The following is a 144,179-nucleotide window of genomic DNA, read 5'->3' on the forward strand; positions in this document are numbered from 1 at the left end:
ACCCTGTGGGTGTGAAACTCTCCAACTTTACCCATATGTCTAAATCTACATGGAGTTTCTTGTTTTCTAAGTCAAGTCAGAAAATTTAGACCTGAGTTCTAATTCTAGCGTTTCTTCTAAATAGCTCACATCTATGCTCTAGGCCTCAGTATCCCCAACTGGAAAATACAGTGGCTGGTCTGGGAAGTCAGTGACTCCCCTTCCTACTCTGACATTCTGTGGAACTACACTTCTCGTGTCAGTTGTCATCTGGTTGTTGGACCTCAGAAAATATTCTCTCGGGCCTCAGTTTCCTCACTTGGAAAAGTGGTTCCAATATAATAAGCACCTCCCAAGTAGGCCGTGGGTTTTAAGTGGGACAGTGTACACAGACACATGCAGCAAGTGAGTGCATACAGTAGGAACTCCATAAATGTTTTTGCACCATTTCCTTGATTCTCCACCCATGAAAGCTGAATAATACTTGCCAGTCTATCTTGTGAAAATTTAAATGAGCATTTTGGAAAGAGATGGAAAGTGCTTTTAATTAAAAAAAAAAAAAAAAGCACATGCAAATGCCAGGAATTATTATAATTCAAAAATGGACTAAAATCAGAGTTTAAGACGTGCCTGATTAATTTCTTAAACAAACTAAAACCATAAACAGGGCCATCTGCTCAAACCCCTGGATTTATCTCAGATGGGATTGAGAGAGAAAGGGCAAAGAAGGAATCAGATGGTTCCTGGACTTGCCCAAACCCAGGCCATGAGGCACCACGGAGGCTGAGGGAGGGATAATAGTGAGAGAGTGACTGCTGGGGGGTGGGAGTGGGAGCTGCCAAAGCCCAGGGAACAGCTGGGAACAGAGGTGATGACAGCTGAAGCAGAGGGGTTATTTCCGAACTGCTCACTATGCCTCAAAGAGCGCTTTAGGGCTTGTTAATATGAGGGGACCAACTGAGCGAGAGGGACTTTTGCTTTCCTTGATAAGAGCCTTCTTTGCCTCGGAGGGGAATCATCACATACAACAGGGTGCCTTTTTCAGCTTACAGGTCTTACTGAGACCCAGTAGCCAGACCCTTAGGTAGTGGATCTTCTCTTGGGGCACAGAGGGAAGCAGGAGCCATGGGCTGGTCAGAAAGATGAAGCCCTTGGACAGGAATCTGGGCTTTTGGCTACAGTGATTTTTTTCTAAAATTTTATTATGAAAAATCTCAAACATACAACACAGTTGAAAGCACTTTCCAGTGAATATTGGCATGATCCACCTGGATTCTATCATGATCATTTTACTGTAGCACATCCATCCATCCATCCACCCCTCTATTCATCCATACTCCATCTTAGTTTAGGTGCATTTCAAAGTAAATTATAAGTCTCAATACACTTCCCCCTAAATACTTCAGCATGCATATTATTAGCTAGAGCTCACTGTCTGTTCACAGGTCTTTCCTTCTGATATAAAATTTAAATACGATGAAATTCACAAATGCTAAGTATGCAGGTGCTGTGTTTTGACAAATGCATTCACCTATGTAACCCAAACCGCTATCAAGATAGAGAACCTCCAATCATCCCAAGGTTGGTTCACAGATTTGCCATACGACCTTGGACAAGATATGTTTAACTTTGATCCCAGCATGTCCCAAACTTTTCTGATCATAGAACCTTTTCCAAGTACCAAGTTCAAACATTCCATCTTTAATCATTAAGCCTAGATGTAATGTTAAATACCATTTAGTTCAAGCCCCCATATTATAGTTGAAGAAACCTGAGGACTAAAGGAAGACCATATTGCCTTTATTTACTGCCATATCTCCAGTTCTAAGCATAATAAATGATACATAGAAACACATTATAAATATTTGCTGAATAAATGATGAATAAATTAACTGTATATTAATCACTCCACGGACCTAGCTCTATACTAGTAAACTCCATTGGATATACCTGGACTACTCCCTTCTCCCAGCGCAAGTCATGTTCCTTCTCATAAGGAACTAATCAGTTTCTCCCAAGTCATGGTTATTTTTTCTCCCACCTCCCACCCCCACTAGACTATAAACACTAGGGAATACCTGCTCACCTGTTTGCAGCTTCTATAATGTCTAGCACAGTGCCTTGCACTTTATAGGAGGTTTAAAACATATTTTAATATAAATTCAAACAAGAAAAGATGGTCAACTTTTTGCTCATGTATCTTACCTTTCCCTATGCCTACATTGCTAAAGTGCATCTTGATATTCCTAGATGAGTAGAGGATAGTGGGATGGGGTCAGAAATAAAGGGGGTATTTGTGATATGAGAAATAATAGCTGAAGGGAGAAGAAAGGAGGGGAAAACATGAGGAAAAGGAATAAAGAAAAGGGGGAGGAAGAGGGAAGAAAGGGAAGGGATGGGGTTACAACCTTATATTATGATTAATGAAATAGATTTGAAATCACAGTTATTAAAAACAGTTAAAATTTTCTTCTCTACTCACTTTTCTCTGCCATATTGCATTTGATTACTTCTACTGCCCAGGCTTTTTACTAAAAGTTGGAGGATCTGATAGTGGTACTTCATATTTTGATTCTTATGGCTCTTGCTCATGAGTCCTCCTAATAGACCTGAAGGTATTAGACAGTGATGAAAGCACCCCTATTTAACAGATGGAGAAGCTGGCACTGCAATGGTTGGCCAGCTGGCACCAGAGAGTAAGGTGTCAGCAAGCTCGACCTCAGGTCATACCTAGTAAATGGACCTGACTTCCCAGGGTCTCAAAGAGCTCCAGTCAATTCAGAAATCTCACAATCCCTGGGTCAAAGTATGTCCTTTAGTTCCATGTGTTATCAGGATGTGTCCAAAAGAATTTTTTTTCTTTCATGAGTGGCTCTGCTTTTTCTATCACTAAATATGACATCTCAATGGCCAATCATTGTTTCATTCCATTTGGCCCAAAGAATAAATGATTTTCTAACCTATATACTAAGAAATATTCCATTAAAATGCCTATCAAGTAAAGTCAAAATTTAAGTGGGAAATAACTGAGACCTCTATTAATATATTCTAAAAATGACATACCTATTTGTAGAAATGAAAGGGTTCAATTGGTTGCTGGGAAGGAATAGACTAAGAATAAGTAGTCGCTTTAGCCTTGACAGCATTAACTTCATAATAATATCCAGAGAGTAAGTCATTTTCCCATTCCCTCACCTGATCCCCTTCGGGGAGACACAGCATCAATGAAGTTGAGATTTGCATGGGCCTTATAGGTAAGAATAACATGTAGTGAGAAGTATACTGAGCCAGGGATTAGAAATCTGGACTCTATTCCCCTTTCTTCCAATAATTAGTTGAACTGTGGTAAATCCAACCCCCATTCTGGGCCTTAGTTTCCTGGATAATAATCTTTATTATTCCTTCTAGCTTCTATTTTTCAATATTCTAGGCCATCTGGTTTAATCTTCCTGCCCCTAATTCAACAATTTCTCCTAAATACTCTAATGTAAACATACTCCTCTTAGCTTAGACCCATGAGTTACAGAGAGCTCTGTTTTCCAAGGCATTTGCTCTTTGTTAGTCCACGTGTGGGCTTAGAATCTCTGTAATTTCCTCTTGTTGATTTTACCACATCAGGACTTCACTTGGTCATAAGCAGAAATGGGTAGGGTGCTACCTCCCCAAACAACAGCCATATCAACAGCCAATGCTTGCTTTGATTCATTATTCATTAAGTCAAAATACTTAGAGAAGTGTTTTTTTCTAGATTACTTGAAATACTCTTTTGAGCTACCTACTGGGGTCACAGCTAGGATATACAAATTAATTTTGGGAACTAATTTTAAAGATGGACTTTGGTCAGCTGGAGAGGTGCTAGCAAAGGCAAGAAGGATGTTGAAGTGTCTGGAAAGTGTTTAATAGTGTGAAAGAAAGTGAAGAGGTTAAACTTAGAAAATAGAGGCTAGATAATGTCTTTCACATTTAAACAGCTGCCATGTGGCCAGATAGGTCTCTTGTTCTGTATTATTCTGCTGCACAGAAGTGTATTTATTGACAAGGAGAGATGTCTAGAATACACTAAAAAAAAAAAATGACAAGCAATAATAACAAAGAAAAAGATATATGTTATAAAATGTTAACAAAGATGACCGCTGGGCTTATTCTTACATCTTCGTGTTGTTTTTCTAAATTTTCTTATGTGTCTATAATAAGCATGAATTCTTTGTGTAATTTTAAGAAAATAGTTAATATTACTAAAAGAAAATATAGTGTCAAATATGCTTTAAAGAATTTGGGAAGATTGGGAAATACATTAAAAAGTCCTAGAAAACAAAGCCCTATGTTTGTATGTCAGTGAGGCAACTTGAAGGGTGGGGTGGAGTCTACAAGATGCCAAACCAAGTGGTTAGTTGACTAGCTTTTATTCAAAGAGTCATTTGGTTGAAGGAAATGCCAATGATCTCTACTCTAGCTTCCCCAGCCTGTGCCGCACTGGCCTCCAGTCAGCCCCACTTCAAAACCCGTCAGCGTCACCTCTGGGTCTCCCCCCACTTGAGGTCTGGGCATCTGCATGAAGCAATGAGGAAACACCATGCTCCAGGTGCTCGGCCAGGTCCCTGGCAGGTGACCATCTCCCACAGGAGAAGGTGAGCCAGGAGACTTCAAGGTAGCCACCCGCAACCAGTCCTCCCTGAACCATGAATAAGGCATGGGGCCCAAGGCAGAGTGAGTGCTGGGAATAAATGCACAGACAACTAATTTCCTCCTGCTTGGTAAACCAATCTGATGACTCAATTTTTTTTTTAACTTGGTTAAAAAGTGCCCACGCAGTAAGAGCAGCCAAGGAAGTATCAGTTCTGTGTTTTCTTTTGCAGTTGCTACATTTTCCAGTTGAAAATTGCTTCCTTATCTATAATGTCCTCTCTGCTTCATCACTCTAGCTTTCTTGCTTTACTGAGAGCCCTGGGATTCCCCATGTCTCTAGAGCAGTGATTTTCAACCTTTTCATCTCATGACACACATAAACTAATTACTAAAGTTCTGTGGCACACCAAAAAATATTTTTTGCCGATCTGACAAAAAAAAAAAAAAAAAAAAGGTATAGTTTTGATTGATTCACACCGGGCTGTTATTATTGTGTTAGCTGATGTCATTTTTTCACTTGACAATCTAAGGGAAAAGAGGTCAGTGCCCCTGACTAAATAGTCAGGTTTTGCATGTTTTAAAAGTTTTTGTGGCACACCACTTGAAAATTGCTGTTCTAGCCCTAGCTGTTTTGGCTCAGTGGATAGAGCATCAGCCTTTGGACTGAAAGGTCTTGTGTTTGATTCCAGTCAAGGGGACATGCCCAGGTTGCAGGCTCAATCCCTAGTAGGGGGCATGCAGGAGGCAGCTAATCAATGTTTCTCTCTCATCATTGATGTTTCTATCTCTCTCTCCCTCTCCTTCTATGAAATCAATAATATTTTTTTAAAAAAAGAAAATCACTGCTCTAGAGTATATAAACTTGCTCAAAAATCCATATCTCAACTGTGAAATTATTCAAAATTCTCTATAGACTGCCCTTTCTCTGATAACATCTTCTGGTTGCTGTATCTCTAACAACCTTTGAGCTCGAGAAACATGCCCAGATCCCCTCAGTCTGCAGAGGGGTCAGGAATGCTAGTCAATTTCAGGAAAGACCCAGCACCAGGTTTCCCCAAGAACAAAGGTCCTTTGGCACAAACATCATCCTGGGTCCACAATTCCATGTGATAAAGCTCTGAGAAACAGTGCTCTGTTCCTTCTGTGCACGAATATCTGTTCTGAGGACAAGTCCAATGCCAAGGCTCACTTTCCTACACTCTCTGGGAGGACAGGAGGAAGGCAAGGAAGAACTATAGCATTTCTTGCTGTTTTTGAATAAAAGGTAATTTTTTCCCCACTTGTTAGGTGGTTGAATCTGCTGGGACTCTTTGTGAATTCCAACTGAGAAATAGCCCAAGGCAAGCAGGCTTAAGCAAAGGGGAATTTATTTTCTCAGGGAGATGGAAGGTGGGTCTTGCTGGATACATAATTCAGATCAATGATGCCAGGAATCAATCAAACTCTCTCTTGCTAATTATTCACCTAATTTCCTCTGAGTTGGCTTTATTTTCAGCACACTCTCACATTGAACCCCCCAAAGAATCCAGGCTCTCGCCCAATTAGACTAAGGAAAGAGAACTTCTCTCCTTCTTCATAGCTTTACATAAGTCCCAGCACTGATTCATAGTGGACTGACTGGAGTGGCATGCTCTGCTTGCACAAATCAGGTGATCGAGAGATAAAACAAGCTGATTTGCCACACTAGTCCCTCCCCCTGCTACTCCAAAGGAAAGTGGAAGTGATGCCACCAGAAGAAAGAAAGGATGGAAGTCAGACAAGAAAATTAATGCCCTCTACAGTGGGCTTGTGGTGGTCTTGGGTAGCAGATTGTGTCAGATACAAGCAAGGTGTGCTCAACGGTCAGCAGTTTCAAGGATCAGTCATGTCAATCACCCATAAGCTAAATGCCATCAAGAGATCAGGGAAACAACTTGGAGAAGCAACGCACATCAGATTGTGGTCTAGAAGGGAAGACACAGGCTCTGGGTGGGCAGAGGTGAAGCCAGAAGACTCAAAGTGGTGGCCCTCTTGCCCGTCTAGGGGAGATACCGTTGACAGCAAAGGTATGTCACAAAAGCAAGGCTCATCTGGGTAGCCTGGCACCACACTGCTGGCCTGAACCTCCACCACCAATCCTACTACACCACTCTCTCAAGAGGCTGGGGACAGCATCCAAAGGCCAAGCTCAAGTCACCTTCTTCCTTTAAGGCTATTTAAGGCAGGAAGAGGCCTCACATGGGCCCTAGGGCTTCCTTCCAAGACCACACACAGAAGTGGAAAGGGAATCTATCAAGAAAAATCAGGGTGCTAATCAGAGAGCCCTGAAGAACAAACATATATAGCCCTCTCTTAAGACTCATGACTTTTCCACTCATAATAGCTGTTCACTCTGTGCTAGATCTAGAAGCATGACCATTACCAATCACACCCAAAGGAAAACAAATCTCTAACCAATACTAATTTTTAATATACCCATCCATAAGATCAAATCACTCTATCTTCCTACTTCTTTCCAGATATCCCCAACCCCCACCCCAAAAAAGTCTTCACTACCTTGGTACTTACACAAATTGGCAAGAGTACTAAGAAAGTAATCATAGACTGTCAGTTTAAAAATCCCTCAGATGGGCAACAGAGTCCTTTTAATGTGGCAATGAAGAGAAACCAATTCTAGGATAGGAATTGATAGGGAGGACTTATAATCTGATAGATAGAGCACCTGAATTAATCTGAAAAATAATCATATTATTTTAAATCTTAGAACACATATACTTATGTGAATAGAGCATTAAGTTTCTTATACGTGGGTAGAGGGTTAAGTTTTAAGTTTCCTCTCCAAGGCCTGTGCTAAGCGATTGAGGAGGTGACTCAGCTGTGAATCCAGCAAGCAGAACATATAAGCAGGGTCAGACCAACCCACCAGCAGTCAAAACATCATCTCATCAACATCATCTCATCACCTGATGACTAAAGGACAATAGCTGATGTCTGTGGACCTCCATGGCTGCCTTACTCTCTAGCCCCTTCTCCTTTATAATTCTTTCCCCTAAACCTTGCTGTAAGACAGGATTTGAATGCTTGTAAGCACCCTGTCTAATAGAGGGCGTCCAAAAATTCATGCAAGAAGTAATTTTGATAGAAAACACAGGTTTATAATTAAAAATGGTAATTTTTTTATTGATTCATAAAGTATACAGTATAGGGTTATGTATGGAATAGCATATCAGGTAAATGGCCTCCATGGCTTTGCTGGCACATACGCACTCTTTTGTTGAAATTTTCCATGACCGTTTTGCATAAATGTGGCTGAATTTTGTTGATACAGCGCTCAATTTCCTCCTTCAAGGCATGGGTGGTTGTGAGCTTGTTGGCATAAACCTTAGACTTCAAAAAACCCCAAAGAAAAAAGTCCAACGGCATTAAATCACATGATCTGAGCGGCCAATTCTGATCACCAAAGCGGGATATTACACGACCAGGAAATGACTCAGGTAGTAATTGAATTGTTTCTTGGGCTGTATGGCATGTGGCACCGTCTTGTTGAAACCACATGTTGTCCACATGCATATCTTGCAATTTAGGCACAAAAAACTGGATTATCATGTCGCGATAGCGAGCACCATTAACTGTTATTGCCTGAGCAGCCTCATTTTCAAAGAAGAATGGTCCGATGATGCCTCCAGCCCAAAATCCTCACCAAACAGTGACACGTTGTGGATGCATTTGTTTCTCAACAATCACTCGTGGATTTTCTGAACCCCAAATGTGACAATTTTGTCGATTAACCAAGCCATCAAGATGAAAATGAGCCTCATCAAAATTCAGCTACATTTATGCAAAACGGTCATGGAAAATTTCAACAAAAGAGTGCGTATGTGCCAGCAAAGCCATGGAGGCCATTTACCTGATATGCTATTCCATACATAACCCTATACTGTATACTTTATAAATCAATAAAAAAGTTTACAATTTTTAATTATAAACCTGTGTTTTCTATCAAAATTACTTCTTGCATGAATTTTGGGACACCCTTTATGATTTAACTTTCATTATTGGACACAGCAACAGGAAACCCAAGCCCAACCGGGGGTTTCCCAGTAACATATTGGGACCCTCCTGACAACAATACCATTCCAGACACATGCCTGAGATCCAAGGCAGGATGGGGGGTGGGGGACAGCAGAAAAGAAGTTGAGAGCATGAGAGAATCCTCACTAAATAGTCAGACATCATAGGCTTCTATGTCTATTCCTTAACTTAGAGAGAGAGAGAGAGAGAGAGAGAGAGAGAGATTGGCATTAAGTGTGCCAGAATATTATTTAAAGAAAGCTTTACATGCACATGCATATACACAGGAGGGGAAGAAGACTATCCTTTAGAAACATAGAAACTTTTGTGTCCAGATTTGTAATAATGACCAAGACATTGTTCAGTAGAAAAGGCAAGTTGCTGAACACTGTGGTGAGAATGGTACCTGCTGTGTAAAAATAAGGAGTAATTACATATACATTCATAATTGTACATGTTTAAAATATCTCAGAAGAGTATTTGAGTAAACTGGTGAAAGTGGTGGCAGGGGCTGGACGTTGAGAGACTAGGAATGAAGGGATGCTTTTCACCACTTTCTCTGGTGCAGTTCCTCCTGAAAATGTTGTGAAAGCAAAGAAAAAATTTGAAATGCACTGGTTTATATTGCACCACAGATCGACAGAAGAAGGGAACATCCACATATATTTATTATCTATTCAAAACTGTAGATGGAAAAAGAGGGAAACGCATTGCACAGTTAAGCCAACAGGAAAGTAAGCCACAGTGCTGGGGGTTCACAAAGACAACCCTGACCCTTTCAGAGAACACAGCCTTTACCCACCCTCCTAGCAGCGAAGTCTTGAGCAAATAGGATCTTTTAAAAGAAATCATCGAGAAATCCTGATAGCTTGATTGATGTATGATTGAGACCTGGAATTTGCTTCAAAAAATTTTTGTTTTGTTTTGTTTATTTATTCCTTCTGTAGTAGAAGCACAAGCATCAGCAACATGACTTTCTAACCTTTGGAGAAACAATGAGATGTGGGTGAAGGAGATTCTAAGAAGCCAAGAAGCACAAGAAGAACAGCACCCAAATGCTTTCATTGACTTCTGGGAAATATTTTAAACATACTCAGGACCATGGAAGAGCAGATTTGCTGAAGAGAAAGGAAATTTGAAAACCATTATGAAAGGGAAAACTTACATGCCTTCCAAAGGGGAATTCAACTTATTGCTCTATTAACTAAAGACTACTCTAGAATTGCAAAATAAGGAGTTGCAAGTATATTGTTGACATTCTGAATATATCTATATTATATTTTTAATAGTAAAAAGGAAATAAAGATATCAGCTATTTGAAAGAACATATGAACCCTCCAACATTGCTGGAATAATTGTTTTTAAAGAGTATGCTCCTCTCTGTTAAAAATGTGAATTGAGGAATAAAGGACACTTGGTGTGTGGACACTTGATAAACAGCATCTGCTTTAAGCCTTCCAGCCACTCAGTGAGGTAGGTACTGTTATGCTCCCTATTTGTCAGATGAGGAAACAGGCACCAAGAGGTTAAGTATTTGCCCAGAGCCACTCAGCTGGAGCAGAGGAGCAAGTTGCTCCATTGGGAGTGGGCTGGGAAAGGCGTGCTGATGCGGGGGTGAGGAGACTCAAAATCTCCCAGGTGCTCCTAACCTCACTTCTATTGGGGCCAACCTAATTTCACACATGGCCTGAATTCCCTTGTGCTCAAATTAATTTGTAAGATTGTCCTACATTTTCCTTCAGAGAGTGACTATTTGAAGGCTCCTTGTCACAAGGCCATGAACATCTTTCCTAAGTGGGAACTGTTTCCGCTAATTAAGGAAGAAGAACACTGGAACAAGTCTCTAACTCACCTTCTTTAGCTGCAGCTATGAAAATGGACCCTGGAGATTCAAAAGAAGAGAGATGATAAAAGGCACGGCTGGGGCACCATCCTTTAACTGATTGAGAAAGGTGTTTTGAACATGGCTTCTGTCTGACCCAGAAATAAGGCTTCTACAACTGAAATTTGTTCAGATACTCATCATACATATTGCTGCCTCTTCTCTCTCCCAAAGTGCCTCTGGAGCCACAGAAAATCTCAACTCAAATATTCCTGAACACCTCCTCCCTTTGGCAAAGGATGACCAAAGCTGTCTAATTTTAGGGTCTAGCAGTTGGCTTGCAATTAAAACTATATTTATTATGGGCTTCAGGGGAGAATAATTTATGGTAAATTAGGATCATTGCAATACAAACATGCTCCCACGGATCAGGACTTAACTATGCTCAACCAGGGACAGTAAGAACTCTGCCATTTTTACAACATGAGGCTTATTGTTTCAAAACAAGCAAAAGATCAGGCACTTCTGGTCCACTTTTTAACATCAATCCCAGTGCTGCAGGGGGGTCCTGTCAAGACTATATTTCAGCATGGCTACTGATCTGAGATCAAAGGAAACTATAAACAAGAAAATGTATTCCCCTTTCTGAAAAGAAATTTATTATTGTTTATGTTCGAAAATCAGACTGAGAGGTTTTTTTGTTTGTTTTGTTTTGCTTTAAAAACTTTGCTGACCAGAAATTTAGGCTGGGATAGATGAGTTTAATTATACTGGTTTATTTTGTGATATTGATTTGCTAAAAAAAAAAAATAGAGTGAATAAATGCATACCTTATTATTTAAATGAGAGAAAAGGAAAAATAAATAAAATAGCTTACAGTATGCAACCATCATTCTCCTGAGAACAACGTTACCATAATACTCTTGGCAATTCAGGATCACCTTTTATTTAGTTTAAGAGTTTTCCAACCTAATCGGAAGATGTTTCCACCTCCACCACAGCCACTTTAGAAAAAGATATAAAGCATATAAAAATACACAAAAGTATGTATGTGTCCCTCCCAAATAAAAAACTATAACACAATGTTCTATGTGGAGGCAAGACATTTGGTTTTTGAACTTTTTGTGTGTGTGTTCTGATATAGAAAGAAGTCTAAAACCTAGAGCTAGGATTTAGTTCTGCAGCTCTATTATTTCATTTAGGTTCTCCAAATAGAGTACTTTGTTATTGGTAACCTGAGACTACATTCTCTGGGTTATGTTTCTGCTGCTTTTTTATCCTGCCCACTCACTACTAGGCATTGGCCCAGGCATAAGTACTTACACATGGTTTCTAACTAGTACCTTTATGGCCAAACCCGTTCAGCATAAAGAGAAATGGAGAGCTGATAACTATCCCTGAACACTCAACATCCAACTGAGAACACAGAGACCCTCTCCCAGTTCATGTTGAAACCTAATCCCTAGTGTGATGGTATCTGGGGGTGGGGCCTTTGGGAGGTGGTTAGGCAGAGCCCTCGTGAATGGTTTGAACAGGTTGACCTCTAGATGGAATCCATATCACTTGCTTCCTGGATCCACCTACAAAAGAGGCTGGGTCTCCAGACTATCCAAAAATTACCTAGTCATTGTTGCCTCATAACTTACAGAGCTGCGATAGCAAGGACAAAGAGAAAAAAATCTCCCGAAGTACGTACAGAAGGTGGGTTCTCGGCCTGACCCAGATGTGCTTACTGCATGGAGGACAGGAGTGAAAGGAGAAGCATCTACTGCGAGGCACAGGCTGGCCAGGGAGAAACCTGCCAGAGCTGAGCCATCAGATACTACTTCTCCTCGAGTAAGGGATAGAGAGGTGGCCTGCAAATGAAAGATCGCTCATGGAAACACAGTCTGGGGAGTAGGAATTTCTCCATCAATTTAAGGTAATAAAAACACTGTTTGTGTGAAGGGCTGAAAAGCAAGTTGACTAGTTTATCTCTAGAAGACCCCCCTCCAATCATAACTCAATGCTGGAAGAAATGCAAGCTCAGTGAGGGCATCCAACCCCTTATTATTTTACATGAACATTGCTCACATTTTACTGGTACTTATCTTTGGCAAATTAAAGCACACGTTGCCCTGCTCCCATACCCAACACCTATTCTACTTGAACCTGGTTATGTAAGCTAATGATCTTCCTACTTCTCCTGTCTTTCCTGTCATTTGCAAATTAAGTTGCCTTTCTCTTTGGTGGCTTTATTATCCTTCTGTATCTCTGTGACTATTGTGCTAAATTGTAGGTTCTTCATTTCAACCGAGGTAGCAATACGGCAGTAACAGACTTACTGTGCAGAATGACACCATGTTGAAGGTGCTTAAAAAAATGGTAGAGAAAAGAAAAAAACCTAAACACCCACTCTTTCTTCCATCTTCTCAAATGCACCCTCATCATTCCCCATGTGTTGAATGCTAGGCTAGGCCTTGGCCCTGTTAAGTCACATGACCTTGCAAGCCTGATCACCCTGGCCTGATCTGTGCCTTGTGTTTGATCTGCACATCTACCATTTCTCTTGACAGCAAATCACAAGTGAAAAAAGTGTCATCTTAGTTAATTGTGAACATTTCTGAAAACAGAAAAGCAACTGAAACTGAATATGGACCTTTTTAAAATGTATGGCATGTAGTTGTTATTTTAAAACACATATAAAGAAGATTTATAGGAACAAGGGCAGCATTAGAGTAAATGAATATCTGTATCACAACAAAAGTTGACCTGAGAAAGTCATGGGAACTGATGTGGCATCTAAAGCCATTTCTAAATATGCAGATTCTTAACACTACTATCTTTGAAGCCTTAGCTATCACTAGGCATTTACAGAGCATAAGGGTCTCTTAGCATTCTTTTGCAAAACAGTTAAGCCAAGGTTTTATTAAAACCAGGGTTTGTTGCTCTGGCCAGTGTTTCTCAGTGATTAGAGCATTGGCCCATGCACCAAAGGGTCATGGGTTCGATTCCTGGTCAAGGGCACATACCTGGGTTGCCCATCCTCAGTTGGAGCCTGTGCCAGAGGCAACCAATCAATGCATCTTGCTTACATCCATGTTTCTCTCTCTCAGTCTCTCTCTCTCTCTCTCTCTCTCTCTCTCTCTCTCTCTCTCTCTCTCCCTCCCTCTCTCTCTCTTTTTCCCTCCCTCCCTCCCTTCCACTCTCTCTATAAGTCAATGGGAAAAGTGTCCTCTGGTGAGAGTTAACAAAAAAATTTTTTAAACCACCAGGGTGTGTTACTAAAAAGATAAAATTTAACTGTTTCAGCTAAGATTCTTCTATTGCAAGCAATAGAAACTAATACCACCTAATTTAGCAAGAAAAGGGATTTATTGACAGGATATGGGGGGGGGGGGGTGATATTCACTAGGGAAAAGCTAAAGAACCAAGTCTCAACAGGGACAGGAATCAGGCTGCTCTGGAATCTAGGTAATCGAAATCAACAGGGAGTCACTTTAAGATGTCATTGTTGAGTTTAACGAGTTCAGTCATTTTTGTTTGTTTATATTAAATCCACAGAGATGGTGCATCTGAATGCCCTGCCTTGGTCAATGTCACATTAAGACTGTAATCACTGGGAGAGGGGTTACTCTATCAAACAAAATCAGAAAGCTGTTATGAGAAGACAAGAATGGATGACGCTGGGCGGTGGGGTTAGGGTTTGGATGGTGCAGGGATGGATAAAGGTCCACTCTAGACCACCAATGATTTACTGATGGAAGACGTTTTCATCTTAGTTGTATACTTTTAAGTATTAATTTGATGACAATGAGTAATTTAATACACTAAGAAAAGTCTCTTTATGCATTGGCTTAGCAATCAGGGACAGCAACTTTGCATGGTGATTGTCTTGAATTTGCACCAGAGGGAATATCATATGTCCCCTGAAGGCATTGTCTTCCTTTCCTGTTAGCTCACAAATTCTTTTCATCTATTTCTCATGGTGTGCAACCCGCACATTTAGTTTGTGCTTCTTTTTTTTTTTGTTTTATAGCTCCCATAAGCTAAATATTGTTACTCTTTTCTTTTTTAACTTTTGCACTATTGTTATTTGGGGGAGAAATATATACTCCAAACATGGATGGTCAGACTGCCTTAATATCTCCTCCCATGAATCTTTAAGTAGGGAAACATTTTTTTAAAAAGCCATTTTCATTGTGGATTTCATATTTATGTTCCATGTGAATCAAAGTCATTTACACAGTTCATTTATTTATGCCTATGGGTTTTTTTGTTTTCTTTTTCAAGATTCTAACAGATACTTTCAATATTCTACGTAAACCAAATCATTTCTGGTGGTATGTGTATGTGTGTGTTGAGTGTGTATGGATGGATATTTTTTTTCTTCTTTAAGATTCTGACAGCTAAGGAAATATTTGCTGTTTCCTTTTTGAGACAAAATTAAAATAATGATTTAAAACATTTTGAAGCTCAATTTTAAAAATCCCATCATCACTCACAAGTGCAAATATACTGCCAGTCACTGCCGCTGTTTCTAGGAGTGACAGAAATGACTGGGTAATCATCAGCAGGTTGCCTTTTGTTTTATAACTGTTAAGAAAGTGACAAGTTGCCAAGCATTTGTTGAGTTCTTGATTCCTCATCTTACCCTCACACTCGTCATTCAATCCATCAACAATCCTTTAGGAACTTCCTCTAAGCATTAGCCTATATCCTTCCACTTCTATTTTCATTACTATAATCCTAGGCCCAGCTATCATCATCTTTCATCTAGACTATATAGTTGACAGCCTTCTAAAATTTACCAACTTCCACTTACAACTAATTCTCCAGACAGCAGCCAGAGTTATATTTCAATAACATATAGCATGTTAATTGTAGGTCAGAACCTCTAATGCAACGGTTCTCAACCTGTGGGTCGCGACCCCTTTGGGGGTCGAACGACCCTTTCACAGGGGTTGCCTAAGACCATCGGAAAACACATATATAATTACATATTGTTTTTTTGTGATTAATCACTATGCTTTAATTATGTTCAATTTGTAACAATAAAAATACATCCTGCATATCAGATATTTACATTATGATTCATAACAGTAGCAAAATTACAGTTATGAAGTAACAAAAATAATTTTATGGTTGGGGGTCACCACAACATGAGGAACTGTATTAAAGGGTCGTGGCATTAGGAAGGTTGAGAACCACTGCTCTAATGGCTTCCCATCAGAACCATAATAAAATCCAAACTCCTCCACACGGCCACCAAGGCCTGATGTAATGCACCTGTCAACCTCTCCTACTCACATGTTTGTCCTTGTCATTCCTTAAATAACCAGGCTGGAGCCCACCTCTGGGCCTTACACTAGCTAGTCTGTCTCAAACACTCTATCTCCTGAAGGTTGGACAGCTCTCTTTCCTATTTCTCAGGTCTCAGTGCAGATGGCAGGTCCATGAAGAGACCTGAAGTGATCACCCTTTCTAAATTGCCACCACAGTCCCATTCCTATTCACTCTCCATCCCTCTATATTGTTCACACATATATTTCTTTTCCTGAAGAGCACACATTACTATCTGAAATTATTTTCTATATGTCGCTCTTCCATTAGAAGATAAGCTCTATGAGAATAGGAATTCTGCCTTAATTGCTGCTAATTCTCCAGCTCCTGTGATACTGCCTATCACATAATATGCTCTCAATCAATACATGTTGGGTGAATGAATTCTCCTACTTCTGGATACAATGGTTATTCCCGTGACCTATTTATTCCCAGTGGTCATCATAGAGAAAACTTATTTCAGTGCTAAAGATGTGAGAATAGATGTCTGAAAATGTGGTATAAAAGAAACAAAATTGAAAGGACCCTAGAGATCCCAATCATCTCAGATAGTCTCCTGCATCGTACCAAATCCCATTATCCCTAAAAGACTGTCAGTAATACCCTATTCTCTGTGCCTTAAAGATCTCTAGCAAGAATGCATAGTCACTTGTGTGTATAGTACCTTACAGGATGAAAAATGATAAGGAAGTGCCCGTTCTTTGGCAGACAGAAGAAACCAGGAATCTGGGCCTTCTTAAAAATCTAGGCCTATGTCTTGACAGTATAGAATTTGCCTAATTTCCTTTGCAGTTGTGGTTTAACTCTGACTCTACTTTCTTTAGTCTTTTTAAAATGGAAGCTGATGGATGGAAGCTCTAGTGGCAAGAACTCCGCACTTGGAGTCAAATAACAAAGGCTTGTCATTAGGAGCACTAACACTTAACAGCCTGTGACATTGGTCAAGTTTCAGATGAACATATTCCCTTATCTGTAAAGTGGAAATGATGCACCTACTTCACCGGTGACCAGGTGGAGTCAGCAAGATGTGGCCAATAACAGAGCCCAGTCCAGCACTTGGGTGGAAGCGCTCAGTGCATGCTAGCTTCCTTTCATCCTTCAAACTCTGTAGCTGTTTTCCTTTTGTCCTTCAAACACTCAGAAGAGAATGATCTGGCATGCTATATATGCTTTTAGAGCAGTAGTTCTCAACCTTCCTAATGCCGTGACCCTTTAATACAGTTCCTCATGTTGTGGTGACCGCCAACCATAAAATTATTTTCGTTGCTACTTCATAACTGTAATTTGCTACTGTTATGAATTGTAATGTAAATATCTGATATGCAGGATGTATTTTCATTGTTACAAATTGAACACAATTAAAGCATAGTGATTAATCACAAAAACGATATGTAATTATATATGTGTTTTCCGATGGTCTTAGGCGACCCGTGAAAGGGTCGTTCGACCCCCAAAGGGGTCGCGACCCACAGATTGAGAACCACTGTATTGGCTTTTAAGGTTTGTTTTCTGAGCCTCACATAATCAGATGAGTTATGCCTAATCAGCCAGAGATGCAGTCTTCTTTGGAGGGTAACAGCTTTAAATTTTGAAAATACATGGCCTTGACTGCATTTATTCTCAGTGCATCACTAAAATGACAAGTTTCATTCCTCACAACGTATCAGGAATTCTGTTTCTTAGCAACACCCCTCCCACAAGCAATAAAAGACAGAACATGATTCCCTTTGGGCATTAGAAGTCTGCTCATAATACTAAAAATGTGGCAAATTTTCCCTTAGATGCAGAATTAGTAATCATTTTCTACTTCTGAAAGACAATACATTTGAGACCCTTCAAAGTAAAGCATTTGAAAAGTTTGGAACATTTTTCGTTCCAATACTTGCTATTTCAGGGCTTGTTTTTAAAGATATTACAAAATTTTAATGTAATAGGTCTTACACGATCCAAAATTGAGAATTAAGCTTTTCTAATTTGTAGCTGTTTCCTCCTACCACCTTCCAAGTTCACTGTTCAAGAAAGTATAACAGCTTTCTAGTTTTGAACACCAGCTGCACTCTTTAGTTATATATTCAAGAATTCAGAAAATAAAAAATTTACATTTTTGGTCAAGTATAAAGTAAGCTCATTGTACATGTAAAGTTTATTTAAAGGTTAAAATCCAAATAAATCCAGTATTTATCTTATTTTATTATCAATTTTGTCACCAAATAATAATAGTTACTACATTTACTAAGAGATTATGTGCCAGTTGTTCTATTGAGCACTTCAAGTGCTTTATTTTCTCTTCATAAAAACCTTATGTGGTGACCTAAGATTGAAGTTCTCCATAGGATGTAATGGATGATCAATAGTGCTATGTTCTCCTGAGGAGATATAAGATTTATCAATGATTGGTGATGTGGGAAAGTAAATAAATGTTTCCCAAGTTTAAAAAACAAAACAACCTCATGTGATAGGTATTATTAATTCTCATTAACTGTGGAACTAAGACTTAGAAACATTAAGGAACCAGCTCATGGTCACACAGCTAGTAATAGAGACCCATGCATGTAAGTAATATATTAATCTTTATACTTGAATAATGACCTATTTTGTTGAATCTAATTAAATGAGTAAATAAAACCACCTGTAATTTCCTATTTCTAGGAAAGGTAGTCTTCAGTATTACCGAAGGAACTTGAACACATTCATAATTAATACTTAATCCTTTAACTCCGTAATTGTTTGTTACAAAGAAGGCATGTTGAATAATTTGAATGCACTAAAAAGGCCCCAATGAGCTTTGATGGCTTTTGGAACAGATAAGTTTCTCATCACCAGAGCCAGACTATTTTTTTCAGCTGTTTGACAATCAGAGTAACTTACCACATCTTCTCTGCAATTCTGTCCTGTCCTGTGGGTAACTAGGAGACCAGCAAGCATAACAAATGTAGTCACAATTATTTAAAGTGTGTTCCCATCTGATGGATCTAATTTTTTCTTAGACACCTGACATTTGAATGGCTATCATTTTCTATGACTAAAAAAATTCTTGCCATTATAAATTAATAGGCCTCTCCTGAACTTCACACAAGTACTCCAGCAAATATACTATGTGTTATGCTGTTGGCACAGTCCAGCAAAGTGCATTATCATTTAGCTATATATTAAAGTATCTTGAGAGGGATTGCTCGCTCTCTCTCTCCCATATATATATATATATATATATATATATATATATATATATACACATATATGTAAAATGTAAACTTAAATATATTCTATATAAATATATATAACATGTATGTATTTCTATATAGATGTATATATTAAATGAAGTATCTTGGGGGTCAATATGTAATACATAGTATAAGGGGTGCTTGTAATGAAACGATATATTAAATAAACATTTCTTCTTTCAGCTACCTTGTGATGTTAGTCCACTGCTAGAGGCACAAGATATTCTCTTAAACATTAAACACTAAATATGTGTAAATAATAAAAATAAAAATTGTATTCTGTACACCAAAATAACCTGTGAATTTTTCTAGTAAATTAGAGGAAATGCTATATACAAACTTTCATCCTCCCTGTTGGCCTGGACATTGCAGGAAGGTTTACTTGAGCTAGGTCTACAGTGACTACAAAATGAAGACTGCTCTGTGGCTCAAAAGATTCTCAGCCCCAAATCTTGGCCTCATTACAGGTTGCTCTAAGCAACTTTGCTTTTTATTGTGGCAGAGAAAAAAACAATGTTCACATTCAAAACTAAATTCAGGGGCATGGCCAAGGTCATATAGGACTCTCAACACAATTATAATTCTATGCTTTGCTGATCCATTAACAAAGTATAATTGAATTCTAGGGAAAATATCAATGTAAGAATGACCTTGATTCAACTCTAATTTATAAAACTGAAATATCTTAGTAACTCTGGTACTTGTGACAATTTGAAATGAGACTGGTGGACTAGCTTTGAGACTACCCACACATTCCAAGCACATGGAAATGGTGGATGAACATACCTTGCCTCCCAAACCCCCAATTTGTTTTAATACATAGCTGAGTTTGAAAGAAAGGAAGACTTAAGTTTCAGAAATAAAGAGGGGAATTCAAAGCTAAAGTGTAAGTGCACAAGCTAATGCCAACATTGATGGAGGTGGGGTATCTAATGGCCAGGACTGAAGGTTTAGACCTACAGAAGGCATCTCCTTGAATCCCAACTAGACAGAGAACTGAAACTAAATTCTACTAGTACATATAAGAACCAAGAAAGACTACTCCTTGAGTATAGGAACCAAGACCACCTTATCTTTCTAGTCCAGTGAAACAGCTAGGAGCCTTGGTTGTCTATCCATTAATACAAAGTGGATTAAAAACAATATGCTCCAATGAGAAAGTAGAACTTTAAGCCTGCACTTGTTGCACAGAATCCAAATTTACTTCACTCTCTTCATATAGAATGCCCAAGCTGAACATTTTATATAAATGCTGAAACCCCAGGGGCCTGTTTGGTCTGGAGAGATATTTATTCCCAAAGTCCTGGACACAGAGGTCTTCCACTTGAAGAAATAGCACCTGTTGAGGATAGCAACAAAAATAAAATTACAGCCTCCAGAAGGAAAGGCTTCATCATGGAAAAAAAAAAAAAAAGCACTATAAATAAGAGGATTCATAGTATAACTACAGGGGAGCATAAAGTAGGAATGTTTAAGGAGGTGAGAGAGAAATTGAAAAATCAGCAAGAAAACTTGAATAGAACTTCTAAAAATAAAAACATAGGCATTGAAATTTTACATTTTCATAGATGTATTAACAGATTAGAGATAATAGAATTAGTGAACGGAAGAAAGTTTTAAGAAAATTACAGAATCTAGTATAGAGAGATGAAAGATATGAGGAAAGTTCAGAGACAAAGAAGAGATTGGAAAAATCTAACAATATGTATGATAAAAGTTCCAGAAGGAAAGAATAAAGAGAATGAGGAAGAGTTGATAGACAGATATAATGGGCGATAATTTTCCAGGATTAAAGAAAGGCATGAGTCCACAGACTAGACTCATACAGAGTCACCAGAGGATAAATAAATCAATCCCACCTAATCAAATCACAAAGAAACAGTAAAATGCTGAAGACAGAGAAAATCTCAAAGTAAATGAGAGAAAAATGAGTACCCAAAATGAAACATGGAATGACAGAACTCAGCAACATTAGAGGCCAAAAGACAATGAAAGAGTATCTTCAAAATGCTGAGGAAAGAGCTGTTAGACTGAGACAAACACAGTTTAACACACACAGTACCTTCCTCCCCCTGCTTCAAAATAGAAATATTAAAATTACTTTACACCCTAACTGGTTTGGCTCAGTGGATAGAGCATCAGCCTGTGGACTCAAGGGTCCCGGGTTCAAATCCAGTCAAGGGCATGTACTTTGGTTGCGGGCACATCCCCAGTAGGGGGTGTGCAGGAGGCAGCTGATCGATGTTTCTAACTCTCTATCCCTCTCCCTTCCTCTCTGTAAAAAATCAATAAAATATATTTTTTAAAAAATTACTTTACATTATCTCTAAAGTCTGAAAATTAATAAAAAGAAGCCTCATTTAAAATGCAGTTGGTTAGACTAGAAAAGAGAATTTTCATTCACATGTCACTCAACGCATGCACTAAACTCCAACAGGAAGAGGCATACCTTTCATCTCCAACAGGAAGTGATACCATTTTACTACCTCAGCAGAAGGAAGAAAAGATTTCTCCTTGCCTAATAACAGCTCAGCCAATGAGAGACCGCCATAGCTATACTTCAAAATTTCAATTTCCTCCAATGGCCCCTCCAAGTCCATAACTGAGCGTTCCTCTCCTTTGTTTCTCTGGACTTGCACTCAGTTCACTATTAGACTGCAGGCATATCCCAGATTGCAATTCTTTTTTTTGTTCCCAAATATACCCATTTTGCTGGAGAAATATTTTGCTGTCTGTTACAACTTAACAGAAGTATTTAAACTGAAGACAGAGAAAATCTCAAAATAAATGAGAGAAAAATAAGTACTCAAAATGAAAGGTAAGAAATTGTTTTCTTAAAAATAAGGATTATGCCGAAACCAGCTTGGCTCAGTGGATAGAGCGTCAGCCTGCGGACTGAAAGGTCCCAGGTTCGATTCCGGTCAAGGGCATGTACCTGGGTTGTGGGCACATCCCCAGTAGGAGATGTGCAGGAGGCAGCTTATCGATGTTTCTCCCTAATCGATGTTTCTAACTCTCTCTCTCCCTTCCTCTCTGTAAAAAAATCAATAAAATATATTTTAAAAAAAAATAAGGATTAGAGTGTACTAGTAAGTAATGGTCAAATATAGAAAGAACCTGGCAGATACCATCTTAACCAAGTGATCAAGGTAAGTATCAGTGATAAGTCATACTGGTATCATGTACCCACTTATGTGATGTAATGAGAAAGGCACTTCACCTTTGTGATATTCTTCCCTAGAAAATGACAATCCTAGTAAAATCATAAAAAATTATCAGATAGATTCTAATGGACAGATATTCTAGAAAATATCTGACCAGTAGTCTTCCAAAATGTCAATGTCTAGGAAAACAAGGAGAGATTGAGAAACTGTTACAGACTAAGGAGATATGATGACTACAACATACACTGTAGTGTCTTAGATTGGGTCCAGGAACAGAAAAAGGACATTAGTAGATTATTAGAAAAACTGTGAAATATAAATAAAGTTTATAGCTTGGTTAATTACATTGTACCAATGTTAACTTCTTAGTTTTCATAAATTAATTTTGATAAGCAGGTACCATGTAATATGTTAACAGTTGGGGAAGCCAGAGAAAGGATATATAGGAACTCTCTTTAACTACCTTTGCAACTTTTCTGTACAACTGAAATTACTCCAAACTTTTAAAAAGTATTAAAGTATTCAAGAAATAAAAATATTCTATAAATCTTACTAATTTATGTATTTCATCTGTAAAATAACAAGTAATTTTCATAATTCACACAAATCAAGACTTGTTCAAAAGTAAGTCAGTGATAGAAAACTAAGCACTATAAACACGTTTAAGATTATAGAAAAATCAGAAAGGTTTAAATGTATAAGCTCTTTATGTGTAACTAAAGATTCCAATTTCTTTAAAAAGTTACATTTAGATGAATAGAAGGTATCCTAACATCAGCTACTCCAGATTAGCAAGGAATTGTTGCCTACTAACAAAGAATGTGGACTTATTTTGCTACTTGGTACATATATTTGTTTAAGATTACCTTGAAAGTGCATGAGGACTATCTCCAATTTTCCTTTAAACTTCATTATAAACAAGTCACACACATTTAAATTCATCCTTGACCTAATTCTATTTTCAGAATTTCCCAAAATTTAGCTACCATCCACTACTTTAACAATTTGTCCTGAAAGAATTTAACACATACATAAAATATACCTAAGGATTAACTGTGTATACCTGAGAGATGAGATTGGTGGTTTTCTTTTTGCTTATTTTCCAAAGTCTTAGTAATTATCATTTGACAGTGCCTGGTCCTGCAGGAATTCAATATTATTGACTGAATACTCAACTAGCATTACTTTTACTATTAAAGAATCGAGGTGGGGATAGTGACCCAGAACCCAGACCCAGATACCTGTAAAGGAGTGGGGCCCAGTAAGGGGTATGTGAGGGGCTGGGGGTGGGGGGAGGGGGAGAGTGGGTTCCTGGGCAAGAGGCTCCAGCAGGAGCTGATACTCCTCATGATAATTCTCTGGCGACAAGAGAATTTCTGCCTTCCCTGACTTGGTCCTTTTCAAATGCGCGGACCATCCACAGAGCAGCCAGAACAGTCAGTAAAGATCTGAAGCCTCTCCAGGGAGTTCACCAATGGCTACAGTTACAGAGCCTACCTACTGTCACAGTGCCATCACAGCCCACTCACCACCACCACGTGGACACCTGTCACTTCTGCCTGGACATCCTGGAGGACAAATGGTCAGCCCATCCTGCTCTCCATGCAGGGCCTGCTGAGAACCCAACACCAATAGCCCTTTGAACACACATGCTGCTAAGTTCTGGAAACACCCACAACCTTTGAGAACCTGCAAGGAAACTACTCAGAGCAGGTCTCCCTCCAAGAGCTGCTGTTTTTTCTCCTGATGGTCTCTTCTTTGATTGCTGTGTAGGACGTTGTATGAAGCTGCAGTGTCATTTTCGTTTTCTGGTTTTTTAAATGTCTCCAGTTGAGCCCTTGTAATGAGTAGATTAAATATTTTGACTTAAGAAATCAAGGTGGCTGCTAAATTCTAGGACTAAATATTACCACAAATAAAGTTTTATAATGTACAAAGATATTCAATTGTAAGTGCCAATCCTAGGATCAATTAATACTGGTTAACTATTATGTAAACCAGCCAAAGTTATATTTGGTCTTTCAGAAAAGGAAAAAAGGAAATAAATAAGGCTCAAATATGTCTTTAAAGTAGATCTCACTTTACAAGAGATTGTTTACTGGAAAGTTTTAGAAATATTTTTTCTAGAATAGACTGGATCTTTTTTCCCATTTTTATTTTTGGCAATAATGTCAAATAATTTAAACCACTTCACTTCTTGATTTACAGCAAAGTATACAGTGGTTAATAAGCACCTAAATTGTTTTAGTTTAACTACTACTCTTTAAATCCTTCTTTAATGTGAATGTTTTAAATGTATTCCTTTTGTAAGTATAAATTTTCAATTTTTTAAGGCAGAGAACCATAGTTTAATTTTTATATCAAATATTAGGAAAATAAATTATACATCTGAGATAATTATATAAAGTTGAGTTCATTTTACTAGAGATCTTATTTAAAAGTCTTTACAATAAACAAAATGTAAGGTAGCATAGCACCAAGGAACCAATTATTTCACAATTCCCATAACCCCAAGTTATTCAAGAAAGAACCTGCAGATAGTACAGAGATGGGAGAAAGGATTAAAAAAATATTTTAAAAGGAGTATCTTGAGGACATAAGACTTTTCTTTGTTCAAATCCTTAAAAATATAACATCCTTACCCTATAAATTTCAATTTTCTTTTAAATATTGGTGGTGGTGTTCAGGGACAACCACAGAACCAAGGGTATAGAAAACTATGGTTTAAAAGGGTCCTGTCAAAAGGATGGCAAAGCATGTACTTGTTATGGATGTGGCAGGTTAATGATTCAAAAGGGGAAAGCCTATTCTATTGAATATTTGTCTATGCATGAGAGAGTACAAATTACAGCCAGTGCATTTTCTAGACCTATTAAATCTTTTTGTATTAGGAAGATTACATATAAGGAAAAGACAATGAGCACTTAGGTTTTATGATTTAAAAGTGATGGAAATAAATTTCTAAAACTTACCTTCATAGTAATATATTTATGACATGCTTCTGATACCTAATACCAAAGCAGTTTAAAAACAAAGAGTTAAAAGCAATCCCTCTCCCATGAATTTGACAACAAGTCTCCCCATCTTTAGTTTCTATGGTCTTCACTGAAAAAAAACACAAAAAAAAAAACAAAAACAAAACACAAACCTGTACCTAAGTCATCTTTTTTACATAGAAATATCAATAATAAATGCTGTCTTAAGTTCTAACCATAAATTGTTTTTTGAAGCAAGAGTCTGCTATCAAAAAGCATTACGATAACATCAATCAAGTATTAAGAGTTAATAAAAATACACTTGTATTTGGTGCAAATTTAATTTTATTAGACCTTACAATGAATGTTGTGGCATATCATTTTCCATTGTGTGACAATTTATTGGCTGGCACCTGAATACAGTACTTCTTCTGAAAAATACACAATGGGAATGGACAAAAGGGAGAGAAACTAGTTGTTTAATGACATATAACGGGAAGGGGGGAGATGATGACCAATTAATTTTAGTTTCCTTAGTATCTAACTCTAAAATGGTTAAAGTTCCAAGCAATAATGCTGTTAGAGTGCACAAGAATGATTATTCTCTCATTCAGCCCCCACAATTCTGAGAAATTAATTTACAAGGATTATTATACCTGTAAAATTCAACCTAGGTTTCTGCTGGGCAATATGATTTTAAAGAACTAATTTTTCAAATATAGCCTAACAATTTTCCCAAGTCACAGTAGATGGGGGGGGTCTCTAAAATATTATACATTAGGTAGTCACTTTACAAGTGAGCAATTACTTAACTTCAAAATCATACTGGGCACCAAATTATCTGTTGCTGATTTGGGTTTATGTGGCTGTCATATTTATGGATAAGAAAATGATGATCTTTTAAATCTATAATCCACTTGTCTTTATAAAGTGGACTAGTATCAAATCTGAGTAGAGTGACCATTTCTTTTACAGAAATGATCACTAGTGGAACATCTAAAATTCAGCAGGCCTTAACGGGGCATTTTTATAGAAATGTAATAAAAACTTACATATTAACTCCAGCCAATATCACCATGCTACAATGTAGTTTGGATGGACTCAAATGACAATTAGCTCATTAAGTATTAAATTATTCACTTGTGGTTTAAAAAAAACCCCACAAAATCTTTATCTTATTCAGTCTCACAACAATTTTGAGAATACTTTCTGACAAAGGCCTAAACAGTGTCTCAGGTCACATTACCAACCTCCTCTAAAAATCATGGACAATTTTTAGCTATTAAACTAACTGATTTTTCAAGCACTCCTAATGGCATTTGGGGAAATGGCAAACAGAGTAGAATTGCATCTTAAGTGAAATAAGGCATTTGAAGTTATCAAGATTGATGAACAGTTCTAAGTTATCTAAATTTAGTGGTGGAAAAATGCTAAGTAAAGAAATCCTTAATTTATACTAGGGTTGTACAATTCAAGTTCACCTGTACAACAGTGTGAGATGTGCCTTATTATAAGAGCATGTAGGCCCTTCTACCCACTCCCAAAAAAGGAGGAAATATTAAATCACTTAAAAATCCAATTGCTCATCTTTTACCCAAAAATTAATGCGATCAACTAGTGTAGATTTATTCTACTGGCAACAGTTTCTTTAAAAAAAAAAAAAATAGCTCAGGCATATATAATTCTTGTATCACAGGTTAGAGTCAATTATTTCAAAATATTGATGTCTGATATTTCTAGAATACTTGTCTAAATCACAAATTATTCTTAATATATGTGGCAGTTCAAATATGTCATCAAATTTGCCCATGGTAAGATATTAAAATCTCTTCATCAAAAGATTAGAGAGGAACCATTTAAATCCAATTCACCTCTTTTAATGGTGAAATTAAATTTACAACCTAGTAAAATAAGGATATCTTTTAAAAAATTAAACCTCAATTATCTAACCACAAAGTCTAATGCTGTTTTATTTATTTACTATTCTTCATTACAAGTATTTTATTGAGTAAAGATGAAATAAACCTAATGTGACTGTTTGCAATGATGACTCCTTAAATACTAGTACATCAACCCTCAGAATAAAATGACAGAAAAATCCCAGTGATCCAGCTCACTAAACTCACAGGTAAACCGAGTTTTTCTCAAACCAATAAGGAGTTTTTATTTATAACAATTTCATTAAGACATTTGCAGGGCAAATATGCCATCATAAATTTTATTCTGAAAAACAATAAAGTGCTGAATAATTACCTGAATCTTTTTAGTATGTTTCATTTATCTTAAGTTAAAAGAGCCCTTTCTGTGGCATTAGTAAAGCTGTTTAAAAAACACTGAGGGGGGAAAAAAAGTAAAGAAAAACTAACTTTCAGTAAGGGAAAAGCACTGCAACCTTTTGTGTTTAACTATGGTGACAAATAATTGAGACCAAAATAATTCATGCAAGTTATCTTTAAAGGTATACTTAAGCTTGAAGAAAGAAAGAACACTGTTACTGACCTTTGATACAATGGCAGTCAATTGCATACTAAAATATCTTAATTATCCTAGATGTCTAGATTTGGCTTGGCAAGCATCATGCCATTGACATGCTTTAGCTCTTTTTGTAACTAAAAATGATTTGCAGTTCAATTACTGAATATTTCAATGTGACTCATTAAGCTGTGTGATAAATTTTAGTTTAAATTGAAGCTTCTCTATACCTAATCACTTCATCAGCACAAGCAGGACAATGCTGGCACAGCATGAAAGGTGGGTCACTTTAAAAAGATTCCTCCTTTTACTGCATGATATATTAAGATGACAGACCTAAATTTCAACTGGGTTAATGAGTTAGATTTGTTTCCCAAATTTAGCACATAATAACTTCAGTGGATTAGAGAAAGAAATCTCAGATGTGGAAGAAAAAAAAGCTTGAGCTCAGGTAGTAACCAATAGCTCTAAAAATTGCCATGCTACAAGAGTACTTTCATAAAATGGACTTTGTAACAAACTCAACAAACTCAACAGTGTTTTGAGTTGAAGTTGATCAACTGCTGCATAGAAAATATGCTAATATACAACAGTCAAGTTTAAGCCGGTGCGTAGAGAAGATAAAGCACTTATGGTAACTGCATATGGTAACGAGTCCATAAAGTTTGTACATAAAGTTTATGGGTCCATAAGGGGATGGGGAAATGATAAGTAGAAATGGTTAGAAAAAATATAAAGTGAAAATGGGAGAAGCTTGGAAAAAAGCAGAAAAGAAAGACCTTCAATTGTATAAAATTCACAAACCAGAAGGGTATAAAGATACCACTGAAGAATGGTTAACTCTGCCCCAAACACCCAACAGCAAACAAAACTAGAATGAATAAGCCTTTGGCAGACAATTTTAGAAATTTGAATTATGACATTACATTTTTCAATAATTCACAAACAATATATTATATGGTATATTTATAGTAAATACTGGGAAACCAATCCTGTAAATTTGATGCTTATAATGTTTTAGCCAATGAGAGCACGATGATATCAAGCTAAATGAATGCTGGTGTTATCACAACAGTGCTCATTTATGAAACAACTGTTAATAATTCGTGCTTTAACAGTGCTAAAATAGTCAAATTATCATCTGTGAAGTGAAACAAAGGTCTCTAGCTTTTCTGGGATATGCCCCTTATAATATATTCTATGATTCACTATGACACGAGCAGCAAGACACTGCAATGTGGTATGATTTATGGGCTGGATCAAATTTTTAGCTATTTCTTTCTCGTCCAACAAGTCACTAGCAGTTTGTTTGTGCAAGTTTGTGGCATCAAAATGTGCACCTGATTTGATAAGGAGATTCATGATGTCTGGATGGTTGTTCAGAGCAGCAATATGTAGGGGACTGTTGTCATCGGAGTCTCTGACGTTCACATCAGCACCACATTCTATCAGTATGGCAGTAACTTGCAGAGATGGAAATTTGCAAACAGGATACCGCCCTACACATGTAGTATTCTTGTCCACAGCCAGATGAAGAGGGCTGAAGTTATTCTTTCCCCTTGGATGCAGCTTAAGAAATCTGTATATAGTCTGCTTTTTGAAGTAGTCCTGTTCTAGAGTACAAGGAACTTTTTCTAACAAGCAAATTAAGTGCAAAATGATGGAAAGAGCCTTATTTAACTGTAAGGGGTCAGCTGGACACTGAGTCTGTTTGATAGCTCGCTCTATTTCAAGGACACTTTTGCACAATATTCCCATAAGATCATCAAATGTAACAGTGGTACCCAGCAGGCCTTTAGCCCTATCCTGTAACATAAAAGAAAACAGTTCTGCAAAAGATAATAAGCTGCTGGCGGTCATTGGGCTTAACGGGTCCAAATTGTTCTGTTGCATATCCAAAGCATACTTCCATAGGTTGATGCATCGTTTGAAATTTCCAGAGTCTGCATAGACAGCGCCTCTATACCTAATATAGTAAGAGGTATCAGGATGAGAAGGACCAAGAATACGTTCTCTAATTAATAGTGCCTGCATTCTCATCTCATCAGGATCAGCAATAAGACCTTCTAGCTCTTCTGAACTGTTTACCTCCTTGGCATAATCATAAGCCATTATTAGTGTCTGAGGTACTGGTTTGCTAATTATATTAGTCCTATCACTGTACCTCATGTTCATTGCCTTTTTCCAGTATTTTAAAGCCCCAAGTAGATCTCTTTTTTTGTCTACAAATGTAGCTCCCAGAAGCTCTAAAGCATTGATCCGCTCTGTTTTGCTAGTCTGTGCATGGTGAGTCAGAAAATCCACAATATTTGTGTGACCAGTCACACTTGCTGAGAGAAGGGGAGTCATTCCATAACCATCCTTTTCCATCTTGGCACAATACATTAGAAGCATCTTCATGATGTCCAAACTTCCAGATTCTGCACAATCATGCAATGCAGTATTACCTTAAGGGGAGGAAAAAAAAGAGATAAAATATCTTGAGGGACCAGGATCCAGTGTAATAAATGCATATACTTAAGAACCTACAGAATAACAGGCAGCTCCAACCTACCCTTAATAGGACAGATTTTAATTTGATTACAAATAAATAAACTGATACCGAGCATCTAAAACTAGTGTCTGACACACAACAAGGATTAAAAAAATACTTGTTAAATTTGTTGAATAAATGAAATGAAATGACCAAATTAGGCATGAAAAGATATCCAAGAATGAAATTCAAAATTAATCCATGGCCTCTTGATATTTTTAAATAATGTTTCCAGGTGCATATCTATAACTAAAACCTAATGAAATGAAAATAACCAGCTATTCACAGTTTTGCTGATAGTCACTTAATTTCCTGGGTCAGCTTTCATATTTGGAAATAAGAAATCTAGTCCATAATAGCTAAGATTCTCCAATTTGATTCTAATAGTAGTCAGAAATTATTTCTGGTTGTCAAGAGAACTGTTTAATCAAAATTCTTAGTAGCAAAGTACTTTCCTCAAAAAGCTCCCATAGAAAAACAAGTCCACTGAAATCTGAAAAATATGTGGGTGGTTCAATATGAACTTTAAAAGGAGACATCTGAAGTGTCTTTTCATAATAGATTATTTCCCACTATAATTTAATTTTTAAACAGTCTTTTTAGATGTACTAAATGTTCTAACACTGTCTTGTTCTTCCCACATATGGATTAAAACTGACAACAGCCGAAACCGGTTTGGCTCAGTGGATAGAGCGTTGGCCTGCAGACTGAAAGGTCCCAGGTTCGATTCTGGTCAAGGGCATGTACCTGGGTTGCGGGCATATCCCCAGTAGGAGATGTGCAGGAGGCAGCTGATTGATGTTTCTCTCTCATCGATGTTTCTAACTATCTCTCTCCCTTCCTCTCTGTAAAAAAAATCAATAAAATATATTTTAAAAAAATAAAACTGACAACAGGCACTGGCACATTAGTAAAAACATGTATAAAACATATTAAGACATTATAACCACCGAACTGTTTAGCTACGTAAGTTTAATAATAAACATTTTACTAATTATCAAAACAAAAATTATTACAGAGGCCTTTGATATTCACATACAATGTTTACAGAAAATTTCAACAATTAGTCATTTTAGGCATGTGTACAGAAAAGCTTATAACACAGTCGGCTGAAGACAGCTATCCTAAGAAAGGCCTGCCTGCAAAGCCATTGGCTGGAATCTGACAACCATCTGGGAAACAGTTCAAAGACATACATAAAACTTTTCCTAAATGATAAAGGTGGCTCACCGTATGCAGTTTATGCTGAACACCTGCATTCCTTCTGAGAGTTTAGAATTTTGGGTATGTGCTCAGGAAAGGGTGCCTACATGACCAGCAGCACCTAATAAAAATCTTGGGCTCTGAGTCTCTAATGGGATTTCCTAGGCAGAAACATTGCACACATTCATTTGTGTTGTTAGGGGAAGATTGTGACCTTTGTGACCTCTCATGAGAAGAAGAGAGCATAAAAAACCCTACATACAGATTTCTCTAGACCCCACCTGTGCCTTTCTCATTATGATCTATCTGCATCTCCTTATTACATCACTGTAATAAGTCTTAGCTGTGAGTACAATTATATGCTAACTCACCTCCAAACATGGAGGTGGCCCTGGGGACCCTGGACAAAGCATGTATACTAAGAAAATGGTTTAAACCTATAACTAAAATTCCCAAACAGTAACGATAATAATAGACTAGGACTTTATCTCTCCACAAGTTTAGTCTTCAATAGTATCTACAGGGACTAATTATTTGGATATGTTTATTCTGATCCAGGATTTCAGTGGTCTACAATGGAATGGTGTCTGATAGAATGTTTAGCAATATGTATGGTAACCAAGCACTGAAAGAGTACAGAACTTCAAACTACTGATGTTAATTTGCTGAAAATAATTTCAATTAAACATGACTACTACACAAAGTATATTTTTTAAACTCTTGAATTAGGAATTCCTAATATTCTTATTTTTCTCTAAGAAATGAAAATGTAAACGAAATATAAATTCAGGGGTGGTCAAAAGTAGGTTTGCAGGTGTTTATATGCAAATACAATAATTAATAATAATACAAGAATAAACTCTGTATTTTGTGTACTCACAATTATACTTCTGCCTGCCCCATAAAAGAGAAGACTTAGATGGCATTCTCTATTCACTAACAAAATCAAGAATAATTGGAGAACCAAGATGGCGGCATAGGTTAACGCCGGAGTTTGCTGCCTTGAACAACTACTTCAAAAGTGAAACTAAAAAATGGAACAGACATCACCCAGAACCACAGGAACGCTGGCTGAGTGGAAGTCCTACAACTAGGAGGAAAGAGAAACGCATCCGGACACTCAGAGGAGGCGCAGTGCTGAAGTCAAATTCTGAGGTGCGGAGTGCGCGGAGCGGGCTGGCGGCGGAGGGCGCGGTTGGCGTTTTCAATTGGGAGGGAGTCGCAGACTCTGAGCTCCAGATCCGGGCGAGTCTTTAGGGACCCAGACTCAAACGGGAGAAGCGGGACTGTCTGGCTTCGGTCAGAGCGAGTGCAGCTTTCTCTCCGAGGTTTGCAGCGGGTGCTGGGACTCAGAGAGGCAGAGCCCCTGGGGACAGGACTGAGAGCCGCCATAACTGCTCTCTCCGGCCCACCCTGTTGATCCTGTGTGACCCGCCCCGCCCAAGCCCTGCACAGAGGCGTTTGCCGGATAGCCTCAGGCAAAGGCTAGATTAGCACCTCCCTAGAGGACAGAAGTTCTCTCACTGCAGACACAGCTGATTCTCATAGCCACTTGGCCTGGAGGTCAAACCCTCCCTGGTATTAGCTACAACAATCAAGGTTTAACTATAAGACTGCGCACAAAGACCACTAGGGGGTGCACCAAGGAAGCATAACAAAATGCGGAGACAAAGAAACAGGACAAAATTGTCAATGGAAGATATAGAGTTCAGAACCACACTTTTAAGGTCTCTCAAGAACTGTTTAGAAGCCGCCGATAAACTTAATGAGATCTACAAGAAAACTAATGAGACCCTCGATGTTATGACGGGGAACCAACTAGAAATTAAGCATACACGGACTGAAATAATGAATGTTATACAGACTCCCGACAGCAGACCAGAGGAGCGCAAGAATCAAGTCAATGATTTGAAATGCGAGGAAGCAAAAAACACCCAACCGGAAAAGCAAAATGAAAAAAGAATCCAAAAATGCGAGGATAGTATAAGGAGCCTCTGGGACAGCTTCAAGCATACCAACATCAGAATTATAGGGGTGCCAGAAGATGAGAGAGAGCAATATATTGAAAACCTATTTGAAGAAATAATGACAGAAAACTTCCCCCACCTGGTGAAAGAAATGGACTTACAGGTCCAAGAAGCGCGGAGAACCCCAAACAAAAGGAATCCAAAGAGGACCACACCAAGACACATCATAATTAAAATGCCAAGAGCAAAAGATAAAGAGAGAATCTTAAAAACAGCAAGAGAAAGAAACTCAGTTACCTACAAGGGAATACCCATACAACTGTCAGCTGATTTCTCAACAGAAACTTTGCAGGCCAGAAGGGAATGGCAAGAAATATTCAAAGTGATGAATACCAAGAACCTACAACCGAGATTACTTTATCCAGCAAAGCTATCATTCAGAACTGAAGGTCAGATAAAGAGCTTCACAGATAAGGAAAAGCTAAAGGAGTTCATCACCACCAAACCAGGATTATATGAAATGCTGAAAGGTATCCTTTAAGAAGAGGAAGAAGAAGAAAAAGGTAAAGATACAAATTATGAACAACAAATATGCATCTATCAACAAGTGAATCTAAGAATCAAGTGAATAAATAATCTGATGAACAGAATGAACTGGTGATTATAATAGTATCAGGGACATAGAAAGGGAATGGACTGACCATTCTTGGGGAGGAAAGGGGTGTGGGAGATGCGGGAAGAGACTGGACAAAAATCGTGCACCTATGGATGAAGACAGTGGATGGGGAGTGAGGGTGGAGGGTGGGGTGGGAACTGGGGGGAGGGGAGTTATGGGGGGGGGGAAGAGGAACAAATGTAATAATCTGAACAATAAAGATTTAGTTAAAAAAAAAAAGAAAAAGAATAATTATACAGCAAAAGCCAGTTTTGTTTGAGTTGATGTATTGGGAAAATACAGAATATACATATTTTGAATGCCCCATATATAGAAAAAAAATGTTAGTTTTAAAAAGAAGAATAAGGAAGACTTTCACATTTAGAATTGGCAGAGGTAATATGATCACCTTCCCACTAAGAACTAAAAAAACTGAAAAAATGTATTTTTAAAAATCTATTTGACTTCATTTAAGAGCTAACAAGGGAACAACATCCAGGAAAGTAAAGAAAATAAGAAAAGTAAAGCCTACAATTTAGGGAAGCTTCCCTCAATGGCTGCTACCAATTCTGGAGAGACAGGTGAAAAACTGAGTAGAGCTTTTGACAACCATACAGAGCTAGAGAAGAAGTTGGAGTCCAGAGCCCACTGAAAAGGGAACTTTGAGCCTGGCTAGTGTGGCTCAGTGGTTGAACATCAAACTATGACCAGGAGATCATGGTTCAATTCTCAATCAGGGCACATGTCTGGGTTGTGGGCTCTATCCCCAGTGGGGGGCATGCAGGAGGCAGCTGATCAATGATTCTCTCTCATCAGTGATGTTTCTAAATCTCTCTCCCTCTCTCTAAAATCAATTAAAACATTAAAAGAAAAAGAAGGGAATTTCAAAATCCCCCTACACTTTGGGTTATAGCTCTGAAGGTCTATACTATAGAAGTTAAGGTGAATTGCAAACATCATAGGAACTACAATCCAATTTTAATCACCTCAATATTAAAGTAATCCAGGACTGCTCATATACATAATAAAAAACCAAAAAGCAAATACAAATACTATTTAGAAGAAGATATTATCATACTAAGGCTCAAATTCTTTTTTATACAAGAGGCCCGGTGCATGAATTTGTGTACCAGTGGGGTCCCTTGGCCTGGCCTGTGGGATTGAGCCGAAACTGGCTCTCCAACATCCCCCAGGGGAGTCCCGGATTGCAAGAAGGCGCAGGCAAGTTTGACGGACCCCATTGGTGCACAATCAGAGTGGGGAGAGACCCGGGAGGTTGGCCAGCCCAGGAGGGACCGAGGGAGGGCTCCAGGGCGTGTCCGGCCCATCTCGCTCAGTCCCGATTGGCTGGATTCCAGCAGCAGGCTAACCTACCGGTCTGAGTGTCTGCCCCTGGTGGTCAGTGCATGTCATAGCGAGCGGTTGAGCGGCCTTAGCATATCATTAGCATTACACTTTGATTGGTTGAATGGCCCACAGGTGAACCAGACACTTAGCATATTAGGCTTTTTTTATATAGGATTCTTCAACATAACGTTTTTAGTTTCCAATCAAAAATAATGGACAGAAGGAAAAAAAAGGAACCATAACAGACAAACCAAGAGAACTGAGCTAATAGAAAAGTCCAACAGAAGATCAAGATAATACACTTATCAAACACAGATTTTATTTTATTTTTTCAAACACAGATTTTAAAAAGAATATGCTTAGCATATTCAGAAAAATTAAAAAACAATTTTGAGAATGAGACAGGAAATTGGAAACTACAAAAGAAAAAACCAAATGTGCATTCTAGAACTGAAAAACTCGGTGGGTGGCTTTAAAAGCAGCCTACATACTGCTGAACAGAGAACTAGTGAACGAGAAAATAAAAGAAGCATGGAGGTGAAGGGATGGCAAAGCAGGAGACTATAAGAGAAAGAGGGAATGTTGTGGGAAGAGTTACATACTTAAAACCAGAATTCTAGTGAAAGAAAACTGGCCCAAAGCAATACCTAAAAAGTTAAAGTCTGAAAATTTTCTGAAGCTGATCAGAGATTAAAGTATAAATTTAATAAGTTTTAAAAACACCAAGATACATTTTTTAAAAAATCACTCTGGCCCTAGCTGGTTTGGCTCAATGGATAGAGCGTCGGCCTGAGGACTGAAGGGTCCCAGGTTCAATTCCCACCAAGGGCACATGCCTGGATTGTGGGCTCGATCCCCAGTAGGGGGTGTGCAGGAGGCAGCCAATCAATGATTCTCTCTCATCATTGATGTTTCTATCTCTTTCTCCCTCTCCCTCCTGTCTAAAATCAATAAGACATATTTCTTTTTAAAAATCACTCTGAAGCACACTAGTGCAAAAGCTGAAAACAAATGACAAAGAGAAGAATCTTAAAATCAGAGAATAGGTGGAAATGACCTGCAAAAGAGCAACAGTTAAACTGACAGGAAAGTTTTCATCAGGATAAACAGAAGTCAGGAATCAACAGAATATCTTAAAAGCAATAAAGAAAAATAACTGCCAACTTAGAATTCTATACCCATATCAAAAATATGAACTAGATAGGAAGATGGCTGCCGACGGGAAGGCAGACTGCAAGATAGTGTGAGAGGGAGAACAAAAAGAGAGTGTGTGGATGTACGGGGAGTGTATATTTGTGGGTGAGGGACAGCTATACTCCAAGGGACTGTTGGGGACTGCCAGACCAGGCTCCCCTGACTGGGCAGCCTCCACTGCTGCTGAAATTTCTCCTGGAGCGACCAGCTCTGCTGCAGAGACCATGCCATCTTGAAGGGGAGAGTGGCTGTTATCAGAAGTCTATACAGCCCGGGCCTCTACAACCACAACACCCAGCAATCAGCTGTGAACCCAGGAACACTGGCTCTCTAGCAGTGTGATACGCAGACTTGGATGAGCTCTGCACCTTCTCATGGAAAGGTCAGATTTCGCCTAGGGAAAGGTGAGGTCTGCGATCCAGGCCTGAGAGAGAAATTCGCGAATAGGATCTAGAGGTTCAGGAAGTCTGCACCCCACAAAATCTGCAGCCGTTGGGGCTAGCATGATCCATGAATGTGGAAGGGGATCCGCAGGGCTGCTGGCAGAAGTGAACTGTAAAAATCAACCCATAGCTGGACTGGGCGCAAAAAGGTAGACTGAAATTTTTACCAGTGTGCCGGCTGCTTAGTGCCAGGGAAAAAAGCATGCAGTGCCAAGGGTAAAAGTTGCAAGTTCGTGCACTTACTCTGGCTCTTTTTTTCTGTTTAAATCCTTGCTTTTGATTACTAAGCCCAGTACATAGGATCACCCAATTGGGGACACTCTAAGAGACTACAGGGGAAAGTTGTTTCTGTGGAACCTGAGGATCAGAGTGGGGAGAATCAGCTCTGGGGCAGTCCATTCTCCCAAACCAGTATTAAGTGTGACAGGGAAAACAAAAGCTAAATATTGGCTAGAGAGGACTTATAGCCACAGAGGTCAATTCAGAAACACTGCCACCCAGGGGTGGAATCGCAAATTGACCCTTGTGTAAATACAAATAAAGGAATCTAAGAAACAAAGAAATACTGCCTGCTTGAAAATCAGGACTGTGACTTACAATACAGAGGAGCAGTGGAACACAGGGAACTTCAATACTGTCCTGACTACCTACAGGAAACAGGTGTGACAAACAGAACAGTAGAGAAAGTAAATGACTTTCACTACTGCACATTTTCATTTTTTCATGTTTTACCTAAAAAACTAATTGTTTTTCTTTTTTCTCACTTGATTTTTACCTTTTTAATTATTATATTTTTATTTTTAATCAGTATTATTACTACTACTATTTTACCTTTATTTTTAAAAAAGTATTTTATTTTCTCTTTATTTTATTGAGGGATTAGTGTTCTACATTCTATTTTCATTTTTCCTTTAACATCATTTTACTCTATCTCAACTTTACCTTTATGCCAACACGCTCTTCTTCATTTTTCCCATTTTATTGTTCTGTTTCTCTTACCCTATTCCTGCTTTAGATTTTACCTATTCCTTCTTTTTACCCCGTTAAAAATTCATCCTACTTATATATCTAATTTCCGATCCCCTGCTCTAAGTCCATACACACCTCTCTCTCCTCTTTCTTTACTACCCAATTTTTTTTTCTTTTTTCTCTTCTCTTTTTTTGTTTGTTTGTTTGTTTTTGCTGTTCTTGTTATTATTCTTGTTTTGTTTTGTGGGGTTTTTTTTGTTATAAGTTTTTGTGTTTTATTTTGTTTTGATTTGCTTTCTTTCTCTCTGTCCTATTGTTGTTTGCTTGATTGTTGATTAGATTGGGGGTTTTTTGTGCTTATTTGTGAGACTTTCTCTTTTTTTTTGTTTTTGTTTCTGTTTATTTTTTGCTTCTGTTTTTCCTCTCCTCGCTTGTTATTAGTTGTTGTTTGTAGTTTCATTCATCTCTGGGCTTTTGTTGTTTTTGGGATTAGTGGTTGTTCTATTGGAGAACTCTCCCCATATAGTTTTTCCCCACTTCTTTTTTTACTCTCTTTCTTTTCCCTCCTACTTTTTTCCCCTTTTCTCAATATCATTTTTGCACTCCTTTCTTTCTTTCTTTCTTTCTCTTTCTTTCTTTCTTTCTTTCTTTCTTTCTTTCTTTCTTTCTTTCTTTCTTTCTTTCTCCTTCCTTCCTTCCTTCCTTCCTTCCTTCCTTCCTTCCTTCCTTCCTTCCTTCCTCCTTCCTCCCTCCCTCCCTCCCTCCCTCCCTCCCTCCCTCCCTTCCTTCCTTCCTTCTCCCCTAATTCTCTTTTCTCTAGTGGTCACCTTTATTTGGGTTTACTAGTATCGTGAATACATTTGTGCTCAGTGCCTTGTGCGTTGTGCCTTGTTGTGTTGTATTTTGTGCCTTTAAATCAACGCAGAAAAGAGAGAGCTACAAAACCAGACACTTGAAGAAGAGAGATCATGGGGAGACAAACTGCCCACATATGAAAGAAAAGGAGGCATCACCAGAAAAGGAAGTAAATGAAATGGAGGCAAGCAATATGTCAGAGAAAGAATTCAGAGAGAGTCGTAAGGTCGCTGAAAAAAATGGAAGACAAATTCAACAATATGTGTAAAAACCAAGAGGAAATGAGGAAGAACCAAGAAGAAATAAAAAATGGCATTGCTGCTATAAGGAACTCAATGGAAAGCATCAATGGTAGACTAGAAGAAGCAGAGGACCGCATCATTGAGTTAGAAGACAAGGTAGGAAAAAATACCCAAGCAAAGCAGCATCTAGAAAAAAAACTTAAAAAACAGGAGGAGAGCCTAAGGGAACTTTGGGGCAACATGAAACGAAACAACATCCGCATAATAGGGGTGCCAAAAGGAGAGGAAACTGAGCAAGGACTAGAAAACCTGTTTGAAGAAATAATGACAGAAACTTTCCTGATATAGGGAAGAAAAAATTCACACAAATCCAAGAAGCTCAGAGTCCCAAACAAAATGAACTCCAAAAGACCGACGCCAAGGCACATTATAATTAAATTGGCAAACACCAATGACAAAGTAAGAATCTTAAAAGCGGCCAGAGAGAGACAGAAAGTTACCTACAAAGGATCCCCCATCAGAGTGGCAACTGATTTCTCAACAGAAACACATTAGGCCAGAAAGGAATGGAATGAAATATACAAAGTAACGCAAAGGAAGGGTCTGAATCCAAGAATACTGTACCCAGCAAGGTTATCAATCAAAATTGAGGGGGAAATCAGGAGCTTCACAGACAAAAAAGGACTAAGGGAGTTTATTACCACCAAACCAGCAATGCAAAAAATGCTAAAGGGTCTGCTGTAAAAAGAAGAAATAGGAAGTGAAGAAGGAACACAGGTGTAAAGAATAAAAATGACGACAAACAAGTACCTATCAATAACAACTTTAAATGTGAATGGATTAAATGCCCCAATCAAAAGATAGGGTAGCTGAGTAGATAAGAAAACATGACCCACATATCTGCTGTCTACAGGAAACCCACCTAGAAAAAAGGACTCACACAGACTGATGGTGAAGGATGGCAAAAGGTTTTTCAGGCAAATGGAAATGAAAAAAAAAAAAGCTGGGGTAGCAATATCTGACAAATCAGATCTCAAAGTGGAGGACATAACAAGAGATAAGGAAGGACACTTCATAATACTATCCAGCAATCCAACAAGAAGAAATAACTCTGGTAAACATATATGCACCCAATATAGGAGCACCCAAATATATAAAAAAAAAAACTTCTGGAGGATATCAAGGGAGAGACTGACAGCAATACAGTCATAGTAAGGGACTTTAATACCCCACTATCACCATTGGACAAATCCTCTAAACAAAAACTCAGCAAAGAAACATCAATCCTAAATGACTCACTATATCAGATGGAATTAATTGACATCTTCAGAACATTTCACCCCAAAGCCACAGAATATACATTCTTCTCAAATGCTCATGGGTCATTTTCAAAGACAGACTATATATTGGATCACAGGCAAAGTCTCTTCAAATTCAAGAAGATAGAAATCATACCAAGCATCTTCTCAGATCACAATGGTATAAAACTAGAAATCAACTACAATAAAAACAAAAAAATCAAAAACCTGGAGACTAAATATCATGCTATTAAACAATGACTCGGTTACCAGAGAGATCAAAGAAGAAATAAAAAGCATCATGGCAATGAACAACAATGAAAACACAACAATCTAAAATCTATGGTACACAGTGAAAGCAGTCTTGAGAATGAAGTTCTTAGCTCTACAAGCCTACCACAAAACACAAGAAACAATGGTAATAAATTACCTAACCCTACAACTCAAAGAGTTAGAGAGAGAGCAACAAGAAATGCCTAGCGTAAATGGAAGGAAGGAAATAAGAATGGAGATAAATCAGAATGGAGATAAATGAAACAGAGACCAAAAACACAATACAAAAGATCAACAAAACCAAGAGCAGGTTCTTTAAAAGGATAAACAAGATTGATAAACCTCTAGCCAGGCTCACCAAGAAGCAAAGAGAGAGGACCCAAATAAACAAAATCAGAAATGAAAGAGATGAAGGCGGGGTAAAAAAGGAGACATATGTAATACCCTTTGTAATACTTTAAGCAATAAAAATAAAAATTAAAAAAAAAGAAATGAAAGAGGTGAAATAACCGATCCCACAGAAATACAAACATTATGAAAAAATACTATGAACAACTCTATTCCAACAAAAAGGACAACCTAGACCAGCGGTTCTCAACCTGTGGGTTGCAACCCCTTTGGGGGTCAAACGACCCTTTCACAGGGGTCGCCTAAGACCATCGGAAACATATAATTACATATTGTTTTTGTGATTAATCACTATGCTTTAATTATGTTCAATTTGTAACAATGAAATTGGGGGTCACCACAACATGAGGAACTGTATTAAAGGGTCGCGGCATTAGGAAGGTTGAGAACCACTGACCTCAACGAAATGGACATATTCTTAGAAAAATACAAGCTCCCAAAACTCAACCAAGAAGAATCGAGAAACCTGAATAGGCAAATAACTACTGAAGTATTGAAATAACGATCAAAAATCTTCCAGCAAACAAAAGCCCTGATCCGGATGGCTTTATAGGGGAGTTCTACCAAGCATTCAAAGAAGAACTAAAACCTATCCTTCTCAGACTATTCCAAAAAATTCAAGAGGAAGGCACACTGCCAAGCTCTTTCTATGAAGCCAGCATTACCCTAATCCCAAAACCAGATAAAGACACCAAAAAAAAGAGAACCTCAAATATCCTTGATGAACATAGATGCTAAAATCCTCAACAAAATTCTAGCAAATTGGATTCAGCAATACATTAGAAAGATCATACACCATGACCAAGTGGGATTTATTCCAGGGATGCAAGGATGATACAATATCCACAAATCAATAAATGTGATACATCACATAAACAAACTGCGAGACAAAAATCACATAATCATATCAATTGATACAGAAAAAGCATTTGACAAAATCCAACACCCTTTCTTGATAAAAACTCTCAGCAAAGTGGGAATAGAGGGATCATACCTCAACATAATAAAGCCATATATGACAAACCTACAGCCAGCATCATACTCAATGGGCAAAAACTAACACCATTTCCCTTAGGAACAAGACAAGGATGCCAACTTTCACCACTCCTATTTGACATAGTACTAGAAGTACTAGCCATAGCGATCAGACAAGAAGAAGAAATAAAAGGCATCCAAATTGGAAAAGAAGTAAAACTATCCTTATTTGCAGATGACATGATATTATACATAGAAAAACCCAAAGACTCTGTCAAAAAACTACTAGATCTAATAAATGAATTTGGCAATGTAGCGATATACAAAATTAAAGCCCAGAAATCTATGGCATTTTTTATACACCAATAATGAACTCTCAGAAAGAGAAATGAAAAAAACAATCCCATTTACCACTGCACCCAAAAAATTAAGATACCTAGGAATAAACTTAACCGAGGATGTAAAAGACCTGTACTCACGCCGAAACCGGTTTGGCTCAGTGGATAGAGCATCGGCCTGCGGACTGAAAGGTCCCAGGTTCGATTCCGGTCAAGGGCATGTACCTGGGTTGCAGGCATATCCCCAGTAGGAGATGTGCAGGAGGCAGCTGATCGATGTTTCTCACTATCTCTCTCCCTTCCTCTCTGTAAAAAATCAATAAAATATATTTAAAAAAAAAAAAAAAAAAAAAAGACCTGTACTCAGAAAACTACAGGACATTGAAAAAAGAGACAGAGGAAGACATAAACAAATGAAAGAACATCCCATGTTCATGGATTGGTAGAATCAACATCATTAAAATGTCCATACTACCTAAAGCAATCTATAGATTCAATGCAATACCTATTAAAATACCAACGGCATATTTCAAAGATCTAGAACAAACTCTCCAAAAATTCATCTGGAATAAAAAAAGACCCTGAATAGCCACAGCTGTCCTGAGAAAGAAGAACAAAGTTGGAAGGATTACAATATCAGACATCAAACTCTATTACCAAACCACGGTTCTCAAAACTGCCAGGTACTGGCACAAGAACAGACATATAGACCAATGGAACAGAATAGAGGATCCAGAAATTGACTCAAGCCATTATACTCAATTAATATTTGACAAAGGAGGCAAGAGCATACAATGGAATCAAAACAGCCTCTTTAATAAATGGTGCTGGGAAATTTGGTCAGATACATGCAAAAAAATGAAACTAGATCACCATACACAAAAACAAACTCAAAATGGCTAAAGGACTTGAATGTAAGACGGAAACCATAAAACCCCTACAAGACTCCATAGGCAGCAAAATTGCAGACATATGTCGTAGCAATATCTTTACAGACACAGATCCTAGGGCAAGAGAGACTGAGGAGAAAATAAGCAAATGGGACTACATCAAAATAAAAAGCTTTTGCACAGCAAAAGAAACCATCAACAAAACAACAAGAAAGCCCACTGCATGGGAAAACATATTTGCCAATGTTATCTCCGATAAGGGTTTAATCTCCAACATTTACAGGGAACTCATACAACTTAACAAAAGGAAGATAAACAACCCAATCAAAAAATGGGCAAAGGACCTAGACACTTTTCGAAAGAGGACTTTCAGAAAGCCAAGAGACACATGAAAACATGCTCAAAGTCACTAATCATCTGAGAGATGCAAATCAAAACAACAATGAGGTACCACCTCACACCTGTCAGAATGGCTATCATCAACAAATCAACAAATGACAAGTGCTGGAGAAGATGCAGAGAAAAAGGAACCCTCCTTCACTGCTGGTGGGAATGCGGACTGGGACAGCTATTGTGGAAAATAGTATGGCATTTCCTCAAAAATTTAAAAATGGAACTGCCATTTGACCCAGTAATACCACTTCTAGGAATATATCCCAAGAAAACAGAAACACCAATCAAAAAGGATATATGCACCCCTATGTTCATAGCAGCACAATTTACAATAGCTAAGATTTGGAAACAGCCTAAATGCCCATCAGCAGATGAGTGGATTAGAAAACTATGGTACATCTACACAATGGATTACTATGCTGCTATAAAAAAGAAGGAATTCTTACCATTTTCAGCAGCATGGATGGAACTGGAGAGCATTATGTTAAGTGAAATAAGGCAGGCAGTGAAAGAAAAATACCACATTATCTCACTCATTTATGGATAATAAAGAACATTATAACCTAATGAACAAAAAGATGATACAGAAGCAGAGAAGCATCAAACAGACTGTCAAATTGCAGCGGGAAGGCTGGGGAGTGTTGGGGGGGGGGGGTAAGAGATCAATCGAAGGACTTATATGCATGCATATAAGCATAACCAATGGACACAAGACACTGGGGGGATGGGGTAAGGGCATGTGCCGGGGGGTAGGGGAGGCCGGGGGAAGGTCAATGGGGAAAAAAAAGGAGACATATGTATTACTATTTGTAATACTTTAAACAAGAAAATAAAATTTAAAATAAATTAAAATAAATAAAAAAGAAATATGAACTAGCCCTGATGGATGGCTTGTTTGGCTCGAGTGTCATCCCATACACCAAAAGGTTGTGGGTTCAATTTTCAGTCCGTGCACATACAGGAGGCAACTAATTGATGTTTCTCTTTCTCTCTCCCTCTCCTTCCCTCTTTCTAAAATCAATAAACATATCCTTGGGTGAGGATTTTTAAAAAAGAATAAATCTATAATAATAAAAGCATAATATGCTAATTAGACAGACATCCTTCCGAACGAAGCCTGGGCTGCGAGGGAAGCCTGGGTCCCGGGTACCAGAGGGAAGCCAGTGCCGGCAGCCAGGGAAAGGAAGGCCTACTCTTGCATGAATTTCGTGCATCAGGCCCCTAGTATGAAATAATATACCATTTCAGGTGAGAAAGAAAAGCAAGAGAAAAACAAAGACTACTTATTACCAGCAGATTAAATACTATAGGGCATCCTTTAGGCTAAAAGAAGATGAGCTACATGAAAGCCTGGGGATGTGGTCATAAACATCAACAAAAAGGGTAATTTCTAAAAATACTAAATAAATATTGACTTTAAAAATAATGTCTTATAGGGCTTGAAATACATATGTAAATAAAATGCTCGACAGCAATAGCAGAAAAGTAAGAAGGGTATTTGGAGTTAAACTACAGTGGGGCAAAAGTAGGTTTATAGTTGTGACTACACAAAACAGTTTATTCTTGTATTATTATTAATTATTGCATTATTTTCCATATAAACAACTATAAAACTACTTTTGCTGCACTCTGTATTCTAAGATTTCTGAAAGAGGTAAAATTTGAAATTTTATGTTAGCTTTTGATAAGACAAAGTAGAACTATCTAGGGTAACCACTAAAATAATGATGGTTATACATGTAATTACTACATATTCTCTTAATATAGAGAAAAAAATAAAATGAAAAATAATCCAAGCAAAGGAAAAAAGGAGAGGCAAAGAATATAAAACAAGTACGGCAAATAAAAACCAAAAAGTAGCTAGGAGATTAAAACCCAAATATATTAGTACTCACATTACATGCAAACAAACTGCAAGTTCCCACTGAAAGACAGAAACTGTCAGACTAAAAATATAAACACATAAAACTGAACTACATGCTCCTTATAAGAGACACACATTAAATACAAGGAAAGAAAAAGGTTGAAGTGTAAAGATGGAAAAAATATTTATCTCCTATGCAAAAACTAATCATAAGAAAGCTGTCTGATATTAAATGATCAGACTAAGTAAACTTTAAGAAACATTTTGTAAATGATATAAAATTCAAAATAACATAAAAATTCTAAATGTTTTCATCTACAAACATAGGTTTGAATTATAGAAAGCAAAAATCAACAGAACTACAAGGAAAATGAGACTAATCCACAAACACAGTACATTTGAACACACCTTTCTCAGAATAAAAGACCAAAACCAATAAGGATATAGGAGATCTGAACACAATTAACAAACTTGATTTAACTGACATATATAAATGAACACTGAACTCAATACCCATAAAATACCATTTTTTCCCAAGGATACATGGAGTGTATATAAATATTGATCATATATTCTGGACCATAAAATGAGTCTCACACAAATGTCAAAAGACTGAAATCACTGAGTATGTTTTCAATTCACAATACAAGTTAGATATAAAAAACAAAAAACTAGGAAAATCTCCATATATTTCAAATTTATAAATAACCTATGGGTCAAAGAAGAAATTCCAATGGAAAATAGAAAATACTTTTCACTGAATGATAATGAACACATTATCTTGTAGAATATGGCTAAAACTGTGCTTTTAGAGAAGAAGGCTTTTAAAAGATTACCTAAGTTTCCATCTCAAGAAGTTATAGGGGAAAGACAATAGATTAAAACCAGAGGAAGTAAAAGCAAATAATAAAAAGCAGAAATAATGAAGAAAAAGGTATCAACATGCTAGCACAGAATGTTTTATTTTCCTAAATTTTATTTAACTATTGCCCCTTTGTTATATTAATAACTGCACAAAGGAGAGAAGAGAAACTTACTCTACAAATAGAAAAGAGAGACATTAGCAGTAAAACATAAACCTACATTTCCCAGTCACCATTTCAGAATACCACTCGTTTCTCAGGATTGGTCATATTTTAAATGCTAGATTCCAATGAATAAGTTATCCTATATAATAAAAGAGTAGTATGCAAATTGTCCCCTCGACCAGGAGTTGTCCAGGAGTTTGACCAGGGGGCAAGGCTAGCCAGGGAAAGGGAGGGAGTATCCAGCCGGCAGCCAGCGGCTGCTAGGGACCCTACCAGTGCACGAATTTCATATACTGGGACTCTAGTACCTAATATAAGTCAAACCGCATAATAAAACTCTCACCAATCACATTACTTTCCAACTCTAAAGCTTTCATGATTCCTGTAAGGAAATAGCTGAAAATTTTTTAAGATGGCTTTAGAAATTCTACAGCATTGATTCTCAACGCACCATCTGTGGGAGGGCAATAAGGAAGAAATCTATGAGGAAGTCATGGTATATGAAGTAAAGCTTAATTGTGATTAGTGGGAATACACATAAAACAGCCCTAACCGTTTTGGTTCAGTGGATAGAGTGTCGGCCTGAGGACTGAAAGGTCCCAGGTTCAATTCTGGTTAAGGGCATGTACCTTGGTTGCAGGCACATCCCCAGTAGGAGGTGTGCAGAAGGCAGCTGATCGATGTTTCTCTCTCATCAATGTTTCTAACTCTCTATCCCTCTCCTTTCCTCTCTGTAAAAAAATCAGTAAAATATATTTTAACTATAAAAATAAAAAATAGCCCTAACCGGTTTGGCTCAGGGGATAGAGCAGTGATGGCGAACCTTTTGAGCTCGGGGTGTCAGCATTTTGAAAAACCCTAACTTAACTCTGGTGCCGTGTCACATATAGAAATTTTTTGATATTTGCAACCATAGTAAAACAAAGATTTATATTTTTGATATTTATTTTATATATTTAAATGGCATTTAACAAAAAAAATCAACCAAAAAAATGAGTTCGTGTGTCACCTCTAACACGCGTGTCATAGGTTCGCCATCCCTGGGATAGAGCATTGGCCTGCGGACTGAAGGGTCCCAGGTTCGATTCCAGTCAAGGGTATGTACCTTGGTTGCGGGCACATCCCCAGTAGGAGGTGTGCAGGAGGCAGCTGATCGATGTTTCTCTCTCAACGATGTTTCTAACTCTCTATCCCTCTCCCTTCTTCTCTGTAAAAAAAATCAACAAAATATATTTTTTTAAAAAATAAAGACTGAAAAACAGTTCTTCCTACCCTACCTCTCCAGCCTCATTTCTTATTACCTCAACTATGAATGTTGCACTGTGAATCTAGCCCAAAGTTTTGGCAAAGAGTTGGCAAAGTTTTTTTGTAAAGGGCTAAGCAGTGTTTTAGGCTTTGTAGGCCATAAGTCTAAAAGGCTCCATAGGCAATACAGTAGTTCCCCTTACCCACAGAGGATACATTCCAAGATCCTCAGTGAATCCCTGAAACCGAGGACAGTTGTTCATATGAAAAATAATATAGTAATTAATAAATAATAATACAATAAACTATGTTTCACATCCTCACAACTGTAAACCTACTTTTGCCCCACACAGCATATTGTTTTTTCCTACTCATATATACCTATGATAATGTTTAAACTACTTTTGCACTTTGGAGCCATTTAAGTAAAATAAGGGTCACTTGAATACAAGCACTGCAATGTGCTTACCGAAGTCTACTAAGTGACCAAGTGAGAAGTATATACAGTATGAACATGCCTGACAAAGGAATGATTCACGTTCCAGGCGGGACAGTGAGAAATTTCATTCCACTATTCAGAACAGTGTGTAATTTAAAACTCATGAATTGTTTCTTATGGAATTTTCCATTTAATATTTTCAGACCATGGTTAATCTTGGATAACTGAAACCATGGAAAGTGAAACTTCAGATAAGAGGGAACTACTGTATGTTAAATTAATGGACATGGTGTTCTTCTAACAAAACTTTACTTATGAACACTGAAGTGTGATTTTCCTGTAATTTTCACATAAAAAATATTATTCTTCATCTGATTTTTCTCCAACCATTAAAAAATATAAAAACCATTTCTTAACTTTCAGGCAATCCAAAAAAAGGGAGTAAGCAAGATCTGACCCCTGAGCCATAGTTTGCCAACACCTGCCCTAATTCAAAAAACATTACCAGCCCTAGCTGGTTTGGCTCAATGGATAGAGTGTCAGCCTGTGGACTGAAGGGTCCCAGGTTCGATTCCGGCCAAGGGCACATGCCTGGATTGTGGGCTTGATCTCCAGTAGGAGATGTGCAGGAGGCAGCCAATCAATGATTCTCATCATTGATGTTTCTATCTCTCTCTCCCTCTCCCTTCCTCTATAAAATCAATAAAACATATATATTTTTAAAAAGACATTATTAATACCTGCCATCCATAACGCAGATATTCTGCTTATGCTTCACATCACTCCATCCTAAGCATCTCTCCCAACACCAGGAACAGTCTGCTCACTCCCACCTCCAAACCTCTGCTCTTAATTTTTCCTGTAATATGCTATTATCTTTTTAACTTCTTGTCCTTCAAGTTTCACCGAGAAGTTTAGCTGCTCAAAGAGGCCTCCTTAGTTATATCGTATCAATTTGCCATGTTGAGAAAGCCTGGTAAATAAATGTATAACTCATTCTGGTAGGTATTCATATTGCATCTACTATTATAATATTATGCAATACCTTATAATAGTATAATAGTATAATGTCACTGCTTCAGAAATAGGTTTTCTTACCTAAACTGTCGATATTCCTAAAGTACACAGATCCTATATTTCCTTTATATCCCAGATAGCAGTTAGGACACTGTTAAAGCTGAGATAGTTACATTTTTAATACTTTATATCACAAAAAGTGATTCAAACTTAGCCTCTGAAGATACAGAAGTTTAAAAAGTAAAATCTTAAGAAGGGGATCTTCTTAATTGAGGGCATCTAGTTAATATTCTAACAACGTAAGTATATCAAACCATGACTTTCATGCCCTGGAAACCCTAAAAAAATTCTAAATTATAGCATTACTTAGAAGTTTAGAAAACAGAGGCTTAAAAAAAACAAACAAATTTTAAAGCAACCATAATTTTTGTTTCATGTCTCCAAGTCTCTTTTACATAGTATGCGTTGATAAAGTTGTAATCAGTACATATACAACTACTGCATGCTTTTCTCCTACATCTTGGTCATTTTTTTCATGTTATGTTACTACATGAACTACATAGTTACTACTTAATAATTCTTAATATCTTTATGGTGAAAGTTCAAATAAGGAGGCATGTCATAATTTACATAAACACTTCCCTGTTAATGGACATCTAATTTATATGAACACTTTCCTGTTAGTGGACATACACACTGTTTCTGAATTTTCACTATTATAATTAGTGCCTAAAAACTGTAAGGACAGATAACAGACCAATGATTGCCAGGGAGTGTGTATTGGAAGAGGGGTTGATTACAGTTAAATTATAGTATATAATTGTCAAAAGTTATAGAACTATATACTAAAAAGGGTGGATTTTATTTGTATATAAATTATACTACAATAAACACATAACAAAAAAATGCCGACCTTAAAACAGAATCACAAACGTGTGATAGCTTAACACACCTTTAATTCACTTTCAAAGGAATTATAAAATATTTCAAAAGTTCCAATTTTACAGTATTCTTTCTAGCACTGGAATCAATCTTTGAATTTTAATTTATATTACCTTTATACCTAGTTATATAGAACATTTTCCATGTCTGTTCACAAACTTCATTTTCTTTTATGACATGTCTATTTATGTTCATTTCTGAGATTAGTAAATGATAAGTTGTCTATTATATTTACTGTATACAGATATACCTCAGAATATTGCAGGTTTGGTTCCAGATCACTGCAATAAAGCTATTATCACAATAACGCGGGTTACATGATTTTTTTTGTTTCCTGTGCATATAAAAGTTATGATAATATACTATAGTTTATTAAGTGTGCAATAGTGTTATGTCTATAAAAACAATGCACATACCTTAACTTAAAAATATATCTTGCTAAAAAATACTAACCATCATCTGAGCCTTCAGCAAGTCGTAATCTTTTGGTTGGCAGAGGGCCTTGACTTGATGTTGATGGCTGCTTCTTGATTAGGGTGGTAGTTGCTGAAGGTTGGGGTGACTGGCAATTTCTTAAAATAAGGCAAAAGGCATTGACTTCTCTCTAGCTATTAAAGTCCTAGATGGCATCTTCTTCCAATATAAGGCTGTTTTGTCTACATTAAAAATCTGTTGTTTAATGTAGCAACCTTCATCATCTTAGCTAGGTCTTCCAGAAAACTTGTTGCAGCTTCTACATCAGCCCTTTATGTTATGGAGACAGCTTCTTTCCTTAAACTTTACGAACCAAACTGTGCTAGCTTCAAACTTTTCTTTGCAGCTTCCTCACCTCTCTCTTTCTCTACATTAAAGAAAGTTAAGGCCTTGCTCTGGATTAGGCTTTCGCTTAAGGGAGCATTGTGGCTGGTCTGATCTTCTATCCAAGCCGCTAAAACTTTCTCCCTATCAGCACTTAAGGCTGTTTTACTTTCTTATAATTTGTGCTCACTGAAGAACTTTTAATTTCCTTAAAGAACTTTTCCTTTGCATTCATAACTTGGCTAACTGGCAAAGAGGTCTCACTTTCAACTTAACTCAGCTTTTGACATGCCTTCTAGCTTTTGATTTAAAGTGAGGGACCTGTGACTGTTCCTTTCACTTGAACACTTAGAGGTCATTAATGGGTTATTAACTGGTCTAGTTTCAATACTGTTGAGTCTCAGGGAACAAGAGAGGCCCAGGAGAAGGAGAGATAGGGGAACAGTCAGTTGGTGTAGTAGTCAGAATACAAACAACATTTATCTATTAAGTTCATTATCATATTGGCATGGTTCGTGGCACTCAAAAAGAATTTTAATAGTAATTTAATAGTAATATCAAAAAACAATGATCACAGATCACCATAACAAATATAATAATTAAAATAGTATGATCCAAACACACTAATTTTCAACTATATTACTTAACATAGAAATAGTGTTAAGAACGTTTAGAAGAATAAAAAGAAGCCATATTTGCTAGGCCAGTTTTGCTCAGTGGTTGAGTGTTAACCCATGAACCAAGAGGTCACAGTTAGATTCCCAGTCAGGGCACATGCCCTGGTTGCAAGCTCAATTCCCAGTAGGGAGCATACAGGAGGCAGTTGACCGCGATTCTCTCTCATCATTGATGTTTCTCTCTCTCCCTCTCTGAAATTTTTTTTAAAATAAAAATGTTTTTGTGTGTGTTGTGTGTGTGTTTTTTTAAGTAGCCATATTCATTGTGATACTTCTGAGATGGCTATTAAGGGAAGGAAATTATGGGAAGTACTCATGCATTAAAACATGGTAGTATTCATTAAGAAGACCTAAAGGGCCAATCTTAGTTGCTATAATTTTAAAGAGACCTGTAATCTCTCAATAGCAGGCACAGAAAAAATAGGAATTCATGCTGAATTGTAATAGTTTAGGTGCATAGCAATGTAATCAAGATTTTTTTTAAATAAGCAATCTGAAACATACTAGTATTTTGAGTGAAAACTATTTTGGATCCCAAGAGTTTCCTGGCTCCTAACCAGATGGTTTGGGTCTGACTAAATGATAAATAAATGACTGTTTGCAACTGAATGTTATCAATTAACAAATTATGACAAACTTCAATAGAGCATTTATAAATATCTCAATTTGGGTAAGATTACTTACCAGAATCAGAATTCAGTCCATTTCTAAACCACTCCCAAAGAGTAAACAGAATTTATCTTTTTAATGAAACAAAATTGTCCTCATAAGGAAATAAAACATTTAACAAATACAAAATGTTTGTTATAACTTAAATTACTTTTTCTAGCAATATCAATTCAACAGATTCCACTGCCTATAAAGTCTTCACATAGTTCAAGTTTTCTGTTTGTTAGTATAAGTCACATAAAGTTGTTCTTCTCAAACTTCAGTGTACAAACACCAGAGGATCACAGTAAAATGCAGATCCGAGTCAGTGATCTAGAGGTAGTTCCAAATGGTGCCTATGCTGCTGGCCTTTGCTAATTGAGCAGCAAGGAAATAGAAAGAATCTTATACAGCAGGTCCTCAAATAACATTGTTTCATTCAACATCGTTTAATTATAACATTGATGAGATGTCCTAGGAACTTAACTCTTGTTTATAAAAATTAGCCCAAGGTAAAATTGGTTTCATTGTACATCCTTTTGCTTAAAGTCGCTTATCGATGACATTAAGTGAGGACTTACTATATATATATTTGTCATATAGCTAACATATCTAATAGGCTATCAAGTGATATAAATATAAGTTTAAAAGGAGAGTTAGGTCATGGCCCTATTTTACACCATACAGAAACAAAACTTCACTCTTCTTCTTTACTCTAAATTTAAATACTTACATGCCATAGCAGACACAGGGTATATTATACAACTAGATTACACAGTTGATCCACAGAAAAGTTCCTGTTTATCTAGTAAAGAGTATCAGTAAACTCTGAAATCTATTCCTACCAATTTTCTTGTTTAAGTCAAATCTAAGTAAATGACCCACAGTCGAATATTTTTAAATTAGTTTGTAAAATATAATCAGTATTGCTGCAAAAAATATCTTCAAAAGAATGAAAATCCACAAAATGTTGAAAAAAGTGTTTCAAGTTATATGTTATAGAACTTGTATTCAGAATATATAAATTACTCTTAAAACTCAGTAATAAAGATACAGAACCCAATTTAAAACGATATGTACACACTCCCCAAAGAACATATACAAATGGCCAATAAGCATATGAAAAGATACTCAATCATTAACTATTGGAGAAATAAAAATCAAAACCATAATGAGATACAATTTCTCACCCACTAAGATGGCTATCTTAAAAAGAAGGGGAATAACAAATGTTATTAGTAAGGGTATGTAAACAATGGATCCCTCCTACATTGTTAATAGGAATGTAAAATGGTGCAGCTACTTTGGAAAACAGCTTGGTAGTTCCTCAAAAGGTTAAACAGAGAGTCACCATGTGACCCTGCAATTCTATCCCTACCTATGCTAGAGAAATGAAAACATACATCCTTAGAATTTCTACACGAATATTCGTAACAGTATTATTCCTAATAGCCAAAAAATAGAAACAACCCAAATGTCCGTCAACTTATGAATGTGACATATCTATATAGTGGATTCAACAATAAAAAGAAATAAAGTACTGAAATGCTACAAAATAAATGAGCCTTGAAAACATTATGCTAAATAAAAGAAGTCACAGAAGACCAATATTATGATTCCATTTATATGAAATGTCCAGGACAGATAAATTGACAGAGACAGAAATATTACTGGTTGTCTAAAACCAGTAATATTTGGGGATGAGGGAGGAGGGGGAAAATGGCAGTGAATATTAATAGATATGGAGTTTTTTTGAGAGGGTGTAGGTGGGGGTGAAAAGGTGACTGTGGTGATGGTTGCACAATTCTGTGAACATACTAAAAACCACTGATTTATACACTTTAAGTCAGTGAATGGTATGTGAAAGCTGTTTTAAAGTCAAAGTACCTGTGTTTTTGGTAAGTTTTGACTTATAGAAGCAGCAATTAAAGTGTCTTTCATTTTAACAGATTTGTCTGGAAATGCCCACATCTGTTACAATAGGACCTCTTTAAGCCTACTGTGTTTGGCATCATTCTTCTTCAACTTTGTAGCTGGGACTAAGCTTCCATAAGAGAACTACTTGTAAAGATGGGGAAAGGGGTAAGCAGTTCAACTAGGGATGAAAAATTGCCTTTGAAATGGCTCTTGAAAATAAGTAGAATTTTCAAGGCTAAGCACACTCGAGCTAAGGAATCAGGACTAAAACAACTAACAATAGCGTAATTTGATAAAAATTACACAATGAAACTTGATAAAAGCATCAACATTATAATTCTAACTTCATTAAAATTTCCTTTCTGGTCTCGATAGTTCACTCTATTCAACTGTAGCTCTTCCCAAAGGAAGAGAAAAAAGAGAAAGAGATGTTTCAGTCAGATTTGCATCCTTGTAACTTCTTTACTTGGGCCTCTCCACCACTTCCACCTCCATCTTCCAACACATAGATTCCTGATGTCTCAGTAGCATAAATCTCTAGAATCCCAAGGGCTTCCAGAATTTTGTTTTAAACAAATTTAATTCATCAATCTAGAAAAATGTGACACAGATGAACTCAGTGAGAGAACCACATGTACCCACAAGTCATTAAGTAAAACTTAATCTCTGCCTTCAATTCGTGGTGTTGCCTACAGCTCTTGAAATAGCAGTAGTGCAAATGATCTATTCATTTCAATTCAACTTCAATTCTGTGAGAATTCACTTTTCAAAATCCAATCTCCACTATTTTCCTACTGAACTCAATTTACACATCATCTACAGCTTAGCTTTCCAACTAGGATAACAAGTTCCCTGAGGATACAGGGAAGTGTGCAAGGAGATACAAGAGGGAAAAGAATGAACATGGATTATATATATACAATCTTTCCCTTTTTAAAATTTTCTTGACTGAAATACATCTATACACTAAAATGCCTATACTCTGGGAGAGAAATAATGTATTGCCTGGGGTTTGCTTTAAACTACTGCAGAAAACAAAAGGAGAGGAGAATACACATTTTTTAAAACTCTGGTAGATGTGGGTAATTGTTGAAGCAAGGTGATAAGTATATAGTGATTCAATGTATTCTTCTTTATACTTACATATAAATTAGAAAGTTTCAATAAAATAAAAACACTGCATGAACTAGCTCTCTACAAACCCTTACATGCTAGCTACACTTAACATGAGCCTATGTGGATTTCTCCCTTTTCTAAACCCTATAGAATTCCACCTGTACCACCCATTTTTCACAATTACTGACAATTTTTCACGCATGTTTTTATTTCCATATTGAAAGGACTACAAAACAGAGTCCTTGCTATCAAGTAACTTATAATCTTTCTTCTATTAAATCCAAGACATTCATTCAACAAGCTTATTTCCTAAATATTTATCATGGGCCAGATACTCTTTCTAATGCATGGATACAAACACCAGGCATCTAACCTCAAAGAGCTAAGTAGAATGTAGTTAGATGAGTTTCTCTAAAAAAATCTCAGTTATTCCTCTGATGAAAACTTTCACTAGCTTACCACTTCATAAAGAATAAAATCAGGGAAACCAAGATGGCGGCATAGGTTAACGCTGGAGTTTGCTGCCTCGAACAACCACTTCAAAAATACAACTAAAAGACGGAACAGACATCATCCAGAACCACAGGAAGGCTGGCTGAGTGGAAGTTCTACAACTAGGAGGAAAGAGAATAGCATACCGAGACTAAGGGGAGGCACAGTGCTGAAGTCAAATACTAAGGTGTGGAGTGCATGCGGAGCGGGCTGGTGGCTGAGGGCATGGTTGTCTGTTTCAATCGGGAGGGAGTCTCAGACTCTGAGCTTCAGATCTGGGCGAGTCTCTAGGGACCCAGACTCAAACGGGAGAAGCAGGACTGTCTGGCTTCGGTCGGAACTCGAAGGCAGCTTTCTCTCCGAGGTTTGCAGCGGTTGCTGGGACTCTGAGAGGCAGAGCCCCTGGGGACAGGACTGAGAGCAGCCATAACTGCTCGCTCCGCCAGCCTGTTGATCCCTTGCAACCTGCCCCGCCCCGCCCAAGCTCTGCACAGAGGCATTTGCCGGATAGCCTCAGGCAAAGGCTAGATTAGCACCTCCAAAGAGGACAGAAGTACTCTCATTGCAGACACAGCTGATTCTCACAGCCACTTGGCCTGGAGGTCAAATCCCCCTTAGTATTACCTACAACAATCAAGGCTTAGCTACAACAAGACTGCGCACAAAGACCACTAGGGAGTGCACCAAGAAAACATAAAAAAATGCGGAGACAAAGAAACAGGACGCAAATGTCAGAAATGGAAGATATAGAGCTCAAAACCACACTTTTAAGGTCTTTCAATAATTTTCTAGAAACTGCGGATAAATGTAGTGAGATCCTCAAGAAATCTAATGAGACCCTCGATGTTGTGATAAAGAACCAACTAGAAATTAAGCATACACTGACTGAAATAAAGAATATTATACAGACTCCCAACAGCAGACTAGAGGAGCGCAAGAATCAAGTCAAAGATTTGAAATGCGAAGAAGCAAAAAACACCCAACCAGAAAAGCAAAATGAAAAAAGAATCTGAAAATACGAAGATAGTGTAAGGAGCCTCTGGGACAGCTTCAAGCATACCAACATCAGAATTTTAGGGGTGCCAGAAGATGAGAGAGAGAAAGATACTGAAAACGTATTAGAAGAAATAATGACAGAAAACTTCCCCCACCTGGTGAAAGAAATAAACTTACAGGTCCAAGAAGCGCAGAGAACCCCAAACAAAAGGAATCCAAAGAGGACCACACCAAGACACATCATAATTAAAATGCCAAGAGCAAAAGACAAAGAGAGAATCTTAAAAGCAGCAACAGAAAGACACTCAGTTACCTACAAGGGAATACCCATACAACTGTCAGCTGATTTCTCAACAGAAACTTTGCAGGCCAGAAGGGAGTGGCAAGAAATATTCAAAGTGATGAATACCAAGAACCTACAACTGAGATTACTTTATCCAGCAAAGCTATCATTCAGAATTGAAGGTCAGATAAAGAGCTTCACAGATAAGGAAAAGCTAAAGGAGTTCATCACCACCAAACCAGTATTATATGAAATGCTGAAAGGTATCCTTTAAGAAGAGGAAGAAGAAAAAGGTAAAGATACAAATTATGAACAACAAATATGCATCTATCAACAAGTGAATCTAAGAATCAAGTGAATAAATAATCTGATGAACAGAATGAACTGGTGAATATAATAGAATCAGGGACATAGAAAGGGAATGGACTGACTATTCTTGGGGGGGAAAGGGGTGTGGGAGATGCGGGAAGAGACTGGACAAAAATCGTGCACCTATGGATGAAGACAGTGGGTGGGGAGTGAGAGCGGAGGGTGGGGCGGGAACTGGGAGGAGGGGAGTTATGGGGGGGCGGGGGGGAAGAGGAACAAATGTAATAATCTGAACAATAAAGATTTAATTTAAAAAAAATAAAATCAAACATCTTTACCTAGAAGTCAATATTCTTTATAATTTAGCCCTTCAGTCCAAACAGTACACCTACCTTCCAATTCCTGGGCCTTCCAAGCATATTTCTCAATGTGTCTTTCCTTATGCCATTTCCTCAGTTTTAAGAACTGTATCAAATCTCTTCTGCATATCTGAACCCTAACAATCCTTTCAAGGCCCAGTTCAACTTGTCCATGAAGTCTAGGTAAGTATACTTTTATAAAATTCTACAGCATAGATTTATACCATTCCTTTAGCAATTAACAAATGTGATGTCCTGTATCTTCTCATAGCCTTCACAATGTTCAACACAATGTCCTGCCTACAGAAAATGCACAGTAATTATCTTATTACCAGTTTACTAATTACCTTGGGTATCTAAAATGACTGGCCCATGCATGAGGATGGTGTGTCCTCTAGGGCCAGCCTCCCCAATTCCAACTCAGAGCTGTTCCATTGATCTGTAGTACTCAATCACTTTCAGCTGCTCGTTTACCAGTTAAATTTTGGTATAAAAGCAGAACTGAAGGGCTTTAAAAGTAACTTTACCATAGATCTGCAAAGTCCCATTCTAAGTTTAAAAAAATAATAATAAAGAACAAAAGAGCCCAGCTGGCATGGCGTGGCAGTTAAGCACTGACCTATGAACCAGGTGGTCAGGGTTCGATTCCCAGTCAGGGCACATGCCAGGTTGTGGGCTCGATCCCCAGTGTGGGACATGCAGGAGGCAGCCAATCAATGATTCTCTCTCTCATCACTGGTATTTCTATCTCTCTCTCCCTCTCCCTCCTTCCCTGAAGTCAATAAAAACGTATTTTTAAAAAAAGAACAAAAGAAAGCCAAAAATGACAACTATATAGGGCTGAGATCAATGTGACAGCTCAAAGATTGGCCTGTATAATCGCTTCTGATTTAGGGTCTGTAGTTTTAAATAGCAAACAACTCTCCTGTCTCAAAAATCTGCTGGGCTAAACTAGAGAAGTTTCTCTAAATATTTCAAAGTTTTTCTTCCCTTTTTGAATACCAAGGGAAAAGGAGGAACCCACTGTCCCCTAAGGGAATGAGTTGTTTAGGGATAACGTATTTCCAAAAAAAGAAAGCACTGCTGTTGCACTTAGCATATTGTGGTTTAAGTATCTGCTTATGAACCTGTCTCTCCCATCAAACTATAAGCTCCTCAAGGGCAGGGAATCCAAGACTGGATATCTTGTCTTACTCATCTTTATATATCCTAAGTCTAACAGCCTGGCACACTGAGGGACTCAATAAATGCTTTCTCAATTAATGAATGAATTCCACCTTAGGTTAAAATATGCTCAAAATGCCAACAGCCTGTTAAAAAGTAATGGATAGAGGTTAAATAATATATTCAAATGCCAACTGCATGTTAAAAAGTAAAGAAATATAGAAGTCACATACATTTTATATTTAAGCAGACTAAGCATAATCTATTGGCATTTTCTTTCTTCAAAATCATTTCCAACAGCTGACATATAAAATTTCCTAAGAGCCCCGGCCAGTGTAGCTGTTGGTTGAGCGTCATCCCATGAACCCAGAGGTCACTGGTTCGATTCCTGGTCAGGGCACATGCCCAGTAGGGGACTTGCAGGAGGCAGCCCATGGATATGTCTCTCTCATTGATGTTTTTTTCTCTCTCTTCCTCTCTCTCCATTTTATCCCTGGTCTTATCAGTGTTTTCCATTTTCTAAATGGGATTAAAAATGGGGGGGGGGGGGGATTCTCCTTGATACTCTCTTGGATCTTTCTCCAGTGTTCCTGCCTCCGTTTCAACTGATCCCTGCTTTTTTATTACCCTTTAACCCATAAAAAAAAAATATCTGAAGAGCCAATGAGAGTGGATCATCAGAGAATGGAAGTTTCAGAATCAGAGAGAGGGTGCAATGTACTTTAATCTGCCCCAACAATCATTAAAAATAATTGTTGAAATTAAAATGCACCATGAAAAGGCAGAGTACCACACACAGAGCAATATATATTATAGACAGGATGTCCCCAAAGTATGTATACACACTTTAACAGCTGAAAGCTCAATTGATGTTTCTTTTTCAGATTTAACCCATTAGAATAAATAATTATTCAAAGTGCATATAGAGGCAGAGGCTAGATTAGCGCCTCCTTAGATCCAAGAGCCAGTGTACCCAGTGGTCAGAGTGGGACCATCCAATTACAACTCCTCAGTTCCATAGGGGACACACTAACAGGGCAGGCTCAGTGAGCACCAAAGCCCCACTAAAGCAAGTCTTGCCCCTGAAGGGTGTCTTCAGCACAGAAGTTCTCCCACCGTAGACACAGCTGGTTCTCACAGCCAATTGGCCTGGAGGTCAATTCCTCCCAGTGTTACCTACAACAATCAAGGCTTAACTACAAGACTGTGCACAAAGCCCACAAGGGGGTGCACCAAAAGTGTCTACCTCAGGTAATTGGGGAGGCTGAGCCACTGGACCCTATAGGACACTTAGCACAGAAAGCCACTCTATCAACACAGGGAAGCATAAAAAATGCAGGGACAAAGAAACAGGATACAAATGACAGAAATGGAGGAAAGCAAACTACTGGATATAGAGTTCAAAACCACACTTTTAAGGTTTTTCAAGAATTTTCTAGAAACCGCCGATAAACTTAATGAGACCCTCAAGAAATCTAATGAGACCCTCGATGTTGTGATAAAGGACCAACTAGAAATTAAGCATACACTGACTGAAATAAAGAATATTATATAGACTCCCAACAGCAGACAAGAGGAGCGCAAGAATCAAGTCAAAGATTTAAAATATGAAGAAGCAAAAAACACCCAACCAGAAAAGCAAAATGAAAAAAGAATCCAAAAATACGAGGATAGTGTAAGGAGCCTTTGGGACAGCTTCAAGTGTGCCAACATCCGAATTATGGGGATGCCAGAAGAAGAGAAAGAGCAAGATATTGAAAACCTATTAGAAGAAATAATGACAGAAAACTTTCCCTACCTGGTGAAGGAAATAGACTTACAAGTCCAGGAAGAGCAGAGAACCCCAAACAAAAGGAATCCAAAGAGGACCACACCAAGACACATCATAATTAAAATGCCAAGAGCAAAAGACAAAGAGAGAATCTTAAAAGCAGCAACAGAAAGACACTCAGTTACCTACAAGGGAATACCCATACGACTGTCAGCTGATTTCTCAACAGAAACTTTGCAGGCCAGAAGGGAGTGGCAAGAAATATTCAAAGTGATGAATACCAAGAACCTACAACCAAGATTACTATATCCAGCAAAGCTATCATTCAGAATTGAAGGTCAGATAAAGAGCTTCACAGATAAAGAAAAGCTAAAGGGGTTCATCAACACTAAACCAGTATTATATGAAATGCTGAAAGGTATCTTTTAAGAAGAGGAAGAAGAAAAAGGTAAAGATACAAATTATGAACAACAAATACACATCCATTAACAAGTGAATCTAAAAATCAAGTGAATAAATAATCTGATGATGAGAATAAACTGGTGATTATAATAGAATCAGGGGTATAGAAAGGGAGTGGACCCACTATTCTTGGGGGGGGGGGGCGGTGTAGGGGATGCGGGAAGAGACTGGACAAAAATCGTGCACCTATGAATGAGGACAGTGGTGGGGGGGTGAGGGCAGAGGGTGGGAGGGGAACCTGGTGGAGGGGAGTTATGGGGGCGAAAAAAGAGGAACTGTAATAATCTGAACAATAAAGATTTAATTAAAAAAAAACAAAGAACAAAGTGCATATACATTTTTGGGACACCCTGTATATATAAAATACACATATATGTATGTGTATAAAATTGGGGCTATGTATATTTTTTAGAGACATAAATATATGATACTGACACTGGGGGAAAAATGACTCTAGACCAGGGTTGGGCAAACTTTTTGACTCAAGGGCCACAATGGGTTCTTAAACTGGACCAGAGGGCCGGAACAAAAGCATGGATGGAGTGTTTGTATGAACTAATATAAATTCAAAGTAAACAATCATTACATAAAAGGGTACAGTCTTTTTTTTTTTTTTTAGTTTTATTCATTTCAAACAGGCTGGATCCGGCCCATGGGCCGTAGTTTGCCCAGGGCTGCTCTAGACTAAGCAGACCATTGGCCAAAAGAGGAAGGATATACACAGCTATACGATAGTGATTAGAAAGGAATATTCTTCTAAAATAGCAAAGGTAATCAAGTTAAATACTGTTCAGAGTTTATTAAGGAAAATGCTCACAAAATAATGAGCTATTTACAATATAGTTCTCTCAAATATTCTATATCTAGGAATATATAAAGCAGCTTTGAAAAACACAAGGAAAACAGTGCCAGTACTCATCTCTCCAATGATATATAAGAGTTTAAAACATACGCCAATTTTACTTAAATATATGAACTTATTAACAATCTGTTCATCATTAGGCTGATAAATAAAAAACGCAAAACAAAGAAACAAAAAATCCAACAAGCCTAAACAAGCAGCCACACCTTTTATCCCTCTTTTAGTTATGATTTCAAAGCATTCCTAGTATGAATATGGTCTCTAAGCAGCAATTTGTTCTATTAAAAATAAGTGTTTTTTAAAAAATGATGAGTGTTTAAAAAGTCATGCTGTCCTCTGACCTAACAACCTATCTCAAAGACAATCAGGAACAGTTGCAAACATATATAAGAATGCTAACAGAGACATGTATATCATACTGAAAAGCTAGAAGCAACATAAAATTCCATTAGAGTATGCAGCTATTGAAATTAAAGAGCTATAATTAATGGTATTAAAGATAACATCTAGTAAGCTAAAAACAGACTATAGAAGAGGACATAAAATAAAATTGCATAATATATCTATTCACAAAATTCAGAAACATCTTGGAAGGATTAACTCTAAATGTCTGGATTTTTGTGATATTTTTATATTTCCTCTGGGAAGAACATTTTCAGAAAAATCACAATGAGTCTGATTCACTTTAATAACAAATCTTTTTTTAAAAGATGATACTAACTTCAATAAATATATCCAGTAACTATATGCCCCATAATTGTGTAGTTTAGAGTGTCTGAAAGGCAATCAGACACTATTCAGTGATAAATGCACATATACTTTGATTCAGCAATTCCACCTGTAAGTATTTATCATACAGCTACTTTCACACAAATGTGCAACACTTTTGTTCAAGAATATTTACAGCAGCATTGTTTGTATTGGATGTGACAGAACTGTCCATCAGTAGAGAATAGATAAATAAATTATATACAATGAAGTACTGTGTAGCTATGAATCAGACTGAGGTAGCTATGTGTGTTGGAGTTGAATGACATCCAAGATAAATTGGAATTTTTTTTTTAAAACAGTATGTATCATCTAACAGAGGAAAGGTGAGATTGATATAGAGGCATATCCTTGTATTTGCATAGAATATCTCTAGGACACACACAAAAACAGTAAATAGTGGTTACGGGTGGGTTGGAGGTCTAGAAATCAGGGGTGATAGGACTTAATTTTCACTATAAACACTGTAAACCAATTTGTGCTGTTTGAATATTTTTTTACCATGTATGTATGCTACTTTTAAGTTTTAAGTTTTTTTTCATTAGACAGTGAATTATTTTGCTGCTATATAAATAGATGTTTAAGAAAAATAGGTCTTCAAGTATAAAAATTGTAGTATCAGGACAGTTGTTTTTTAAGAATTTAAAAAAATTCTAAACTATCATTTGCTGTTTTAAGTTTATTACAATCGCTGGAAATTATACTCCATTGTAAACCTTAACTTTTGTGGACAAAGGTTATTTACATTGTTGCTAGCCAACAAATCCACATTTGTTTAACCTAATCCTTGTTTTGCTCTCAGTATTGTTAGCAGTTTAAAAAAATGTTTTCTTTTTTGCTATATTAAATACATATTCTTTATTAAAAAAAATTTGGCCAAACAATAAATAGGGAATAAGGGAACAGATTTTTTCTCCTTTTCCACTGATACTTATCCTTCCAGGTCAGTTTGCTCTAGCCTTCCCTGACAGAATAACAAAAGAAATGCCGACCTAAGATAAACAAGATGACTCACTAAATATAGTTTTTACTCCAAGAGTGTTCTACAAAAATTAAAGCTAAGAAAAACATAATACATTGAAGTATATTCTGAGGAAGATGAAAATACAAGCTAATGGCTCAGATCCAACAGCCATTAACATGCTCTGTAACTTTGAAGAACGCCTTTTCCAGCAATTAGGAGTTATTCGAAAAAGAGACAGAAAATGCTGCTTAACATAGTAACAGAGGTCTTTCTATTACACTTGTTCAATGTTATCAAATAACAGAGAAACATCAACAAGGTTATACTGGAAGGGATACCTAATCAAAACAAGTCAGTGTTGACTTACTCAACATCACTGCTTATATTTATGTACCAAACTTCCAGAAAATAAGTGGTAAACAAAAATTCTAACGAAAAAGCGAAACTCACCTTTAACACTCTTTCTATTAACATCTGCTCCCTTTTCAAGTAAATACTGCGCAATCTCTTTGTGTCCTTTGTAACATGAAATCATCAAGCAGGTATGCCCATGCCGGTTTGACACTTCCAAGTCAGCTTTGTGTTCTACAAGGTACTTCACTATTTCCAAGTGGCCATCAAAGCAGGCAGCTCTTAGAGGAGTTGAATTGGTCAAAGTCGTGTTGTTCACAGATGCGCCATGATTTAACAGAGACTGGACCACCTTCAGATGTCCTGCTGCAGAAGCGGCCCACAAAGGGGGAGCCCCCTCGATGGTTTCACCGTCAAAATTGACCGAGCCCCCGATTTCTATGGAGGCGCTGCACTGCTCCAGGAGGAACTCCACCATGTCCAGGTGCCCATACCTGGCCGCCATCAAGAGCGGCGTGGCCCCATTCGTTTTCTCAGAGATCAGGGAGGAAATCTCCTCTTTGGATTTGCTGGCCAACAACTTGGTGAGAAGCCGGAGTTTGCCATCGCGAGCTGCGTTAAACACTGCTGTCTTCAGATCCATTTATGTCCAGGTGGGAGGCGGTGCTTTTATTTATCCCTCAATGCAAAGCTCAACTCGATCGACAACAGGCACGAGTCACAGGAACCAAAGTTCACTTTTCATCACAGAACCCCAGGACGGATATCAAAAAAAAAAACAACACAAAAAAACACGGAGAGTATGTTCTGTCCTGTTGCCTTCCGACATCTGACAACCAGAGCAACAAACTGGAGAAAGGAAGAAACAAAACAGTAGTTCTGAATTTGTCATAGGTAAAAGCAAAAAACATTTGTTTTGGTTTTTCGTCATTTCTACTCCTGTGGGGAGGAAAAGTCCTAGTTTAGGGGCTACCACGCCACCTCCACCGCCCCCGCCCCCCGCCCAAAAGGTGAAAAAGAACACACAAAGGTACACACACCCCCGAACGGCTCGGTGGGAGGCGGACTCGTCTCTACATATGGTGCATTTACGCACGAACAGGCACCCGGCTTCTCGGCTCCTCTCTAGCCAAGCTTCGCCCTAGTTTGGTGCCGCACACGCCCGGGGAGAGTCCGACCAACAGGGGCGTGAGGCGCGGGTCCGGGACGGCGCCTTCTCCGGTCCGCAGGGGAGAGCCGGCCAAGGGCGCGAGGCCGGGAGGCCTCATGGTGGCCAGAAGGGGTGTCGTGGAGAAACAAAAAGTCAGACACCACCAGCCACGGCCAGCCGGCGCCAAGCCCCCCTCCGCACGGCTCTCTCGCCTCCAAAACTCCGAGAGGCTCTCAGGAAATCCGGCCGCCGCGGAGCTCCCTTCGCCCGCCCCATGTTGATCCCCCGCCCCCAAGGGGTCGCAGGTCCCCACACCTCAGCCGCCCCTTCACCTCACAGAACCTTCACCTCGGCCTTTTGCGGACGCGGGCAGCGCCTCCCCAAGGTCCTCCGCGGACCACGACCCCCTCCCGCCGGGCGGACCGGCCGGCGGCCTCCAGCCCGCCGCCACCTTCAGCTGCCCGGGACGCCCTCCTTCCCCTTCCCGCCCAGGCCTCCCCGCGGGCGCCTCGGGCCGCGGCAGGACCGCCGCCGCCGCCACTACCTGCCCGTCGCTAGTCCTTCCAGCCGCCGCCGCCGGCCGCTCGGGCTCCAGCCGCCCCCTTCAAATGGAAACCGTTGTCCCGGCTGCCGCCTGCGCCGCCCAGCTCCGCCTGCGGCCGCTCAGTTCCTCCATGCCCCGCGCCCCACAGGAATGAGTGCGGCCGCGCCGCTCGCCCCGCCCCGCCACGCCGAGCAGCCTCCCGCCCTCCGTCTGCGCGGGCTGCAGCGGCTGCAGCGACTGCCGCGGCGGGTGGTGTAATGGGCTGCGGGCCTGGGGCCGGACGAGCCTGAGCACTATTCCACATCACTGACGCGGCAGCCGCGCCATTGGGCCGGGGGAGGGCGGCGGCCGCCGGAGCAACCGCCTAGGGGCGGAGCAGCCGGCCGGGGCGGGCCGGCGCGGAGGGGCGTGGCCACGAGCCGGCGGAGTACGCGCCTGCGTGCGGAGCGCGGGCGGGAGGGGGTGGGGGCGGGGGCAACTGCGTGCCCCGAGGGGGCGGGGCCCCCAGCGCCGCGGCCGCCGAAGGTCAGTGGCAGGGCTGCGGTCACCTGGCGGACTCCTCGGGTCTTCAGCTTTCTGGGCGCTTGTTTCGGGGAACTTTTGGGTCCCACTGCCGTGAACCCGAGGGGTAGTAACCACTGTTACTCTCTCACACACGGTAAACTCTCTCGGACTAGCCTGTTCTCGCCTTCCTTCGGTGGGCCCAAGAATATTCCGATCCGATCTCAAGAAATAAATAAAAAAAAAAAACCCACAAGAAACAAATTTGAGAAAAAGATTAGTTTTGGAGGCTGCCAAACATGACTACCTTTTTAAAGTACGGATTTTAAAAAACATAAAGGCTATGAGGAATGCTAAAACTTAAGAGCAGTACAAGTTAGCAAGGTCGAGTTCTTGAACTCTGAACAACCAGGAAATGAAAGAAAGCTAAAAAATTAATATGAACGAGATTATTACTTCACACAGCAGGAAATAAACATCTGTAACTCGTCACATTAAGGCATGGGATGTATTCGATTGAAGAAGAGGTTAAATATATTTGGGAAATAACATCTTTAATGAATCATGATGAGAAATTAGTTTTTGAAAAAAGGATCTTCAATTTCTTGAACACTTCATTTTGGGGAATTTAAACTCACACATGGTTTCTTAGTGCCACTGGAAGAAAGAGAATATTACATTTGACAGATTACCTGACCCCCCCCCCCCCCCCCCCCCCCCCCCCAGCATCATAAATTTTATCATTGAGTCATGCAACATTGAAGACATTTTACAAAAAATCACTTCATTTTTGCATATTCACTTATAGTGTTGTCCAGAAGTTTATGTAGTTTTGCATAATTGAAATTATAATTTTCATACAACTATATTTTGCTTATATCCCTTACCATACTCTAAAGATTTCTTATTTTTTTAGTGGTCTTAATTGTGAATCCTGAAAGAAAAAAAAAGAAGACACCTAACTAATAAGGGCTCCTGGTGGCTAACTGGGCTCAAATTTTTAAAAACAGACCCTAGTAGCCATTTCTGCACAGGGGCCTCTGGCACAGACTGCACTTCAAGGAGTAGCCTGCACTGAACTACCTGCCTCTATGCTGAACTGCCTACCTGTACTGTATTTCTGCTACCTGAGTGAGCCTATAAAGGAATTCCTGGCATCCTATTTCAAACAATAGGATCGAGGATTTCCCCATCCAGTCAAAACTGTGAAGCTCTAACCAATTAGAGTGGCTCTATTCTGACCAATCAGGACAGTGCCTTTTGGACCAATCAAACTGTGAGGATTTGGAGTCTTCATTTGCATGAGGCAGGCCAATCAGGGACCAGGGAGGGGACTCCTGTTTATATAAACCTTCTCCCCTAGGGCTGGGAGAGCATACTTTCCCTTTCCACTGAAGACTTACTGAGCTGAGACACCCACACATGTGGCAGGATTTACTAGCTCAGTTGATTAGGGCATCAGTATAATAGAATTTCCTCCCCCATCAGGGCACATATAAGAATCAACCAATGAATATATAAATAAGGATAACAACAATCTGTGTGTGTGTGTCTCTCTCTCAAGTCAGTTTAAAAAAGAAAAAAGAAAAACACCCACAGATGACTCTGCAGTGCTGCACAAAGCAGACCTGCCCTGAGCAGAACGGAGCAAATAATCCAGGAGCAGTGCAGATCTGTCTAGCTGGAGAGGGGCCTGGCCCCAGAGCTGTTCTACAGCTGTGCTGTTTCCCAGCACTTTGCCCTGAGCAAAGTTTCCTTCTTTTCACCACAACCCCAATCTGGTGTTGAATTGGCACCAACAACTACAGACTGACATAATCATTTTTTTAAAAAATATACTTTATTAATTTTTTTACAGAGAGGAAGGGATAGAGAGTTAGACACATTGATGAGAGAGAAACATTGATCAGCTGCCTCCTGCACACCTCCTACTGGGAAGTGTGCCCGCAACCAAGGTACATGCCCTTGACTGGAATCGAACCTGGGACCTTTCAGTCCGCAGGCCGATACTCTATCCACTGAGCCAAACCAGTTAGGGCTGACATAATCATTTTTAAGTGGGGCATATTTCCCTTAGGCAGTCAGTATACAGACAGCCCTCGGGTTACGTCCGACTTGACGTACATCGTTTTGTGGTTACGTCACCATCTCCCATTTATTTATTAAAAAAAAAAAGTTCCATCATTTCGACGTATGTACATATGTGCTTTATTTTTTTAATATTATTTATTTACCACAAGTAAAGGTCAGGAATTGTTATATTTTTTTACATTTTTTTTTACTGTTTCACTTCATTACTGCTGTGTATATGCTCCATGTGAGTGACCTAGGTGCTTATGTAGGTGGGTTCTGAATTATAGCGAAAATCGCATTACATCGAGCTGTAGGAATGGACCTCTGACGTAACCCGAGGACCTACTGTACAGGCTCAACATAAGTACTCCAAAATGAAGGTAAGGTTACTATCACTGACAAGAAAATATAGAACAGATATAAAGGATGAGATCAGCCATCTATAAAAATGAAACAACCAAGAGGATTGGCTGTTTGATGCCTAGTACACAGGTCTCAGGTCTCAGTTCTACACTCCCAAGGTATAGACACCAGTGCACAGAGTCCCCAACAGAGGCCTAATCTGAGATGACCTTTCTCTCATCAAATTCAATAAGTTGGTGTAAAAATTTATAGCAGTGGTCTTTAAAGTGATATGTGCCTATAATTTATGATGTTATTGAATCCTATTATGTACTATATTAAATAATAAATGAATATGACCCCTGCCTTCAAGGAATCTATAGTCTGTGAGAGAAATATAACTATAAACAGATCAGAGTCAAATATGTATATAAACAAATGTGATAGACCAAAGGATGGAGCTTCTAACTCTCCTTGGGCAAATCTGGGGAGGAGGTGATAGTTAAACTGGATCCTAAATGATTAGTGGGCAAAGGCCCAGCCAGAGGGCAGTGGGAGAAGGGAGGAGGCCCAATGGAGAAAGCAGAGGTTGAGCAAATACAAGAGATGGCCCCTTCCCTTTTCCTCACTTACCCCCCACATATAGGGTGGTAGCCTAAGTGACCTTCTGAAGATCCAAAATCCCCCACTTCCCTCTCTCAAAGTGCATCATAATTCACCATTTCCCATTTCTGCAGCTCAACCAGAATTCACATTCTCTCAGTGCAGCTGCTCTCTTAAAAGGTTTTAGGAGCCCTACCTGGTTTAGCTCAGTGGATAGAACGTTGGCCTCCCAGGTTCGATTCCAGTCAAGGGCACATGCCTGGGTTGCGGGCTCGATCGCCAGTGGGGGGTGTGCAGGAGGCAGCCAATCAATGACTCTCTCTCATCATTGATGTTTCTCTCTCTCTCTCCCTCTTTCTTCCTCTCTGAAATCAATAAACATATTTAAAAAAACAAACACGTTTTAGGAGTCTGGCTGGGTGAAAGTAATCTACTTAAAGCAAGAATATATTCCTGGGGTACCATTAAACTGCAGAAGTATGCAGGGAAGAATTCTTTCAGCAAGGAAATTTTCAGATTCCCCTTGTGTATTTTGGTCTAGCCGCTCTTTTTTTTTTTCTTTATTAAATCTTTATTATTGAAAGTATTACATAGGTCCTCTTTTTCCCCCATTAACCTCTTCCAGCCCGCTCCCGCTCCCATCCTCCCCACCCCACCCCCCAGGCCCTCACCACCCCATTGTCTGTGTCCACCCGTTATGTATACTAGTATGCCTACAAGCTCATTGGTTGTTCTCTTCCTACCCACCCTCCCTTGCCTTCCCTCTGAGGTTCAACAGTCTGTTCATGCTTCTATGACTCTGGGTCTATTTTTGATTATCAGTTTATTTGGTTCATTAGATTCCACATATGAATGAGATCATGTAATACTTATCTTTCTCTGACTGGCTTATTTCGCTCAACATAATACTTTCTAGTTCCATCCATGCTGTTGCAAATGGTAAGAGTTCTTTCTTTTTTATTGCCACGTAGTATTCCATTGTGTAGATGTACCACAGTTTTTTAATCCACTCATCTGCTGATGGACACTTAGGCAGTTTCCAAGTCTTAGCTATTGTAAATTGCGCTGCTATGAACATAGGGGTGTGTATATCCTTTGTGATGAGTGTTTCAAGTTTCTTAGGATATATTTCTAGAAGTGGGATCACTGGCTCAAATGGGAGTTCTATTTTTAAATTTTTTAGGAAACTCCATACTTTTCCACAGTGGCTGCACCAGTCTGCATTCCCACCAGCAGTGATAGGGTTCCCTTTTCTCCACAATCTCACCAACACTTGTCATTGGTTGATTTGTTGATGATAGCCATTCTGATAGGTGTGAGATGATATCTCATTGTCGGGGTTTTTTGTTTGTTTGTTTGTTTGTATTTACTCTTTCTTTTTTTTCTGGCTTTGTTGCTCATGCCACTTTGATGGAGGGGCAAAAAAGTTTAGTTACTTCATTTCTCTCATTGTTATTTTGATTTGCATCTCTCAAATGATTAGTGACTTTGAGCATTCTTACATATGTCTCTTGGCTTTCTGTATGTCCACTTTGGAGAAGTGTTTATTTAGGTCCTTTGCCCATTTTTAATTGTATTGTTTATCTTTCTTTTGTTAAGTTGTATGAGTTCCCTGTATATTTTGGAGATTAACCCTTATCAGATGTATCATTAACCTCTCTTTATTTCCCTGAATAATACAAAATGAGGAGGTAGCAACTTGATCACCAAATTCAGATAATGGGATCATTCAGATAATGATCCCAGCCATGTTTTTCTCTTGACACTGTCTCCTACTTTGCTATGGTTCTATCAGTTTACTCATCACATTTTTACAAACTACAAACCTTGTGTCATAAAAGTATCTGTTTCTTTCCTCTGTTACCTCATTTCCTGAAGTTTTCAGGGCCCTAACTCTAGCTCTGTAGGAGCAATGGATGAGAAAGATTCTGAAGAGTCTTAAGAATCAACGTCTACCTCACATCTCAACCCAGCCCACCCAATATTGTCCAGCAATTCTAGCATAGAAGCCCAACGTTTCCTGGAGAGATGAGGATGCATTTGGTAGCTCAGTGCAGGGGATCTGTCCTGAGGAATTTTTTATAGCTTAAAAGAGTTTCTTAGGTGTGAGACAGATGAAGGAGACCAGAATCACCTCACATACGAGACCGCTGTCAGCAGTACTCTCCTGTCATACATCAAGAACAGCTGGGCCCAGCCGGCATGGCTCAGTGGTTCAATTCCCGGTCAGGGCACATGCCCAGGTTCTGGGCTCAATCCCCAGTGGGGGGCGTGCAGGCGGCAGTTGATCAATGATTCTCTTCTCATCATTGATGTTTTAATATCTTTCTCTCTCTTCCTTCCTCTCTCTAAAATCAATTAAAAAATATTTTTTTAAAAAAAGAACAGCTAGAAATGATCCTTATGTACTGACGATCTTGGCTACAGCTTCAGTCTCAGTTCTTCTTTCTGTCCATGCCCTGACTGGCTGCCCATGCTATTGTGGGTGTCCATCCAATCACCAAGGAATACCTAGCTCCAACTCACCATGACTCCTTAGCTGCAGCCAGTCATCCTAATGAGTAATCCAGAAATTATCCAGCCTCAATATTTACCCATCTTATATAATTTTTATCAAATATTGCATTGCCTGATGACCGCATCTCTTCCAAATACCACCACATCTAGGCCATCATGAATAAGCCAAATCAGGGCAGTTTTCATCCAATCCCCATATAATAAAAAATCTACCTCTACTTGCTATTGCAGAATGGGCCTCCACATTAATGTTTCTTCGAATATGGTCCACAGATTTCAAGCATAAGAACCACCTAGGAAACTTGTTTAAAATGAAGATTTCTGGGATACATCTCAATAATGAAGATTCACTAGTTTTAATGTGAAACATGAGTCTGCATTTTTAATAAATCCTAGAAATGATTCTTATGCTCATAAGAACCATGGTCTATAGGTCCCTGTCCTCCAACTTTCTAAAGAGAAGGTGACATCACGTGTGTGTTTCCCAACCACATTTCCTCCAATTACATTAGTAGACACGTTGGGTAGAAAACTCAAGACTGCTCTAGAGATCTTTAGCCCAAGGATATGACTTTATGGCTGATGGATCACCCTACCAATGTTGTGGGATTTGCTTATTAGGGATTTACCAACCTGGTTGATAGTCTGATGAGTCACATCCTAAATGAGGAACCATGATGTTGAGTTTTCTGACATCGCCCAGACTGATGTGAGATGAGGCAGGCTCTTGTCAGTTACAAACATATGAGACCCCACCCAAAGTCTTAGGAGCCACACTTTATTAGGAGGAGTCAGATGGCTTCTAACCCAGTAGTCCATTTAGGTCCCCTAGTGCCACCCCAACCTGGGTCTAGGGCAGCCATGGGCAAACTACGGCCCATTTGAAATGAATAAAACTATTGAAAAAAAAAGACCGTACCCTTTTATGTAATGATGTTTACTTTGAATTTATATTAGTTCACACAAACACTCCATCCATGCTTTTTTCCGGCCCTCAGGTCCAGTTTAAGAACCCATTGTGGCCCTTGAGTCAAAAAGTTTGCCCACCCCTGGTCTAGGGCATTCCAACCCCCTCTCCCAGCCCTGGGGACATTACCTCAGACACCACTCCAAAGTCCCTGTTGGCCAGGCCTACACATCCAAATGACCTCTTGTGCCTGACTTTTTTAAAATTTTCTCGTGTCCAGGAAATACATGTTGCTTTCACAGCCTTCACTCCTTTTGTGTTTTCATATTGGCCTCAGTTCCAGAATCTACTTCAAAGCAAGAATACATCCTTGGGGTACCAGCCATTTTAAAAATGCTCTCACACCACCTATACATCCCCACACAGGAGCTCCCCTCCACTTCCTGGGACACTCACCTTGAAGGCCATCTTCTTCATACATAGGGATGAATCATCATTGCTGATCCCATCTCTGCCAAGGTGATCACCACACATTCCAGAGATGTTTCAACACCTCCTCGGTGCTCACAGCTCTAGAAACCTCTTGCCATTTGTCCTCCCAGTGAAATCCACTATGTCCTAGTGTAGAATTCTGTAAGGTGATTCAATTCCACCTCATTTCCTATCCTTCTGTCTTCCTGAGTATCTAGTGACCGTGTCCACTGATTTTGTGCCTCCCACTCCTTCTTTGGGTCCTTTCTACATGGCCCCAGTGTGTTTCAGTGCTGACCCCTCTCTAAAAAGGCCAGTATTGCAGCGGAGTCACTTTCTGGTGATCCCAATTCCACTTGTTTCTGGCTTCTTTTATCTGCCACCAACTGGCAGTTTCAATATGTCCTGCGTCTACTCTAGCTCTGAACTCAGCCATGATGGTGAGGACTCTTTCCTGCTGGAGGCACTCATGAACACACCTTCAAGCTCCCAATACTTCTGATTGGAAACCCCTTGCCAGTTTTTGTCTCTGCTGTGACTGAGGCTACAGTATTTCTTGATAATAGTGGCTCCTGTCTAGCTCTTCTACTGTCATTATTCTCTGCAGTCCTTTCAAGCCTGTCCCATGCTATTAGGTATGTCTCATGCTAAGTCTCAGCCTCTCTTCATGCCCCATAAAGCCAGAGTAGCCCACCATACTTATAATCCAATCTTGATTTAGGATTCCCAGTCAGAAGGGGATAAGGCCCTATTGTCAGTTTTGTGAAGCTAAACTCTTATGGAGTGCCCCTGAGGAACGGTCTGGAGTCTTACATTGACGGTAGATTTGTGTTATAAGTATAGGGTGCTTCCCTTGAGAAGTAGAGATGAAATCCTCGGGAACAGACTGGTGGATGTATCCTTGAAGCGGAATACTGCTGTGCTCAGCACAATCCTATTTAGGCTCAGTTCAATTCATTTTCCATGATTTATTTTATTTTGGCTATATCAGTGTTTTCCATACCTTTTGGACAGTCTAGGGCACCCAACCTAAGAATACAAAAAATAAAAATAAAAATAAATCCCTCATCTAGGCCTCTATTCAAAGTAACCCTCTTGGTCATTTGTAGAGGACAGGCATAGTTCATGCATCCATTCATTTACTGATTCATTCATACATTATTTCAACACATTCTGCTGACTCTGCTCTGCCCAGTGATGAGGCCTGGGAATACAGGGTGTGTGAGCAAGCTCATGCTGAACGTGTCCTCGTGCAACATCTGAAGCACCTCACCTGGGCTGGGCAGTGGGGTAGGGGCCGGGGGCTTTCTAGAGGCAGCGATGATTATGCAGAAATCCACACAGACGAAGAGGTGATCTGAAGAAAGTTCTAGGCAGAGGGAAAGACTCAGAGGCAAGAGAATGCCTGGCCACTAAAGAATTGAAGTTCCATAAGACTGAGAAATAACTTGCAGTGGGAAGTGGTGATAAATACAGGCAAAGTTTTGAAGCAATCAGGTCATGGAGTATCTTAGAAAGCCACGTAAAATAATTGAACTTGATGCCATACAGCTTTCCTCAGGTGGAATTCAAACCTGAGCAAATGGGGCAGGGCCAGGTGTGGCCTAAAGGGTGCCAAGTAAAAACCAACTTCTGCTTTTACAGGTAGAAAACTGGATATGATGCAGGAAACTAGCTAAGTCACTGGCTCCTTAGCCCGAGGACAAGTCTTTACCTAGATCTCCAGGTCGGCCTTCTGGATCAGTGAGTTAAAAAAAGCAATATTTCCATGTTCCATCTCCCTCTCAACAACAGCAAAACAAACAGACAACAGCACACACCCAAACTCTAATGCAGTGCATCTATTCAGCAGGTTCTGGCACTGGAACCCCATATTTTTCCTGCCCAGAAGAGCCCTATCTGTTAAAGTTCTATCTCATCTGCCCTCAGAATAAACAATAATATCCAAGGTGTTTGTTTTATTTTAAGTAAAACCATTAACCTGGGTCCCTTCGCTCCAAAAATATAACTCATGTCTGAGTCTGAGTCTGAGTCTGAGTCTCTTTCTGTGTCAGGTACCTAGCTGGACTTGGGCAGGAAGACAGCCTCTGCCCTACTTCCCAGACCAAACCTGACACAGGCAGGCAAACCCAAATGTCCTCACTCGTCAGAACAGCAAGAGCTCCTGACCTTGAGGAAAGGATGTGTCAGCTGAGACCTGAAGGAGGTGGGGACGTTGTAGCCAGACACTGAGGAGGGAGATGAGGTTCCAGGCATGTGGAATATCGTATGTGAAGTCCTGAAGGGAAAGAGGGGCATGGCGATTCAGAGGTAGCCTCTGAGGGTTCCAGTGCTGATCATGGGTTTCCCAATTAGTGCTTGCTGCTGCTGACAATATCAGCATTTATTTAGTGTTTCTGTGTGTAAGGAGCTGTGCATAAAAGCTTTAGGATTGTTACTGCATCAAATTTTCCTAACAAATACTGTTAAGTACTACTACACAGATGGGGAACCCAAGGGGTCAAAGGTTAAGTAACTTGAGCAAAATCACATGGTTAGTCAGTGACAGGTGGAATTGGTATCTAGACAATCTGACTCTAGAACTTAATCTCCTAACCATTGTGCTACACAGCCTCCCCACTACATTTCCTCTGTAATGGGTGTTTGCTTCCCAGGCTGCCACCACCCTAAGTCCCCAGGTGCTGGAGTTGAGCTTCTGCTTATCGTTGCCTCCTGACAGGGTTCCCACCTCCCTGCAACCTGCCCTACAATCTTCAGGTGGCAGGCCTGCCCCTCTGCTGCTGGGGAAATACCAGTGAGAATGGGCCCTCCACCTTGGTCCTGCTCGTAGTTTACATCCTCAGCTATTTCTTTCATTGTTTCCTATCTGCCTTCTCACCATTTCTGACTCCTAGACTCCTGCTCCCTGAAATCACTGCCCATTTGTAGACTTATTTGCCCCTTAGATCTGACATGTGACCATCTGCCACTGGAATATCGTGGATGGCTCATATTGATTATGGTTTGCACTCATCCCTTGCATGCTGATGTTTCTGGCTGCTTTGAGTAAACACCTCATCCAGGAAATTCCACTCTCTGAACCTGGCCGCCTATGTGAGGCCTCCACGAGGGTGTCCATGCTAGTGTGGGGGCTAGATATCAGGCCTTGGTCTCTGGTCAGGGTAAATCTGGAACATTTTTGTTCCACAAGGTAAGAAGGGACTGAGGGTAGTATTAGCTCCAGGGGCCAGATGGCAAAGGTTGTGATAGAGGTAAGTACTTACTTAATTTGTGCTTTGTTACCCACTAGCCAAATCTTTATTGAGCATCTATTTGTATAAGCACAGTGCGAGGCATTAGAGATTTAGTCTCTGCTCACATGGAGGGTAACCTACATTCGCTGGTTGCCTACCCAATAGCCAACCCTCTCTCCACTCCCTAACAGCACCCAGACCTCACTATTGAGAATTCTCCTTCTCTCATTTTATATTAGCCTTGAAACTTCAGTGGGGTGGACATCACCCCCACCTCCTGCAGATGGGGAAATGGTGAAGGCCCAACTGGTCTATGACCGTGGTCGGCAAACTGCGGCTCGCGAGCCACATGCGGCTTTTTGGCCCCTTGAATGTGGCTCTTCCTAAGCCTTAGGAGTACCCTAATTAAGTTAATAACAATGTACCTACCTATATAGTTTAAGTTTAAAAAATTTGACTCTCAAAAAAAATTTCAATCGTTGTACTGTTGATATTTGGCTAATGAGTTTGCCGACCACTGGTCTATGACAACAAGAGTGGTTGTATGACACAGTCCTTCTGGTGTGATGTGGTGTGTGGATGTAAAATAACTGAACTTATATTGGAAATCAATTTGGAGATTTCCAGTATATCTGATGATTAAAAAAAAAAAAAGTCTGGAAATGCTGCCATCATTTTGCCATGATAAAGAAATCCAGGCAGGATGGAGCTTACACAAAAATGTAAACCCGGCCAACAGATCACAGAGCCTAAATCAAATTGTCCTGAAGTTCACTCTACTTATGGAATTTTCATTTACATAATTCAATAAATCTCCTTTAAGTTTATAAAAATTTGAGTTGAGTTTTCCATTGCTTAAAAACTTAAAACCTAACTGATGCATGGAGCTTAAATCTCAAGACCCAGGAACTATTCTCCTTTCTTTGGATAATAGCACTCATTTGTTTTGTGTTAGATTTCAGGACAATGCTTCTAAGGGGAGAGATCGTGTCCTTCCTCCTCTCATGTGTTTATGGCTAAAGCTGGAGCAGCTGCATGGGGCCATCAAGGAGAAGTGGACTGAGGAAGATGTAGGAGTTTGAGTCTTGAGAAGAAACATGCAAGCCAGAGACTGCATAATTCTGGATCTCTTTTACCTGAGAGAGAACTAAACTTCCTTTTATATCATACTCTTACTGGTATATTGGAAATTAATTTGGGGACTTCTGGCACATCTGATGATTAAAAAATAATAATAATAATAAATCTTTTTCCAAGGGGTTTTCAGCAGGGAGAAGAGCAGCCTGAAGCTGCTGGGTGCCACCACATGAAGCAAGCCTACCAGAAATCAACATACATGAAGGAGATGTGGACAGACACCATGAGTAGCCTGATGGCCTTGCCTAAGCCCCTGAATCCTGCAATTTCAGAGGCAGATCTCCTCCAGCCACTGGGTTGCTTACCTCCAGAATTGTTGAATGGTGCTCCCTGGAGTCAGACTCCATGCTAATCCTGTCCCAGCCACTCAGTTATGTGAGCCAATACATCCCTCCTCCACTTTTTCTGGTTTTGCTTCAGCCAGTTTCAGTAGGGTTTCATTCATTTGCTAGCAAAAGATTTCTGGGGGGAAAAACCCAAAACAAATAAACAATATATACAAACTGAGACGAACACTAGGAAGGAGAAACACAGGATGTTTTTGAGAGAGTATGAGAGGGGGCCTGACCTATTTTTAGCACACAGGGTAGGCTGCTCTGAGGAAAGGACAGTTGATAAGAAAGCTGGAGGAGAAGCAGTTAACTAGTGGAGATGAGTAGAGCCGGGAGAAAGAGTGGTCCAAATGGAAGTAAATACCCGTCACTAAGAGCCCGGTGGGGGCGAGGTGAAAAAAGAACTCAGTGCACTTGTGAGAGTGAAAGAAAGCCAAACCATGCATAACGTAGTAGATGAGAGTCTGGACTGCACAGGCTGTGGAGTAGGCAGGGGCCAGACTAAGCAGCCGCAGAACTGCTCTGTGTCCAGACTCCTGACGGATGCAAAGTAGCTTTCACCCAGCAGAGAAATAACTTGGCGGTGGATGTAGTAGTGGTGCTGCCAGGGGGCAGACTCGTTTAAAGACTGTCCCATTAAGACTCAGGCATTCATCTCCTAACAGTTGCTCTTGCCTCCTCCAACCAATTTTCCACTCAGCTAGCCAGAGAGAAAAGCATACATATCCAGCTACCCTTCTAAATTCAGTGGCTTCTCACTGCTCTTAGGAAGAAGTCTACAGATTTTAATGTGGCTTAAAGGACCTCCAGGATCTGGCCTGTACCCGCAGTATAGTCTCATGCTTACCATTCTTCTCCGTGCCTTCTCACCCGCCACCTTGGTCTTGCAGTTCTGCCTCTGTGTCACACACTTGCTCACCACTTGGCTTCAGGCCTCATAATGCCTTTCCAGCTAATGCCCACGTAACCACGCTGCCGTAGGCCTCCACTTAAATATCCTTCACACATTCCCAAACTCTGAAAACTAACTGGGGTCTCCCTAATATGTTTTCCCATAGGTCCTTGCTCTTCACCATTATCAGGCCTTGGCTACTGTCTGCTAAGCTGTGAGCTCTATGGGCCTGTGCCCCACCCTTTTCTGTTTCCTCGTGTCAAGCAGTAGTGCCAGGAACATGTGAAACATGCAGTAATTATCTGTTTAATATTCTATGTGCTCTAGAAGGTGGGGTGGGGGTGGGGGTGGGGGTGGAGAGGAAGTTAGAGGAAGAAAGAATTTCTACCACAGTTTTCCATGTGTTGTCATGGAGTCCAGTTTCTTACCATCAACAAGAAAAATTTGCATGAATGAAGAATTTCAAGAATTCTTCCAAAGAGGACATAGGTCATTACTCAGAGGCCTTTTAATGCTAAAACTCTGCACTGTCCTTGCCTGCAAGCCTTAATTGTGTCCCTGCCACATTTTTATAGTGTTCTTACATCGACTAAGCTTAGGCAGATGATAAGAGCACAGGCTTTAGCAGCAGACAATTCAGTTCAACACACATGCATTGCCTGCACTGGGTTCAAAATAAGAGAGTCCCTCTCCTGGTGAACTTACAGTCTAGAGTGGGCAAAAGACACATAAGTAGGTCATTTCAACTTAATGGGCACGCTATGAGGAAATTATGCAGAGTGCTTCAGAGGCAACCACCACTTATAATTGTGTCCTTGGGCAAATAACCACCTCTCTCAGATCCCCAGCTTCCTCAACTATAAAATGGGTCCACAATTCTTACTGCCAAAGGATTGCTTTGAGAACTAAGTGAGATAACATTTGTAAAATACACAGCACAGTGTTTCACACACAGGAGGCACTCAGTAAATGGTATCCATTCATTATGTAATAAGTCCAGAAGCCAGAATTCTTGTTCTATCTGTGCTGGCTAAATTTGTATGATTCTCCCACCACAAAGCCTATGCACTATAGTCATTTTATCAACACACTGTGATACTTGTCCTTGTTCACAGGAGAGTGTGGACAAGAAATGATGACAATATCAGCACAAATCCATAGCTGCTACTCAAAAAACACCTCAGAGAACATCCTGTGCTGACAATGAGCATGAACCGTTGTTTTAATATGTGAAGAACAAAATGTCCACGTTGTCACTGTAACTTCTTCCCACTAGTCCATCTTTTACTCTACTGCCAACGTTATATTTTACCTGCTGTTCCAGCAACATTAACCCTATTCCCTCCATTTAGAAATATCAAAGATTTCCTCTCAATCAGAATCAGACTCATAATTATGTTCTAGGCTTTCCATTCCAGCTGGTCCTTATCTCATGCCTTTCTGCTACAAATTATTAAACTAAATATTTTCTCTGTCTTTTGCCCATATCAGCCCTCCCATGACTCTGTCCCAAGGTCCCACTCAGGACAGCCTTGCGTGGAAATAGTCTCCAAGGCTGTATGATTGAAACACCCTCCCCCCCACTCCCCCTGCCGACCAACACCAAAGAGTCTTCCAGATGCTGGCCACTGAGATTAGGTTTTGGGGACTTACCCAAATACAAATGAGATTTGGTTGGCTTTTTCTTACTGATGAGATTTGACTATTCTAGATGAATCCTTGGTTTAAAGAACTGCTAGTGGACTTTGTTTAAAGCGTTTACTGTGTCATCCTGGCTGGTTTGGCTCAGTGGATAGAGCATGGGTCTGTGGACTGAAGGGTCCCAGGTTTGATTCTGGTCAAGGGCACATGCCCTGGTTGTGGGTTCAATCCCCAATAGGGGGTGTGCAGGAGGCAGCCCATCAATGATTCTCTCTTATCATTGATATTTCTATCTCTCTCTCCCTCTCTGAAATCAACAGAAATATATATTTTTAAATAGCATTTACTGTGAACTTTTCTCTCAGTTCTTTAATTTCCTCAAGATACCTGAAATGTGGGCTACACACACACAAAAAAAAATCCAGTAATTGCTACAGTAGCATTCTTCTTTTTTTTTTTTTAATTGCTTAAAGTATTACAAAGGGTATTACATATGTGTCCTTTTTTTTCCCCCGCCCTTGACAATCCCCTGGCCTCCCCTACCCCCCAGTGTCTTATGTCCATTGGTTATGCTTATATGCATGCATACAAGTCCTTCGGTTGATCTCTTACCCCCCTCCCTCCTGGCCCCCAACCCTCCCTGGCCTTCCCGCTGCAGTTTGACAATCTGTTTGAGGCAGCTCTGCCTCTGTATCTATTATTGTTCAAAAGTTTATAATGGTCTCTATTATCCATGAATGAGTGAGATCTGTGGTATTTTTCCTTCACTGACTAGCTTATTTCACTTAGCATAATGCTCTCCAGTTCCATCCATGCCATTGCAAATGGTAAGAGTTCCTTCTTTTTTACAGCAGCATAGTATTCCATTGTGTATATGTATCACAGTTTTCTAATCCATTCATCTACTGATGGGCACTTAGGCTGTTTCCAGATCTTAGCTATGGTGAACTGTGCTGCTATGAACATATGGGTGCATATATCCTTTCTGATTGGTGTTTCTGGTTTCTTGGGATATATTCCTAGAAGTGGGATCACAGGGTCAAATGGGAGTTCCATTTTTAGTTTTTTTGAGGAAACTCCATACTGTCTTCTATAGTGGCTGCACCAGTCTGCATTCCCACCAGCAGTGCACGAGTGTTCCTTTTTCTCCGCATTCTCTCCAGCAGCATTATTCTAATAATGACACTCACCCAGAGGGCAGAACCAAAAGCCAGGAGAGAGAAACCAACAGCCTAGATAGTGAAGCAAAGAGTGAGGGAGAAATAGTCCCAAGCCTTGAAACCTAATGGAGTCAGCCCACCTGGAAGCCAAAACTGTTTTGGACTGATAACTCCTTTGTACCTTCCACTCCCTTTTTGAACTGAAATGCTGTAACTGTTAGCTTATGCCAGTCCCACCATTGGAAGTTGGAAGTGAGGGGACAGGTAACTGGTCTCTATAGTTTCACAGGTCTACAAATAGAGAGGAATTGTGCCCAGGAGCCTCATCAGTGCCTGACTTACATGATGATATTTTTTACTTTTGAGTTGATAATATTTATATGAGACTTTGTACTTTGAACTGATGCTATATAGGGATAAGGCCCTTGGAAGTTTGGAGGAGGTACATGTATTTTGCATGTGGAATAGGCATAGATGGTTGGGGTTCAGAGGGTGGACTGAAGCGGTGTCCCTCAGTCCTGTATCATCACCCTCCTTTGTGGGTGGAACCTGTGAATAGGATGAGATATCATTCCTATGACTGTCACCTTTAATTTCAAAAGGGAGATTATCCATCTAGGCCTAATCTAATTATGTGAGCCTTTCAAAGGAGAGAGTTTTCTCTGGCTGGTGGAAGCAGATTCAAAGCATAAGAGGCTTCAATGCGAGGAGATTCTCCTGCTGGCCTTGAAGGGTTCTGCTGTGGCCATGTTGCAAGGGAGCCTGTGAAAGAACGTCCGTGACCTTTGAGAGAGGAGATTTATCCCCGGCCGACAGTCAGCAAGACAAGGACCTTAGTCCTACCATCACAAGGAACTGACTTCTGCCAACAACCTGGATGAGGATGGAAGCAGATTCTTCCCTCGTCGAGCCTCCAGAGGAGAATGCAGCCCGCTGACACTGATTCCAGCACTCCGCAGCATCAAGCAGGGAACTCCACTCTTGCTTTCCAGGCTTCTGACAGGCAGAACCGTGAGCTAATAAAGGGGTATGACTTTAAGACATGAAGTCTGTGGTAATTTTATTATGTAGCAAGAGAAAACCAATACAATTCTTAAATACATATGACTATATTCAATGTAAGTTTGCATTTGTATAATTGAAGCCAATTGTTATTCAAGTCATCAATTGCTGATTCTCTTTTTAGTTATAATAATTCAATAGCTAACAATCACATATCCCTACTGTACTTCCAAACTCAATCAAATCACACATTTCTATTTCCCTTTAACCCCTAAGGAAATTTTAATTCATCATGTTAATCACAGCAATTGAACTATACTAAATCAAAATTCTATATGTAGTAAGTTTTACAAGGGACTTGGGTGATAACAGAACATGTCAGGCCAAGAATGGTTGATGCAGGCAGAAGACGGTTGGCAGGCACTGCAAATTACATGGGTGTGGGAGGCAGGCTTGAAGTCAGGCCAAGAAATGTTTTAAGGAACATTATGTGAGCCCTTCAAAGGAGAGAGCCCTTCAAATGTTTTAAGGATGCAGAGCCTGGGCTAAGATATTAGAGAAACAAAGGGTCAAGGACATGAGAAAAGAGCCTGCAAACTTCTGGGATCCAAGACTCAGGCTCTAGACAAGAGTCCAGGAAAGAGACTTGCAGATTAGCAACAAGAGGAGACTTGAGACTAGGCTACCCAGAACTGATCTCAGCATGTTGAAAGGTAAATCTAAAAGAAGGAACATAAAATCCACACAGCTGGGGGATGGGGGTGGGGGGGAGGGGGGGTGGGGTTCAACAGATAGAAATATACTAATAAAGGTTTTTAAAGTGTGGCTTCTATCAGCACTATGGGCGTCAGTCGGGAACTCACTGGAAATGCAAATTCTCCAGCCTTACCTGAGAACTCAGGAATCAGAAGCTCTTGGGGGCAGGGCTCAGCAATTGGTGTTTTAAAACAGCCTCTGGGTCATTGTGATGTGCAGTGAAGTTTGAGAACCACAGCAATAGTGTCTTCACCCTTACCTTCCACTGACGAGTATCTTGAGAACTGCAGGACCAAGCCATTAGCCTAGCTTCCTCCTTCCTCCTGAGCCTGCTTCCTCTATTTTCACACTAGAATCTTTCTGTCAGGGCATGTGGAAGGGGAGCAATGGTCAATATGCTGTCCATTTTGCTTTTCACTTTGGGAATGTCATGAAGTAGATTACTGTTGAGCTCCATGTATGCATATTAATTCAGGACAGGTTTATAACAGATTATAACTACAGTTGTGAGTATGCGAAACAGTTTATCTTGTATTATGATTTATTAATCATTGTAATATTATTCATATGAATAACTGTAAAGCTACTTTTGCCCCACCCTGCATTACTGCAGGAACAAGTGTCTGTGGAATATGATCTGGAAGAGAAGGGGGAAAGACCAACAGTAGTTTACTATAGCCAGGCACAAAAGCAAAAGGACAAAGCAGTGAGAAAACTCGAAGGTAATTCTCACCCATCATATTGTTCACATGAAAAACAAAAATATTTTAGAATATTAGTGTTTATATAGTTTTTCTGACTGAAGAAAATGGTTTTGCAACACAAATGAAGGACATTAACATAATAATCCTAGTGTATATTATGCTAAGGGAAATTAGACAGAGATAAATACCGTATGATCTCACTTATATGTGGAATATAAAAAACAAAGTAAATAAATAAAACAAAACAAAAACAGACCCATAGATATAGAGAACAAGTTGATGGTTGCCAAAGGAGAGGAGGGCAGAGGTAGGTGGGTGAAATGAATGAATGAATGAAATAAGAAGATCCTGTCTAAGTTAAAAGCATGTATATTAGGAGTGGTGTGTGTGTGTGTGTGTGTGTGTGTGTGTGTGTGTGAAAAAATTTCGTGCCTATTTTGGGTCACTTTATTATCCAAGTACTATCATTTATGAAACATCGAAGAAATAATATTTACTAAATGCTTTGTTTCCTTGACTTTTTCTTACATAATATATTGTACAACTTATAATCCAGAATCTAATTGTAGCTTTTATCATTATTCCTCTGTGTCTTTATGGTTTATTATTAGTGTGCAACTAGCCACATGGCATTACACTATTTCTAGAACTGAAACACATCAACTGAAGCTCACATATGACTTATAATATCATTCTCTGTACATTGATTAACAAGTTATTACCATGATCCTTTGTAATCTTTTGTTAAATGTAAACAAAAATAGATAAAAAGAGAAACCAGGAATAGTCAAATTATTATTTTTTTAACTAAGAATGATTACTGGTATTTGATTACCAAAGAATAATAAGTGTGGCTGAATAAAACATAAAGTAGAAACTCCTTTTTTAGAAATATTTTTTATTGATTTCAGAGAGGAAGGGAAAGATAGAAGCATCATTAATGAGAGAGAATCATTGATTGGTTGCCTTCTGTACATCCCCTACTGAGGATGGAGCTCAGAGCCAGGGCATATTCCCTGACCCAGAATCGAACCAGGAACTCCTGGTTCACAGGTCAATGCTCAACCACTGAGCAACACCTTTTTTGTTCTTCTTTCATACCAGGATGACAGATATGGCCAGTCTGAGACACACCCTTCTGAGGAAGTATTTTCCTGCTATCGTTGGGGTACTCCCAGTCTAACTTCCTTAAATCAGCCAAAGAGAATTATAAAATTTCCATAATGTTAACCATTAAAAGGAACAACAGCATTTCTCTCCCTTTATATTAAAGTACCATCATCTGAATTTCAAAACACAGCATTATATATAGAAAATAATGTGTGCATCTTATAGTGTTGCACTTTGCATTGAGAAAGAAAACAAAAATGACAGTCCCTGACATTTAGAAGCTTGCCTTACCCTCACAATTAGGCCATGTTATTCTCCTACTAGACATAAATCATCTCACAGAACATTATGTTTTTCTTTTTAGACTTTATTTTGTTTATTTCTGCTCTGATCTTTATTTCCTTCCTTCTACTCACTTTTGGCTGTTTGTTGTTCTTTTTTAAGTTCCTTTAAGTGTAAAGTGTAAACTGTTTATTTGAGATTTTTCTTGTTTCTCAAATAGGCCTGTAATGCTATAAATGTCCTACTTAGGACTGCTTTTACTGTGTCCCATAGATTTTGGGTTGTTGTGTTCTCATTTTTATTTGTTTCAAAGTATCTTTTTATTTCTTCCTTGATCTCATTGTTAACCCATTCATTGTTTAGTAGCATGTTATTCAGGCTCCATGTTTTTGTGTGTTTTTCAGCTTTTTTCTTGTGATTGGTTTCTAATTTCATACCATTGTGGCCATAGAAGATGCTTGCTATGATTTCAATCTTCTTAAACTTATTGAGACTTGTTTTATGACCTAACATGTGGTCTATCCTAGAAAATGTTCCATGTGCACTTGAAAAGAATGTATATTCTTCTGCTTTGGGGTGAAATGCTCTGAAGATATCAGTTAAATCCATCTGATCTAGTGAATCATTTAAGGCCGCCATTCCCTTGTTGATTTTCTGTATGGAACATCTATTCATTGATGTTAATGGGGTGTTAAAATCCCTGACTATAACCGTATTACTGTTGATCTCTCCCTTTATATCCATCAAGATTTGCTTTATTTATTTAGGTACTCCTATGTGGGGTGCCTAAATATTTACAAGGATTATATCCTCTCATTTGATTGCTCCCTTTATCATTATGTGGTGTCCTTCTTTGTCTCTTACTATATAGCCTTTGTTTTTAAAGTCTGTTTTGTCAGGTATAAGTATTGCTATCCCAGTTTTTCTTTATAAAAAAAAACCAGGAATCGGGCTTGACAAGAGTACATTTTAAAAGTTGATTTTAGAGAGAGGAAGGGAGGGGGAGAGAGAAAGAGTGAGACATGGATTGGAGAGAGAAATATTGAACATTTGCCTCCCATGTGCACCCCGACCTGGGATCGAACCTGCAACCTGGTTATGTGCTCTGACCAGAAATTGAACTCACCACTTTTAGATGTACAGGATGACATGACAACCAACTGAGCCACATCAGCCAGGGCCCAGTTTTCTTTCTTTCCATTTGCATGAAGTATCCTTTTCTATCCCTTTACCTTTAGTCTATGTTTCATTCTGAAGTGAGTCTCTTGTAAATAGCTTATATATGGATCTTGTTTTCTTATGCATTCAGCTACCCTGTGTCTTTTGATTGGAGCATTTAAGCTGTTTAAATTTAAAGTTAATTATTGATAGGTACATATTTATTGCCATTTTATTCTTTTAACTATGTTCCTCTGATCTCTTCTTTTTCTTCTCTTTCTCCTTCTTAAAGAAGACCCTTTAACATTTCTTGTAATACTGGTTTGATGGTAACAAACTCATTTAGCTTTTTCTTACCTGGGAAAAAGCTCTTTATTTCTCCTTTAATTTTAAATAATAGTCTTGCTGGGCGAAATAGTCTTGGTTGTAGGCCCTTGCTTTTCATCACTTCATGCCAATCCTTTCTGGCCTGAAATGTTTGTGTTGAGAAATAAGCTGTCAGTCTTATGGTAACTCTCTTATAAGTAACTAACTCTCTTTTTCTTGCTGCTCCCCCCCCAATAATAGTTTATTGATTTTTAGAGGGAGAGGAAGGGAGAGAAACATTGATGTGAGAGTGCAACATTCATCAGCTGCCTCCTACACACCCCCCACTGGGGATTGAGCCCCATAACCTTGGCATATACCTGACCAGAAATTGAACAGGCAAACTTTTGGTGCCCAGATGACACCCAACCAACTGAGCCAGGGCTCTCTTGCTGCTTTTAAGATTCCGTCTTTGTCTTTAACCTTTGCCATTTTAATTACGATGTGTCTTGGTATGGGCCTCTTTGGAGTACTACTTAGCCATAAGAAGAAGAAAATCTTACCTTTTGCTACAGCATGGATGGACCTGGAGGGTATTGTGGTGAGTGAAATAAGCCAGAGAAAGACAAGTACCATATGACTTCACTTATATGGCAAATCTAATGAACAAAATCAACTAACAAATGAAAAAGAAACAGATACAGACGCAGATAACAGACCGACAACTGTAAAAGGGGAGGGTGGTTGGGGGCCTAGTGAAAAAGGTGAAGGAATTTGAAACAAAAATTTCTAGATGGTTGTTCAGAGCTCAAATGTTCTTCCTCCATCTTTCACAGTACCTAGTACAGGGAGTTTATGTCATTGCTGTGGCCATACTTTTACTTTACTTGTGTCTTTCACATATCTGAACACTCATTGAGAGCAGGGACAGCGTCTTCTTTATATCTTCAGCCTCTTGTTTAGTATATCACTAAATGTATGATGCATAGTGTGTGCTCAATAAAAAGACTTTGAATGAAGGTGTACAAATAGCTCTATACTGCAACACCTGGGAACTAGGAAACACTCCAGAGTCTAGGAACAGACCTAAAATACATGTTTATGTTTAATAGATGATAAAGTGGCATTTAAAAGTACTGGAGAAAGATAAATTATTACAAAAGGGTATTAGAGCAACTAGAAAAAAAATAATTACATCAACATTTCTCACTTTACACCAAAATACATTCCATAGAAGTCTAAGACTGTAATGTGAATAAACCCACAAAGGTACTAGAAGAAACCATAGGATAATTTTTAATAATCTTTACATTAGGAAGTCCTTCCTAAGCATAAAAAGGATAGGGGGAAAAAAACCTCAGATAAGCCCTAGCCGGTTTGGCTCAGTGTCGGCCCGCAGACTGATGGAGTGCAAGTTTGATTCGAGTCAAGGGCACATACCTCGGTTGCAGGCTCAATCCCTGACCTTGGTTGGGGTGTGTGTGGGAGGCAATTAATCAATGTGTTTATCTCACATCAATGTTTCTCTCTCTGTCTCTCCCCCTCCCTTCCACTCTCTCTAAAAATCAATGGAAAAATATCCTCGGGTGAGGATTAACAACAAGAACAAAACACACAGACACACAGACACAGACATAGACACACACACACACACACACACACACACACACACACAAACTCAGATAAAAGAAAAATTGATAAATTCTATAATTTACACATTTAAAATAAAGTTTATGTGGAAAAAACTACCATAAGTAAAGTCAAAACTTACATGAGAAATATATTTGCAACTTAAATCTCACTCAGTGGCTAATTTATCCCACACATAAAAAGCCCCTATAAATCAGTATGAAAAGACCAATAAGCCAATAAAAACTTGGGCAAAAGGCATACACAGATAGTTTACAAAAAAGGAACACCAAAGACTCCTAAACATATGAAAAGATGTTCCACCTCACTTTTAAAAAGATACCAATTAAAATTTTGATGAGATACTATTTTTTGAGATGCTATTTTTTTATCTACTAGATTAGCAAAGATCAAAAAGTTTGGTAACATCCTTAAAAGGATCTGGGAAAACAGTCACTCTTGTATAATGTCGGTGGCAATATAAATTGATACAAACTTTGTGGAGAGTATTTTGACAGTATCTGTAAAAATTTCATAGACACTTGCCCAGCAAGTCCACTACTAGGCTTTTATCTTACTGACATAATCATTCATGCATGTGCAAAATTTCACACATATTATTTGTTACTAGAGGCCCAGTGCATGAATTCATGCACTACGGGGTCCCTCGGCCTGGCCTGTGGGGATCAGGTCGAAACCAGCTCTCCGACATCCCCCAAAGGGTCCCAGATTGTGAGAGGGCGGTTCTCAGGTGACACACCCCGGAATCAGGCTCCTTCCTCTCTGGTTCCCGGTGCATCACCCTAGAACCGCAGCTGCCAAGTCACTGCAGCTTGGCAACTTCTACGTTGAGCGTCTGCCCCTGGTGGTCAGTGTGCATCATAGTTACCAGTCGGACAGTCTCTTAGGCTTTTTTATAAATAGATAGGACCATTGTAACAGCAGATTGGAAACTACCCAAAAGCCTATCAATAGAGACTGATTAAAATAAATCATCATACATTGAAATAATGAAATATTTGAGAGTCAAGAAGAATAAAATAAGGGAGCTCTTTATGTTTTGATATGGAATGGCCTCTGAGATTGATTGATTCATAAGTATAGATAGATATATATACATAATATATCTATCCATACTTATACATATAGGTATTATTGACAACATGCATAGAGTATCTTTGGAAGAGCAACCTAGGAACTGGTAATATTAATGGGCTTTGAGAATGGTAACTGGGTTGCTTCTTTGTATCCTTTGAATTTTGAAGCATTTGAATGTATTATTTGTTTTAAAGATTAAATAGAACTACGTTAACTTTTTTAAATTGAGTGGGCCTTTGTAACCACAGAAAATCGCTTGGATTCTAATGAGGTAGTCCAAGGAAGAATAAGAGAAATATCTCAGCAGAGCATAATAACCAAGACCTATTGTTCCCCTAAGGTCCCAGTTGTCAGGTAGACTGAATTATCTACTCCCCGTGCCAACCCCGTGGCAGAGTACTAACCAATGCCAGAATTTCCCCAGCAACCGAAATAGGGCTACAGCTGCCCTCACCTTCTTCTCCTTGCCTCCTAGCAATGGAGAAGCCACCACAGCACACACTTAGACTGATCAATGAAAGAATGGCTGGAGCCTTCCATTTCTTTAGCTGACATAAAACTCAGAGAAACAAAAGTATTGGAGTCCTTAGGACCAGTTACTACCAATCCTTATGCCATCTCATCTTCAGAGCACAGCCTTTGAGTTCTCTCCCTTGGATCTGCTCCAATGTCTGGATATCTGACTCCATCAGGCACCTAGCCTTGGCTACAGGCAGGGAGTGCAGCTCATCTTTACAGACGTTCTTTTTAAAGTTAAATGCAATAAATCTGTTTCTGTTTAAGTGGCAGATGGGTTGTTCTTTGGCTTTAGGAAAACTTATGTGAGGAAAGTGAACCCATATGGTCTGGTAGGAAAAAAAAATAGGGCAACTATCAAGATCTGGATCGAATTACTTAGCTAATCGCTTAGCAGTCCGCCATGATTAATGAGCAAGCTCACGATAAAGATGACTTCCTAGAATGCCTTACTCATGTTGTCTTTAAGCACTCTATTTTTATTATTATTTGTTAATCCTCACCTGAGGATATTTTTCCATTGATTTTTAGAGAAAGTGGAAGAGAGAGGGAAAGACAGAGAGAAATATCGATGTGACAGAAACACATTGATGGGTTGCCTCCTGCAGGTGCCCGGACCAGGGCCTGGCCTGAGAGAAGCCTGCAACCGAGGTATGTGCCCTTGACCAGAATCAAACCTGGGACCCTTTGGTCCGCAGACCAACGCTCTATCCACTGAGCTAAACTGGTTAGGACTTTAAGCACTTTACCTGTAATAACTCATTTATTTTTCACAACTCTTAAGAGGTAGTCATTACTATGATTTCCATTTTACAAATGAGACAACTGAAACATAGAAAATTAGTTGACCCAAAGTTACCCAAGGGGTAAATAACAAAACTGGGATTGAACCCAGATAATGTGGCTCCAAAAGCTGCACTCTTATGAAAACATTTGGCATTAAGTCATAGTAATTTTACCTGTAGCGTGATCTAAGCATGAAGAGTAATAATTTTTGTTAGAACCAGCCCTACTGAAACTCATAGATAAGAGTATATGTGAATGTCTATATTTCCTTTAGTTAGTGTTTTGTACATTGCTGAATTTTGTTCTGAAGACATAATAAACAACATAGTTATATGTACCCAGAAGCTTTGCAACACTGATTTTCCTGAAATAGACATGATTCCCACTCATTTTTCTTCTTCCTTCTAAATCAAGGCAGTGTTTCATTTAACATATATATCATCTAGTGTGAGTAAAGAAAGCAAATAAAGCAAAACAGGAGTCCTCAGCAAAATTTAGGACAAAACTTGAGTCCTTAAGACTGAAGACTGGAAAAGTTAGCTAGACAGAAGCACAGTGGAGTTGGAACATGTATCTCCTGACGCCCAGTCATGAGTTATTCATACTAGGCAAAAACTAGAAACAGGGCACTTTTACCTCACCATGCCATTTCTTGATTTTACCTAGAAATTGCTATGGCTTCTCCTCATGCTACTGACCCACCTCTCCGAAGATTCTCCACCCTGGGAAGAGCAGACAGATTCCAAAGAAGCACCAGACTTAGAGCCAGATCACTTGATATTCCAAGGACTCCACTATCTACCAGCCTGTGATCTTGGGCTTATTACTTATGTCTCCAGCTTCATTATCCAGGGACTAATAAGACTAATCATGTGAATACATGGAGATGATGTAAATTAAGTGACCAACACATTAGGTGGTAAAAAATGAAACCACAACTCAGCAGCTACTGCGTTGAGCATATGCCCCCTGGTGGTCAGTGCGCATCATAGCTACTGGTTGGACGGTCAAACGGTCGGATGGTCCCTTAGGCTTTTATATACATAGATATTCTTATCCAGCTACTAAGCATTCAAATTCTAATACATGCATCTAATCTCTAGTTTATGCATCTATTGAGTCTTCCTCATTTTTTCTTTTTTCAAATATATTTTTATTAATTTCAGAGAGGAAGGGAGGATAGAGAGATAGAAACATCAATGATCAGAGAGAATCATTGATTGGCTGCCTCCTGCACACCCCTTACTGGGGATCGAACCCACAACCCAGGCATGTGCCCTTGGCCGGAATTGAACCTGGGATCCTTCAGTCTGTCGCTCTATCCACTGCACAAAATCAGCTAGGGCCCATTTTTTCATTCCTCAAATCATTGCATGTGTAATAAAATTCTACAGCACTTAACATGACTTCGAGTATGTGCTAACTTAAAAAAATGACTATTAACTATTTCAAACATACAGAAAAGCATGGAAAATATTATACTATCACCTATGTATGTATCCATTGAAAATACAGTGCTGCCTTGTATATTTTAAAACTTTATATAAGTGGTATCAGATTGCCCATACTATTCTATAACTTGCTCCATCCTCTCTAGCACTGTGTTTTTCAGATTTAGCTAGGCTGATATATGTAGCTTTGTTAGTTATTTTAAATGCTCTACACTATTCAATTGTGTGAACCTACCACAATGTATTTCTACATTCTCCTACTGGTGGACATTTAGATTTCCCCCAGGTTTTCTAAGCTTACAAAGAATATAGCAATAGACATCCTCCTCATGAGTGCTTCTTTGGGTACCCGTGGGAGAGTTTCTCTAGGGTACAAACTCGGAGGAGGAATTGCTAGGTTCATAAGATATGCCCATTTCAACCTAAGTAGCTCTTGCCAAATTATGTTCCAAATTGCTATAGCACTTTCTTGTTGCAGTTTGTGGAGTTTCTTTGTTTGTTCGTTATTGAGATATATTTTACACGCCATAAAACTTACCCATTTGAAGTGTACAATTCAATAGTTTTTAGTGTATTTGCCAAACTGTACAACTGTTACCCCTATAGAATTTTAGATTCATGTAATAGTGTTTTTATTTATAAATATACTTAAGACATCTCTTTGTAAAGCTGGTTATATGTTCTTTCCAGTGTATCCATGGAAATCCCCTGGGAGGAGCTAGTTTGTACAGATTTCCTTGTTTTAAACCTGTTTGAGTAGGTAGCTGGAAGGAACACTCCTAATTAGATTATGAAACTGCTTAAATGCAGGTTCCTGTTATTTGCTATAAAAAGCCTTCCTATTTATTCACCTCAGAGTAAAATGACTCAGAACTAACTCTATTTGAAGAGAATGGGAGGAGTGTTATACCAAATAAAGGAGTTATTTTCCCCCAGAACAATTCTTGCTGAAGCCAGAAAGGGAGGGAGGTGTGAACCAGCATAGATGTGAGAGTAAACAGTTGTGAAAGCCAGTGCATTGGCAAAGGAGAAGAGAGCAACCATTTCCCTCCCTCTTAATCCTCCCCCACTCCCCCCACACATATACAGGTTAGCTTGTTGAGCTTTTAATCAAATAATTTTCATGCTCTAAGTTATTAATTAATGAAACTTTCAAATACTGTTTACTCCAATTCAAACTTAATGTGTTAATTGACAATGTGGATTGTCAAATATGACTTAAAATAAAAATTTATATAAAAACTAGAGGCACAGTGCACGGATTCATGCACTGGTCAGGTCCGTCGGCCTGGCCTGTGGGGATCAGGCCGAAACTGGCTCTCCAACATCCCCTGAGGAGTCCCAGATTGCAAGAGGTGGTTCTTGGGCGATGCACCCCAAAACTGGGCTCCCTCCTCTCCGGTTCTGGGTGTATCACCTGAGAACCGCAGCTGCCAAGTCACCACAGCTTGGCAGCTCCTGCGTTGTGCCTGTGCCCCCTGGTGGTCCGTGCGTGTCATAGCTACTGGTTGGACGGTCGAACTGTCAGATGGTCACTTAGGCTTCTATATACATAGATATTATTCTTATCCAGCTACTAAGTGTTCAAATTCTAATACATTTTTTTCTACTTGGAAGCTCATAAAAAAAATCAGGTTTATGGACAACAACATTGTACTAGCTCATTCCTTTTAGTCATTGGCTTAAGGACAGCAATTTTCAGATGCTATGGTTTCATTTCCTCAGGTGCTTGGCAGCTTTCTGAAATTTCCTCCTTGCCCTTCAGACTTTCCTTCACGTACAGAGGGTACGGTCACATTCTGAGACCCACCCAGCGGGTGACATTAAGACCTGGCAATGTAAGACTGTGATGAGTAGGAAAGGCACAGGGCTGACTGCCCAAGGCAAATACACTGTATCTCACCTTGCCAGCAATGCAGCTATGGCAACAGCTTCTCAACCTTGGGCCAGCCCCACCCAGTCATGAGTCAAGAGGCTTTACCTAAAGGAGGAAACAGCCTGACTCAACAGTGAAGAGTGGCACGTGGACTGGGACAATTCTGAATTGGGTATTGATACTAAGCCACCCTCAATCCTCAGCAACTGGGGTGCCAGCTCAGACTTCCCTATGAGTTTATGAAAATCACTCTGCCCTCTCTCCCCTCTGCTCTGCAAGACCTCATCTACATGTGAATTTTATATTTACCACCTGGAGATGAAGTGATTGGGCTTCTTTGGGCTTTGGAACAACACTCACAACCGCAGCCAGCTTTGGGGTTTAAGAATGAGCTGTAGTCAATGTGAGGACCCAGGGAAGCTGCTCCTGTAACGGCCTGTTATTCCCCACGCATTGAAGCCTAGGGCCCACATAGGAGGTTTTGGGTCCACCCCAAGGCCCAGCTAATACCTTAGGATCTGCAAAGGTGAAGAACAACAGAATGAAATGGAAAACAGCCATGCCTTTCACTGGAAGGGATTAAGCCCAGCAAGCAACCTGAATTCAGGGTAGAGATCCAGTTAGTCTGGAAGGAGCAAAGTGAATGAGTTCTTTTCTCACTACCCCCTCTGCTCACCCTAAGAAGGAACAGTCTAGCTACTTCATCAAACCTGTGTTCCCAAATGAGGCAAAATTATCTAGGTGTTGCTCGACCCCAGAAAATAATCAAGTTAAATGAGGCCCTCAAACCCCAACTCAACTGCATGCTCTATTTGTCCGCCGCTCCTGAGTGTGAGGAGCAAGAACAGCGGAGGCATCCGCATCTGGGCTATTCCCCGGAACTGCTTCAGAGCTGGCACTCCTGGGCTCCCACCACCCTGCTTTCCTAGCTTATGGCCCCACTTCCCTAACTTGTCACAGTCCCAGCCATGCTCTTTCATCCCCGTGGCCTAGCCTCCCTCCTACCACAACAGCTCACACATCTCTTGCTGTTCGGGGGGCTTCTCTCAACTTTCAGTGTCCCGATGGGTACTACACCTAAAAACAAGGCCCAACACCCTTCTTTCTCTGTTTAAAATCTATTTCCTGCAAGGAGCAAGAGTTCTAAGAATTGGGGCATGAGTGGTTATAAACTCCTATTTGCCCTTTCCCCCATCCCATGGTGCAGATTCAATGTGCATAGTCAACAGTAATAGTTCTAGTAGCATAGAACTGGCATAGTAGCTAGGTGTAAGGCACTATTTGAATGCTTCCCATGTATTACTTAATCCTCAAAATAACCTTACCAGGGAGGTATTATCTTTATTTTTGGATAAGGACTCTGAGACTCAGAAAGGCTAGGTATCTTAATTGAGATCACATTTTATGAGGACGGGGTGGGATTCAAACCCAGATGGCTGACTCCACAGCAGTGGCGTTGGAAGGGACGGGGCAGGGGAGGTGGTGGGAGGAATCCACTTAGCTGCAGGTGGAGAGAATTTTAAAATAATAAAATCAACTCAAATAATTACACCAGGTATAAATTATTTTCAATATAGCAGTGATGAAATATTGTTCCTTACTTGGGTGGATCCCTCCCATCATCTTAATAGGCTAGACAGTGTTGTGTCTGTATATGGTGCCTGACAATGGAACAATCATGGTACAACTGAGGGGAGGTTGACTGCAACACTGCAGATGGCTGAGCAAAGATATGGAAAGAACCTGGGGTTTTAGAATTATTGTGGTAAAATACACACAAAATTTATGGTTTTAACCATTCAGTTCAGTGGCATTAAGTACATTTACAATGTTGTGCAACCATCACACCACTATCCACTTCCAGAACTTTTTCACCATCCCAAAAAAGAAACTCTGTACCCATTAAACATGACTTTCTATTCTTCCCTCCCCCAGCCCCTGGTCACCTCTATTCTTCTGTCTCGATGAATTTGCCTCTTTTAAGTACATACAATATTTGTCCCTTTGTGTCTGGCTTTTTTTCACTTAGCATAGTGTTTTCAAGGTTTTATCTATGTTGTAGCATGTATCAGAATTTTATTCCTTTTTAAGGTGCAATATTATACTGTATGTAAGAAGCTGGGATTTTAATGACACCTCTGAAGCACCATATGTTAGGGGACCTCTTGTTAAGGTGGATGATAAGTTTACCTTATGGAGTAGGTCACGTGCATTGGGTTTTGTTTCTTACAGCTGAAAGAATCCTAATTGACACATAAGGCACAATTCAGATTCTTCTGTGAAGCTCTAGGGTGGGCAATAGGCCTAGAGTACTCAGAATGGAAGCTCTCCAGCATGTGGCACAATTCTCCAGCAATTCCTCTGGGTGTGCGTGTAAATCTAAATCTATGTATGTGTACGTATGTCTAGGCACACAAACACATGACCTAGCCCACACCTTTACCTCTTTTCATCCTTAGTTTAGCTATTTTGATAATTTTCTTTAAAAAATGTTCTTATTGATTTTAGAGAGAGAAGAAGTGAGAGGGATAGAGAGATAGAAACATCAATGAGAGAGAAACATTGATCAGCTACCTCCAGTACACCTCCTACTGGGGATCAAGCCAACAATGGGCATATGCCCTGATGGGGAATCAAACTGGTGCTCTTGGTTCATAGGTCGATGCTCAACCACTGAGCCACACCAACCAGCTATTTTGATAACCTTTTGTTAAAACTCTTGAGTTCAACATATATAATTATTCAGTACTTAACATTTTTCATCATAAAAAAACTACATTGAACTCCAAATCAAGTGAGACATTGTGTCTGGTGCTCTACAGAGGAGTACAGATTAATGCTTCTTTTGAAAATACTTTTCCACCATCTTCAATAGAATTAGTAATAATCAAGTTTAGTTGAGGGTAAAGAATAAAAACATTTATTTAAGGAAAACCATCCAGCATCAATAGCTCTGAGTTTGGCAAGTATGAAGAGTGGATGATTAATGATTTGTTGGTGTATGAAATTTGAGATACAGGAAGCAGTATGGCAAAAAAAAAAGAATACTTATTATTAAAACTGAAAAAGAAGAGTTAGTAAGCTACTATGATAGAAAAGAACTTGAGATTAAGAAAATGTCACCATGCAATGAAAACAATCATCTCTTTAATAAGTACTAGTAGAGAAGGAGGCTAGACTTACTTGCAATATTAAGGGTGAATGTTCCTCATGGAACATTTTGGTTCTTGACTATAAAGAGGTGGACTGTACAAAGATGTGAGCAGACCCCAGTACTAGAAGGAGACACAGAGAAGTAGGATAAGGAAAAAGAAAAAATCAGAATGTCTTTGCTCGAGGGTCCCTATAAAAAAACATATTTTTAAAAATCGGAGTAAACATGTATTATAATTTTTTCTGTGACTATAAAAATATAATAAACAGCATGAGAACTACTGTAAACATAAGAATCCCCTTTCATTGTAAACATATATAAAGCCTCCTGATACTATTTTATACATCACATTACAAAATTCTATTTTTTGCTGTTCCCTTTTCTGGTTCCTAGTTGTTCACATTCTTGGAGAGAACCAAGGCTTTTAGAGACCCATCAATCCAGTCCTTTTATTTCATAGATAAAGAGGGTAAGCAGCTTGTCCACGGTCACATTCATCCTCAGTGGCAGAGACTGGACTAGAACCAGGTCTCCTCATCTCCCATTGGGTGCTCTTCACATTATAACATGACCTGGCTCATACCCCCACTCCTCCTGGTCTGTACCTAATGATTCTCCCTGAATCTCAGCTGGACAGAAGGGCTGTGAGGGAAAGGACAGGTCTGTTTGGGGCTTTCTGGGTTGCTATGAGTGTGGGACACTAAAGTCCTGGTTACAGAAAATGTCCAATATGAGGAGCTTCAGGCTCCAGGGGACATCTCCACCCTCCTCCATGAAGTCTCTAACCAGCACACGATCAATTGAGCTACTAATCAGTAGTGGGACTTGCTTCCAAGTATGTACATTTCAGCAAAAAGAAATACACATTTAACTGGATTATTTTGAAAAGCCCCACCATTCTCACATCTATTTCTGATTTCATGTTCATCAGCACTCATCATTCCATATGTTTTATTCTGGCTAACCAGATTTCTGGGTGACAATATGGGGGATGCTTTATCACAACATTCATGAGGTGTCCCAAGAGGGAGAGTGGTCAGATCTCTTGGGGCCATTCTTATGTGTTTCCTTTGAGAATATATTTACTATTATTTTTTAATCCTCACTTGAGGATATATGTTCTTATTGATTTCAGAGACAAAGGAAGGGGGGGACGGAGGGAGGGAGGGAGAGGGAGAAAGGGGGAGGGAGAAAGAGAAGCATTGACGTGAGAGAGAAACATCAATCAGTTGCCTCCTGTTGCACCCCAACTGGGGATCAAACACGCAACCTGGGTATATGCCCTGACCAGGAATCAAACCTGCAACCTTACAGTGTATCAGACGACACTCCCACCAACTGAGCCACGTAGGCCAGGACGAAAGTGTTATATTTTTAAATGTCTATCATGCAAGATTTTGTTCAAGATTCAACACAAGATCTGTGAATTGAGGCTATCCTTTGTCATATTCATGAATTAGGAAAACTGTGACAGCAAAGTTCTTGAAACTTTCTCGAGTTTACTGAAAATTCAAAAGTACCACAGTTCTTTGATTGTCTGGCAGAAATTTATCTCCCTTGTGCTCTCTAGGTTCCTATAAGAATAGGATCTCTTTTATTTAAACTTTTCCTGGATTTACTTTCTCAAGCGAAGATAAATCATTTGTTTTATAAGTCGAGAGCCAGCCACATGTTCTGTGGTCCACCTCAGGCAATAAATTCCCTTTGTGCCATTTTTCTTGTCTCTTTCCATATAGTTTGCTGTATCTTATACACAGACTCCTGAAAAATTCTTTCCACTTGTGTACGAAAGCCACGACTTTCTTCCTCCAGGGCATTGATGGTTCGCAGAGCAAAGGGAGTCCTTTCCCGGGTCAGGGGATTGTTCAGGGGCCGCATGGGTATAACAGAGTTGTATTTGTGCTGCCTGTTCACAGAGTTCATTAGGGACGTATAGAACTGGAACCTACACCAGGTATCTCTTAAAAAGTTTTCAGTCAACAATAAGATGGTCCATGCAGACCCATTTACAGCATCATCTAAATTCTGTAAATGCTGTCTGCCACATGGCATCTCAGCAAAGATGATTCCAGGTTTGATGCCAAAGTCATTTTGGAGCAGATCCTGGACTCTGAGAGCTTCGTCTGTGTCATCCTCTGCGTGCAATATCACAAATTTGAAGAACACCTCTTCTTCTGCTTCCTCTTCAGACATCCCATCCACGCCCGCAGCTCCCGCCAGCTCTCCTGTTGGCATCTCTGTTGTGCAGCTGTGATCAGCAACATCATGCAGGGAGATGTCAGATTTCTTGGAATTCGACTCATGATGTCTCTGACTTGTAGCCATACTGTGGCTTTTTCCCAAAGAGAGAGAAAGAGAGCAGGGATCTATTTTAGACTTCCTGATACCCATGATAAATATTCAAGTTAGAAAAGTTTTATTTCTCAGCATTTCTTTTCATTCTAAAAGAAGAAATAACAAAGAGAAGAACATTGTAAATTTAATCAAAACATTAAAAATAGAAACTTGCATTCAACATCAAAAGCTCAAAAAGATGACAATATATATATATAGGTCCTAAGGAAGAAATGCCACACAGATCATTGGGAAACAAAATCAACTGTCTTTTGTGAGCTTCACAAGGGCTACTACAGGTAGCCAAAGATAAGTTAAACCGAGTGTCCAGGCAAATATAATAGGAGACATTTGGAAGTTTTAAATGACATTCTATTAGCACTATAAACCTCCAAATTAAAATGAATTACTTTGGGAGGAAACCAAGATGGCGGCATAAGTAAACACCGGAGATTGCTGCTTAGCACAACCACTTCAAGAATACAACTAAAAGACGGAACGGACATCATCCAGAACCACAGGAAGGCTGGCTGAGTAGAAATTCTACAACTAAAAGGAAAGAGAAAAGCATACCGAGACTCAGAGGAGGTCCGGTGCGGAAGTAAAGTACAGAAGTACGGAGGCACACGCGCAGAGGGCTGGCGGCTGAGGACACGGTTGTCTTTTTCAATCAGTAGGGAGTCTCAAGCTCTGAGCTCCAGTTCCAGTGAGTCTCTGGGGACCCAGACTCATATGGGAGAAACTGGACTGTCTGGCATCGGTTGGAACTCGAGGGCAGCTTTCTCTCAGAGGTGCTTGCAGCGAATGCCGGGACACTGAGAAGCGGGGCCTCTGAGGGCAGCCATAGCTGCTTGCTCCGCACTGTTGATCCCCTGGGACCCCCGCCCCGCCCAAGCTGTGCGCTGGCTTTTGCATATGAAAGGCCTGGCCCTTGGCAATCTGAAAATTACCTAACAAACTGCAGCTGGCCCAAGGCCCCACAGCAACTTGCATTGCTTCATGGCTGAACTCCTGCTGGGTAGCCTCAGGCAGAGGCTAGATTAGCACCCCCTTAGAGATCCAGGAGCCAGTGTGCCCGATGGTCAGAGTGGGACCATCCAGATTGCAGCTCCTCGGATCCATAAAGGACACATTCAGGGGGCAGACTCAGTGAGCACCAAAGCCCCACTGAAGCAAGTCTTGCCCCAGAGGGGTGTCTCCAGCACAGAAGTTCTCCCACTGCAGACACAGCTGATTCTCACAGCCAATTGGCCTGGAGGTCAATTCTTCCCAGTGATACCTACAACAATCTAGGCTTAACTACAACAAGACTGTGCACAAAGACCACAAGGGGGTGCACCAAGAGTGTCCACCTCAGGTAATTAGGGAGGCTGAGCCACTGGGCCCTATAGGACACCTAGCACAGAAATCCACTCTACCAACACAGGGAAGCATAAAAAATGCAGGGACAAAGAAACAGGACACAAATGACAGAAATTGAGGAAAGCAAACTACTGGATATAGAGTTCAAAACCACACTTTTAAGGTTTTTCAAGAACTTTCTAGAAACTGCCAATAAATTTAGTAAGACCCTCAAAAAGTCTGGTGAGACCGCCGATAAATGTAGTGAGACCCTCAAGAAATCTAGTGAGACCCTCGAGGTTATGAAAAAGGACCAACTAGAAATTAAGCATACACTGACTGAAATAAAGGATATTATGCAGAGTTCCAACAGCAGACTAGAGGATCGCAAGAATCAAGTCAGAGATTTGAAATACAAAGAAGCAAAAAACACCCAACCGGAAAAGCAAAATGAAAAAAGAATCCAAAAATACGAAGATAGTGTAAGGAGCCTCTGGGACAGCTTCAAGCATACCAATACCCGAATTATAAGGGTGCCAGAAGAAGAGAGAGAGCAAGATATTGAAAACCTATTTGAAGAAATAATGACAGTAAACTTCCCGAACCTGGTGAAATAAATAGACTTACAAATCCAGGAAGTGCAGAGAACCCCAAACAAAAGGAATCCAAAGAGGACCACACCAAGACACATCATAATTAAAATGCCAAGAGCAAAAGATGAAGAGAGAATCTTAAAAACAGCAAGAGAAAAACAGTTAGTTACCTACAAGGGAGTACCCATAAGATTGTCAGCTGATTTCTCAACAGAAACTTTGCAGGCCAGAAGGGAGTGGCAAGAAATATTCAAAGTGATGAATAGCAAGAACCTACAACTGAGATTACTTTATCCAGCAAAGCTATCATTCAGAAATGAAGGTCAGATAAAGAGCTTCACAGATAAGGAAAAGCTAAAGGAGTTCATCACCACCAAACTAGTATTATATGAAATGCTGAAAGGTATCTTTTAAGAAGAGGAAGAAGAAGAAAAAGGTAAAGATACAAATTATGAACAACAAATACACACCTATCAACAAGTGAATCTAAAAATCAAGTGAATAAATAATCTGATGAACAGAATAAACTGGTGATTATAATAGAATCAGGGGCATAGAAAGGGAGTGGACTGACTATTCTTGGGGGGGAAAGGGGTGTGGGGGATGCGGGAAGAGACTGGACAAAAATCGTGCACCTATGGATGAGGACAGTGGAGTGGGGGGTGAGGGCGGAGGGTGGGAGGGGAACCTGGTGGAGGGGAACTATGGGGGGGGAAAAAGAGTAACAACTGTAATAATATGAACAATAAAGATTTAATTTTAAAAAAATGAATTACTTTGGTATTATAGTGGAGGTATCATACCACTCTATCCATCTGCAGTTAAAATCCAACTTCTCTATTATCAAATTATTGTATATACTGGAAACATGAACATTTAAAGAAATAGAATATTCAAATATTAAGTACAAAATTTATATCTGCATCAAATACAAAACATAATACAAATATTCTGAAGTTGGCCACAGGCAGCTCTACTGACTCAGCACAAAAAGATGAAAAATGTCAAATCTCACTGGTTCGGAGCTTTTTTGTTTGTCTAAGATCAGCCATTATGGCTATAGTGGGGCTGTTGGAGAAATTATAGTAAGGGTTGTAAAAAGTAAGGAATACTTTTTTCCAGCTAATTGTGGGAAAACTGAATAAAAGTATTTATTTACATAAGGAAAAATCTCAGTTTGGAAGTGAAATCTAGAAACAAACACTTGTGATTTTTCTCCAATGAAATCAACAAAGAATCATTACTGTCTAAATTCATTCTTTTATTTTAAATACTAGAGGCCCGATGCATGGGATTCGTGTACTGGTGGGGGGCATGGCCTGCAGGGATCCGCCCACTGTGGGAGTGCCGTTCATCCCAGTCAGCCCAGCGGCGCTCCCACTGCATTGAGTGTCTGCCCCCTGGTGATCAGTGCACATCATAGTCACTGGTTGACCGGTCGTTCTGCTGTTTGGTCACTGGGCTTTTATTATACAGGATTCTAATTTCAGAGTGGAAGAATTAAATCAGACATTAAAAAAAGTATTCCATGTGAATCTAATTTAAATAAATGTTCAGATAATGTTGGTAATGTTGGTAATGTAACTCCAAAATAGGCAGTGACAAGGGGGATTCTTTTATCAAAAGACAGAAAGTTCAGAATACATAACTATAGGCTCCATATTTTCAAATATGTGCCCATTCTGTTTATTTTCCAGAGCATTTTTGTTTATTGTTCATGGGCAAAGACCATAGTTCAGGAAGAAATCAGAATTACATTGATAATGACACAAAAAACACAGCTTCATATACCAAAATAATTCAGGTTTAGAAGAAACCAAAATGGTGAAAAATTGTTATGGGAAGAAAAGATAAGGAAAAAACACCTAGAACTTCTTTCTCATATATATAAAGCATGAAAGGGTTTGCTGCTGCCCCTGAACAGTGAAGGCACTGCCAGCTCGTCTGTCATTTATTATATCTGTACTTCAGGTTCTCACTCCATAGTATATTATGCCAACTACCAAGAGATATTCTAGGCATAATAATTCTAAACTGCTACATACATACATATGTACATTCCGAGTAATTAAAATCAAATGAATCTGAACTCTCTTCACTGGTTAGGATTAACTACCGGCTTTGTTACTGCATTATGAAAACAGGTTGTACCATGCAAAGTTGCAGAAAGAAGCTTCCCCTGCCTAATAAAATAACTGTTAAGCCATTCAGAGACATCGATTTACTGTGCCAATTAAAATGATCTTCACTTCTTCATTGAGTAGGTTTGCTAAAGCATCTTACTATCATTGTCTTGATCACTAGCTGCTGCAGGTAAGTGCACTTAAGTAATAAACGATATTCATAAAAATGTCGAAAACTTCTAAGGTAAAATGCTGTGTCAAGCCAGATCACAAAGTCTTTTAAACTAAAAAAATTTTTTTCAAATTACAACTTTATGCCTTAGTTTTCTTAAATACCAGTCAGCAAAAAGAGCAAAACACTCCAGAAACCTCTGTGTGCTATTCAACTTTCAAACACTCCCACCCACCCGTAAGCAGAAAAAAGTGAATGACAGTGTCTGAAAAGCTTCACTGTGACCTTCTAATTTGAAGGGAGAGAGTAAGGAGATGGCCAGGGGGAAAGAAGTGGAAAGCTGTGTGCTGAGACCTGCCTTTCCTACCATCAATGATGCACAGCCAGGCAGATGGTCCAGATTCACCACTGGGGTTCGCAAGGCTGGAAGACGGGAGAGAACCTGAGCGTGCTCACTCTGAGCCATGAACTCCGCTGATAAAGGGCCTCACTAGATCAGAAGGAAGGCTGGGAATGCTGAAGGGAAAGGAGGAAGAGTGAAAAAGAATCTCGGGAAGCTCCCTTTAAAGCTCTCCTTTCCATATCAGCACATAGAGAGCTTCCTCACTCTTACTTACAATGACACAATCTTCTAGCATGTGGATGTACTATAACTGTCCCCTGTTCCTGCATGTGTGAGTTGTTTCCAGTCTACTACTATTATGAACAATGCTTTAATGAATAACTTTGGGCAAAAGTCATTTCATATGTGTGCAAGTTCATCTGTAGCAGAATTCTACCAAATGGGATTTATATATCAAATAACAAATGGCCTTGTGATAACGATAGATTTGGCCAAATTGCTCTCTATGAGATTGAACCTTTTTTGTTTGTTTGCTTTTAACTTGATAAAATGACACCCCCATCTCCCCTCCCTTGCTCCAGCAAAGACCTAAGGCCATGGAAGCCACCAATTAATACTGACCACAGCCCAACAGAGCTAATCACATCCCCTTAGGCAAGCGAAATGTGGAAAAATATAACCCGTCCGAATGAAGCCGAAACTGAGGTTCTGAAGGAAAGATCAGAACAGGTCTGAGATAAGAGGGAATGAAGGTCCACAATGTACCCACTTTATATCTAGGCTAAAGAGGTTCCGATAGGACCCCATATTAAACAGGAGTAAGATAGAAAGAACAGCTTGCCAAATATGCAAAAATATTACAGGAAATAAAAAAGAATATAAAGAAGAACCATAGCATGCAAAAGACAAATAAAAAATTCCATTTTCCTTAAGGCTCTGGAATCAGACTGTCTGAATGTAAATCCCAGCTCTGCTATAAAAAAAAAAACTGGGAAACCTTGTGCAAGTTACCAAATATCTTTGTGCTTTGACTTCACCATGTATATAATGGTAATAATTATAGTACCTACATTTAGGGGTCTTAGTATATAATTATAGTACCTATGAAGATCAAAATGGCTTAGAACAATGCCCCCAAAATTTTAGCAGCTATTACTGTTATTACATACGTAACAAGCTAAAGAAAAATTTACACAACAAATGCTTATGCTCTGGGACAGTGCAACTCAAAGTGTAGTGCATGGACAAGTTGCCAGCCTCTGAACTTTTTGGTGCCAGTCTACGTCACGATAAGGAGATTGTGCCAGAGTGTCCATCAACTACATCAGTTAAATATGCTGTTTAATTCTGCAGACTTATTTTTCATAGTAAGACATTCTCAATGAAGAAAGCAGCATGGTTTACTTGGATGCATGCTTCTTACATTACAGACAAGCACTTTGAGTAATACTGCTCTAGGAGACACAAAAGAGAATATGTAATTCAAAAAACAAAAATATTAAAAATGAGATTAACAGAATTAGATGGAAAGGGACGCTATAGACAAATCAAGGACCTAACACTATTAGGAAAAAAACAGAAACAGCAAAGAGTGAAGTAAATATGAAATCAAAACCATATCAGCTAAACATGGGGGGAAGACTTGAAAAAAAAAAATCACAGAATATGGAAAGGAAAAAAAAAGACACCCTCCACCCCAATAAAGCAATTTGAAAAAAAGATATAGCTATGGAGATTTCTTTTTTAAAAAATACATTTTATTGATTTTTTACAGAGAGGATGGGACAGGGAAGGAGAGTTAGAAACATCAATGAGAGAGAAACATTGATCAGCTGCCTCCTGCACACTTCTGGGGATGTGCCTGCAACCAAGGCACATGCCCTTGACTGGAATTGAACCTGGAACCCTTCAGTCCACAGGCTGACGCTCTATCCACTAAGCCAAACCAGCCAGGGCTGGAGATTTCTCTTAAAAGACAACCAATAAAATCAAAACCAATGCATCTGAAACAGAAAACCCAATGATCATAACAAAAACATTCAAAGATATAACAAATTCATCACCCTAATCCAAATGATCAATCTTACTGATGACAACTAGACATTATGTACCTCCTGGTGTAACTCGATATGATATGTACAGCATAATGTATGACAAGATTTGCTAATGATGCCGAGTAACAGCATATAGTCTGGGTTTGGGGGAGAGGTCTAGCCAGGAGGTGGGTATTTGGCATTTAAAACCTAAAGATTATATGAAATTATTAAGGGAGTGAGAAAAAGGAAGTGGATTTTGCCAGTCCCCACAATCATGTGAGCCAATTCCTAATATAAATCTCCCTTCCTCCCTCCGTCTCTCCCCTCTCTCCCTCCTCTAACCTAGTACTAGTCATGTTTCTTTGGAGAACCCTAATACCACCTTCTTTAAAAGTTTGTTGCCCTAAAATTAAGAGTTAATGTTTGCATTTTAAAAACATTATGACCACTTGGGAAGAGAGGCTCCCAAACAATAAATAAAATAAAAATCATTAATAATTTGATAAAATACAAGCATATATACAATTTTTAAATCTGTCCATGTATTTACCACAAAAAAAGTTTTTGTGTTTAAATCACAGCCTCTGAAATTTAACACATTTAAAAGTAATGCACCCAGGACAGTGATGGCGAACCTTTTGAGCTCGGCGTGCCAGCATTTTGAAAAACCCTAACTTAACTCTGGTGCCGTGTCACATATAGAAATTTTTTGATATTTGCAACCATAGTAAAACAAAGACTTATATTTTTGATATTTATTTTATAAATTTAAATGCCATTTAACAAAGAAAAATCAACCAAAAAAATGAGTTCACGTGTCACCCCTGACACGCGTATCAGAGGTTCGCCATCACTGATCAAGGACTAGCCTTGAAACCTCCAGCCTTTTAGTTTTCTGTCCTATCTAAACAGCTCCATCTTGTGGCGAATACATGCAAAACCAATGGGTTCTTGTCAGTTAATACATTTTCATGTTATTAATAAGTAAGTGTTGTTGAAAACTTACTCTGTACCAAAACCTGCTGGACTTTGGGGCTGTGAAGCCAGGATAAGTAGACGACTGCACTGGGGCATCATTCAGGAGAGCAGGTGCTACGCAAGCACTCGGGAAGGACACCTGCAGTGGGGAACACGGGCGTTAGCACGGCAGAGAGAGAGGTGGACATTTTCCACGCAGCGGGACCAGCATTTGCAAAAACACAGGCACCAGAGGGCAAATTTTGTTAGGATCATTTTGCACTAGGTGTTTATGTGGCTCGAGTCCACGTATATGAGGGTGGGCAGAAGGTAGTGATGAGAGATTAGAATGGAGAGATAAATAGGATTGAGAGCATAGGGGCCTACTCTGTTCAGGACTTCCAATCTGATCATGCTGGCAGAAAGGGAGCCCCTGGTAGGTGTTCAGTTGGGGTGTTTAGGCAGGTTAAAATAGTTGCAGTAAGGAGACGAGGCTAGAAGCCTGTAAGGCAGGGGTCCTCAAACTTTTTAAGCAGGGGGCCAGTTCACTGTCCCTCAGACCGTTGGAGGGCCGGACTATAGTTTTTAAAAAAACTATGAACAAATTCCCATGCACACTGCACATATCTTATTTTGAAGTAAAAAAACAAAACGGGAACAAATACAGTATTTGTATTTGCATGTGGCCTGCGGGCCATAGTTTGAGGACCCCTGCTGTACGGCCTTAGACAGGCAGAACAGTCAGTTGGGAGGCTGGTGCAACAATAACCTGGGTGAGAAAGCAGAGTCCTGCCCTAAGAAGTGATCATGGAGACAAGACCTATAGTAGGTAACAAAGGCGGGTGGGTGGCAGAAAGCAGAATCAGGTATGCCTTCCAAACCTGTGCCTGCTGTAATTTGGTGGTACTGCCATTTGCCTAGATGAATGGGGGTGGAGGCGGGTGTGAACAATTAATCCAGCTTGGGATCTAGGGAGCTTGGGGTCCCCATAACCTAGAAGAAGAGCTGTCCAGTAGGCACATACACAGATAGGTTCGATGCACAAATAGGAGAACATCTTCATGAGGGATAAAAGTTTGGCACTACTTCAGTTCTGTGAGGAATTGAGCCCAGGCAGAAAGTAAGGTGAGAGAACAGAGACAGAACCAAGGCCAGATGGGCATCCAGAGGAGGAGGGGCCCACAAAGGAGAGGGAGGAGGGGCCCTGGAGCAGCAGGAAAATCAGACACAGATCAGTACCTGGAACTGAGGGAGGAGAGCGTTCTGAGCAGTGATTGGTGTCCACTGCTTTTAGCACCTGGAGGTTGGGGGGAGCAATGATGGAACGATGGGAGCCACCACACCAGACTGCAGTGTGCTTAAGAGTCCAGGAAGTGAGGGCTCAAGGAGGCGGGGGGGATACTTCAAGAAGGAAAGGAGAGACCAATAGTTACAAATGAACGTAGGGTCCAGAGATTTCATTAAGAAAAGTGATACTTGGAATGCCTAGGAACTGAAGGAATTTGCTAGGCGAGAGAAAGAGGATGAAAAATAGGAGTGGGAGCTTCTTAGAGCTGAGCTATCTTCTTGGTCGTTGGGCAGTTCTGCCTCTCTTCAACTTCCCCTTTCCTGAGGAAAGCAGAGAGAAGCCTTAGCTCCTGAGTGTGCTCCCGAGGACCACTGCGCACAACGTGGTGACCTGGCGGCTGGCAGGAGAAGGCGAGTGCACGTCTGTTTGTGTGAGGGCTAGCTGCATTGTCTTGAGAGAGATGTTGTTGTCCGGAAGTTTCAGTATGGATGTGAAGGGGCCAAAGGGGTATTCTGTAGCAGATACTACAGATTTGCTTACGCAAAATTGATTCCGACTTCCTTTTAATGTTCCTTCCCGAAATTCCTATGCCAAAAGTACTTAAAGCTGTATTTCCTAGACTCTCTTGAAGCTAGGGTTCAAGATGTTGTTTAAGTTCTGCCTATCAGATGTACTTACATGTCTGGGTTAAATATGAAGGCAGACAGAGCATGGGGCCCCTATTTAGCTGGTTAAGACTTGAGCAGAGTTGTGATTCAGGAGCCGGCAGCTTCCCGATTTGGCAGGTTTCCTGGTCGTGGCAAAAGCCCCAATGCTGCTAGGCGGTGCTAGGAGGTGTCCCTAGAAACTCAACCTAGAGCCTAGCTCAGCCGTGGGCAAACTACGGCCCGCGGGCAGGATCCGGCCCATTTGAAATGAATAAAACTATTGGAAAAAAAAAAGACCGTACCCTTTTATGTAATGATGTTTACTTTGAATTTATATTAGTTCACACAAACACTCCATCCATGCTTTTGTTCCGGCCCTCCGGTCCAGTTTAAGAACCCATTGTGGCCCTCAAGTCAAAAAGTTTGCCCACCCCTGGCCTAGCTCTTCAACTATCCTGATGAGACTGTAAATCCTGTAATATCCTCGTATGCATACCCCTCTGCTCCAACTAGCTAGAGTAGATTCTGTTCCCTGCAACTAAACTGTGATTGGTACAACATCCAAATTCAGGGCAAAACACAGCCTGCCACCTGTTTTGTAAATACAGTTGTATTGGAAGACAGCCATGCCCACTTACTTATGTACTGCCTGTGACTAATTTCATGCTACAGAGGCAGAGTTGAGTAGTTACAGGAGAAACCATATGGCCCATAAAGCTGATGATATTTACTATCTGACCTTTTCCAGGAAAATTTTGCCAACCCCAAGATGACAGCACAGGAATGCCAGGACACAAGGGAACAGACCTATCAGCCAGACAAGGAACATGTGGACTTGTCTTTCTTCACACTGAAAATATTTTTAAAATCCCAACTATGGTAACCAACACCAGCATAAAAAGGTAGAATTTTAAAAAAATTCCTTTTATTGATTTCAGAGAGGAAGGGAGAGGGAGAAAGAGATAGAAACATCAGTGATGAGAGAGAATCATGGAGTGACTGCCTCCTACACACCCCCTACTGGAGATCAAGCCTGGAACCCGGGCATGTACCCCTGACCGGAATCGAACCTGGGACCCTTCAGTTCACAGGCCGACACTCTATCCACTGAGCCAAACCAACTAGGACAAAAGGTAGAATTTTAATCTATCCTGATCTTATACTGAAATAATATTATTAAGAATCATCTGTCATCTATTTTCTTCTTTTAGAGGTTGTGCAGAATTCATAAGGATAGCAGAGGCCCAGTATAAATAAAATAATTAGCAAATATTACCTAATGAAACTTATTTATAGCCCAACTAATTAGTGCCTGTATTTTTCATATGGGATACCAGAGCTTGCATGAGAAAAGTTAAGGTTACAGACTATCTAGGAGTGTAGCACCCTGCATCTTTCCTTCATGGCACTAATCATAATTACACTTTACTAATGATATATATTATTTTCTGCTTAGTTTCTCATTTTTCCCACTGGCAGGCTGTAAACTAGTAGATTGTAAAGTCTACCAGAACAATGACCAAATCTGCCTTGTTCACCACTATACCTCCAAAGTCTCACTTACAATCACCACTCAAGAATACCCCTCTGAATGAATGAATGAGACAATTCCAAATATGACTAACAGTTTTGTTTTTGTTTTTGGTTTAGAGAGATAACCAAACAGACAGCTTTTTATCAACTGTATTAGGTAAATTACTGATTCAATCAGAATAGGACTAGCCAATCCAAATATATCTTGGATTTTAAAAGAGCAATTATGTTGCATTTTTAAAAAATTATGTGAACATAAATATGGCATATTCATTTCAAGACACAGCTCACGGATCAGATTTGGCAGAAAGCATTTTCTGTTATCTCTAGGTTAAGTACTCCTCCCCTGGACACCCATAATGTCCTGTTCACATCTCCTATAATATGTACAGCACAGCAATCTTAACCTGTCTTCCTTGGTAGCCTGGGAGGCAGCTTCCACTCATTTTCTCATACTTCGTCAAGGTACATGGCTTCACCACTTTCCAGTTATGACTGCCAGCAACCTGAGGCATCACTGACACATTCCTCTTCCTCTCTACACTTTCACTTCAAGCTATCAAAAATCCTGTCATTCAACCTCCAAAATACATCTCTAATTGTTCCACTTTCCCTCTGCGCCACATTTTCACTCTAGATCAACATCTCTCCCCTAGTCCACGGCACTGCTTCCCAATTGGTCTCTGTAGGTACTTTGGTCAACCTAATCCTTTCTCCACTCACAGCAATGATCTTTTTAAGCACATACTTTGGATCAAGTTACTTCCACTTACAACCCAGCAATGGCTTTCTACTGCTCTTAGAATAAAAATTTCTTAACATGGCCAATGCTGCCCTGTATCTGACTTCTTCAGCTCCAACCTCAGCTCCTGCCTCGCTCCCCACTGTTCCTCCAAGTCCCGCACACATGTCTTTTTTTTTCCCCAGATCCTCCAGTTTGTTCAGCTTTTCTCCTGCCACAGGATCTATGAAGACATTTTACTGCAATTTTGAAGAATGTGTTATATGACTATATTTTCCTTTTATTAGAGAACCTGAACATAGTATCATGGACTAACCAAAATTCTATTATATTATTTATATGATTGAATCCTATTAAATCATTTAAAATGTTTATGAATGTTATGAATAATTTTAATGACATGATGAGGAAATGCTTCCATAATAATAAGAGAAAAAAAGTAGAGTGTAAAATAGCATATACAGTGTGATCTCAGCTTTGTAAAACAAACTGGAGAAAACAGATTGGAAGGAAGTACACCAAAAAGGTAACATTGATTATCTGTGTTTCATAGGTGTGTGAATGTACGTGTATCTACATTCTATATATATATCCTTTTTCTACAATGATAATGCAATCTGAAAAAAAACTTATTTTAGTAAATAAAAAAATTGTTTTCTAGGTTTTATACTTTTAAATGGAGATTTTGCTATAAAATCTTGATAATCTGATGTCTGCTTAGTCACTTAAAAATTTGTATAATATTTTCTGAACAAGCTACTTCATTTTTCTTCTTTCTGTTTAAAGTACCTGTTACTGTACCTTTAAGAAATTCTTTAAATTAGAGACCACTGCTTCCTGCTGAAGCAAAGTAATTAACAAAAATAATTATTACAGCCGAAACCGGTTTGGCTCAGTGGACAGAGCGTCGGCCTGTGGACTGAGAGGTCCCGGGTTCGATTCTGGTCAAGGGCATGTACCTGGGTTGCGTGCACATCCCCAGTAGGAGATGTGCAGGAGGCAGCTGATCAATGTTTCCCTCTCATCGATGTTTCTAACTCTCTATCTCTCTCCCTTCCTCTCTGTGAAAAATCAATAAAATATATTTAAAAAAATAATAATAATTATTACATATTCTTTTCAGTAAACTGGATGGTATTTTTCTCTCATTTCCTATATTTAAAAATGAGAACTGGCATAAAGGGCAAATCTTCTCCCCAAACAGGAAGAACATTTTATAAAAACACAGAATTTAAGGGTAAACTGTATATCTTGTCAAAATGAGGCCCAACAGAAAGATGGTTGTGCATTTTAATAATAGAGAGTCCAGCCTGGCTGGCATGGCTCAAAGGTTGAGCATCGACCTATGAACCAGGAGGTCATAGTTTGATTCCCAGTCAGAGCACATGCCCAGGTTGCAGGCTGGATTCCCAAGTGGGGGCGGCATGCAGGAGGCAGCTGATCAATGATGTTTCTATCTCATCATTGATGTTCCTATCTTTCGCTCCCTCCCCCTTCCTCTCTGAAATCAATTAAAAAAATATACAAAATATACTAGAGAGTCCTAGTAATCTACAATGTTCTAAAGGTGCCATATGCTTCATGGAATACCAGTATCTAACTAACAGCTACCCACCTGAGGGTCAATAGCAAAAAAAAAAAAAAAAAAAAAATGGCACAACAGGACTATGGCAGCACTGAGACAGAGCACTTGCACTGGGAAGTGAAGGTGCACAGCCTGTGATGTCTACCAGAGGCCATCGCAGGCAAAGGGAACAGCCTCGAGGTCAGTGTCCCTACAGTGGAGTAAGCAAGGGAGAAGGTAGGGGATGCGATCAGAGAAGCAGCCAGGAGTTAGATCACACAAGGCTCTGAAGCCATATCATGACTGTGGTAAGTAGCCATCAAAAGGTTTTTAAGGGAAGTGAAAATTCTGGGTATACTTGAAAAAAGTCACTGCTATTTGTAGAAAGACTGAGGAGGAATAAGGACAGAAGCAAGAAGAGTAAATCTGAGACTTCAGTCATTTAGGTAAGAGAGAGACTGTGTTTTGCATGAGGGAGGCAGTGAAATGTGGTCAGATTTGAGGCATCTTTTCAAGGAAGAGTCAACAGAAAGAATTTGCTAGATGCTTGGATGTAGGGTCTGAGCTAAAAAGAAGCATCAAGGATGATTCCTGGAGTTTCAGCCTAGTTGAATGGCATTAACATTTACTGAGATGAGGAAGGTAACTGAGGGAAAATGGAAGGGAGGACTGGGTTCTGTTTGGACTAACTCCATTTAAATGCTTCTTAGACTTCCAAGTAGAGATGGCGTGTAAACAGGTGGACGTATGCATCTGGTGCTCAGGTGAAGTAAAGCTAGAGATAAAAATTTGGAAGTTTTTCAGCTACAGATGTTATTCACAACCATGGGATATGGCTTGGGATAGAAAGTGCCTTGGGATGAAGTATGGCTAGAAAGAGAATACAGTGGGGCCTTGACTTACGAGTTTAATTCGTTCCGTGACGGAGCTTGTAACTCAAATTACTCATATGTCAAATCAATTTTCATCATTACAATGAATTGAAATGCCATTAATCCGTTCCGGACACCCAAAAAATGAAGTTTTGCAAAATAACTGCAAGCACAAATGCGAGCACAACACTGATGCTTCAACTAAGAGCTAACCGCTTAAAGTGAACGAGTGAGACACGTGATGCTGGGCTGATGTTGTGGCGTTCACTGTGACGTTCGCTGCACCAACTAGCGGTGGGGTATCTGAAGGTGGTTCGTAACCCGAGTTTTAGCTCACACCTCAAAGCAAAAAATCGGCTGAGAGACGGCTCGTATCTCGAAAAACTCGTTAGTCGGGACACTCGTAAGTCAAGGCCCCACTGTATGGCCAACTGAGCTCTGTGGTACTCTTAACACTTAGTGGTTTGGGAGAGGAGAAGCCTGCAGACACAGGAGTACCAGTGAGGTGGAAGGAAAAGCAGGAGAACTGACCACCTGGAAGCCAAATGAAGAAAGAGTACCAAGGAGAAGGAGCTGTCAACCTCGTCATATGAAGTGAAAACTATGCACAGACACTGGATTTCACCAATGGCAAGGGGGTGATGGAGACAAAAAGCCCAGAGGAGAGGGGGGAGGAGGAAACTGGAGGAGTGGAAATAGAGACTTGGCCCCAAGTCATTGCAAGAAGTGCTGTTGTCTTTTAAAATCTTTATTGTTGAAAGTATTACAGATGTCCCCTTTTGTTGTTGTTTAAAAGGGAGCAAAGAAATGGATGGGACCTAGAAAGGATGTTTGGTCTGGGGGAGGGAAGAATTATTTAAAGACAAGATTTATCAGCAGTCCCGAATTTGTTAAATGAATTTTTAAAAAAATTACACGAGGAGCAAATGATTCAACAGTATAAACGTGGTTTATACTTCAAGTGCCATACAGCTGGGCATGCGTAACATTTACTTTGTCAAAAGGAAGTAAGGCATTATTCTACTCCAGCTCATCTACTTTCAGATTTAAATTAAATATAAACTGGAGTTGCTTAACTCCATTTATAACCAACACACTATTTAAAGTGTTCAACTCTCTCATATTTTAAAGACACCCCCCTCCCTCCCTTCTTTTTTAAAGTTTACTGCCAGAAAAAAATGGAGAGGCCTTAACTAATACAATACAGTTGTCAGCCCAAATTATTTTTATCCAAATTAACTTTTGGACAAGAAGCCAAATAAGACAATGGAAACCTTCAGCATTTTGTGCCTGGCTGAGGCTCATGCAGAACCAAACCATTTAAGACGCGGGGCTATTTGCATATGGCTCGAAGGTTTCTTTTCTTTAAAAAATGGGTTTTCCAGTCAACGTGAAACTTACAAGGGCAGCAGAAAGTTCGTGGCTATTCCCTTCAGAGTCAGGCACCGTAGGCCTGAAGAGACGGCGCTGGGCCCACCCGGGGACCCCAGGAGCGGGCCGCGCCCCGTTCGCCGCGGGCCGGGTCCGCTGGGGCAGCTGCGCGCGGCCGCCCGGCCCCCAGCGCACCAGAGCCCGGCGGCCGCCCCGCGACGCCCTACTTGCCTGGAAGGAGTGCGGGCCACACCGGGCCCAGCCTCGGGGCTTTTTGGTCTTCGTCTCCCGCTGAGCGGACCCACTCAGGGCGCGACTTCCCCGGGGCGTCGGGAGGGCGAGTGCCCAGTCCCCGCCCGGCTGCAGGGCCCGTGTCCACGCCCACTCACTGCGCCCCGCGCGCTGCGCGCGGAAGTCCCGGCACCGGAGTCCCCACCCCTCGCAGACGCGCTGACTCAGCCTTTGGAGATCGGCGGTGCGGGCGGCGCAGCTCCCCAGGGCGAGTGTGTGTGCAGGCGGTGGTTATAACGTGGCGGGACCTCTCCGCGCAGGAGGGGGAGGCGGGCCATTCAGAAGGGCGGAGAAGAAATCAGAACTCTGGCCCAGGCAAACATGGACTCTCCCTGCGCTGCGGCGGCTTCTGGTCCACATTCCCCACCCCTCCACCCCCCACCCCCATAAGCCCTGACTTTCAGGCTCGGGAGTGCGGGGGACTGCACTGTATCTGCTCCTAACAGACCTGGGTGCACTGCTTCCACCTTGCCCGCGCGCCCAACACTGAACCCGCCAGTAAAGCCACGTACCTGATCCTACCGTATCCACCGTCGCTTCCCAGACGGGAGCCCCTGAACTCCAAAGGAAGGAACGGCCTGTTTTACCCAAACAGACAGACCCTTAGTCCTTTCCCGAGGTACAGCGACTCCCCTGGTCCTCCAAGAGGGTCCCTTGGCGTTTCCTTCCCATTGGGGCCCTGCCACCGAACGTTCCTGCAGTCAACCACATCCCTGGCCAGGGAGGCATAGCGCACCGCCCCGGCCCCTGCAAAGTCACCTTTCTCAGGTTCCTTTCCCACAACCAAAACAGATGGAAACTTCGCTGAATTAAGAAAGAAAATAAAAAAGCAATCAAGTAAAAGAAGCATAAAAAGCCTTATGGAAGAAACACCTGTAAGAACAGTTATGCCTTTATTTGAGCCAAACATGAAAATTGCCAGGAAGCAAAATCTTAATGAATTGAGAAAAATGCTCCAGAAAATTACAGTTTTGCATCTTATGTTATACATTACAATCAAAAGAGGAGGCATAAGGGGGTTACATGAAATTTACTGGTGATAGATTAGGGAAAGTAGGAGAAGGCAAAGTGGAGAAATCTCTGGGACAATAAAAAGTCAGACGAATAGACACATACTTCTTTTTAGTAGGTGGGTATAGGATAGTTAACAATTAACATTATAACAATAACAATGAGGGGTTCTGCGGTCTCCCGTTCTGGTGGGAGATTGTGCCCTGAGGGGGTCTGGAACAAGGAAATTACCCTGACATTCCAAACACATGTTATCCTAGATGCAGACAGACTCAGTTGAGGTAAAGAATGACCTTAGTCGAGAAAGATCCTGGCCCAGGCTATGACTACCTTCCAGGACCTGTTTTTGGTTAAAAGGTTTTAATTTTAGACCATCTTATGTGGGTACTAAAAGGTTAACATGGGTGGTGCACACGGGCAGGCTAAATAGCCATCTCAGATGGTGGATAAAGAAAAATTGAGGGGGTAGGGGATGGGATATCCCAAGGGAAGGGCTGCACAGCACTGAGCCAAGGGGACATTGGATGGATGATGGCAGCACTCAGGAGCTAGAGTTTCATTCTTATATGCCAGTGATGGCAAATCTATGACACGCGAACTCATTTTTTTTGGTTGATTTTTCTTTGTTAAATGGCATTTAAATATATAAAATAAATATCAAAAATATAAATCTTTGTTTTACTATGGTTGCAAATATCAAAAAATTTCTATATGTGACATGGCACCAGAGTTAAGTTAGGGTTTTTCAAAATGCTGACACGCCGAGCTCAAAAGGTTCACCATCACTGTTATATGCAGTCACTGGCGGGAAGCTTTTGTGGTCATTGGGTTTGGGGGCTGAGGTGGTGGGTTTGGAATGCGATGGAATGCAGGTGTGGAACAGGTACCTTCAGGACAGTTTCAATTCCTTAGTCCAACTCCTGGTGTCTAGCAAGTTTTTCCTGGTCTGGTCTTTCGTTCTTCTGCAGCAGGAAGCTTATAAATGCCATTAAGGATCATATTGTCTTATAGTCCTATTTTAGGTCTCTGAGTTTGTAAGGCTGCCATGCAGGCCTCCCTGGAGCTTGTCAGGTTTAGTATGTGGCCCCTTTTTTGTTCACACTTATAAAGCCAAAAACTTGATCCTACTATCTCTACTTCAGGCTCCCAATCCTAGTCATATCCTATGAACCCAGTTCAAAAATAGCCCCCTACTCCTTCTCTTTTAATTCTTAGGCAATCCCTACTTCCTGCCACAGGTAGAGTTAAGAGTTATTTCCTGTCCCTCTACCCCCACCCAACAACACGACGGGCCATGGAAGGTAAGCACTGGCAGATATGTGTCAACAAACCCATGTGGACTTTATGCTTATCAAACTTGTTGAAATTCTTCTTTCAGTCTCCTCTGCCTGTACCTCTCACAATCCTTCAAATCCGTGTTTTTCCATTTTTTTTTTCATTGCAATGCTACTAATGGCAAATGCCATAAACATTTATTTCCCCATTCACCACCCACATCCCATGCACAAATAAGCCTAAAATCACTAATGTCAAGGACAAATTCACTTGAATTTTCCATTTTATGTCACAAATTGCTCCAAATTTTGCATTGTTCTTCATCTTCACATGCTGTACTAAGAAAATATTTTAAATTGATTATGAGTTCTATTACTTAAATTTTCTTTTTTTAAAATATATTTTTATTTATTTCAGAGAGGAAAGGAGAGGGAGAGAAGATAAAAACATCAATGATGAGAGACAATCATTGATTGGCTGTCTCCTGCACACCCCACTCTGGGATTGAGCCTGCAACCCAGGCATGTGCCCTGACCTGGAATTGAACTGTGACCTCCTGGTTTACAGGTCGACGCTCAATCACTGAGCTACGCAGGCTGGACCATTACTTAAATTTTCTATCCAAATTATTAAGTATACTTTTTAAGAGAGTACACCGATAACATCTGCCACAAATATTTGGTGTCTTCTACACTAGGGATACAGAGTGAATAAAACACACATGGTCCCAGTCCTCTTGGAGATTTTGTAGTCTAGTCCAGGAGACAGACAATAGACATGTAAACACGTAAGAAAATTTCAGGTCCATTCATTGATAATGAATGAATGAAATAAAGCAGAGTAAAATGGGAAGGAGTGCTAATTAAATCAGAGAAGAGATGGCTTCTCTGACATGTAAAATGTTTTTCCTGTGGCTTCCTTCCCCTGAAATCTTTGACATTAAATGCTGGTGTTTTCAAGGTCTTGATCCTCTGTCCACTTTAGCTTACTTTACCATTTCCCTGAATATCTTACATATGCCCAGCAGACTCTCACATAAATCAGTAAGGATACGAATGATTTGAACATGACTAATGAACTTGACCTGATTGACAGACATAGATTATGGCATCCAATATAATTTCAAGACACATACTCTTTTCAAGTACACATGGAACATTAACAAAATGAGACATTAACAAAATTAGTCTGTATTTTTTGCCATAAAGCAAATCTCAATAAAGCAAAATCAAAACAAATCAAAAGATTGAAATAACATAGAATATGTTCTCTTACCACTTACATATTAGTCTGAAAACCAAAAATAAATGATAACTAGAAAAGCCTCTGCATGTTTGGAAATCAAAAGACATTTAAAAATAACCAATGGGTCAAAAATAAACCACAACAAAAATCATAAAATGTTTTTATCTGAATGTTACTAAAAATGCTACATATTAGTATTTGTGGGACATAGCTAAAGTCTAATGAGAGCAGCATTTCTAGTCTTAAACATACATATCAAAAAACAAAGCCAGAGAATCAACTATCTAAACATCCACATCAAGACATTAGAAAAACACAGAAAATGAAATCCCAATAAAAAGAAATAAAATAAGACTAGAAAATCGGGGGAAAAATTATCATAGTATCAACAAGAGCAAAAGACAGTTCCTTGAAAAGACTAATAAAATTAATAAACTACTGGTGAAACTACTTAGAAAAAAAATAAAAGAAACAGGAAGGACACAATACTAAAAATAAAAAGGAAACATCACTACAGATCATAAGACATTTAAAAGATAAAAGATAACTCCATTCCAATAAATTTAAATGAAATGAGCTGGAAGACAGTTGTCTATGTGCCTCTTATGTGTGTGTGTTTTAATATACATATATATATATATATATATATATATATATATATATATGTAATTTATTGATTTCAGAGAGGAAGGGAGAGGGATAGAGTGGTAGAAATATCAATGAGGAGAGAGAATCGTTGATTGGCTGTCTCCTGCATGCCCCCTACTGGATATTGAGCCTGCAACCCAGGCATGTGCCCTTGACTGGAATTGAACCTGCGACTCTTTAGTTGAAAATCTGACGCTCTATCCACTGAGCCAAACTGGCTAGGGCTCTTGTGTTTCTATGTGTTTTACTGAGTACACCAATAATTTAAGGCCCTGACTGCTCTTTACCTGAGCCATATCACAGGGTAGTATTTATGGTGAGCAATCTTGAGATAAAAGGTAATGTCTCCCACTAGGACCAAAGAACAGGCTTACTTACTGCTTGCTCTAACAGTGGTGGATTCCTCAAGCTCAGTGTTCCTCAGATGTGACACAAGTCCACTGTGTGTGCAATATCTACATGGATCTCTTCATGATACCCCCATGGGACTTGTGAGGAGGAACCAATGCAAATGTGCTGATAGTGGTGCTGCTTACTGTGTCATAAGTAACTAAAGTCCTCTGTCTCTGACCCAGGAATTCTGTCTTCTGCCAGCATCCATGAAATAGTAACAGGTTAATTTATTAGACTGTAAGTGGGGTAAAACCAAATCCTAGACCTGACAAAATTGGTAGGTGGAACTTCTAGAAAATCAAATTTTCTCCCCAAAACAAATATACACTGGACAAAATTGTCGAAAATAATCATTCAAGGGCTCTGGAAATTGAGATAACAACAAATTGAGAATCATGTATTCATTTATAAAAAACCATGCTGAAATTTTGGTAGGAGTCTGTGGCATTCTTGCTAGAAGCTGCTCTCATCTCCCAAACTGAGCACATTTCCCAGTGTTGGTGTACCAGGGGGAGGCCAACAATGAAAGCTGCTGGAGAGGTCAGTCAGCATGGCTCAGTAGTTGAGCAATGACCCATGAACCAGATCATGGTTTGATTCCTGGTCAGGGCACATGCCCAAGTTATGGGCTCGATCCCCAGTGTGGGGCTATCCCTTGTGCAGGAGGCAGCTGATCAATGATTCTCATCATTGATGTTTCTATCTCTCTCTCCCTCTCCCTTCCTCTCTGATGTCAATAAAAATGTATTGAAAAGAAAAAAAAAAGCTGCTGGAGGGAGCTAACTTGACTTGGAGTAGATGGGTGGCAAAAAGTTCATACCTGCCGAAGCTGGTTTGGCTCAGTGGATAGAGCGTCGGCCTGCGGACTGAAGGGTCCCAGGTTCGATTCTGGTCAAGGGCATGTGCCTGGGTTGCGGGCACATCCCCAGTGGGGGATGTGCGGGAGGCAGCTGATCGATGTTTCTCTCTCATCGATGTTTCTGACTATCTCTCTCCCTTCCTCTCTGTAAAAAAATCAATAAAATATATTTAAAAAAAAAAAAAGTTCATACCTAGTGGTGCTGTCAATAAAAATCAGAAACTTGGGAGGAAATACATGGGGACATCACTTTGTTAGTCTGAAGTTGTGGTCTCACATGAGGTGAGCAGCAGACCAGTGGAATAGCCAGCAATTTATCAGGAAGGTCCTGGAAATGAGAGAGCTATTGAGAGTCAAAATTAGCTCTTCACAGGTCTCTGCATGACTGGAAGGCTACACATACACATGGGAGACACAAGCCTGCCCATGTAGATATGTGTGTGTTTGAACCCTGGTTCTAGCACTGATTGTGTGACCTTATGCAACTGAACTTAACCATTCTGCGCTTCAGTTTCTTAATCTGTAAAATGGTGGGAAAGCATTGTTTAGAAGAGAAAATAAACTATATAGCATGAATGTAGAACATAGTATAGTAGGTACATAGTATTACAAAAGTGTTTTACTATTATTATTTCTCAAAATGTGGTATAACACTTGCATCGAACTCTCCGTGAGGATTTCCAAGATTCACTCCACATCTACTGAATCAAAGTCTCAGGGTCAGGGGAAGAAACTTGAGAAAGATCAGTTTTTTACAAGTAGACTAGGCGATTCTTATATCACAATGATTGAGAACTACTATTTTCAGGTTGTAGTTTTGTAAGTTTACTATTGCAATTTTCTATTTGGGATCTGTTTCCAGATGCCTTGAGAATAAGAAATTATCATATTTACTTCAGTATTCCCATTTCCTAGCACACAGTAGACATGTAGTCAAACATCTATTGAATAGTAGAACGTTTTAAAGTTAATCTCCAATTCCCACCATGTAGAATAAATAACAAAATAGACTTAGAATTTAAAACTTTATAAGGCTAAAATTACTCTAACATCATACAGAATAATGCTTTATTATATATATATATATATTATTGATTTCAGAGAGGAAGGGAGATGGAGATATAGAAACATAAATGACAAGAGAGAATCACTGATCAGCTGCTTCCTGTGCGCCCCCTATTGGGGATCGAGCCTCTCATGAAAACTGGCTAACTCCTAGAACAAAATAATTAAGCTGTTTATCACTGAATCTCTATTTCTAGAAAAAAAGGATAGAACATACTTGGCACTAAATGAATATTTGTTGAATGAATAAATGAGTCACTAATAAAAAGATATCATCTGGGCATTATCTGAACTCTGTGAGTCATCCAAGGGTGATGTAGAAAATGAAAGTACAGAAGTTACACATTTCACCCTAACCAGTTTGGCTCAGTGGATAGAGCATTGGCCTGTGGACTGAAAGGTCCCAGGTTCGATTCCGGTCAAGGGCATGTACCTGGGTTGGGGGCACACCCCCAGTGGGAGGTGTGCAGGAGGCAACTAATCGATGTTTCTAACTCTCTATCCCTGTCCCTTCCTCTCTGTAAAAAGTCAATAAAATATATTAAAAAAAAAAAAAAAAAAAGAAGTTACATATTTCATTCATGACCCAAATGTAACCTTGAATTTTTGGAGGTGGGTAATGAGAAAACAGGTCATTGGGACCAATGTTCCCACTGAAGATGAAACACATGTCTTCTTGAAGACATGAGAGAGAGAATTTCCCAAGTCAAAATCAGGGACAGGATTGGAATTCAGGAAGCAGTGCCAGAACTACTTTTGCCCTTGGAGTGGATTGCCAATCTTAGAGGAAATAGCTGAGTGGCAGAGCTGTCTTTTTTTTATTATTGATTTTTTAGAGAGAGGAAGTGGGGAGAGGGAAACATTAATGTGGAGAGAAACACCGATTGACTTCCCTGACAGGAATTGAACCAGCCACCTTTCAGTGTATGGGATACTCCAACCAATTAAGCCACAGTGGCCTGGGCCAGAGTTGTTTTTTCATCATCAACTACAATAGGAAAGACAAGGGTTGGGTTTGGTATCCAAGGGTTGTATCCTGGAGTGGGGGTTACAAACTGCAGTGCAGTGTGTCATCTAGAGGAGCACAGAAAACCTAAAGCCTAAGTTCCAGACTGTACTTGGCAGAAAGAATAAAAAACTTCTGGCCTTGAATCTACTTAGCAGCGTCAATGCTAATGCACCAAGGTCAGAATTATTGGTAAGTAAAGACCCATTATAGTGCCTCCGTCAGGGAAATGGTGAAGAAAATTGAAGTCAGCCAACATGCCAAGTACACTTGCTCTTTCTATGGCAAAACCAAGATGAAGAGGTGAATTGTGGGAGTGTGGCTGTGGTTCCTGCATGAAAATGATAGCTAGTGGTACTTGGACCTACAACACTTCTGCCATCACAGTGAAGTCTGCCTTCAGAAGACTGAAGGAACTGAAAAAACAATAGAAGCTCTGTCATTTGAAACACTGCTAAGTTTTTAATAAGTGGGTTAATTTACATAACAAATGAACAAATAAACCAAACTCCATAAATCTCTTAAGGAAGAGAAAATCATCTCAGATCTTAAGCTATTTTTTTTCTTCTTTAGGATTTTCAAGTAAACAATCAAAGATAATGAAGTATAAGTATAACCAAGACAACATTAATTAGAAGCAAATGGACTACAAATAGCACAAAAATAATCATAACAGGCTGTACATAATGAAATTACCAGATACAAAGGATAATCCGTGGAAATAAAATCCTCATTTTATAAATGCAGCAAGGAACTGGATGCCATAAAAAGTAACAGAGCACATAAGAAAAAAGAACCTAACTGAAAAAATATAACTAAAATAAATAAAAACAGAAATCATAAACTCAATGAATCTCTTACAATAAATTAAAGTTAAAAAGTGAATTCATGACTTATAAGCTATAACAGATACTATCTAAGATGATGCAGAGAAAATAAATACAGAACACATAGAAGAAAAATATAGATATAGGGGATACACCAAGAAGGCCTAACATATATCTACTTGAAGTCCCAGAAGGCAAAATGATAGCACATTGGACAGAGGCAATATTTAAAGAGATTAGGGTTGAGAATTTCCCAGAACTGACATTCAAATTCACAGATCCAAGTTGTCAAATAAACCCAAGTAATCAAATATATGAAATCCTCACTTACAATATAATGAAACAACAGAAAATCAAATACAAAGAGAAAATCTTGAAAGCAGCCAGAGAAAAAAGATTAGTTTCAATAAAGCAACAGATGGATAGCTGACTTCTTCATAATAAAATAGAAGCCAGGAGACAACAGGAAGATATCCTATCGAATAATAGAGAAACATAGTAATTAACCGTAACTTCGCTACCCTTCCCATTGGCTAATCAGCGAGATATGCAAATTAACTGCCAACCAAGATGGCGGCCGGCAGCCAGGCAGCTAAAGCGAACAGGAGGCTTGCTTGCTCCAGTGATGGAGGAAGCCAATGTTCCCTGCCTGCCGCTGCCGGCCTCTGAGCTGCAGTCTAAGAAACAATGTTGCAATTATAGAACCCAAACAAACCCAGATACCTGCTTTCAGCAGCCGAGGTCTCAGAGCTGGAGCTGAGCCTCAGAGCTAAAGCTGGCTCTCAGCTCCAGTGACAGCCATAGAAGGAAAATAAATCCCAGAATAAAAATAAAAAATAAAAAAAAGGAGAGGTTGGGAGCTTCAGTCACCCGCCAGCCTGAAAACGGCCCTCAGCCCCTCACCCAGACTGGCCAGGCACCCCAGTGGGGACCCCCACCCTGAAGGGGGTGTGACCAGCTGCAAACAGCCATCATCCCCTCATCCAGGCTGGCCAGGCACCCCAGTGGGGATGCCCACCCTGAAGAGAGTGTGACCAGCTGTAAACAGCCATCATCCCCTCATCCAGGCTGGCCAGGCACCCAAGCGGGACCCCCACCCTGATCCGGGACACCCTTCAGGGCAAACCAGCCGGCCCCCACCCATGCACCAGGCCTCTATCCTATATAGTAAAAGGGTAATATGCAAACTGACCCTAACAGCAGAAGGACTGGGAATGACTGGTCACTATGACACACACTGACCACCAGGGGGCAGACGCTCAATGAAGGAGCTGCCCTCTGGTGGTCAGGGTGCTCTCACATGGGAGGAGCTCTGCTCAGCCACAAGCCAGGCTGATGGCTGCCAGTACAGCGGTGGTGGTGGGAGCCTCTCCTGCCTCCTCAGCAGCGCTAAGGATGTCCAACTGCAGCTTAGGTCTGCTCCCTGCTGGCAAGCGGGCATCCCCCAAGGGCTGCCGGGCTGCCAGAGGGATGTCTGATTGCCATCTTAGGCCCAATTCCCCGGGGAGCAAGCCTAAGCCAGCAGGTGGTCATCCCCTGAGCGGTCCCAGACTGCAAGAGGGCACAGGCCGGGCTGAGGGACCGCCCTCCTCCCCGAGTGCACAAATTTTTGTGCACCAGGCCTCTAGTCCTATATAATATGCTAAGTGTCCAGTCATCCGTTCAACCAATCAAAGCATAATATGCTAGTGATATGCTAAGACTGCTCAACTGCTCACTATGACGTGCACTGACCACCAGGGGCCAAATGCTCCGACTGGTAGGTTAGCTTGCTGCTGGGCTCTGGCTGATCAGATTGAGATGGGCTGTACATGCCCTGGAGCCCTCCCACAGTCCCTCCCCAGCCCTGATGTGCATTGGTGGGGTCCCTTGGCCTGGCCTGGCCCTCTCACATTCTGGGACCCCTCGGGGGATGTCGGAGAGCCGGTTTTGGCCTGATCCCGCAGGCCAGGCCAAAGGACCCCACTGGTCTATATACATAAAACCCCAATATGCAAATAGACTAGAACAACCGAACAACCAGTCGCTATGACATGCGCTGACCACCTGGGGGCACACGTGGAACATGGTGGGCGTTGGCAGCAGGCGGCAGAGCACGGAACATGGCGGGCATTGGCTGTAGCTGCGGCAGGATGGTGGAGCAGGTGAGTGGGGGCACCAGACCAAGGCGGGGTGCCGGTGGCTGTCATCAGGGCGAGCCTCTGGTGGTTACTGAAAATTCTTTGCTCCTGCACGCTGCAGTCCCGCTGGGCGCTTGCACCTCTGCTGGCGCTGGCCCTGCTAGCACCGCTGTTGGTGCTGGCCCCAATCATTCCTAAGTCAGCGGGTGCAAGCGGGTATGGTGCTGTCAATGTGTGGGAGAGGTGGTGGGAGCAGAGTTGCTGGCAGACAGGGGACGGGGCCATGGTGGAAGGGGCAGGGCGGGGGCACGGAGGATGGGCCGAGACCTGCCCCTGTGCCCACCGCAGCCTAGCGACCCACAGTTCCTTTCAAGGTGCACTTCTATACTCGGCACAAATTTCCTTCAACAATGAAGGGTAAAAAAAATGAAGGCCAAGTAAAGACATTGTTTAAAAAAAGAAGGAAATGAACTTGCCACCAGCTGACCTGCACTAAAGGAAATTCTAATGTATTCTTCAAGCAGAAGAAAAATTATTCCAGATAAGCTCAAAGAGCAGCAAGGAACAGAAAACAAAGATGGTAAATATATGGGCAAATCTAAATTAATATTGACTGTATAAAATAGTAATAACTTATATTTAAAGGTATACAAAATATATGACAACATATAAATTAAGAAGGTAAATGGAGTCACAAAGCAATTGTCCATAAATTTCAAATTAAAATAATAGAGAATATGGCCTCTGATCACAATGCTGCAATTACATTAGAAATCAATAAAAAAGAACTTAAATACTTATGTTTGTAGATTAAGAATTATAATTCCAAATACTATCTAGGGGTCAAATTAGAGTAATAAAATCAGAAAATTCTTTGAAATTGATAAGTAGATATCAAGACTTGTAGAATGGAGCTCGTGTAGGCAGACTTCTAAGATGGTCCCTGAAATCCTTCCCCAGCCCCTTATCTATACCTTTGTGTGGCAGAACTTGTAATTTGCTTCTCATCAATAGAATGTGGTAAAGGTGGAAAAATGTTGAAGATGCAATTAAGGTCCCTATTCAGTTGACTCTGAAGGGAGAATATTCCAGGTGGCTCTGACCCAGTCAGGACCTGTCAGGCCTTCCCTGAAAGAAGAGACTCGAAACAGCAGCTTCTCTCTCCTGCTGGCCTGGAAGCGGCAGTCACGATGGGAACTGCCTATGTGGAGGGGAAGCCTCACTGGCTGAGGGCCTCAGTTCTCCAGCTGCAAGGAACTGAATTTCGTCAACAACCTGACGAGTTAGGAAGAGGACACCAAGTTCCACAGGAGAGCACAGTCCAGGTGACAACTTCATTGCAGCCTGTGAGACCCTGAAAAGAGGACTCAGCTAAGGTTTGCCCAGACTCTTGACCCATAGGTATTGTGAGTTAATAAAGTATGTGTTTGACACTGATAAATTTGGTAATTTGTTGCGTAGCATAGAAAACTAACATAGCCCTGGCCGGTGTGGCTGGGTGGTAGAGCATTGTGCTAATTCTAAATTTTGTACAAAAATGCAAAAGACAGCCAAAATCTTGAAGAACAAGGTATAAAGACCTATTTTACCAATTATCAAGAATTTAAAAAGCTTTAGTAATTAATACAATATGTTACTGGTGTAAGGACAAACAGATCAATGGAATAGAGCAGAGAGCACAAAAATAGACTTATGTAAATATGGGCACTTAATAGATGACCAAATTGGCATTATAAGTCAATAGAGAAACATGAGTTTTCAAGAAATTGAAAAAAGAAACCTGGTTGCTCACCTTACCTTATCTCATACAAAACTCAAATTAAATAAAAGGTAAAATTATACATATTTTAGAACATAGTATAGGAGAAGATGTTCATGACTTCAGGAAAGAAAAATATTTCTTAAACAAGACATAAAAACATCAATACAGGAAAAATTGATACAGTAGGAACAGAAAAATAAAAACAGACAGTGAGAAGATATTTGAAATAGTTATAACCAAAAAATTGAGTCTCCTGAATACATAAAGGAATCCTGTTAATTAAAAAATGACAAACTAATGCAACTTTTTTAAATGGGCAAATGATTTGAACAGGGACTTCACAAGAGATGAAATAAAAATGGTAAATAAGCCCATGAGAAAAAAAAAAATTTACCTGAAAATACAAATACAAATTAAGCAACAATGAAGTTTAATATCAGTTTAACAATATGCACATATATGTATAAAAATAACTGAAATACTCAGATTTTCAAAAGTTTTAAAGTCTGACAATACCAAATGTGGAACATACTTCGTTGTTGCTGGTGAAAGCACTAGTTGGTAAAATTGCAGGAAGGCCGGGGAGGGTTGCGGGGCAGGAGGTAGGGGGGTAAGAGTTCAACTAAAGGACTTGTATGCATGCATATAAGCATAACCAGTGGACATAAGACATTGGGGGATAGGGGAGGCTAGGGGACTGTCTAGGGCGGGGGGATAAAATGGACACATATGTAATACCCTTTGTAATACTTTAAGCAATAAAAAAAAAAAAAGAAAAGTTAGCTATTGCCTAGTAAAGATGAAGATACACACACACTAGGAGCAAATAATTCCACTCCTAGATGTATTCTCAAAAGATCATACACATGTACAATAGGGCACATATACAAGAGTGTTCGTAATGAATTTGTTCATATTAATAAAGAACATGAAACAATCCCAAAACTATCTTAGTAGAAGAGACATATACCTGTGGTACACTCATATGATGGACTACTATACAGTAACAAAATCAAACTACAGCCATATGTATCAACATGGATGATTCAGCAAAACAAAGTCACAAAAGAAGACAGGTAATATGCAATTTATTAAATAGAACTTAACACTCCATTAAATTTTACTTATTAGTTTAGTTTTTGCCTGATTAAAAAAGAAATATTTTTTCAGTAATACAGACATCAGTACTATTCAAAGTATGGTCTATAGACCATATCAAACTGTTACAGGCTGATGCTGAGATAAGCAAATCAAGTGAGTTTGACATTGACAAAACATTCAAGTATTTGATTTTGTATTTATAAAAGTATCTGTGACATGTGGAAATTATTTTAAAAAGTAGTTTGAGAACTATTATACATAACGGGTGAAAACATAAAGAAAAATAAAATTATTTTCATTACAAGCAGAACATTGGTTATCTCTAGTGGAGAAATCCAGGGATGTGGTCAGAAAAAGATACATAGGAACCTTCTAAGATGCTGGCAATGTTGTATTTCTTAAAAAAAAAAAAAGAAAAGTATTTTATTTTTAGAGAGGGAGAGGGTAACATCAATGTGAGAGTGACCCATGGATCTCCTGCATGCCCCCTATTGGGGACCAAGCCTGCAACCTAGGCATGTGCCCTGACCTGGAATCAAACCTTAACTTCCTGGTTCATAGATCAACGCTCAACCACTGAGCCATACCGGCGGGGCTGAAACATTATTTCTTAAGTTCTTGTGCTGCCTTTTCTTTTTAAGGTAGTAGTAATCACTAGCAAATAGCAGCACTAAAAACAGATTATGCTAAACCAGTGTTACTTCTGGTATAATTTCGATTTCAGCAAGGAATGGGATAATTTCTAATGATGATATCTTGTGGATAAAATCAAGACATGCAGACTGAAAATTGCACATTTAATAGTTTAGGGATAACATTCTGTATATTCCTCCAGAATTTGGAAACAACTGAGGTGGAGAGGTTAAGAGGTCATCACCTTTATTATTAACAAAGTTAAAGAACATGTTTTTCCCACCTGCAGCAATGTGGACAGGCTAATAGTCCCTATCCCTGAATTAGAGTTTACTCCACTCAATTGCTGACCTAGCTAGACCACAGACCTCCCCTGTGGGTAGACAAAGTTAAACTTTTTGGGATATAAGTCTTTCAACCTATATGCTTTCTTCCTCCTATAGCACCCTGTAAATGCCTTAGCCCCTTCAAGGTCATTCTGCTTCATTGCTTATGAAACATTAGTTGCTCACATAGTTGTCCTGCCTCCCTCAACTAAGTTATATTCCTGGAGGTCAGACTATCTTATTCATTTTTGAAACTTTTAACAGACTATTATATACATGATAGATGTTCAAACACTTTCATATGTGTGTTATATACTACTTAAGAACCATATGAGTAGAGATTAAAGTAAGAACTTTAGAAACAGAAGAACAAGAAACCAGAATTGGACCAATGATAAAAATACAGCTATTGTTGAGTGCTTGTATATCATAGGCACTGTTCTTAATCCTATATAATAAAAGGCTAATATGCAAATTGACTGAACTGCAGAATGACTGGTCACAACAACCGGTCACTATGACGTGCACTGACCACCAGGGGGCAGACGCTCAACACAGGAGCTGCCCCCTGGTGATCAGTGCACTCCCACAGGGGGAGCTTCACTCAGCTAGAAGCTGGGCTCATGGCTGGTGAGCACAGCAGCGGTGGCGGGAGCCTCTCCTTCCTCCGCAGCAGCACAAAGGATGTCTGATGGCTTAAGACATCCCCCAAGGGCTCCTGGACTGCGAGAGGGCGCAGGCCAGGCAGAGGGACCCTCGCCCCCTGAGTGCACGAATTTCGTGCACTGGGCCTCTAGTATTTAATAAACATCTCATTATATTATCATTATAGTAGATATCACCTTAGTAATAGATGAAGAAACATACTAATAAAATCAGTTGTGTGGTCATGCAGCCATGATTTGAACTTGACGTTAAAGCACTAAACTGATATTGAGCTACCCTGAAATCAAGATCGGTAAGCCTTCATAAATCTATCCTTTAATTGGTGTTTGTAAGGCAATACTGCACGGTGGATAAGAAAAAGGGTTCTGGAGCCAGATTGGAATGTTTGTATTCAGATTCTACTAATTACTGTGATATGGGGCAGGTTTCCTAACCTCTTTGTGCCCCTGTTTTCTCATCTGTAAAATGGGAATTTGTTGGTTCATAGGATTATTGCAAAGATGAAATGTATCAATACAAGTAAAATGTTTAGCACACCTGGCACAAAGTAAGCATTTAATAAATGTTAATCTCTATTTACTGTTATTTTTTATAGGATTGTGCCCAGAACCCAGAAAGTCCCCTATGACTACATTATAAAGGGAAAGAAAAAACTTGAGGCAACTTGGCATTATACCAGTGATGGCGAACCTATGACACAGGAACTCATTTTTTTGGTTGATTTTTGTTAAATGGCATTTAAATATATAAAATAAATATCAAAAATATAAATCTTTGTTTTACTATGGTTGCAAATATCAAAAAATTTCTATATGTGACATGGCACCAGAGTTAAGTTAGGGTTTTTCAAAATGCTGACACGCTGAGCTCAAAAGGTTTGCCATCACTGCATTATATAGGTTAATTTACTTAACAACTAAGAGCTTTTACGAAACTGTAGGCTAAAGTGCCTTTCACCCAAACTTTCAGTAAGAAATGCAAAGGGCCCTAGGCGGTTTGGCTCAGTGGTTAAGAGTGTCCCCCACGGGCTGAAAGGTTCTTGTCAAGGGCACAGGCATGTACTTCAGTTGCAGGCTTGAACCCCAGCTGCAGGTCAGGGCACATGTGGGAGGCAACCAGTCAAATGTGTCTTTCTCACATAGATGTTTCTCTCTGTCTCTCCCCCTCCCTTCCACTCTATCTAAAAATCAATGGAAAAAATATTCTTGGATGAGGAGTAACAAAAAGAAATGCCAAAAGGTTAAAAATGAGGCAGTTTAGAGGTGGTACAGGTTTCCTGTGCTATCTGAAAGCTGAGTGTTCCTATGAAACCTTTCCTAAGCAGAAATGGGGTAAAGAAAATAAGCCATTACCATTTATGTGGAAAAAATTTTAAGCATTCCCAGACCCAAAAAATAACCTACTAAATAACACATAAATCCTAAAATAACATGAACATATAATGAAAGCAGTGCCACTCATGCTGCTCAGGGTGCATGCTGCCTCTATAATGGCTCCCTGCAAAGTAGCTGAATGCTATTTTCACTATCCTATATAATAAAAGGCTAATAAGCAAATCGACCAAACAGCGGAACAACCAGTTGCTATGGTGCGCACTGACCACCAGGGGGCAGATGCTCAATGCAGGAGCTGCCCCCAGGTGATCAGTGCAGTCCCACAGGGGCAGCACCCTCAGCCAGAAGTCAGGGCTCACAGCTGGCGAGTGCAGCAGCAGTGGCGGGAGACTCTCCTGCCTTTGTGGCAGTGCTAAGGATGTCTGACAGTTTAGGCCCGCTCCCCATAGAGCCGTCAGTCAGACATCCCCCGAGGGCTCCCAGACTGCAAGAGGGAGCAGGCCAGGCTGAGGGACGCCCCTGAGCACACAAATTTTGTGCACTGGGCCTCTAATTTCTCATAAAAGGACAATCCTCTTTGGATTTCTTCATTAGTGAAAACAAGAACATATAATGTAAAACTTTTTGTTAAAGGGAATTGGTATATTGTGAACTTTCTCTTCATTTATTTTTTCTTGGCTGTTCCAAGATGTTTTGATGAAATACCAAATAAATAATCACTCTGTGGTTACAAAAATGTACTCCAAGCTGCAAGTTCATAAGGAGCTTAAATTCTGACAGAAACAAGTGAATTTGTTGATTTTTTAATTCTACACGTACTGATTGGTGCAACCCTACAGAACCAACACCTGTTTAGAGAAATTTATTTTTCTTTTCAAAAGTAACTAAAAAGCCTCTCTGATTTATTTATATATTAATTTAATTTTTGAAATCAATAGTCATAAGGTCAGCTTTGTCCTTTTTAACTATCAATGTTACACATTTATAAACTAAGCAAATATGGGTAGTACAGATATTTGAATGAAATCTAAAATAAAATTGATTTTAGCACACTGTATTTTCAAAGTTGATGAGCATCAAGCCAGAAGAAAAGTAATGACCACACACCATTTATTTCTTTTAATAGTAAAAAGAATGTTTAGATTATTAGCAAAGTAATCTTATAATGTATCTTCACAGTTGAAATTTAAGTATACACTTGATACACTTGTATATCAAAGTCCTTTTCCACTATTTAGTCTATTTTAAAAATATATACAGCTAATGATGTTTAAATATTCTGAACCATGTGTTCAAATATAAATATTTGAGAAATTCAAACTGTTGCATCAAGTTATGAAAGAATTAAAGAAGAAAAATGAGCTACAAATTATATAGGAGGAAGAAAAAAGTTTACTTAACACTTATGTCTGGCTAAATCTGTACTCTTTCATTTATATATACATACTCACTTGAGTATAGGCAGCCATCAAACATTAACCAGTTACATACAGATTAGACTAAGCCTGTACTATTTTCTACGACAGGCAGCAGTGGTGATTTCAAACATATTAATATATCTCAACAGTTTCATCAAAAGTTATTTGTAGCAATAGTCTAATATTATGAAATTCTGATAGGCACAGATGAAATCACATTATCTATGCCAAACTCAGCACACTAATGGTACCTGACTCTGCTTATGGTCTCAGTATCTGAACAAAACAGAGCAGACAGGTAACCAGAAAGGACATTTAAGACACACCCATGCTTATGAATCACATTAACATTAGTGTTTAAAATTTCCAAATCTAAATATAGAGGGACACTTATAAAGCTGTGGGACAACTCCAACATAAGAATCCAAGTGATAAAATTGCAAAATCTTAAACTTCAGTTTTTAATCTGATATTAAGGATTAGCCTATTTGGTCTTAAAAAATTTTAAAATTAAAGGGTTAAAGTTGAAAACATGTTTATCCCTTGCTACATTGCAGCATTTGAATTAGCCAGCATGACAACTTTAATTCCTTTTTGCTCTTACATGCAGTAATATATGTATATACGCATTTTAAGACAGCTTAAAGTTGAGTTAAGTTTTAGTCAGTAGTGGTGACTAGAATTGCTATCCAATCAGTATTCCATGGCACCACATATCAAAGTCTGTACAATATGAGTCTTTTTCAGCACTTATCACTTTGGGTGGGGAAGGGAGGCATGGCAAAAAGTAGTTGCATATATATATTTTTTTATAGCAGAAAAGCTTTAAACACTTACACAATTTTACAATATCTTGTATCCTATCTTAGAATAAAATCTTATTCCAGTCAGCTCAATCTATGTTATGAAATACAAACACATTCTAAACCATACAGTGTACAGAATATGCACTATTTAATATTCATTAAATGCAGTACAATCAAATAAAAAATACACACAGCATTCTAAATTTTTAAATCTTTGGGATGCTAACCAGAAATTATACAAATTACATATGCAAGACAAAAAAAGAATAGAAAAGGAAAAGAAAAAGAAAAAAAAAATCCAAAGAAACTAACTTCTCAGTGCATCACACCTATTGGGATTAAATGAATGGCACTTTTATGATACTAATATTACAATTATCAATTTAAGCTGGGAATGACTCAAAAACATTAAAGCCACATAATGGTAAGAACGAGCCAATTAAATGTTTAAATGAAACAGATCACCTTTTTTCTTTGTAAAAGCACCGAAAATGTAACAGGTGCAGATAACTCAATAAAATTTTTCGTATTTCATTTGCCCCTACACTATAAGACATTGCAGTACCTTAAATTATTCTGTATTTATTCTAACTGGTATGAAAATCTGATTTTTAAGGCCTGAAAACTCTATTATGCTACTGAAACATACTATTTTCTACGTGGTAAGAATGTCTTTATGAAAAAAATAATATATCTGGTTGTAAGTCATAGAATAAACCCCAAAACCAAAAATCTGACATTTTCCAAGCTAGTGAAAAATAAGTTATACCATGATGTATCAATTAAAAATTATATCAATATTAACAAACATTTCTACGGTAGATATTTCCCCCATGAAAATTAAACAGTGCACAATAGGGCTTGGGCTATAGTGAGTCACATTTGGTTTTCTGAAAAACAAAATGTAATTTACTATAAACAATTAAAAGGCAATTTTCTTCCTCCATAACACATGTAGCTATTAAATCGAAGGTCTTAAAAATATTCACTACCTATAAGAAAAGTAGTTTTAAAATGGCAAAAAGGAATCAAAATACCAAAGTTTAGTGTGTGAAGAATAGATATAAACAACCAAGAAAAGAGATCACTGGTGTCCTGGTGTTGAATATTTAACACGAATAGCCCAAAATAAGTTCCAAAGTTTTTATACCTTTACAAATAAAAAAAGGTGTCCTTTCCATAGTTTGGGATATGCATTGTGTATTCCCCCAAACAAGTATATGAGTAATGTTTTTAAAATGTTGCCAATATTAAGTTCTTCAGTTACCTAAAATTAATCAGAGGACAGCAATATTACAGTGGCAATGGTGCATCAATTCCCAAAACGTAGTTATGATCCAACACGAGTTGTGGTGGTTCTTTTATCAGAGAAAAAGCTTTTCAGAAGAAATACCTGCCCTATGCTAACCACCAGAAGAATGAGGGCTTCTCCTACTGACCAATAGGCCACTCTTGTATTTAAATCCTCTGCTCGGCTTCGGCCTTGAGCTTCTCTCAAGCGGAAATGAGTCTGATAGTCAATGACAGACTTCAGAGCTTCATGAATCGAAACACAGGCAGATTCCATCTAAAGAGAAATATTTCCAGTTAGTATGTTTAATATTTTCTGTACACTCCATCTTTCATTTTTAATTTCTCATTTCATTAACATTCACACATTTATGTCTGAGGTCCTGGCAATGCAACCATTTATTCATTCCCACTAGTACAACTGGTAAAGTTACAGATCCCATAAAGCAGCTGCTTGCCCCAAACTAAAATGTCACAGCTGTGGCATCTGTAAGGATGGAACACTAAGCTAACAGCAGCAGAAGTACTAATCAGCTAAGGTTTGTGGCTATGAAATTTCAAACCCAGATTCCTCAAAAAGGAAAGCTTAGGAAGAAGAAATTGGGTAGATCAGCAAATATGACCAATCCTATATAATAAAAGGGTAATAGGCAAATCAACCAAATGGTGGAAAGACCAGTTGCTATGACGCACACTGACAACCAGGGGGCAGATGCTCAACGCAGGAGCTGCTTCCAAGCCCGCAGGTCCTGGAGGGCAGGCTCCAATTGCCCATGGGGAATGGGGAACTGGGGGTGGGTGGCAACAGAGGTGGGTGGCACCAGGCCAAAGCCCCCGCCCTGCTGATCACCCAACACACAGAGGGCAATCCGCGGGGGGGAGGGGGGGGTGGCGCCGTACGGGACACACGGGATGGGGCTGGTGAGAGGGCGGGAATGACCAATCTCTCAGTCCCTCTCCCCAGCCTGCAGGCTCCAATTGCCCAATGACGAATGGGGAACCAGGGGTGGGTGGCAGCAGATGCGGGCGGTGCCAGGTCAAGGGCCCTGCCCCACCGGTTGCCCCCCACTCAGAGGACGACCGATGTCAGGGGACTGGGATGGCGAGGGGGCTGGAACAGCCAACCTCTCAGTTCCTCGCCCTGGCCAGCAGGCTCCGATTAATCGCCCGATGGTGAATGGGGAACCAGGGGTGGGTGGTGGCAGGGGGCGGGGCCGGCTGCCTGCAATGGGGGAAGATGGCCTTGATCATAGGCCAGGCCTAGGGACTACACCCGTGTACAAATTTCGTGTGCTGGGTCTATAGTCAGAATATATACAAATATAAATCAAGTATGGCATAAAAATAGGTTGTTAGTCAAAAGTTATTTACCTATTTTAAAATTGGTGAATCTGAACATTTTGTATTTCTTATAAACTGGAGTATCTATTTTTTAAAAATAGTTACCAATTTGTTAAATAAGTTTTTCTCTCATACCAATCAATCAAACCAATATATATATTCTCAATGGGATACAAGTTTCAGTTTCACTGTGTAATCAGTTTGTGAGCCTTCACTTTACTTTTTTTTTTTTTTAAGAACAGTGTGCCCTAGCTGGTTTGGCTCAGTGGATAGAGCGCCAGCCTGCAGACTGAAGAGTCCCAGGTTTGATTCCAGTCAAGGGCACATGCCCAGGTTGTGGGCTCAATCCCCAGTAGGGAGGGGGTGTGCAGGAGGCAGCTGATCAATGATTCTCTCTCATCATTGGTGTTTCTCTCTACCCCTCTCCCTTCCTCTCTGAAAACAATAAAAAAAAATATTGAAAATAAATAAAAAATAAAAAGAACAGTTTATTGATTTTTAAAGAAAGGAGAAGAGAGCAACATCAGTAAGAGTTTTAACATTGATTGGCTGCCTCCTGCACGTACCCCATCAGGGATCAAGCCCAGAACCCAGGCATATGCCCTGACTGAGAATCGAACCAGCAACCTCTCCATGCACTGGATGATGCCCAACCAACCGAGCCACACTGGCCAGGGTGACAACTTACCTTTTAAGGGTTAAATGTCTAATTTTTTTTTTTTTTGTATCCCAGAGCTTAATATTTTTCTACTGCTGAAAACGTAATCCTGGTGATGAAATACATGCTTTATTATACTATACTTATTTTATATCACAAAACACATATTAAGAATTTAAAAAATCTGAGTTGGTCTTAATTTTAAATAAGGAGTGTAGACATTAGAAAATAATTCAAATATTTAAAAAAGTTCTACCAAAGTATGTATAAAAGGAATAATTACAAAAATATTCCATTAAAAATACTTTTAAAAAGTAGAAAACTGTATTTGATGAACAAGAATAGATCCAGAGACAAATGGGGGGGGGTGGTTTAGGAGCAACCAAAGGACTTGTATGCATGCATATTAGCATAACCAATGGACAGACACTGGGGCGGTGGGGGCTTGCCTGGTTGGGAATGGTTGGGGGGGGGGGGAGGGTCAATTGGGGAAAAAGGAGACATATGTAAAACTTTAAACAATAAAAAAAAAAAGGAGAAAATTATGAGATCTACAGGTTGAATTTACCTATTAGAATACTCAAATATTTTTGCTGTTCTTGTTTTAGTTTGGCCCCTAGGAATGAAAGATTAGCAAAATGGTGCTAAAATGATTTCTGATTTGTGATAAGAGGCTAGAGAAGTGCTTTAGCATTTCTTTGCTATCTATGTATCCTCAAAAATACATGGTCTAAGGATTCTTCCCCTGGAAAATATGCATAAAAGGACTTAGCACAAATTTAGAAAGTTTAAGGGATTCCTTGAAGCCTGACCATGGGGTATGGATTAAGAACACAGTTGGGGAGAAACTAAAATGGTGGCATAGGTAAACACCGGGAAATTGCTGCCTCCCACAACAACTTCAAAAACACAACGAAAAGACAAAACGGACATCATCCAGAACTACAGGAAGGCGGGCTGAGTGTAAATTCTACAACTAGAAGAAAAGAGAAAAGCACACTGAGACTCAGAGGAGCTTCGGAAGTAAAGTGCAAAGGTACGGAGGCTCGTGAGCGTGCGGAAAGGGGCTGGTACCTGAGGACGCGCTGTCTTTTTGAATCAGGAGGGAGTCACAAGCTCCCGACTGCTCTGAACTCTGGTTCCGGGAAGTCTCTGGGGACCCAGGACTCATACGGGGAGAAACTGGACTGTCTGGCAGCAGGCAGAACTCTGAACTTGAGGGCGGCTTTCCCTCAGAGGTGCTTGCAGCAATTACCAAGGAACACTGAGACCCGGGGCCTCTTAGGGCAGGGCTGAGGACCAGCCATAGCTGCTTGCTCCGCCCTTTGATTCCCTGAGACCCCGCCCCACCCAGGCTGCAGCAGAGGCTTTTGCATATGAATGCCCTGGCCCTTTGCAACCTGAAAATTACCTAACAAATTGCAGCTGGGCCAGACAGACCCAGAACTTCCAAGAGAAGGCCCAAGGCCCCACAGCAGCTTGCACTGCTTCACAGCTGGGCCTCATCAGGGCACCTCCAAACTCCAAAAAAGAAAGGGGAATCTGCAGTTCTCTTCGTAGCTCCTGCTGGGTAACCTCAGGAAGAAGCTAAATTAGCACCTTCTTAGATCCAAGAGCCAGTGTACCCAGTGGTCAGAGGGGGACCATCCAGATTACAGCTCCTCAGATCCATAAGGGACACACTCAGGGGGCAGACTCAGTGAGCACCAAAGCCCCACTGAAGCAAATCTTGCCCCAGAAGGGTGTCTCCAGCACAGAAGTTCTCCCACTGTAGACACAGCTGATTCTCACAGCCAATTGGCCTGGAGGTCAATTCTTCCCAGTGATCCTACAACAATCAAGGCATAACTACAACAAGACTGTGCACAAAGCCCACAAGGGGGTGCACCAAGAGTGTCCACCTCAGGTAACTGGGGAGGCTGAGCCACTGGGCCCTACAGGACACCTAGCACACAAAACCACTCTACCAACACAGGGAAGCATAAAAAATGCGGAGACAAAGAAACAGGTCACAAATGACAGAAATGGAGGAAAGCAAACGACTGGATATAAAGTTCAAAACCATGTTTATAAGGTTTTTCAAGAATTTTATGGAAACCGCCGATAAATTTAGTGAGACCCTAGAGGATATGAAAAAAGACCAACTAGAAATTAAGCATACACTGACTGAAATAAAGAATAATTTACAGAGATCCAACAGCAGGCAAGAGGATCCCAAGAATCAAGTCAAAGATTTGAAATACAAAGAAACAAAAAATACCCAACCGAAAAAGAAAAAAGAAAAGAGATTCCAAAAATATGAAGATAGTGTAAGTAGCCTCTGGGACAACTTCAAGCGTACCAACATCAGAATTATAGGGGTACCAGAAGAAGAGAGAGGGCAAGATATTGAAAACCTATTTGAAGAAATAATGACAGAAAACTTCCCCTACCTGGTCAAAGAAATAGACTTACAAGTCCAGGAAGCGCAGAGAACCCCAAACAAAAGGAATCCAAAGAGGACCACACCAAGACACATCATAATTAAAATGCCAAGAGCAAAAGACAAAGAGAGAATCTTAAAAGCAGCAAGAGAAAGAAACTCAGTTACCTACAAGGGAGTACCCATATGACTGTCAGCTGATTTCTCAACAGAAACCATGCAGGCCAAAAGAGAGTGGCAAGAAATATTCAAAGTGATGAATAGCAAGAACCTACAACCAAGATTACTTTATCCAGCAAAGCTATCATTCAGAATAGAAGGTCAGATAAAGAGCTTCACAGAAGAAAAAGCTAAAGGAGTTCATCACCACCAAACCAGCATTATATGAAATGCTGAAAGGTATTCTTTAAGAAGAGGAAAAAGAAAAAGGAACTCTTACCATTTGCCACAGCATGGATGGAACTGGAGAGCAGATAAATACATGATCTCACTCATTTGTGGAATATAATGAACAACATAAACTGATGAACAAGGACTGATCCAGTGATGGAGAGGCATTGATTGGACTGTCGGGCCTTGGAGGGAAGGTAGGGGAGGGTGGGGGTAAGGGGGAATGATCAACCAAAGGACTTATATGCAAGCATATAGGCCTAACCAATGGACATGGACAATGGGGGGGTGAGCGCATGAGTGGGGGGGGTAGAGGGTAACGTGGGGTAAGGACACATATGTAATATCTTAATCAATAAAAAATATATATTTTTTTTAAAAAAAGAACACAGTTGGAGTAGAGAAAATAGATTGAGTATAATTTTTCAGAGTGTTGTTTTCTTTTCTTTCCTGTACCTTTAAAGTGAAAATGTTCATACATATTCAAAAGTATAGAGAATAGAACAATGAACCTCTATGTCAATAATTATTAACATATGGCTAATCTTGTTCTATCTATATTCCCCACTAATTTATTCCCCACCAATTTTCTTCCCCATTCCAATTATTTTAAAGCAAATCCAAGATATTTTATCATTTTAGCTATACTTCTATACTTAATTTATTTCTGAAAAGTAACATTTTAAATTAAAAATAGTTCCTTTATATCAAATATAAAATTAGAATTCAAATTTTCCCAAATGCCTCAAAAGTTGTTTACAAGTCAGAATCCAAACAATGTCAACACAATAATTTGGTTGACATGTCTTTTAGGTCTTCTTTAATCTTTTGATTCTCTCCCTTTTTTCCTTTCTCATCCATTTATTGAAGAAATTGGGGCCTCAATTCTGTAGCATTTCCCACTTTCTGAATTTTGGTAATTGTATTCCCATGGTGTTCTTCTCTCCTTTGTATTTCTTATAAACTGGTAGTTGGAACTAGAGATTTGATGGAATTCAGGTGTAATGTTCTTAGTGGGAACATCACAGAGGCAATATTGTGTACTCAATTACTGCCTATTATCAGAAGACACATGTCTAGTTACCTCTCCATTTGTGAAATATCGTTAGATTTAGTGATATCAGTCTCATCTACCCATTATAAGGTTTCCCATCTGCCTTTCACCTGATGATTTTAGCAGTGGTTTTACTGCCTACTCCAGATCCAGTATTTTATTACTGGTTAAAAAATGGTGATTTAGTAAAACAATCCTTTTTTAAAAAAATTAATTTGTTGTTGTTAATCCTCACCCAAGGATATTTTTCCACTGATTTTTAGAGAGCGGAAGGGAGAGGGAGAGATAGATAGAAACATCAATGTGAGAGAGACACATCTATTGGTTGCCTCCCACATGCTCCCCAACCAAGGCCGGGGATTGAGCCTGCAACCATGGTATGTGCCCTTGACCAGAACTGAACCGGGATCCCTCAGTATGAGGGCCAATGCTCTATCCACTGAGCAAGACCAACTAGGGCTTCTTACACATTCTTAAAAACTGCCTCTATCATCACATGATTTTGCCAAGAAACGTGGGAACAATAAAATACCAGTTTAAGGTTTTAACAAGCAGGGGTTAAGTAATTCCTCTGAATACCTAAGTATCTTTTAGATATAATCTGAGCTCATACTGTATTTGAACTAGAACTAAATTAGCCCTTTCATCACCTCAACAGTACCTGTTCACTGACTTTAAATTTATTTTGCTATCTTTTTCTCATTGAGCTATTCTTCAAAATAAAACCCAATTTAGCTTCCTTAACTATTTTTGTTAGATGACTTATCATTTATCTTTTAATATTTTACCTTAAGTTACAGCAAAAGTTATTGTAACAGTAGCTTGAAGAACATAAATATTGGTATACCACCTGTGGTATCTTTATATATTAATTAAGGCATCATTTTGCATCTAGTTATATTAATCTGCTAAGCTATGGTAGCAACATTCCTCCATGAAAATGCTTCAGAATGCTGGAAGCTGGTTAGACTTCCTAAATTTCCTTTGCCACTATGTTTCTACTTAAATGATCCTCCTATTTTAATACTTCTTATTTTCCTTATACTTAAAAGTTCATAAAATCCTTTAACACTGGTCTTCACTGAAAAGTCTGAGGTTCTCTGTAAAATGCCTAATCTACTGTAAGAGTTAAGATAAGTCTTAATGATTATGTTAAAAAAAAAAATCAAAATTCTGTGTTTATCGAGTTAATGCACATAAACTATGTGTTTCACACACCAACATTGTATCGTTGACTTTTTATTTACCTGGGTAAGAGCACTGACTCGGTTCTCACTAGGAAACAAAGGGGGGTCTTCTCCAACTTGAAAATCAAAATATACGGTTTTATGTGTGAACGTAGAAAATTCATTGCTGAAGCAAAATTTGTATGTCCCATTTTTGGAGGCTGTGAAAGTAAAACTGTCATACTGTTTCTTCATCTCCTTGTATAACACATTGCCATCAGGATCTTCTAATCGACAATCTACATCATAGTGACCACCAGTAATCACCTATAAAGAGAGAGAGAGAAAAAAAGAGATCATTGCAATTAACAAGTTTTAGAGATAACCAGATTTCCTGTTAAAATGGCAATAAGGTTATAGGCTAAGGACCTTTACTATCACAGACAATTTTACATTGTTTTATTTCTACCAGTGGATGTAACTTGGGGAGGCAGATTTCAGTTCAACTAAAGGTTTATAAAAACTGAACAAATTTCCTCATGATAGGAGAGAAGGAACTAGCTAACTAGCCAGACAAGTATTCTGGTTAATGTAGATCTCTTATATCACTTAATTCTCCCAAACAACCCTACCAGAGGTTTTTTTCACCCTTCCATCTGACAAACTGAGAAACTGAGTTAAGATGAAACTTGACCTCCAAAGTCGTACTCTTTACCCTTAAGCTTAGTGTGACGTAATATTATTCTTCTGTATATTTTCTCATCTAGTTTCCTATTAGTATCATCCAAGTACACCCATAGATAGAGGAATGAAATAGTAAGGTAGGTCAGTCCTTAGCATTACACCCCATCACAGAACTCAAACTAATTTTATTGCCAAATTACAAATAGGTTGTGTTTAAATTATTTTACAAGTCAGTTACATAGAATTTGATACATACATTGCGAATTGAATAGACTTACCGGCTGTTCTAAGAGTATTATCATTTATAAACTGGTTTCCAAGAGAAACAGAAATGATTAATGACTAAAGCAAAAACAGAACAACATAAAAACAAAAAGATCTTTTATCTGGAAAGTTTGTATTTAAGGGCAAGTACATTGAAAGGAAAGCTGGGAATAGATAACATGTTTCTGTAGAGGATTTTGGAGCTATTTTCAAAGGCTTATGCTTAATCGGTCACCATTTGGGCAACTTGTGTTGTCCAAGTGAAGAGAGGAGGGGGAGATTTTTCCTGAAGTAACTGGCCAATCACCAGAGGAAAGGGGAAAAGGATTAAAGAGGAGAAAGGCCTCCTTATATGAGAAAGAACTGAGTGGGAAGAAGGAGGGGACAGGAGAAGAAATTAGGGTGCACATAAACACTTGGGTAAGAATTCATGAGGAAGAGACAATGGGTTTGAGGGTTCCCAAACAACATGAGACTGTGTGACACAAGCCTGTATTTTCAAGCTTGAACACTTTGGTTAGCATATTATTGACATTCTAGATCTGTAGAACAGAGATCAAACTTTGGACTTCAGAGAAGAATGGGTTACTTATATGACCTCTTATAACTGTACTATGCTACCAGATCATTTTGATAATTAAATGAAATTATGCACTTAGGAAACTAAAGATATGTAAAACCTTAAGAGCCAAAAATAAATAAGTAAATAAATAAATAAATAAATAAAAATATGTAAAACTAATATTAGAGACATAATGTTTTGACATAAAAACAGTGTCTTATCATTTTAC

General features: G+C 39.7%; 2 protein-coding genes, 1 long non-coding RNA gene and 1 pseudogene across 5 annotated transcripts in view; 1 reads left to right on the forward strand and 3 right to left on the reverse strand.

The window, feature by feature from the left end:
* Positions 1-23,541: 23,541 nt before the first annotated feature.
* On the forward strand, positions 23,542-23,957 carry LOC118656517 (annotated as a pseudogene).
* Positions 23,958-25,486: 1,529 nt separating this feature from the next.
* On the reverse strand, positions 25,487-65,922 carry FEM1C (fem-1 homolog C). 2 transcript variants are annotated; one of them, XM_036308030.1, is made up of 3 exons: positions 65,781-65,922; positions 64,186-64,935; positions 25,487-30,078 (listed from the first exon to the last, which is right to left on the reverse strand). In XM_036308030.1, the coding sequence occupies exons 2-3, from the start codon at positions 64,727-64,729 to the stop codon at positions 28,769-28,771; spliced, it is 1,854 nt and encodes a 617-aa protein (XP_036163923.1). In that variant the 5' UTR covers positions 64,730-64,935; positions 65,781-65,922; the 3' UTR covers positions 25,487-28,768. The 2 variants fall into 2 exon arrangements, with proteins under 2 accessions (XP_036163923.1, XP_036163924.1); XM_036308031.1 differs by lacking the exon at positions 65,781-65,922 and adding an exon at positions 65,125-65,472.
* A 6,929-nt stretch (positions 65,923-72,851) lies between these two features.
* On the reverse strand, positions 72,852-78,023 carry LOC118656769. The gene is made up of 3 exons (XR_004967687.1): positions 77,870-78,023; positions 73,180-74,223; positions 72,852-73,069 (listed from the first exon to the last, which is right to left on the reverse strand). It is a non-coding gene; the product is annotated as an uncharacterized LOC118656769 (long non-coding RNA).
* A 20,745-nt stretch (positions 78,024-98,768) lies between these two features.
* Positions 98,769-144,179, reverse strand: part of LOC118655803 (TIR domain-containing adapter molecule 2-like) — a 49,208-nt gene continuing 3,797 nt past the window's right edge. Inside the window, exons 2-4 of one of the 2 annotated variants that reach the window (XM_036308185.1) lie at positions 142,522-142,767; positions 135,559-135,686; positions 98,769-99,749 (exon numbers count right to left, since the gene is read on the reverse strand). In XM_036308185.1, the coding sequence (XP_036164078.1) occupies positions 99,104-99,749; positions 135,559-135,686; positions 142,522-142,767 (1,020 nt within the window). In that variant the 3' untranslated portion in view covers positions 98,769-99,103. Of the gene's footprint in view, positions 99,859-107,365; positions 107,480-135,558; positions 135,687-142,521; positions 142,768-144,179 lie in introns of those variants that run through there. The other variant, XM_036308184.1, reaches the window with a different exon arrangement.

Source organism: Myotis myotis, unplaced genomic scaffold (genome assembly GCF_014108235.1).
Source record: "Myotis myotis isolate mMyoMyo1 unplaced genomic scaffold, mMyoMyo1.p scaffold_m19_p_5, whole genome shotgun sequence".
NCBI classification, from domain to species: domain Eukaryota; kingdom Metazoa; phylum Chordata; class Mammalia; order Chiroptera; family Vespertilionidae; genus Myotis; species Myotis myotis.

Coding starts and splice junctions, on each gene's coding strand:
- FEM1C (XM_036308030.1), bottom strand. CDS start 64,729: ATGGATCTGAAGACAGCAGTGTTTAACGCAGCTCGCGATGGCAAACTC. Junction 30,079..64,185: donor TAATAGAAAGAGTGTTAAAG/GTGAGTTTCGCT, acceptor CCTCCCCTTAAG/GTAATACTGCATTGCATGAT.